Source organism: Lipophrys pholis (genome assembly GCF_963383615.2).
Source record: "Lipophrys pholis genome assembly, chromosome: 1".
NCBI lineage: Eukaryota > Metazoa > Chordata > Actinopteri > Blenniiformes > Blenniidae > Lipophrys > Lipophrys pholis.
Genome location: NC_137635.1, coordinates 53,356,529 through 53,484,080, shown reverse-complemented (window position 1 = coordinate 53,484,080; position 127,552 = coordinate 53,356,529). Strand labels below are relative to the sequence as shown.

The following is a 127,552-nucleotide window of genomic DNA, read 5'->3' as shown; positions in this document are numbered from 1 at the left end:
TTGCGAGTTAATTGAGGTCAGAATGTACTTTTTCTTGAAGAAACTTTGAGGCATCCCCATCCTCAGACATGATGCAGTGACATCATCACCCTGTTTAGCGGTCGGGGGTCAAAGGTCCGGGGGGCGGGGCTACAGTGTTTTCCATAAAATGGGTGTACTGAGTTCAGTTTGCAGAAAACAGCTTTCTTTTCTCGAAGATGGAGCCGGTATCAGAATTGAGCGATCCCGATGACAGCTTCTGTTTCCAGGCCGTGACTCTTCCTCCCCAGAGGTCGTCATCCTCGCTGCCGCTGACATCAAAGTCAGTGTGTGTGTGTGTGTGTGTGTGTAAGAGCAGTCACTTCAGGCCAGCCGTGAATTATTCAGGGTTTCTCTCTCAGCAGATGGAAGTAAAAGCAGAGCCTCAACCTCCTCCTCCTCCTCCTCCTCCTCCTCCTCCTCCTCTTCCTCCCACTGACCCACTCAGTGCCATCAGCAGCTTCCAGCCAGGCCACATTAATTATTCATCCTTAGAACTCAGTGAAAGGGGCACGACGGCCTCCGGCTCTCTGCCCCTGCCTCTTTATCGCTCCCTCTCTTCCCTCGCTCCCTCTCTTCCGCCACCGCCAAACAAAGTTGGGATTTGTCCAGTAAAAAGCCAACAGTTTCAAATTCACAGATTTAATTCTTGGAAAAATGAGTGAAACAACCGGGAGGAAAGTTGATATTTCTCTCCGCTGGCTGGCAGCAAAAAGACCCAGGAGGGCATTTTATTGAATTAGGGCAAAATTCTTGTTAAAAAATCTGTAACAAACTGTACGAAAAGCACTTTAATGATTATCTAAACATATCATTTCATTAAACACATCCTGTGTGGCAGAGCAGTTTTCCAAGAAATCATTTATTAGACACAGCTAATGCACTGCCATGCGTTAAATATGGCAGCCCAGAAGGGTCAACAGCAAAAACGCTGTAATGTTGTAGCTTCCCCCACTGAGCAAAAAGTCCAAAAGACGTCTAAACATAGATGTTGTCTGGATGTCTATTCTGGACGTCAATGAAAATATGTTTCAAAAGTACAGGTCATCAGTCTGACACAGGAGACACAATTTAACACGACCAATTACATGCATTATTTTGGAATGTGGGAGGAAACCAGAGAACCCTGAGGAAACACATGCACTCACAAATAAATTCCACAAACACCTCCAGCTGGATTTGGACCCACGATATTCTGTCTGTAAAGTGAGAGCGCTAACCGGTGCACCAATGAGACAATTCACCATGACAACTAACTGCTGATAAAACATTTACTCGTGTACATATTGCATTCGCAAGATAAAAGGTGACCAAAGTGGCGAGTTTCTCTGCGGAGACTTGAGAAGTCCAATGCCTTGCGACCAAAACAATAAATGGTCATATTTAAGGTCCTGTTTACACCACAACGTTTCACATGACAACACCTAATCCCTTAAAAAAAAAGGAGTGTGTTTACACTGCAGCAGCAGACACACTGACAAGGATGTAGTTAGTATGCCGGGCCACTGGAGGGCGCTGTTGCTTAATTTTGTAATGAAACCACACAGACGTGGGCAGAGAACAAAACACTATAAACGTGAAGAAAATGGAGAGAACCCGACATCCGTATGGACTGATGACGCATCGGATGCTATCAGGGGTGAGTCTCAACTATTAAACTGCTGATCTGGAGGATAAAACTAGAATACAGACCGTCAGTCAAACCACTACGCGGCCGCCATGTTTGTTTACAACTGGATGAGCAGGAGAGGTGCGCAGTAACAGGCTCCGTAGCCTCCATCAGTCTCTGCAGGAGGGAATAGTGACCGTGAAAGAATCTTTCCTCCTCGGGAGCCGAGATAAAAACTTCAAGGAAACAGTGGATCAGAACACCGGTGTCCTTGGGGAAACACTCGTATTCGTTGTCGTGTGAACAGGGCCTCAGATATTGTTCATCTACTTCCCTCAATATTTTAATGACAAATCAGTATTTATACAGACTGTTGGACTTAACAGACAGCTTGTGACCTTTTAACTGATTCTGGGTGTCTTAGACCTCCATCATTTTATTTTTATGTGTCATTTTTCAACTAGTTCTGGTGTCGAATAAACGTCCAGATTACAGCCTGGACGGAGGGATAGACGTGTCTTGGACGTCTATGAGCGTTACTTGCTCAGTGGCTTTTTGTTGTTGTGTGGTAGTTTTTTGTTGTTGTTTTGTGACTTTTGCTGTTGTCTCTTTGTATTTATTTATTTATTGGTTAGTTTTTTTTTGTATTTTACCAACTTTCCGCAGAAACTACTCACCAGAGTTACATGAAATCATCAGGGATGATTTGTCATCATCTAAGGACCAATCCATTTGATTTTAGGACGTTAGCGGATAACCGTTTCTGAATAAATCCCCAAAACTGTTAAAAAGATGTTCACATACAAAGCAGATGAGAGAGGCACCTCATGGAGGAGATCAATGGAGATCAGCATCTGTTGCCATGGAGACGCTCTCTGCTCAGTGTTTCACAGTGATGTAGCGACCTGAGCTACCTAATTAGCATTGATATGAGCTAACGGCTAACATGCGAGCAATGCTAAATCGGTTCCGCAAACAAATGTGGCATTGGTGAAAGGGTGCGCTCTACCGAGTGTAGCTCTAGTTATCCGTTAAAACGATTGATCAGTTATTTCTGGCAGTTTTGTTTGTTGACCTGATGGAAGGTTCCATCCTGAACTGTTTACTAACAACACGTCTCAAACAAACGACATAAATGGCCGGCCGCCACGTCCTGCCGCCGGCGTTGACCTTTCTGAGCCGCGGAGCACGGCGGCCTCAGGCAGACAATGAGCGGCACAATGCTGAGCCATTATCTCAGGGGGTTGCCATGACAACCACACCATGTGGCTGTCGGCGAGAGGTTTGGCCCCCCGAGGAGAAATTCACAGTGAGCGTTGCCCCTCGCTCCTCCTCCTCACTCCTCACTCCTCCTCGCTCCTCCTCGCTCCTCCTCACTGTTCCTTGATCTTCCTCGCTCCTCCCGGCAGAAAGAGACTGAAATTGATGTAGTTATCATGTTGGGCCACTAGTGGGTGCTGCTGTCTGTGTTTAAACATGGACATGAATGGGATGGACACAGACATCCTTATGAATAAAGTTCAGTTTCCCCTGTTTCCATGGTGACGGAGTCAGAGCGTTTTCAAAAAGTTGTGTTTTCAGCAATGTCGTCACACAAACGGACCCAAGACGCAATAAAAGTTCCTGTTTTCACTTGAAAATCGTGTAAACGAAGTCTAAATATGATAATTTTTAGTGATTATTAAGTTTATCTACCTAACTTATCCAGTTTGCTCAGACATTGTCACTGGTAAGTAGTAAGAATATGAGTGTAGTATTATATCAAACAATGTACTTGACTGTTGTCATTACAACGGTAATAACTGAGTTATAATGTTTAAGTTGGTTTATTCACTGAAACCTTAGATAAAATAACTTTCAGTCTCGATGAGATTCATGTGAAATAAAAGAGGATCACAATATTTCAGTTTATGTGGAATTAATGTGAAATATATGAACCGCGACTCAACGCACCACCTTATGGTGTAAACTTGTACTGCAAGACTAAACTGATTTTAAGTCAACTCAATAATATTGTGTAGATTGTTCCAAACTATAATACCAATTCCATAACGCTTATAAAAGTAGGAGAAATGCGATCGTACTTCCAGATTGTAAGTTACACTTTTTTTAGCTGTTTGCGACTTATAGTCGGAAACGATTTGTATACCAAAATATAGCAAAGTTTTTGACAGTTCAGACTTCAGAGTTACTGTCCGGTATTTGTAATATGTTGTACTTCTATAATACCTCATTTGAATACCAGCATAATTCACATTATTTGCGATAAACTTTAAAATCACAACTTCTTTAATGAAATCTTCCTCAGGAAAAAAAAGTAAAATAGCAACAAAAATGTAAATACTCTACAACTCCATGCCTGTAACTTTAGTTACTTTACTCCGCCTCGACTCTGAAATAGAAACGTCTCAACGGCCTCGGAGTTCGGTTGGACCATCTGCCCGTCTTTTGACGGGCAAAAACAAAAAGACGCCATTCAGCTTGTTTCCTTTTGTCTGCGTGATTCGCTTTGGATGTGCCACACACACACACACACACACACACACACACACACACACACACGGATCTCAGAGTAAACACCAAAATTTAAAAGAATAATGAAGGATTTCCTCAGAGGACGATAGAAAGATGGAAATTTTAGTTTTGCTTCAGTTATTTACCCACAGCTTCATTTTATTTCTCTCTGTAGATAAACATTGTTGTTATAGAGCAGTAAACTGTGTGAAAGTGAGTTTTAATCCCTCTAGATTGTAATTCACAGAGCAGATGAAACTGATCCTGCTATAAGATTCAGTTCTTGTGTTTGAACAAGTTTAAATCTATTCTTGTTCCATGACGTGAATAAGAAAACACACCGAGTATCACACTGAATATTTGCTTTTGCAAGACAAAAGTGATTGTTTTTGCCTTTTTCTGAGTTTAAATGAGTTTTCATGTCATTGATCGTCCACAAACATGGCAAGCGGTGTGAATGTGTGTGTGGCTGTTGTCTGTGTTTACACACACTCAGCTGGGATCAGTTCCAACAACCCAGAGTAATTAAAGCAGTTTGGAGAGTAGAGTGTGGGTACTTTACCTCAACTTGAGTATTCCATGTTGAGGCCTAATTGCCTTCTCGTCATTATTTATTATTAAATTTGTTCATTTATTATTAAATAATATGAAATAATTTTTTTTATCTATATTTTTATTTATTTAATTGGTATATATGTATTTCACCAATTGTTCGCAAAAACTACTCACCAGAATTACATGAAATCTTCAGGGATGATTTGTCATCATCAAAGGACCAGTCGATTAGATTTTAAAACGTTTACGACTAATCGTTGCTGAATAAATCACAAAGAACTGCGAAAATATGTCCCATACAAAGTGGATGAGAGAGGCACCTCATGAAGGAGATAAAAGGAGATCAGCGTCTGTTGCCATGGAGACGCTCCATGCACAGTGTTTCACAGTGATGTAGCTACCTGACAGGCTAGTTAGCATCGATATGAGCTAATGGCTAACATGCTAGCGACGCTGACGCGGTTCCACAAACAAATGTGGCGTCGGAGAACCTCTGCGCTCTACCGAGTGTAGCTCTAGTTTGAAATTTCAGGAAATGTGTTGATGAGTATTTCTATTTCTTCTCTCTGTGTGTCTGAAGGTTTCCTGACTTTAGCGATGAAACATCCCGAGAACGTTTGAATAATTGATGAGTTTTTGGAAGGTTGATCCTCCGCCGAGATTTCAAAGTCTCCGCTTGTGAAATTTAATCGGCGACACAAACAACAACAACAACCTCAGAGCCGCAGCCTGTTTAAAGTTGTAGGGGGTGTTTTTGACAAATCCAGTAAAATTATCACAACTACTGCTACTTCTACCACTATTACTATTGCTGTCCTACTGCTACTACTACTTCAAATAGTATTATAACTACTATACTACTGCTACCACTACTTCTACTTCTACTAGTGGTTAAAATAAAAAAAAAGTTTAAATTGAATGTTTCCTAGTTTTATTAGACGTTAATCCGATGCCAGATAAACCAATGAACTGCAGCTCCTGTTTTCCTTTAGTGTGTCAGAGTGAGGAACCGTGGTTCATTGGTTCAGTGGTTCATTGGTTCATTGGTTCATTGGTTCAGTAGTTCAGGTTCAGTGGTTCATGTTCAGTAGTTCAGTGGTTCAGGTTCAGTGGTTCATTGATTCAGTGGTTCAGGTTCAGTGGTTCAGTAGTTCAGGTTCAGTGGTTCAGTGGTTCATGTTCAGTGGTTCAGTGGTTCATGTTCAGTGGTTCAGTGGTTCATGTTCAGTAGTTCAGTGGTTCAGTAGTTCAGGTTCAGTGTTTTGCCCTGCAGCCTCACAGCGAGCGATACTGTGTCTGATTCTGGGTCTTTTGTGTTTGGAGTCTTCATGTTCTTCCTGTGCAAAGGGTTTTTATTATTTATCTAATTTACTCCCTCAGTCCATCAACATACAGATTGTTCCCCCCTTTCTAGTTCATTGATGGAGGAGGAGGAGGAGGAGGAGGAGGACGTGAGGAGGGTGATGTGACGGTGGTGGTGAAGATGTTGTCATGGTAACACCTCCTCCTCCTCCTGCTGGGGGTGATGATGTAACGTTGCCCCACTGCTGGGTCTCTCCTCTTCCTCTTCCTCTTCCTCACCCTTATCCTCGCCCTGCCCACCTGCACGCGCTCGCACATCGCCGCATGCACGTGACGCGCAGGAGACAAAGAGGCGGCCCACCCACCAACCCACGGCATGCGACCCGTGAACAGCGTGATGAAGAGCACAGTGCCTCAGAGTTGCTTTCATAACAAACGTCAGCAATCTAATCTAATTTTTTATATATATATATATATATATATATATATATATATATATATATATAAAATATTATTGTGCCATGTTGTCCTGAGTGACTGATGCTTGTAGTTTCAAAAGATTCTTAAGATTGAACGGCCTCGCGGGTCTTTGTTCTCCTCATCTTCAAAGCTGTTTCCACTCACAGCATCGTTACATCGTTACATGACAAATAAATAAAAACAAACAAACAAACAAACAAAAGCCCCTCCAGGCAGAACAGAGCTTTTTTAAACACAGAGGTGTCAGGTGGCCACTGCAGGACGATGTTCCTGCCACAAGAGGGCGCCAGGCAGCCGCCGTGCTCGAAGGGGAAAAAAGAACAAAAGCAGCAGCAGAAAGCGTTTTATTGTGACGTCATAGAAATATATGTGAAATAAACACTGATAATCAGAAAGAAGCTGAGCACAACTAATTATTCAAAAACAAAGAACCTCTGTGTGTGTGTGTGTGTGTGTGTGTGTGTGTGTGTGTGTGTGTGTGTGTGTGTGTGTGTGTGTGTGTGTGTGTGTGTGTGTGTGTGTGTGTGTGTGTGTGTGTGTGTGTGTGTGTGTGTGTGTGTGTGTGTGTGTGTGTGTGTGTGTGTGTCAGTGACATCTTGGCCTTATCAATACATGAAAGCTCGTCTCACATCCAGTTTGACGCATTAAATCGTCGTCTGATGTTTCATTCAGTCCTGAAGAGCAGCGACATGTTGATCCACAACCTGCAGGTGAGTCTTCATCTGGAGGAGGAGGAGGAGGAGGAGGAGGAGGAGGAGGAGGAGGAGTTCACTGGGGTCAGGCTGCAGCTTGACACCGCTGGCTGAACAGGACCTCCACCACCTTGGGGTCGGCCAGCGTAGAAAGGTCGCCCAGGTCCTCCTCGTTACGGGCGATCTGCCGGAGGATCCGCCTCATGATCTTTCCTGGAAGAGGAGGAGGAGGAGGCTGATGAAGGAGAGGAAGGAGGGAAGAGGAGGAGGAGGGCTGAGGACGGAGGAAGAGGAGGAAGGAGGAGGAAGGCTGAAGAAGTTTCCCGTCGTCACCTGAGCGAGTTTTCGGAAGCGCCGGAGCGTTTTGGATGAAGTCCGGCGTCGCGATTGGTCCGATTTTCTCTCTGACTGAGAACGAAGAGCAGAGAAGATAAGAAAATATGTAGTAGATAACATGTATATTGTACTTCTCTTTGATTGAATCAAATACACTAGAATAGAAATACTTTATTAATGCCAGAGAAGAACTATGTGTAATGTTTCTCCAAACAGAAAGGAGTTAAAATATCAATAAAAGAGAATAAAAACTAGATAAGTAATATTAATATATACGGGGGTCAAGATGTAAACGGTGGCTAGTGTATGAACATCGATTGAAATTACCACAGTAAATAAACCCTAGTCAAACGCAGTGAAGTATGAAAACCCCCGTTTGATTGCAGTATTGTGAGTATTAGTGATTTCCGGAGAGGCGGAGCCTCACCGAGCCTCTTCAGCTCGTCCTCCAGCGTGCGGCTGAACTCCCGCCGCTCTTTCAGCGTGACGAAGCAGTACAGACACTCCCCCTTCACCCGGTGAGGTCGGCTCACCGCCGCCGCCTCCGCCACCGCCGGATGCTCGGCCAGCGCCGCCTCCACCTCCGCCGTGCTCATCAGGTGACCTGCGGGCCGAGCCATCACCCCCCGGATGGTTAATCGGGCAACGGGGCAAAAGAAACGATCTGCGGCGAGGGGGGGGGGGCAGTACCTGACACGTTCAGCATGTCGTCTATTCTGCCCGTGATCCAGTAGTAGCCGTCTTTGTCCCGCCTGCAGCCTGAGAGAGAGAGAGAGAGTTTTTATAGCGCAGTACTCTCTCTCGCCTCAAGAGGCTCCCACAGTGATCGTCGCTCCTGGCCGTCGCGTCTCACCATCGCCAGTCACGTAAAAGCCGGGGAATTTCTTGAAGTAGGTGTTCTCGAAGCGCTCGTGGTTTCTGTACACAGAGCGCATGATTCCGGGCCAGGGCCTCCGGAAGACCTGCAACAGCGGGGAAAACAAGGGGGGGGGGGCGTTACCGCCGGGAATTATGGGAGAACTCTCGTTCAAACCTGGGGATCATCTTGAGCAGGGGTCAGTTCAGGGTCACGTTCAGCCGAGAGTTCATCTCAAGGAAAATATTATTAATATTAATAGAGTATTAATAACCTTTATAGCAGTTATAGTATGTAAAATCTACTTCCTGAAGGTTTTCCAGCAGTACTAATTGTCCCCATACCTGAAGCGACGCCCCAGAAGTGAAGACAGTCTGTCCTCTCTCTCCCTGGCTTGTTTCAAGTTTTAAAAAGTGTGTTGCTCCAACCAGCCAATCAGAAATCAAACCCTATATAGTGTCATCGGGGGATTAGCCAATCCCCATCAAGGGAGGCCCTCCCTTTGACTCCTCCCACAACTAGGCAGCTCTGCTCTGGCACATGGCACCACGAGAGGAAGTACTTCCTCCTCTTCCCAAGATGGGCATGTGTGGGCGGAGCCAGTCCAGCTCACACAGACACAGCAGATTCTAAATGTAGCTCCTATGATCCAATATTCAAATGGAGGAAAATCAAGGAGGAGCTAGAAACTTTGAATACTGAAGGTTTCTGGACCAACGATATCTTGAGGAAGTGTTGAAAAGCTGTACAATATGACCCCTTTAAATTTAAACCTAAACTTAAAGTATATGTCATGAAAATGTCTATATTTTGGCAAAAAAACTCAAAACATAAAATAACTATAATCTCCACATAAAACCAATTTCATTGAAACCTTCTGATGCAAAATGCGGTGAAATGTCAAAACAAACAAAACAAAACAAAACAATGACTGATGGGTGAAACAGAGACCAATAATCGTTTCTCGGGTCGACTCACCAGGTAACCTTCAGCTTCTCCCTCCACTTCCTCTCCGTGCTCGTTCAGGATGGTCGGCTCCACGCCGAAGAAAGGGAAGGTCTGGAACGACGCGAAAACGTCAAACAGCCTGCCCACGTTTGGACATTTCACAATAAAAGGTCGTCACCACTTACCACCGATCCCGGTTTGAGCGGTGTGGCGGCGGGGAGCGGCGTCAAGACGTGGCCTCCCTGATGAAACAGCGATAACAGATGAAGGAAGAAGAGAGGAAACTCCCTCCTCCGGCGACGGCGTCTCCTGAGTGTCTCTTACCGTCTCCGTCTGCCAGAAAGTGTCGACCACGGGACATCGGCCCCGACCCACCGCCTCGTGGAACCACTGCCACGCCTCCGGGTTGATGGGCTCGCCCACGCTACCCAGAATCCTCAGGCTGGAGAGGTCGTACCTGACGGATCCACAGATCTACATCACACACCTCTACACTGCGTCGTCACGCGGGACTCGTCTCGTTCTTCATTGTTGCAGCGGAAAAGATTCACAGGATTTAAATCCATTTCTTCACTAAGACCTAACGACGGGGCCAGACCTTTACAGACGTTTACATTCTCTTCGTACATGAGGAATATTTTATCATCATCATCTAAGAGTTGTTTCAATAAATTTTGAGATCAACTGGGTCAAAGGTCAAGGACGAGGTCGCGAAAAGGTCAAAAAAGTATTTTCGTCCTAACGCGGTCAGTTTTATTACAATTGATGAACCAACGCCAAAATGTTCAGTTTTCAATTCCCTATCCTCTGATATGTCACATGATGCAGTGACGTCATCAACCTGGTTAGTGGTTGAGGGGTCAAAGGTCGGGGGGGGGGGGGGGGGGTGTCACACTGGAATTGTAAAATGTGTGTATATCATTGTCAAACAATGATGACATGAAGCCTGAACAACATGGACAAATGATGGAAGGCGAGGCGTGGTGGATCAAATAACCATATAACCCACTGGTTTCCATGGTGATGAATGTGGCGTTGGTGACGGTGTGCGCTCTACCGAGTGTAGTTCTAGTTGAACCTTGTGTCCATCAGGTCAGACGCTCTCTGTGAACGATTCTGTATGGATCCGACATGAAGTTTTTATCGACTCACTTCTGCAGAGGCTCGCGGCCGTATTTCATCAGCAGGCGGATCGCCGTGGGCGCCGTGTAGAACTTAGTGACTTTATACTTCTCGATGATCTCCCAGAACCGGCCGACGTGGGGGTGGACGGGGATCCCTTCAAACTACACACACACACACACACACACACACACACACACACACACACACACACACACACACACACACACACACACACACACACACACACACACACACACACACACACACACACACACACACACACACACACACACGTAGAGGTGAAGACGGCTTCGGCAGAATCGTAGCAATGCTGAAACGAGCCGCTTCCGCTCACCAGGACGCTGCTCGCACCGTTGGCCAGCGGGCCGTACGTGATGTACGAGTGTCCGGTGATCCAGCCGATGTCGGCCGTGCACCAGAACACGTCGTCATGGTGATGATCGAAAACGTATTTGAAGGTCAGCGAGGTGTAGAGGAGGTAGCCGGCGATGGTGTGGAGAACGCCCTGCGGAGGGGAGGGGGCCGACGGCACACGGTAAATACGGGACACGTATATGCTGGTGTGTGTGTGTGTGTGTGTGTGTGTGTGTGTGTGTGTGTGTGTGTGTGTGTGTGTGTGTGTGTGTGTGTGTGTGTGTGATGTTGTGGGAACATAAATCTGCTGATCCCGTCTCATCTTCATGTTCTTCAAGCCTCCACAATACTTGTTGTAACCAACTTACTTACAGGCATATATAAATATATATATATATATATATATATATAGTGTTTTTATAATAAAATGTACACGGTATGGATATCATATAATATTTATTAAATAAAACTAATATAATGAAATTACAGGAGCTGCTCCTTTGTGGATCAATTAAGTACAAAAGTACACATAAAATAGATGGTACATGTAGTATAAAAGCACTAAATAAATATATAAATAGAAAGTTGAAAATGGTTAAAAAGGTAAACATTTATAATATAATTTATAAAAAATATTGTTTCCCTTGTTTGTTTTTAGTACTTCTTGTTTAGATTAATCGAGTTCTTAATGCAAGTTGCATTTCCTTTAAAGGGACTAGTAATAGTAAACTTGGATCAAAAACCTTAAGTTACCACAAAACATCACTTTCAACTTGTGTGAGCTCACGATATTGATTCTTATGGACTTCTTAGAATAATGAAGTTGTCATGTTTTACCCTGATCGTTGCCTTCCGGTTGAAAATCATGAAACTTATGAATTCTCGAGAAACGCAGACAATGGAGAAACTTTCTAAGACGGCATTAATGCCTCTTAGCATTGGAAAGCCATTAATTCTCACTATTTCGCAGCAGATTATGTGTACGAAGGCTTAGTGAACATCTTCACGGGCTTATCGGAGGAGATGGTGGAAGCTGTGATTCGCTTATAAGATAAGTGATAAAATGACAGGCACAACACGAGTCGTGAGTCGGAGTAACTCGCCTCTCCGCCTCAACCAGTGTCTTGCCTTGGGTTTCCCGGTGGATCCGCTGGTGTAGAGGATGAACAGGGGGTCCTCGGCGTCCAGCCACTCGGGCTCGCACTCGTCGGGGGAGTCGGCCACGGCCTCGTCCCACCACACGTCGCACTCCGAGTCCCAGGGGGTCTGAGCAGATCCGACACACACACACACACTCATTACACACCGTCACACAGAGGCGGCAAACACCACGGTCACATCGGGAAATCTGAGGAACAGGAACAAAAGCTTAGACGTGTTATTTCTCAAAGATATGAGACAATATGTATGAATGTTCTTCCTCAGCCCTCCAGAAGGAGCCAAGTTTGACCCGTTTTACACGAAAATGACTTTAAACCGATTGTTTCTGGCAGTTTGACGCTCCATGGTGACACGTTCAGACCCTTAATTAAGTTTATTTTAAGACCACTTCAGTTGAAGATTGGTGAGTTTACGGGTAGAAGGTGCAGAAGGTGAATCTGGTTGATTAAAACTCTTTTAATGTGGTTACACTTCTATCTCAACACGTTTCAGTTCAGGAGGACGATTCTCATGTTGAAAGAGCCGGACTGGTAAAATAGAGCCACAACGACCTTTAAATTCAGGTCCTATCCACACCAGCCAAAACAAGCTTTTTTTTCTTCCCCGTCGTTCTTAAAAAGTCTCCGGTCCACACAGGGAACATCTGCGACACCATGAAAACGACTCAAAAAGATGTAGTACATATATCAGGTCCATAGGTGGCGCTGTAACGACCAATAAAATAACTGGATTATTATTATTTTGTTCCCCGGGCCTTATGTTTAAAACCGCTGATCTGAAGCCTTAAGAGCAACAATTGAACATAAAAATGGAGATTTAAACTATGACTGATGTGACTAAACACATTTTACAGCAGATTTCACTCATCGTAGTGCAGAATACTTATAACAGTGAGTTTTAGTCCGGCAGACTGGATCTATAAAACTCTGCCAGATATTTCAATCAACTGCATCTAATCTTTGCTTCTCTGAACTAAAATTGTATTAATATTTAAAGTACGTCTGGACCTGGTGGGTTGGGAGACGTTAGTGGTAATCACACTGTGAAGACATGCCGCATTAGTAAATGAGATTAACACTTTAATCAGACCAGAAGCTGAACAGTCAACGAGTCGGTTTTTAACTTCACTCTCAAGGCACTTTTACTCTAATATAGGTATCTGTATCTGAGTATTTTTACTGGCTCACCTCCAATGATAAAGTTGTCTCAGAGTTGTTTACCTGTAGTTTGTTGCACGCAGCTCCGTTTCTGGTCCTCAGCACGTGATGCTTGACGACCAGACACTTGGTGACGCTGCATGAGGCTCTGTGGAGAATATTAAAGAAGATGTGTAAGCGGTCATACACGCATACAGTACACATGTACGCGCGTACATAAGTATTCACAGGCTTTCACTGCACAAACAAACATTTTGTTCATCAAACATCCTGGATCTCGGTTAGATCGTATACAACACATAGACCTCAAACTTTATTAGTTGTTGCATCATTATGTTGTAAAATTGTAACGTGTAGCTCCACAATAACTTTACTCTACTGTATATTATCACTATATTCCTTAAATACAATTTCTTCTTCTTCTCCTTTTGGGTTTAACAGCAGTTTGCACCCATAAAGTTGCATTACCGCCATCTGCTGGTTCTATCTGTCAACATTGTTTCCCGCCACTCTCATCGTCCCTGATGACAGTTTCCCTTCTTCTTCTACTTCTTCTTCTTCACTTGGCATCCGTCTCTCTTGTCGCTTCTATGCCTTAAATACAATTTAGATTTTATTTCTATCTAAAACGGTGAACGGATGCATTAATTAAATGTGAAGAAGATGAGATTTCATGAAGTAAACTCCAGCAATGTGTGAGTTTATGAAAAACTTTTTCACTGTATTTATGTTTTGGGTTCCACAGAAATAATTTCCTCGACAGAAGCCAAAGAAAATTGTCAGAAAATTTAAATGTTCTGCGAAAAGTTTGTCGAAAACATTTTCTCTGAACAAATTTAATCTATTGTTGCAAATATTGTTCCAGTTAAAGTTTATTTTTATTTTTTTAAATATATCTTCAGTCTATTTATCTGTGGGGGTGGACATGGTGCTGCTCTTAAAAACCAGTAGTTTGAATATATCTGATAGTTTTTATTGATTAAAAACATTGGCTTTGTTACGTATTTGTGTTTGTTTTGTTTAGGATAAAGCGGTACTCATACTGAGACTTACATGATATAATTTGTAGTTGGATTAATATTTATATAAAAATATTAATGTGAAAACAAAGAAATTATTTCCTCCAACACATCTGCCCCCCTCTTCCTCCTCCTCCTCCTCTTCCTCCCTCCCTTCACGCTGTGCTTCTCGCTCCCGTCCCTCCGATGCTCACGTTGCCACGGGAGACGAGCAGCTCGGACTTCCCTGATGAGTCTAAGTGCTCCATGTTGCCCGGCAACCTCATCATGCGAAAGCGGCTCGCCGCGTTTCCTCCGCGTCTCCGTTACCTGCCGAGGCATCGCCACTGCAAATAACGTGTGTGTGTGTGTGTGTGTGTGTGTGTGTGTGTGTGTGTTGGGGGGGGGGGGAGTTATGGCCTCGTGTGCTGGACCTACTTTTCGCTGCACTTCTGCAGAGCCTCGTCCGCGATCTGCTTCAGGTTGATCAGCTTGTCGCCTCTGAAAACACCATCTGTGTGTCGGGGGAGACACGTCAATGGAAACACATATGAAAAACAGCAGGGAATCTCTTTTTTTTTATTTATTTTTTTTTAACAGCCCGACAACACATCCTGCTGCCGTGATGTTTTAAAAACCGACCTGCTGTCACCAGGACGCTGCTCTGGGTGTCCATGATCCGCTCGCACAGAGACTCGGCGGAGAAACCTGCAAACTGAGCAGCAGAGAGAAAAGTCATCTCTTGTTCAATCACATATTTACTCAAAAGCGTCAATCAGTGAAAAGCAGTATCTGACTCGACACTCATGAAGTGAAGTGGAAGTCACTGGAGGTCGAGGACGGCGTAAACACACTCCGTTGGAGTCCTAACTCCTGCTGATGTGCACCTCCAGCAGACAATGAGCAACACCGGCGTTTATCTGGAGTTGAATCCAAGTCCAGTTTCCATTTCCAGCAACTCCCGTCTTCAGCACACTCCCAGTGCCGAGAAGATCAACTGTTTCACAGCGTCTGATTTAGTGCAAACGCAGTTTGTCGCTCAGCAGATGGCAAATAATTGGGATTTTCTTCTTTTTTCAGAACTTGTTGCTGAATCATAGGAGCTACATTCAGAATCTGCTGTGTCTGTGTGAGCTGGACTGGCTCCGCCCACATATGCCTATCTTGGGAAGAGGAGGAAGTACTTCCTCTCGTGGTGCCATGTGCCAGAGCAGAGCTGCCTAATTGTGGGAGGAGTCAAAAGGAGGGCCTACCTTGATTGGGATTGGCTAAACCCCCGATGACACTATATAGGGTTTGATTTCTGATTGGCTGGTTGGAGCAACACACTTTTTAAAACCTGAAACCAGCTAGGGAGAGAGAGGACAGACTGTCTTCACTTCTGGAGCGTCAGTCCAGGTATGGGGACGATGAGTACTGCTGAAGAACCTTTAGAAAGTGAGTTTTGGATATAATGATCCCTTGTGTGTAGATTTGTAGTTTAAAATGCAGAAGTTTAAAGTGCAGCATGATGACTCATTCCCTCTCAACCCTATTCAATCTTACATAATGAACCAGGTGCCCCTGAACTGCTCTTTTATTTGGCTGCCGTTTGTGGCGCTGCCCACCAGACGCTTGTTTTCTGGCCAAGGTTAACGGTTCACACAGCATTAGGTTTCAGTGTCAATAGCAGCATTATGAATCAGCTCACTGAGAACTTTGGACTCCGGCAAAGTGTCACAGGCTGTCGTGACTGGCTCCGTCCAGAATTTAGATTTTATGCCATTTCATGATTAATATTAACGTGAGCTTCCAACGGGGGAAGTTTTCTTGAGTAGAAATGTGTGTCGTTCATGTCTGAGGTTGTGAATCGGAGCTGGTAAATAAACAACAGTGACAAAGCACAGACAAGGTCATCTAAACCAGCGTCTGCCAAAAACGGCAGTCTTAAAAAGAAGCCATGCACTTCGGAACGAGTAGCCTGCAGATATTTTTATGGAGTCTAACCTTCGTGTGGGAGACGAAGGTTGAATTGCTAAAATAGAGCTGGCTTGCTGGCAAAACTGCAGAGACTGTAGGGGCTGCTGGCAGCCAGAACACGTCTGACCCATATATTGAGTGCAGGTGCTGTCAGCGCTGCGTTCACACACGAGACAGCCCATAACTGCTGGAGCAGACCGGTCAGGAGCTCTGGGTTCAGCCGGTGGATTCACGTGGGAACAGGGTCGGACCATTTCTAACAACACGAGCCCGCAGAGAATCCCGATGTGTGCCGAAGTCGCAGGCTCGGTTTCAAACCGGAGTGGTGCGTTGGAGGCCGGTCGGTGGTACTCACCACTACAGAGTGGATGGCACCGATCCTGGCGCAGGCCAACATGGTGTAAACAAGCTCTGGGATCATGGGCAGGTAAACGGACACCCTGTCGCCCTTTTTCACACCTTCATGAAAGAAAAAACAGCACAGGCAAATACAAAAATGACGAAACGTGATCTTGTTTCTAACAATAGCAGCGATATGAGGCAGACTATGTACCTTATGCACACGAACGCATCTGTTCTGACAAGAATAATCATCATGAGCGAGCAGGCTAATATTAAACAGAGTACAAGTCATTCCAGTGATGTGTCTGTGCTTGTAATCCCATAATAAACACACATACACACACACACACACACACACTCCTTTACTGGAATTTAATTACAATGTTTGTTGTAAAGAAATTCCACAAAGTACTCACTGTCACTACTGAGTAACATGTGGCTACTTCTGTTTTTTTTTTAAATTGTATTCAGTTGAAAAGTTGTTTAAAGGAGTCGTACCATCCAGCGTTTCATCTCCTCCTCCTGGTCTCGTTGGTCCAGAAACCTTCAGTATTCTAAGTTTCTAGCTCCTCCTTGATTTTCCTCATTTGAATATTGGATCATAGCAGTTGCATTCAGAATCTGCTGTGTCTGTGTGAGCAGGACTGGCTCCGCCCACACATGCCCATCTTGGGAAGAGGAGGAAGTACTTCCTCTCGTGGTGCCATGTGCCAGAGCAGGGCTGCCTAATTGTGGGAGGAGTCAAAGGGAGAGCCTACCTTGATTGAGATTGGCTAAACCCCCGATGACACTATATAGGGTTTGATTCCTGATTGGCTGCTTGGAGCAACACACTTTTTAAAACCTGAAACAAGCCAGGGAGAGAGAGGACAGACTGTCTTCACTTCTGGGGCGTCAGTCCAGGTATGGGGACGATTAGTACTGCTGGTAAAACTTTAAAAAGTGAATTTTGCATAGTATGAGGCCTTCAGCTTCTCACCCATTTGCTTGAGCACGTTAGCGCAGCGGCAGACCTGGCTGAGCAGCTGGCGGTATGTGATGGTCTCTTGGTGGTCCGGTGAGTTTCCCTCCCTGAGAAAGATACAGGAGCAGAAATGTGCTGTAAAACCCTGATAAAGCATCTTAATCTTAAGGGATTTGGAGGTTTTTTTCACTTCAGAGGGGAGGCAACCTGCTGCCCTCGTTACTGGGTCTATATTAAGGTTGAATGCTTGGCAGGGCATTCATTTGGAAGACTACATGTTGCAGTGATTGACGGGCCTGGAGGCAGCGTGATTCAGGTATGGGATTAAAAGTAAAAAAAAAACTAGGTAATAAACTGGCAGCATTTGTATCATTTGGCATCAGAACTTTTACAACCATCTTAGCATTTTTTTCCAGTCAAATAAATAACAAAGGAGCTCATAGATAGAAAACAACCAGTATTTTATAAACTGACCCAATACTGGGCGACATTAAACATTTTTTTGAGGTTTTTCTTTTACTTTTTCTGGATGTTCACTTAAGTCACTTAAGTCTCTACATCTCCAATGTACAAATACCAAAACGACTGGTTAAAAACAAACTAAACTAATTGATCACAGATTGATAATAATCTCTCTATAGCTGTAAGATTGTCTGCTATAAAATGTCGACAAGTGGTGAAGCTGCTTGTAGCAGATAATTTAAACAAATCCCAGAATAACCTGTGAAAATAAAAAACATACGCAAAACATCTCATACTCGGTGTATTCCGGGCACAGATTTAATTGGTTCGTATTATTTATTCTCTTTGGAGAGTCACACTGTAGAAAACAGATGTACTTTGTAAAAAATGAAAAACACATTTCACACAGTATCGAGCTTAAAACTATTAACAAACTTGGAGAAGAAGCAGGTTCCTGCCAAACATTGACACTGAAACATTATCTCTGAAAAAACACACTGAACTCAGTCACCTGCACCTCGCAACACACACACACCCACACACACCCACCCACCCACACACACACACACACACACACACACACACACACACACACACACACACACACACACACACACACACACACACACACACACTCACACTGCTCTACTCTTAACTGTATTCTTATTTTCTGTTTTAGAGGTTTCACTTCTTTTGTTACACAACTTATTGCACCATTTATTTTACTACATGCTGGGAAGTGAGAGTTATTTGGACTTTCATTGGATCCTATAAACCCGTTTTCATGATCTGAGCTCGTGACAATGGTGTTGAATCTAAAATTCTAAATGTTTCGTAACTAGAACTTTTCCCCTCGTATATAACTGGCCGAAGGAATCAGTGGATGAAATGCCTCGATTCAAAATGAGTATTATGGATATCAAATACAAACTACGTACACTACATACCTCTTACAGAGAACAATCCTCCGAATCATTTCTTTACAATGAACATCAAAGAAACTGCTTTATGTCACAACTTTCATGTGTTAAACGCTTAAAATTGGTCCAAAATAATAATTTTCTCACGTGACAAATTTTGCAATATTACACTATATTACATCTACTTTAGTTTGTTTGCACCTGTGTGTTATTTAGTGTCCTAGCCTCTGAGACAGTTTTGTAAATAATTCTTTTAAGACGTGGCTGAAAGTTTTAAAATTGTTGAACCGATGGTCAAAACAAACCATGTCCTCACTGGTAACTAACATAATGCAGCTATCAGACTGTGTCCTCTACATATGTGGAGGTGACACTGTCACAGCAAAACTATTATATAAGCATGTATATATATATTGTACACACTGTATATGCAGGCTGACATGTGTGAATGTTGAATTGTGCTGCGTTTTGTTGAACCCCTATACTTGCTGAGCTTGCAAAACAAGCAATTCCTGGTCGGGAAGCATTTCCAGTTGACAGAGCAAATATGTGAGGGGAAAACAACGCAAAGCAAGAGATTTAACACGGACATTCCTCATTAATTGTCAAATATATGGCAGCGTGTGAACAACTGAGTTCAAAAATGGAAATAATAATCCAAATCTGCTGTAAACTATCCAAAATATTTTAGATTTCTTTAAGTTTTGGGATGTAAACAATAAATTATTCTGGAAAAGAAAATGCAAAAAGAGGTTGCAAAAAGATCCTGGTATCATAAGGAGGACTGAAGCGATGACATTGTGTTGCTCCGACCAAGGTTTGTTTAGGTGCACTGGGGACACAGCAGCCATTGACTGGAATACCTGACATGACTGTGGGCAGAGTTTCCCATCAAAGCCATCATTCACTCTGCGGGTATGTAGTAGCTTACCAGTAATAGGCCACCTTTTCACCCAGGTTCCCTTCCCTCACATGCCTGTCCAAGACATTATAGCACATGTTGGTCTTGGCACCCTCCATGCATTTCACATAGACGCTCCCTTTTGTCACGTCGAAGTTGTACTGTAGCATTGGTCCCGTCGCAGGCTTCTTCCAGAAGAAGTCGTCAGCAATCTCCTTCCAGAATGCTAAAGGAAAGTGAGAAGTGTTGTTAGGCTGCACAAAGGACAGGAGAGGTGGAGGAATAGCTGCACTGTTCTACCTACCTTCTGGGTTCTCAAGAGACTTCCTGTACAATGCCAGATAGGAGTTAAAGTCAGGCACGTGAGCATCCCTCTGCAAGTCACCGGGAGGGTGGTACATTTTGTCCTGAGACTCAGGAACCACCATTGTGGATGGACAGATGCAGACGGGCCTGTAGCATCTGAGGGCGAGTAGGAAAGGAAATGGGTTAATCTGGAGCCACTGCTGATCTGTCTGGATCCTCCTGTGTAAGGTGCGAGCACTGCAAGGCCTCCTGCACAGAGGCAACACAATTCGGCATGCATAAAGACCCACCCCTAATCCCTGATCTGCAGTCCGTGGCTCAGTCTGCTTAGTGTCAGGCCGGCCAATCGGCTCGCAGGGTGCGGCACTCCCACTTTTTCATTGGGTGAACCTTCCCTGGCCTGTCCATCACATTATGTTTCCAAGCCAGGGAGAGGTGGAGGAGGGAAGGAGTGGGTGGAGTAGAGGCTGTGCTGCAGAACAAATGCTGGGATTCAGGCAGATAGGGGCTGGATTTGAGAGGGAGGGTGACGGCTGCTCCCTGAACACACCGTAACAAGCAAAGTTTCACCTCAACAAGATGTGTTGTGTTTTCTTTACATATTCCACTGTTTGTTTTTCTTGCATGATATTTGAGTCTTTTTTTCACACTGAGAATTCACAAGTACTTTAAGTGAGGTGACTCATATCTTGTATCTATTTTATAACAGATCGGAAGTTGTCCTGGTTTTGTTTTGCGCAGAAACAGAATGCATGACAAATCATAAATACGACCTACAGAAACAAGACGGCAATAGAAAGGATGAATCTTTTATACCCCATGACGAATAAACGAGAGCAAAAAAGATGAGCAATTTGTCCTCATTGTAGTGAGTTGAATAAACAGACGGTTTGTATTGAAAGTGAAACTTTTGTTTCTGTTCATGGGACAGAAATACTGAAATACACGCCAACTCATCTTATTTTCTGATTGAATGCAACATGTGGATCTAATACATGTGATCATGTTGCATGTTTAATGACACATCTATGGTGATGTATTGTATATGAATGCCTTCTCGACCGCATTGCGTACAATCGATGCCACTTAAGATTTATTACCGACTCTAAATCACTCACTCATGTAAATGTCGAGGTAGGATGGTTGTTTTTGTACACTCCGTCACTGGTACACCTTCATTTATGTTATGGAAATCTTGTTTTGTCTCATAAAGAATGACGTGCAATTTTGCAGTCTGTGTGTCAAGGATGACCTGTGTCAGCACTTTTGGAACCTCTGTGCCACTTTTTGTAACCTTCAGAGTCTAGAATGTAGGAAGCAGGTGGATCTTTCTCAAAACGGTTCAGCATTTAAAAAGGCGCTCTCTGACTTAAGTTCGACAAACTCCTGGACACCTCCTGAAGGTTGTACTGAGACATTGTCTCTTCTCGCAAGAAGGATGTAAATGATCTTTTTAATCGCTCTCAGGCTGATTCCTGCGTATTCTGTCTCTGTCTGAGGTTTTTGTGAGGAAATTCTCCTGACAATTTAAAATGCAGTTATTGGGCTGCCCTCATCGTACCTCTGCATATGCCTCATTTAACATCAAATCCAACATACAGTTTGAGCTCTTTGGACTTCCTGTCTGCGTCTATTCCCTGGACCCGGACTGACTTTAGGAATATAACACTATTTTGCTCCCTCTTCTTAAAAAAAGCACGAAATTTACAAGAAATTATTGCCATTAATGATTTTGGAATTCATGTTAGAGACTTTTTAATGGACAATTGTCGGGTGTGTAGATGTTTTACTGTATAGTATCTTCATATTGTTTGTATTAGTTGTCTTTAAGTGTATGTTGTGGTCTAATCTATTCATTCTATACAATTCTAAAACACATAGTGATCACTTAACTCGACTTTTGTGTCTCATTTTAGTTGATTTGCATCATATTTTTTGTGTGTGTATATGTTGTGGACTATTCTATTCTATGTTTGACAGTATTTTATATTCTTTTCTCTACAATTCTGAAACAAATAGTGATCAAAGGGAATAAAATAAAACATGATACATTATACTATAATAAAACAAGCACAATGTTCCTCATCAATAATATACAAAAAAATTAAAAGACTTGTAAAGATGTGTTATGTACCGGATTTTATAACAACAACGTCGATCTGGGCTCGATTGCGCGGCTCCTCGCGTGACGTCACGTCTCTTCCGCCAGGCCTTGCTAATCGATGCTGCTGTCTGCCGTGTTTTAGCTGAAGCTCTTCGTGGCCAAACCTCTTCCCTCAACATGTTTCTGTCCGCGGCTGTCCGCTCCGCGGTGTCCCAGGCGGTAGGTTGCTCAATTTACCACCGTTCTTGGTAAACGTCTGTGTTCCAGCTCGGATAGTTTGGAGGTTAAACGCTTTGACTTTTCACAAGGACACGCAGCGAAGCTAAGCTAACAGAGGTAGTAGCATGCTAACAGAGCTGTCACATCTTCACAAGGTGATCTCAAGAGAAACTGTTATGTTTATTTATATATAACCGTGGATTATCTTTTAAATAAAACAAAAACAAAACTGGATCCCCTGCTCTGAAACACCTATCTGTGTTAATAACGTCGCCTGATGCGTTTTCGTCGTTACATAGTCGGCTTCACATTAACAACACAGATTTATTCAACTTCAATCTGTTTTGTTTTTTACCACAATAATGTGAAACAACAGATAAAAAAAAACAAGGACACACGTGGTCATTTTAGTGTTTATTTACTGTGACCATGAGCACCCAATAATTCAACCTAACAAAACAAGAATAAACAATGCTGGTCGTGTTTAGTTGCATACTTTTTACTACACTTTACAGCATGTTATTATTATTTGAGCCTTGCTTGGTATTCCTAAATCAATTAATTCAACTTTTGTGTCTCACTTTAGTTGTTTTGTATCGTTAAAAGTTATTGTTTAATTATTTTAACCATTTTTGCCTTGATGTGTTGTTTACATTTAGTTATAATTGTTTATGAGGTAGAAGTTATCTACACAAAATATTTGGAAAAGAACGTTAAATATCTAATAAGACAGGATAAGATTGAATAAGTAATTTTAAGTAATATGTACAGGCTTTGCAGTGACTAATGTAAGCACATAAATGATGGAATTAATATCAGACACTATTCACAGGGAGGTTATAGACCTCTGGCCACAGGAAGGAAGGGTCTCCTTCGACTGTGTAGTACACTTTGGTAAGGGTAATATAATAAATAAAATCTATTGTTTAATGGAAAGCCTGAAAAAAATAATAGTGTTTTAAGTCACGATTAAAAGAAGTGTGTCGGAAAGTTTGTTCCACAGGTGAGGAGCGTAGGAACCTGGTTTCTTCTGACTCTGGTAACGTTTAGTGAAGCTCTTCCTGGGGACCTCGGGGGTCTGGAAGGTTAATATTATCAAATTCTACTTTATTGAAGCGCAGGTGTAACGTGCTCCACCCTCTTTGTGTTGGTGAGGATAAACTGAAAATGTCCAACAGACACCTCAGTTATTTTCTACATTTTACAGCTTCTCATATTGTAATCCGAGCCTTACTTGGTAAGTTCACATGAATTAACTCCACTTTTGTGTTTCAGTTTGGCATCAATAAATGCTCTTTTTTTAAATATCAATTTTTGTCATTTTGGTAATATTTTGTATTTGTTTGAGGTGTTTACGTCTGGTTATGATGAATTCTATAAAGCCATTAATACTCTCATTATGCTGGTAAATAGTCTTTGTATTATTATTATCATTATTGTTGTGTTTATTGATATTATTATTATTGTTGTGTTTATTAATACTCTCATTATGCTGGTAAATACTCTTTGTTGTGTATTATTATTATTATCATTATTGTTGTGTTTGTTGATATTTTAATAATAATACACAAAGACTATTTACAAGCATAATGAGAGTATTAATAAACACAACAATAATGATAATAATAATATCAATAAACACAACAATAATGATAATAATAATAATACACAAAGACTTTACAAGCATAATGAGAGTATTAATGTTGTGTTGATTGATATTATTATTATCATTATTGTTGTGTTTATTAATACTCACATTATGCTTGTAAATAGTTTATTGATATTTTAACTTCTATTTAGTCTGTGTGTAGCAATGCAACAAAGAATTTCTCTCTCGGATTAAAAAAGTATTTCTATAATATTATATTGATTCATTTCGTATCACATTCTGAATTTATTTGCAGCCGTCTTGGTTTTGGTCATTTTTCATCTGTTTGAGTTGTTTACATTTAGTGATGACTTTGTCTGTAAAGCATCTCATTATTATTCATTTATTTATTTTGTGTCACACGAAACATTTACAAACTAATGGCTGGAGTCTATCACATTTTATCACTTTAGCTGCCGTTTGTATCTATACGTTATTGACAATATCAGCTTTAGGAATGAACCTGAATTATGCAGCAAACTCAGACTCAACACAACCAAACCCTGCTACACAATTACAAACATCATTACACATTATTTTTTCTTGTTTAACTTGAGAAATGCTGCCTGGAGTCACTTTTCTATTTATTAACTAGAGGGAAGATCAGCTTTTTACTGCGTTTGTTTATTTCACCTGTCCTCGTGTGTGTTGCAGGCCCGGCAGGTGAGGAGTCTGCATCAGTCGGCTGCTCGCGCTGGAGCCGGTGGCGTCTTCGTGGTGAGTGACAGAGCAGATAGTAGGCGTCGATGTCGTGTATTCAGGCTTCACTCCTCGTTATATGAGCATCACTTTACTGTTGGCCGTCAGTGTTGAGTCCATTGGGAGTGTCAGCGAAATCTAAATTTACTGCAAGAAATTATGATCAAAAACATTCATATATATATTATTATTTGCCTCCAGGACTAAAACAGTGGGTGTGTTAAGTTTTATATATTTGGCTTGAGTAATTGCTGCAGTATATGGAACAATCCATTTCTCGGTTCAGTTTTGTTTCGCTGATTGAATATCATAAAACAATCACACAACAGTAACAATCATCCTCAGTATCACACTAACAAATTATTTAAACTCTCTATACCAACGTTCCTCAATGTGAGCAGTGTTTAAACTCTCGCCGGACGAGTCCCGGAGGCATCCGTTTTCCAAAAGCGTCCTAATTTATCCAGCGAGGCCACTTAAAGCCACTGACAAACACCACATGTGGCTTTGTCATGCAATGGAAACCTGCTATGGTTTCAGTCTCTCGACGGTGAACGTGTTTTTGTGTTTGGAGGAAACAAAAGTTTCATTGTTTGGAGCGAGTTCCTCCTGAACTTGTTCTTTTCTCAGCGGCACAAAGGAAACGTGTTGCTCACAAGGGGGCAGTGTGTACAGGAGCAGAGCTAATTGTTATCTGATGAGTCTTTTCTGTGATACCGACTCTTGTTTCAGTTACTATTCAGCTGCATATTAACCCGTTGAGCAAAGAAATCTGCTCACGATACCCCAAAATTATCTTTACATCTGACTATGTTAAGATACAGAAGACAAATCTGTGTTGATTGTAAACTTGATTTGTGTTTCAGCACAGGGACACTCCCGACAACAACCCCGACACCCCGTTTGAGTTCACTGAGGAGAACAAACAGGTAAAGTTGAGATTTCTTAAACAAATAAATAAAATTAAAAACATGCTTTTTCACTTGCAGCAGTATAAATGGACGGTTTCGTGCTTTTCCATAATAATCTTTTTACAAATAGTTTATAGAGTTTTTGTATATTTGGCTTGTCGTACTTACTGGGTGCTTTTTAAAAACCACATCATCAACTTGATGTCTTTGGAGAAAAACTAGTTTTTACTCCTCAAAGATGATTTTCAACCTAAATATTAAAATGATTACAAATGTCTGTGCAGGTGAACATTTTTTTTTTTAAGTCACAATTTTATAGTTTATAACTGTGGTTTTGTTCAAAATGTCCAATTTCCCCCTCATAGAGGATCGATGCAATCATTTCCATGTACCCTCACGGACACAAGCAGGCAGCCACCATCCCAGTGCTGGATTTAGCCCAGAGGCAACACGGGTGGCTCCCCATCTCCGCCATGAACAAGGTACTGGAGATTTTCTCTCGGCGTCCCGCGAGTTTGTTTTTTTCTGCGCCTAAAAGCTGCCGGGTGAGAACTCTCCTGCTTTCTACCAGGTGGCCGAAGTGTTGGACGTGGCGCCGATGAGAGTGTACGAAGTAGCAACGTTTTACACCATGTTCCTGCGTCAGCCTGTGGGAAAATACTTCATTCAGATCTGCACGACAACACCCTGCATGCTCTGCAACTCCGACAGCATCCTGGAGGCCATCCAAAACAAACTGGGTACGAGAGGAGCTTTCCATTTACTGCCGCCGGAGCAATGAGGAGATAAGATACGAACGCATCGTGAAAACACTTCTTCTTTCTTTCTTTTTTTTTTTATTGTGTATGTTTGATATAAACAGAAATTGAGGGGGGAAACATGCAAACAAACTTTAGTGGGTGGTATTCAAACAATAGCAAACAAGAAGACGTTTCGTAGAAGCCAATAAAAAACCGCTCGTTTGGGAAATTTACCTTTTTGTCTTAAACGATAAATGAATTTTATATTTGTAAACACTCGTTTTCTCACACCGACACACACACACACACACACACACACACACACACACACACACACACACACACACACACACACACACACAGTGGTGTTCAATTCACCCCACATATGGAGTTACAGCTGTGGTACGTCGGGCAGCACCGAGAGAGGAAACATTTGGCGTTCCAGTAACGGTCTGTCGACTGTCGGAGGAGATTGCGCAGACTCGTGAAGCTGTTCTTCATTTTGCGTCTCCGCAGGTATCAAAGTTGGAGAAACGACTGCAGACAAGATGTTCACGTTGATAGAAGTGGAGTGCCTGGGAGCCTGCGTCAACGCCCCGATGGTCCAGATCAATGACAACTATTATGTGAGTGCTCCACCACTCAGCCCAGATGACCTCCTCCTCCTCCTCCTCCTCCTCGCTCCGCGTTATAAGTAAATTAACAAAATTAGGTTAAAGCTCGAAATGAGTTTTGTGGAAAATGTCTGCAGGGTGTGAATCTCTCAAATACTTTGTTTCTGGACTGATGCCACTACGACTCCATCCTCCCGTTTATGCAGCGTCTCCAAGTGAAAACGCTAAACTTTCATTTGATTTTGGGTGTTTGTTCAGACCACAGCGGCGCTTGGAGCCACTGAATCACAACTTTTTGGAAAACGCCCCGACTCCATCTCCGTGGAAGTGCAACGTTTTTTTTTTACAAATGCTGCCACTGGTCATGCACACCACGGCTTTAGTAAACAGTTCTTCTGCTCATGCTCAGTAGAGACAATCAGAACAAAGTTTCCTCCGTGGTGTCATGACTCCCAGTACATATTCTCCAGGGACTTGGTACTTTTATTTTGACAGTCATCATAACAACAATCCAGCTTGGTGTTCTGTCAACTAGAATGTCCGTGTTCTCCCCTTGTTAATGTTTAGGGCGGATTGTTGTCTTCATGTGTGTTTGGTTTTCATTACAAAAACGGAACAGCCGCCACGAGCGGCCTAACGTGCCAACTCCATTGTTTATAGCATTTCTGCTGTCGCCGTGTAAACAAGCGTTTTTAAAACACTACAAATGCATAACTTATTTACGCTGGATCAGAATTGAAGGTACAAATTTTTGCTAAATGAATCAGAATCAATGCGTTTCAGAAATCCCACCTTAAAATGCATCCAGTTGCACAACATGTGAGGAATAATTGAAGTTGACATTGGGCGCATGTGGCTCACGTCTGGTCGTGAAAAAAATTAACTGTGTCAAAAGAATTTCAGTTTGAGGACAGAAACTAAAACACCTTGAATTGTTACTGTGCTATTTTTCAGGTTAAATACACTAATCAGGCTTTGTGAAACCAAAAACAGTGTTAAGTCTCATACAAATCATCTTTTTCAAGCCCGACACAAGAAAAAGTATATCTTAACATTTACGTATTTTTGTAGGGCAGTAGCTCTCTGTGATACTTAGCATCTGAAAAGAGAAATTATTCCCATCTGGAAACATTTTTAAGCTTAAAATGGCTGGAAAATGTCTCATTTTAGTCCGTTTCTCTTCCAGTTGCACCTCAAAGTCAGACGTTTTAGTCTCCAGGTGTGTCACCAGGTTCCCTGTGAAGGGATAGGAAAAGTTTTCTATTTGGAACTACTACTGCATTCAGTTCTTACAGGCTGAGCAGGAATGAATGACCCAATTAAAACGGATGCGATCGAGGAAGGAGGACTTTTCTGTGACACCTCGAGCCGCGGTCATTAAGAGTGAGAAAATGTATGACGCGTTTCACGCCGAGAGTAAAACAGTACAGAGTTTTACATTTCATTGAAATTCATTAGTTTGGGTGTACAGATTGATCTGTTCAACAGTTGATTGTTCCAGAACTCAAGTCTGGTTCACTGCCTTTGTTTAATAGTACAATTATGACATTTAAAGTCAGATGTTGTCACATAAAAGTCAACATGGCTCAGGAATATAACCCACTGCATAACTCCAGACTGGTTCTGGTTTAGTTAACTGGCTTCGAAACTAATTAAATGTCTTTATTTGGCATAATTTTAACCTCCAGAGCAGCGACTTGAAATGTGAAAATCTATTAACGCAGGTTTGAGCTGAATTAAATCCAGTTTTATTGCTTTTCTTTTCTTTTTTTTTTTTAATTGGATTGGAATATTACATCGTGGGCTCGTACCAAAATATGCCGAGGGAAAAGACATGAAGTTTGTATTTGATGCTGCTTTTGAAGTGTTGACAACAGAAACTCGGCAGTAATAATATGAGAGTGGATTTTTTTACATCACATTTGATTACAAAACAAACTGAAACCATATTAGACACACAGACGACAATACGCTATTTACATTAACAAAAGGAGAGCGCGGAGCTTTTTTTTTTTTTTTATAATGAGCTGTAATCATCATAAACGTCTTTACATTTTAAAAGTGTAAGCATTGCTTCCAAAGATTGACGCTTTAGGTTAAAACGAGGGATGCAATTTGTTACGTTCTCTATTCTTGCGTTTTTGCAGGAGGACCTCGCGACAACGGACATTGAAGAAATAATCGATGAACTCAAAGCAGGCAGAATCCCACCACCTGGACCCAGGTACGTGCAACACGATGTATATAGGTGTGGATATACATCTATGTTTGTTTGTTTTGTTTTTTCATTTCCTCCAGAAAGAGGAAGAAATAAGACTTTAGATCCTCTAGATATATACATACGGGTTGTTTTTGAATCTGTATTATTATTTTCTCCAGGAACGGCCGCTTCTCCTGCGAGCCAGCTGGTGGATTGACTTCTCTGACCGAGCCTCCACCAGGACCGGGAGTCGGTGTCAGAGCCGACCTGTAGGCACTCTCAGCCTCCTATCTGCTTCTTTTGGAAGCAACTTGTCCCTGAAGGTGGTGTGTTTAACTCGGACATATTGTGTAAATAAACTGTTCATGTACCTCTAAACCTGGTGTGTCTCTTACACGGATTCTAACAGAGAGATCACAACAGCCGTAAATGGATCTGATGCCGCAGATTACCTATTAATTTTTTGGTATATTTGGATGTCGAATCATAACAATGACGGCTCCAACACCCAGTATGGAAGAAGTAGGAAAATGTTTTATTGTCGTGTCACTGATAGTACATGTCAAATGGATCTCACTTTATGTGGCACGTTAGCAGTTTCCTCGTGCGCCGCGCCGTCACATTCACACGTTATCGGGGACTATTTGAGGTTCGGACCTGCTCGGTGACGCTTCATGTGTCGCGTTTGACATCGTCTGCTGTGGTTGCCGGCAGGTTACTACACATTTCCATATTACTGCAGATGACGATAAATACAAGTAATTGTTTAGTTTAATATAAATGAAAACGATACTGTTTATATCAGAACATTTTTATCACTCTGAAACTACTCTGAATGTGTGTCATGTGTAATCGATGAGCATTAGTTTTGACTAAAACTTATGAAAGATGTGGTTTCGGTTTCCCAGTGATTCATACAAGAATAATTAAAAACAGAACTCAAGACAGTAATAAACTGTTGAACTATGAATTACTTTATTTAAAATGTTCAGAAAGGAGTGGGTACAAGTGAAACTTATATCACAATATTAAGTTTAATCAAAATGCAATTATTCACCTGGTGATACTAAATTTATTAACTTCTTTGCGAAAGCTTTTTATCCTCCCAGTGTCTTCTTACTGTTAATTTTTTTTGTACAAGCTCATTCACCAACCCTTTTTACTAAACATGTTTTGTATTTTAAAGATTATTTCTTTGAACATAAACAATGTAAATTAAAATGTGAACAGATCCATACATCTCAATTAAAGCTGTACAAAATACTGCAAATTTACAAAGATGAACTGCTATAAAATGTTTCCATGCACTGCAATTGCATTCAAAATACCAGAAAGTGTAATTAAAACAGGATCAATTCACACAAATGAAGCAACTCAAACATTTTGATTATCTCTTGACGGTCACAGGCCAGAAGTCCGATGCACAAAAATGGTAAATGGATTTCGGTTATACAGTACTTTTCAAAAGCTTAAAGTTACTCTTCCAGAAGGAAAACCCCTCTAAAATATACTTCCTATTAATAGTATCACTTCTGCACAGAAAATCAAACAACACACAATAACAAGACCATCGCCACTCATTTCCACAAATTTCCAACCCGTAGTTCCCCAAAGTCGATATGTTTACAAACAATCGGAATTTGTAGCCACCTGACTTTTTTTGTTTCGCTAACTAACGCTATATTCGGAAACCTGCACACAAGGATTTCTGGGATGTCAAAGATGGCGTTGCACCCGCTCAAGTGAAAATATCAACGTTTGACAGCCAGCCAATCAGAAATCAAACCCTATACAGTGTCATCGAGGGTTTAGCCAATCCCAAACAAGGTCGGCCCTCCATTTGACTCCTCCCACAATGATGCAGCTCTGCTCTGGCACATGGCACCACAAGAGGAAGAACGTCCTCTTCCCAAGATGGGCATGTGTGGGCGGAGCCCGTCCAGCTCACACAAGACACAGCAGATTCTGAATGCAGCTCCTATGATCCAATATTCAAATGGCGGAAAATTAAAGATAAGCTGGATTTGGTGCAATAAACTTTGAATACAATGTTTTTGGACCAACGAGACCCAAGTGAAAGTGTTGAAAAGCTGCAGAATACGACCCGTTTAGGTCATGATATCAAGCCAACCTCTGGGAGTAATTTGAGGTTAAGCGTCTTGCTCAAGCTCACTTTGGCCTGTGGACAGCGGGGAGATGGGGAATCAAACCTGCAACATTCCAAATGAAAGACGACGTTTCTACTGACAGAGCCGCAAAAATCAGGTGAATACTAAATCTGATATTATTTGGAATCTCAAAGCACAAATGCATGTAGTGTTTTATTTCAAATCATATTCTTTTTTCTTTGCAATCAATCCTCACTATCCTGCGTTACTGATTTCTATGCACATTGAGTGAAATGTGCAATAGCTGAAATATACAAAAGAAAATATGGGGTTATTAGAATAATTAGGAAGGTGTTTTCAGCCAAGCTGAATGCAACTGTCTGCAGCCTTCACCACGCAGGCTCATATGAAGCCGCGCCATTGTGTGATCTTCCCTCTCCCAGAGACACAGCCCCCTTCTTACAACTGCCCCTGTCATTTCATGGCCATTCCGCCCCGCTGGCGTGTCGGTGTCTAGCCGGCGCCCCTCCCCCACTCCCTCCTCCCCTTCCCAACGCCACTTCCAATCCCGCAACATACACGGTAATATTATGCACCGCGGCGCATGCGCAGTGCGGCCCATGATGCAAATGTCACTGCGCCACCGGCTCGGAGCTGCGTCGTGTACAAAAGAGTTGGCGGGCTCAAAATGGGGCGAATTAGCCTCGACCAGCTCATTAATGAAACCACGTCCAAAAATACAAAGAGGGGAGGTTAAATAACCCTCAGAAAAAAAATCTAACCCGCCATTCCTCCGCTAACCTCAGCCCCGTGATCTTCGAGAAAGTTCTCACCGACCGCAACACAGCAGCGGAAAAGATGACGTCAAGCGGCCATTCCTGTTCTGCCCCCCACCCCCCCCCCCATCTCTCTCTCCCATTTACTTCTCTGTCCAAACTCACCCGTAAGACGTCTTACCCACCAGCACACACACTACTCTCGACGTTAAAGTATTCAGTCACAGCATCAAGGAAAAAACAAAACAAAAAAAAAAAGAGTTAAATCGTTTGACACGTAGCCACATCATGTTCAGTTTCTCTCCAGCAGACGCCGGAGAGAGAGGAAGACCTTATAAGCTCGGTTGGGGCTCGGGTGGTCACGTGACGCTGGCGGACCAATGGTGGCGCCGCTTGCATGTTTTGCTGGGTTTTTCTCGGCTCGAGGACGAGGCGACGAACGGCGGAGATGTTTTCAAAAGCGGCGATGAACGTCACACAGCCGTAGGCTACGGTTAACGTCCAATATTTAGGAAATAACTCCCAACATTGTGTAATATTCACATATAGTGGACCTCGAATTGGTCGGCGGAGCGCGTGACCCGGTTTAAAGGTGAGTCCATATCGAGTTTTTGGTGTGTTTTTTGGGTAATATTTCCCCGGCTGCCGCGGAGGAGTAGAAAAATCCCGAGTTAACAAGCGTTAGCCGTCTGGCTAGCGCCGAAGCTAACTTGACGTAAACTGCGTGCGAAAATGCGATGTTATGTGTTTTGCGTGGGCTCGGTATAGTTGTGCGCCACGTGCGTTACACACGTTGAATACTTGTAGGTTATTGTTTTATTTTAAATCCACAAACGTTTAAAAAAAAAAAAAAAAAAAAAAAAAAAAGGAGAAGAAAGAAAGAAAGAAGGGGGAAAAGTGAACGTGAGCTCGGTGGCTTTTGAAGCGGAGAACCGGGGGAAAATGTCGGGGAGGATCGGAGCGAGCTCGGGGAAGGAGGGGGTGGGGTGGGGGGGCGGTGGTTTAAGCCCGAGCCTTGAGAGCCTGTGCGGGGCCGGAGAAGGAGGCTTTGCGGGGCTGGAGAAGGAGGGCTTGCGGGGGTTTGCTGGAGCTAGCCGAGGCGCTGGGGAGGGGGATCGTTGTGAGGAAAGGGACTGCATTGGGCTTTTGTCTCAGCCTCGGTTGTTGTGCACCCAGTGTCGATCAAAATCGTGAACTTGTGTTTGATTTTATTTTGATTGTTTTCATTCCTAAATAGTCACCAACCCTCAACCGGATCAGTTTTTTTTTTTTTTTGAGAGCTCACAAGTGCGCGTTGTGCCTGCTAAATAGAGTCAAGTTGGGAGATTTGAAGCGCCCAACAAACACTGCCTGCTGTGTGCTGAAAGGAAAAGCGACGTGAACGCTGCCGTGAGGTGGGTGGTGGTGTTTGTCTGCAACGATCCGCTCAACGCTGCGGTTTATTTACAATCAACGCAGCTTTAGGGGGGGAAATCAAAATAAAACTATCAAATGTACCACGCATTGTAGTGACGATCAGCTTATTACCTGCACGGAACCGGCCGGAATAACGAGGAGCAAGCACTGCGCCTCCCAGCCGCTTGACTGTGACATCTTGGGGGTGTGTTGCCTGATACAATAGCTGCCTGTTTTTAGATGGCTGGCTGTGCATCGACTGATCTGAATCAACTATACACGTCAGCCAGGAATTAGAAATACAGCCCAGGTCTGATTTACTATTAAATAAACATCATTACTTCACAAACAGTGCATATATTGTGGTATTTTAGTATTATAGCAGTATAATTGGAGTTCAGATATTTGTTAATGAGCATAAATCAACACAAAGCAAATCAGAAGCATTGCAAATATACTGGAATGTAATGTCATTTCATAAAGGAGCGTTCAATGTGGACAGCTCCTGGCATAGGTAGACAAGCAAAGCCACACAAAAAAAATCAAGATCCTTGCACCAAAATCCTTTCATGTCCCTAAAATGTTAATTTTGTGATCTCAGTGAGTGATTTTCTTTTTTTTTTTTTGTTCTGCACTGTCAAAACGATATGGCATTTGAAAAGCAAAACCTTTTACCAGTATCACAGAACATGGCAGGATCAATCAGTCAATGACTACATAGTGATTTTAATGTTTTGTAAAAGATTCTGAGAATTCACGCCAAAGAAATACGACTTGGAAATATAACATTGATTTAAAAATGTATTAATCTTATCTTAAGTTTTTCATAAAACCCCCGAAATTACCCAAATATAGAATATTTATTAATTTATAAATAAGTTTCTTGAGCTAAATAAAATGATCCTAGTCACTCTCTTGATATAGGCTGTTAAACTCTGGGGGTAAAACAATGTAATCTGTTCAAAATGTGGACTATTTAACCAGGTTTCCATCTTCATTTTGAACAAATGCTTTGGTAATATGGGGTCATTACTCCAGTTTATTCCAGCAACAATTAACCCAACCATGCTGTTGGTGAATTTGCTTTATGGAATCTCAGTCTATATTTTAGTCATATTATGTGACCGTGGGATTCTAACCAGTGAACTTCCAGACCTAAGCCTACTTCTCAAACCTCAAGGTTACTCTTACTGAAATGTTATTACACAAACAAATATATTCTTTCTGGAAAATGCAGGAAGCAAATGCCACATGGCTTTTCATCATTGTTATACAAAAAAAAAAAGAAAAAAACTACCATGTCATTCATCCTATAATGACACCTAAATAAGAGAAGAGGATCTTATTATATAAACGACATGCGGTAATATGCATTGTGCTTAATATTGAACACAACACCTGCTGTTTTTCCATTACTAATACACAATGCAGTACTTATTAAACCTGTTACATTTAAAATGCCTATTAGTAAGAATTACAAAGCCATTTAGAAGTAATGTTGTACATTTGCTAGTTTTATGCAAGACAATTAAAGTCTTGATTTAGGTTGATCATTGTATGGAAATCTATAGGTAAGATTGTGATCGTACCTTTTTTTTTTTTACAAATCGTTAAACTAACATCTACTTCATATAAGCGTTGACACAAACGAAAAAAGGTTTCTGATCATCCAGGCTGTGTAGAAACTGATTCACATGGATGTAATCTATTAATTTTACATGAACATGGTGGGACTTCAGGTATAAATATAGTGTCATGATGGTCACTGCCTTCATTGTGCTTGTGGAGTTAATTGTATGTGGCAGCACAAGCGGGATTTTCATAGCGGTTGTAATCACATTCACCCACTTTGACAGACGTGGTTTTTGGGTCGTCTTCAGTAGCTTTTCCTTTTTGGTGTCTGTAATGAATTTGCGCTAATATCTCAGTACTTGGCTGGCAGCTGAGGAGGCATCAGATGGTGATTTGGCTCAGATTGAATGAGACCTCCTGTCGTGCTAAAGGTTGTTAGAATACGGTAGGACAAATAATTGACATTGCAGTCTGACACCGTTCTGTTTCTCCAACATCAATGGCTTTTTGTTGTTCCCTTGAAGTCGAGGTGTAGCTTCATGTTTTCCACGACTGTGTCTGATATTGCATATTGACTCTGCATAACAGAAAGCTTACACATTTTTTTTAAATAGACAGCTGATATTAAACTGTATGACTGAGAAGATTTTCTTAAAGCAACTGACCTAAAGACCACAGTCAGTCAAATTTTTTTTTCTTCTTTTTAACGTGAGACGGGCGTTGCTATATCTTGATATTTAAATGGTATAATAATCTAACTGGCAAAACAGAACACTTAATTAATCTACTAAATAGCCAATACAAGAACCTTTCCTTTGTTAAAAATAATGTTGCTGTTGAGTCATTTCTATCAACTGTACCATCACGGTCACAAAACATTTAAAAACCAGACTCAACATATTCCATTAACTCTCAGAAGCCTGTACTTTCAACAAAGGTAAGTGGAAACATATCTTGAGGCCCCGTTTACACGGTAACGTTTCACGTTAAATTGCGTTGGTTTTTGCAGTCTTCTTCAGAGCGCCATCGGCCTTGACAGAGTTTTCGGAATCGACGGGGGGCGTGGCCGTCCTGACAGATCGTATAGCAGTGTTTCCGCCCTCCTCTCCGGATCGAGTCCAATTATCTCCAGAAATTTCACCTGTCTCCTTGACAATGGAGCCTGAGCATTTTCCAAAAGTTCCATCTTCGGAGCCGTTTTCAAGGTCTCAGGGCACCGTTGTGAAAATGGACACACAAAACGCAACGACAGTTTCGTGTTTTCACTTGAAATCCTTTCTCCTTTAGTGTGGCTCATGGCGAGCACAACAGCAGCTGTCATTCCGTCCAGGTTAATATCCAAACGCTTGAGTTGAATGTGCACGTTGCTCATTCGTCGTCATCATTCTTACCACATACACGCTAGCTTGTTTTCTTTCTTTTTTTTAATTTCAAAGTACCGACTGCTCTCTGAAGGTGCTTGCAGCCCTGGCCCAACATAGTTGAGGTCACTTCAGATCAGGGGTGGGCATTCCTGGTCCTCAAGGGCCGCCGTCCTGCATGTTTTCCATGTCTCCCTGCTCAAACACACCTGAGTTGTCATGATGAGGCTCTGCAGACAGCTTGATAACGAGCCAATAATTGCTGTCAGCTGTCTTGATGTGAGGACACATAGAAACCGTGCAGGACTGCGGCCCTCGAGGACCAGGAATACCCACCCTTGCTTCAGATGAATAAAACTGGTTTATCCAACTATTACAGACGCAGACTCGAGAGGAGGTGGACGGTTAATAGACTTATAACGCTCATCCCTTCCTAGAGCTGACACCTAATACAAGGTTACTAGTATGAAACCAGGTTTGCTGGGCTACACAAGCCACAAAACAGAAGATATTTGACAAAGAATGAAAAGAAACTGCCATACCAGGAACATGATTATCTCTACAAAGTGCACCTTTTTTAACAACTAAAGCAAGAAACAGAATATTTCACAGTGAGGTCAATGGTTGTTTTCAACTGCCAGGTTTGTTGATAATCTGATAATGGTTCAGATCATTTTACTGACTCTATTTTCTTTCTCTGAGAAATGACAGTAATGCTACTTCAACAGGAATATTTTCTTTATTCTTTAAACTAGCTGTTTACTTTGAGTTAGTGGAAATTACGTAACATTTATGTCCATACTATTTCCTTACATTAAATGTTAAAAGCATCGCCTTGGTTGTTTATCAATATTTTGTGATTAAATATAATCGTAGTCTATTTGCATTCAATTTATGTTCAATTTGTTTTTTTTATTTATTTTATTTTGCCAGTTTGCAACCCACGAGGTTTAGTTACTTTTACCTCTGGTACATCCACTGTGCATTAATACACATATTAAAACTCCCAATACTACATAGCTATTGTGTTACTCTTGAGTGGTTGACGTGTCTCTGGCAAAGGTGACATTTATTACATTACGATGATTTGTTGTACTGTACACGTTTTAACGTATTAGATTAGCTGAATGACGTTGTGAATTTGGTTAAATTGAACAAGACGACTTTACCCCAATGCCCCCGGCTAGCTCAGTTGGTAGAGCATGAGACTCACAATCTCAAGGTAGAGGGTTCATGTCCCACGCCGTCCCACCACCTTCCCGTGGGCTCACCACGCAGGAAAGGTTCTTAATCGGTGCAATGTGATCTGGGTGACGGTGCTCAGACTGCCACCCCCGTGACCTGGAAACGGATAAGTGGGAGAAGATGGATGGATGGGACTTTACCCCAAACCTTCTGAATGAGGGGTTAAACAAAGGAGGAATTTATTATATCTCTCGCGAAGCTGCAGTTCTAATTGACACAGTTCTATATTTAGATATCACGATCGTATCTGTCGATTCCCAAACAAATATTTGAACAATCCTTCACTTCTCTCTATAGAATTCATAGTTCATCACATCCTTCTCTTAAGTCTGACTGAAAATAAAACCCTGGAGTGCCTGTATTTTAAAAGAGTATTTGAATATTAGCGTGATTGGTGAGCAACTCCATTTAAACACTTTAAAAGTATGTGCTTCTGCTTGTAGTATCCGTCTGTCTCATCATGTTTACTTGTGAATCTCTTGTAGGCCGGGAGCAGACCCAATACCGGTTGACCTTTCCACCTCGACTGTCTGTTTCACAATGCAGCTCACAAGTTCAATAATCAAATCCAAGCTTTTCCCACAATAGATTATGACCTGCTTTTCTCTGAAATCGCAGTAATCTTGTCACTACTGGCAATAGATACAGTAATTTCCTTCATCTCATCATCTCTCGCAGGGTTTCCTTGACTGGCTTATTATGATCTTGCTTTCTTGTTCAACATTAGTCATCGGTCTTTGTCTCCAACAAAAGATTTGTTGATATTGTTTATCCACATAGCTTGTGCACATTTTCTCGCATCATGTAGTGCAGTCTGGAGTGACTTTGAAAGAAGCCCTGAGCATTTTGCTTTCATGGAAGCTTCTCCCATCAGCGACATGTCAAACAGCTACTCTAAGCAGCACTTTATGTGATCCACGGTTATTTGCTAAGGTGATCTTTGAGAAGCTGTTTAGAAATAAATGATTTATTATTTTACTGTCTTCTTCCGCTGCATTTTTGACGGCTCAAACAAGCTCAAACAATTGTGAAAATTGTCGCATGTCAGAAGTGCCGAACCACTATAATTTTTATGGTCATTGCGCAAGTGTCTGGCAAAATGGCTCCATAGCGCCACCCACATTGTTTTCACATTAGTTGCATCTACTACGAGCAACATGTTTAACACGTTTCACCCATGTCCAAGAAATTTGGTAAGACGTATGCTGCACGTCAAACTGCACAACAGCCGTACTCTAAATCCAACAGGAAGTCCGCCATCTTGCTTTATGCGTGCAATGCGTGAAACACAGTCCTCCTAGGGGGGTAGGTCCTAGAAGCCTGAAATCTGAGCAGTATATACAACAGGCTTTCCTGATGAAAACATATGAAAACGTAACTGTAATCTCAAAGGGCGTGGCCACGGCGCTTCAATGAATATCTGATGGTTCGCCATGAAACGGGAAGGGATGTGTAACTCTGCTCTACATGGTGCATTCTGCCTGAAACTTCACGTGCGTCATCACAGTGCTGTGCTGAACCCATATGCTAATGTACATTCACGGCCATAGCGCCACCTATTGTTAAGAGGAAGTTTACGGAAATATGTTTTCTCATAGCATGGCCCCAAACGTTGTCCTTGAGAATGGTCGGGAGCAGTCGCATCAAACCAAAAGGATAAGATGTTCTTCCTCGCAGCAAGGGTCAGGATGTTGTAAAGCCTCTTGTGATCTCTGTTGGTGATACCATTGTCTGTGAGACATTTAGTGTCCAGCTGGATTGGGACATTAAAAATGGAGGACAGTACATTTACAATGCAGGACCAGTATCGCTGCAATTTAACACAGGACCACATGCAGTGAACATAACTACCCGTCTCAGATTTACATTTGCAGCACAGTGGTGAAACATTGGGGTCCATTTTGTTCTTAATGGCAGGTGTTATATGAATATGATGCACAATTCTGAGCTGTATTGACTTAGTCTGATTGCACACAGATATTTGTAGTATTGGACCAGACCTTCTGCCACTGTAAATCCCCAATGGTGATGTTTAAATCCCTCTCCCATGCTTGCTTTGTGGGCTGTGATGTCAGAGGTGGGTTGAAGTTGAGGGCTCTGTAGAAAATTGTGATATGCTTCCTATCTAAGGAGAGAGTTTTTTCAACATGTGAAGTGGTGTTATTAGTTTTTAATGTGGTGTTTTTAATTATAAAATCCCAAATCTGTAGAAATCTGAAAAAATCGCCTTTGCAGCAGAGGTTGAAGTGTTGTTCCAGTTGTTTCGCCTCTGAACAAATAACCTAGTTTTATCAGCCCATGCCTTCTCCAGACTCCAAAGCCCTGGTTATCACAACCTGGCTGGAAGTCCGGATTATTTGATATTGGCGTGAGAGGGGAGGTTAACTGAGCGAGAGGGAAGATTCGATGTTTAGCCATATCAAGTTGGTATCACTCCTAAGCCAGTTTGATATCGCTTGAAGGTGTGAAGCCGGCTGATAGTCTCATATTTGGCACATCGAGGACACCATCCACATCTGCCATTTGAAGTTTTGTCATCTTAAGACAGGGCTTCCTTTTGCTCCAAATAAAGGAGCTCAGCCAGCCTGCAAGCACCTTGACAACCTTATTTGAGAATAAAATAGGAATCATTTGCAAAACTTAAAAAAAATTTATTTGACATTGGGAAAATCCTTCAACTTTCCTTTAAACGCCTTTAACTTTGAACCACTAAAGGTTCATCATACTTTCAGCGAGAGACTTCATTTAACTTTTAAAATGTTGCCACATCCGTCCACGATTCAGCTTGTGAGGACCCGTACCACACTGCTTTCAGCTTTAATGAGGCGTTGGCTTTGAAGTGTATTAAATGAACACGTTTATTCCATAATATTGTGCTCCACTGGATTTGTAAAGTCTGTTTAATTACATTGTAAGCTTTTCAACATTTCTTTATTTTGTAAACAGAAGCGTACAAAGGACTGCGTAAATGGGTACTGGAGATCTATACCATGGCCTCGACACACTGCAGCTTGCCAGAACGTAAGCCTCTTAGAGAAAAGGGTTTGGACAAAGGTGCTGTAATGCAGGAACAATTATGTAAGGTCATATAGTGTTTCCTCCATGCAGCACGTTGCTTTTGAATTAGGATTGTGCTGTACTTGATTGTGATTTGGGGTTTTTGGATGCAGCCATCGCTGTACCCACTTTATTTGAGGTGGGAGAGGGCAGAGTTTATCACAGCTGACATTGTGAAAATGCTGACGTCCAAGAAATCTGACTCTATTCAGAACTGTGGCCCCGTTCACACGACAACATTTCAACTAAAAATGCACTGGGACTGGGAGAAATGACGCTCTTGAAGCCGCCATTGTTGTTATTGTCCATCTACTCACACGTGCAGTTTTGTTTTCGCCAGTCCACACGGTGACGGGGTCATTTCCAAAGCCTTGTGTTTTCAGTGGCTCTCTGCACGGTTGTCTATTTTATTATTCACACCTAACAGATAAATCAGACTTTTATACCTCTTGTCAGTGTCTTTGGAATAATGAAGACACTGTGTTAAACCCTGCGACACGGAGAAAACATGCAAACTACACAAATGCTACGGCCTGAAATCAAGCACGATTCCTCTCATAGCAGCCCGGGTTCCCAAGACATGTTTGGTGTCACAGAAGCAAATTAATGTAATTGTTCAGTGTCTTAACAAATCGACAGAGACACGTCCACGTCTCAGGTTTTGTCCATCAAGCTTTTTCTTTCTAGTTAGAAATGCAAGTCACTGTCGAGGAAAGAAATATCCTAAGCAATTCAACAGTCATTGTTCTGTCTGAGGAGAAAGCAATAAAGTCTTAAAGGAAGGAAATGAATGCCTTAAAAATGTACAATAAAACATGTTTTTTTCAGCCCAGTAAATTTTGAGGCTCTTTTCATGTGAATATGAAACACGTCTTTTGAATTTGTAGTTTGTCTATTTTCTTGTCACGTTGCAGCGTTTCAGACATTAACTCTGGCTGTAATAAATCTATCTCACCCAGATAACACTCTGAACACTGTTCCTCTTTTTTTTCTTTTCTTTTTTGAGCGATGAAACTGCAGCCATATAATCAGGGAAACCCCCCCCTCCAAAAAAAACCGGTGTGAGTTTTTATTTTACACCCACCTTCTCAGCAAAGGGAAACCCAGTGTATGTTAAATTGCCTTTAATGGTCATTGATGCAGGTGAAGCTTTGTCTCTCCCAACTAATCATGTGAACTGTAATTCAATCTAGAAATGTATACAAACGAAGATATATTCTTCTGTTCCATGCAGGCTACGTTTTTACATGTTGGATATAAGGTATTTTGTTGCAGTTGAAATGAAACTGTGATACTTTAATCTCCTCCGTCGACCGAATTGCTGCGTCTTCGAGAGGCCCAGCGAGTGTATCTGTGCAGAGAGGGTGGAGCCTCCTGATTACACAACATGTGTCGGCCTTTGCCAGAAGCTGAATGTGTGCAGAGTGTTGTCTTTTTGTTTAGTACGCCGAGTGCTCCATCACTGTGTGCAAGGGATTGATAATCCACGATGTGCCGTTAAAGACAGGCGGTTTGAGAGCCTGCGACCTTCCCGCAGGACTCGGCAGTGCAGCAGCGATGAAACGGAAGGAAGCAGCATCGTAATATCACAACTCTGTGAGCTTTTTAGTTATTAATGAGCCCTCAAAGTTTACTTTTTATGAATGAGCTGCGAGGGGAGTTGACAGCGTCTGTTTACAGTTCAGGGTGGAAAAAGACAATTTGACAGTGGGTGTGTGGTTCGCATTCCTCTTCGCTGGGCTGCTTTCACTTTACCGATCCCAAAGAAATCGGTCATATCCTGTTTACTCTGGCGTTGTACGTGACCAGGCTATGTAAAGGGTTAATGAATTTTCATTCACAAGACAAAGTCTGTACTTCTTTTGATTGACGGAGGAATTGGACACATTATTATGTGGATCATTTCATTTTTTGGGTCAAATTGAAGTAATGATTGACAGTGTTTTATGCTATTATGATACAATCTGTCTGGCCTCATTGCTATGTAAATAGAGTGTAAACAAAGCTAAAAAGCGTCACTTTCACATCTGTGCACACATTCCAGAAAGTCTATACGCCCATAAAACGAGTATTTACATTGTAGTTAAAGGATTACATTTGCTGTTCAACCTTTATTTATGAAAAAGGGTTTAGACAGCTAACAAAACCGAGCTAAACATTTGTTCAATCAGATATTTAAAGGTAAAAGTGACTGTGGTAAGGCATGGCTCAATTTTCAATTTTATAGAGTTAAGACCCAGGACTTTATTATGCACTTAAAAGAACATTAAAATGATAAATAACACAAAACAAATACAGTTTCAAAACTATATACAGTAACATTATCATCCAGAGCACCATAAATATGTTTACAATGTGCCGTATTTAAATTGTAAAAGATATACATGCAATATTAAAATGCCATTTAAAATTCTGATCACTAAAAATAAATGAAATTATTTTCATTGAATGGCTCAGTATCTGTGTTTTTTTTTTTTTTACTTTAGAATAATCAGTAGCCATTGTTGATATGTTCATATCTGATGAAAATACATTGGTATTTAAACTCTCTGCAGTAATGGCTAGTATTTACTGATTTACTCCATCACATAGTAGTCACAGTCCTGGATAAACCTGATTTCTAAACTAAAGCTAATCACACTTTAGCTAATCCCCCTTGGAAAAGTTCTTATTTTCCCCCACATTGACATATTTCCAGTCTGCAGAGGTTTGGCCACATTACAGTGCTCCATTGAGCTAATGGGGGTCAAGGGTCCTGCTCAGGGACCCATTGGCTGCAGGATTCAAACCTGTGACATCCCAATCTCAAGCCTGCTCCTCTTTTGCATCAGTCCGCATCAAATAAGTTTCGGTTCCTCACCACTTTCTCATTTTCAGGTAAAAACATCTCTGGATTCAAATTCAGATTGAGAGGTTCTTTTAGTCAAACTCCACAATCTGCTGTTGGTGGCCACATTTATTCAACCATTTCATATGTCTTTTGCCTCCATGCAGTAAAAACATTGTGGTGCTGCCACTCGTTACTGCATCACATCCCTATTTGTTGACTGTTTACTTATGTTATGCTTCATATTTGGATCAGAGCTGCTTCCATAGACAAAGTCGTGCTTGCCAGAATCAGCCACCTCATCACAACACACATAAAGCTCTGAGTGCGCTCAATCACGGGGAAATCAAACCAGCCGACTCTATACCGTTCTCTACTTTGAGTAAGTGTTAAGCTCATTGATGGCATTTGGAATAAATTACGGTCGAGGTCTTATGTTTAAAATGTCGGTGCTTTAAAATATACAGCGCAAACCCCTGATGCAGCAAATGTCTACAACCTCTTTGAATACCTCTCAGATTGTCCTCGCCGCCGCACGCTGCTTCACATTTCAGGTGGAATAGGATTATATCCATGTCTTTAGAAAGTAATATTGATTTGAATATATTGGCTTTGTTTCAGCACCCGCTGCTAAAATGTTTGATAATTTTTTGCCTATGGTTAAGTGTGGTATTGAGCAAATATTTACCTCTACATATAGTTAATAAATTGGGTTAGATAGCAAATAGATAATGTGTCACAATCCTGATGCTAGATTCCCGATTTTCATACAGTGGTGCTCAGCAGTCTGCGTATTCCTCCGGTGTGAAGTTGAAGATGCTTAGTCAACCTTCACACCCTCGTCTGTCCACAGCTTTACGTAGGCACTGCAAAGCTGTGGGTATTGGCACAGTGGCCATGTGTCGGGCCTGTGATCGGATCGGCGGCTCATCAAGGTTAATCAGATGCGACAGGTGGAGACGAAGTCGTGTCTTGAATGGCGTAATGAAGACTGACGCAACGTTTCCCTGACGGTTTATCTTTCAGTCTGCGACCCGCCGGGTGCTCACATGGAGCCTGGTGAATGGGTTTCCTTGTGGTTGTGACACCTTGTTAGCTGCAGATGTGTTTTGTTTTACAGTCACGTAGCGTGGCGTCTTTGCCTCCAGGGTCTTTAAATGCTCCCCCACAACTTGTCTTCTGTTGAGAGGAGAAAGAGGTGGGCGCTGTTTATAAAGGAGGGGGAATGTGTCCAAAGGTGACGAAGCATTTTTACAAACTCAATTTCTGCACATACGTCCATGAAAGCACATATTGTGTTTGAACGGCCTTCCTTTTTCAACAAAATGTGATAAACCGAGATGGCTCTGCTTGTACATTTCCATCTGTACAGTGCACTTTGAGGATTACTTGAACAGCAACAGTTCTCCAGTGTTTGATTCAGTCATGTGAGCTTGGCACTGCCATGGAAATTAAGAACAAGACCCATGCCTAGGTCCTAACCTTTGCTCTAATCCCTCGCTCATTCCCTTCCCCCTCCTTTTAACCCACAATCAGCATTAAAGGCCTCATTGTTCTTGTCCTGTGCTTGGGTATCTGGTCATTAACCTACATTCGGTGCAGAGCGGCGGTGTTAGGCTTCTTAAGAGTTTCAGACTCGCTGACCAGTTGAATGGGCGTGTTTCAGTGAGAACGGGGCTGGGCCTTCTATCCCTGCCAGTAGAGTTAACCCCGTTTATGCCTCTCGTATACGAACAGGAGGCTTTTTTCTTTATGAAGCTTTTGATTTGTGTGTGAGCGATGCCCTGTGCCTCTCCCTCGTGGGTTCACAGCGGATCCCGCATGTTTATGGAAGCTTTTAAGTGATGGATAAGGCTGTGAAAGAGTTCAGCTCTCAGTCTTACATAAGAATACACATTTGGGACATTTTGGACTATTTCTGGGTCGTGACAACATATTTTCTCAAGAGTTTTGAAGTGAGCAACAAAATTGGATGAGTGTTTTGCATTTTCTTCAAACTGCCAAGCTGGTTGATTTATCTACTGTAGATTGGACAGAAATGTATTCTCCAGTCCAGTCCGGTGTGCAGGTACTTGTAAAAGTACCTTGATGCTTCACAACTAATACTCAAGGATTGATATCAACTATCAGCAGAAGAGCTAATCGGTGATGGTAGAGCCATGTGGAGATTATTTAAGATAAACACCATCAGGAGTAAAGTCGACTACAAGTTATGCAGCTTGATCATATATAAGCAATTGAAGAAATAATTATTTTCTTCTTCGCTTAGCAATGCAAAGGCAAACGGTTGCTAAGTGCATCATGCTAATTGTTGTTCTTTGGTTGTGGCAGATGCAAAGTGCACTGTGACCTTTCAGAGTTACAGTACTAATGCAAAAAACAATAAATCTGCCTGCTTTCTCAAAGAAAAATCTCATGTCAGTGAATTGGATTTCACTTTACATCAAACCTATCGACAGCGAGCCAGGAATCAGAGGCACAGAAACAGAGTTTGGTAGTTAACTGAGGCGTGAACTGCCGGTTTACATGCCACCGAGAAAAATGAGTTATCGTGGATGTCCGATATTGGTGATTTGTGAGTGATCGGGAATCAGAAAATTCCGCCGATCTTAAAAAAAAAAAACAAAAAAAAAACGTTTTCATGTCAGCTGCCATAAAGCGAGCCCCGTTTGCGACCTCCCTTAAACTGACGAATAGCAACCTCGCCGTTAGCCGCCTAAAGCCGTTGAGTGGACAAAATGTCAGCAGTCTAGAGGTATTTTAAAGTTGACAACAAAACCAGTCCAGCGGCCAGTTGTACTATTTGCTTCGCCACAGTCCCGAGAGGTGGAGCACCAGAGCTTCGTTTAACACAACTAATTTGATAAGACATCTATAAAGTAATTATAGGGGGCGGAGTACGCTCAGTTTACAACAACAACTAAAGAAAAAGAAGCACCGAAGCAGCAAAGGATAAATACCCACAGGGGAGCGATATGGCGAAAAAAATAACCCAGAAGGTTACACTAGTTTGAAGGGAGACTGGGATATTCTAAATAAGGTTTTGAGTGAACTATGTTCAGACTACTTTTGTCAAACAGGTTTTACCACTTTGAAGTGGAATTAAGTGTTTATTATTCACATTATGTAAAGGTTTTGTGACAATTCAGGTCAAACCTCTCATACTGCTTTAAGTGAAACTGAAATTTAATACACAAAGAAGTTACATTGGAGCCTAAGAGCATTTATGTTTAAGATTTATTTATTTATTTTTATTATTGTATTTGCACTTTTTTAGGACTTATTTTCAACACAACCAGCCAAAGACACTTTGAAGTGGAATTGGGTTCTTCTGATTGGTTTTACTGAATACTGTTTAGGTTGTAGTTCTTTTTTATAGTTTATATGTTAGTCAAACTGATTCACTGGGTTTCATTTAAATTTTTTATTTGCCACAAAATCCAGGTTAAGTTGTTTAAGTTAACATAAATAAGAGGTACAAGACTGCAGAGTGTAATTGTTAAGTTTTTTTTTGTTATGACTGAATAAAGTTTAAATAAGTTCTTAAGAATAAGAATTTTCATTCAGTAAGTGAGTTTTACAATAATTTCTAGCTAAACAAAGCGTCTGCCAATAGTGCTTTTAGCTTCAGACATCAAAGTTGCTCCAAAAAAAGACTATTGTGTATATTTGCAATAGCAATGTAAGTATCGGATCGGGAAAGTATCGGTATCGGCCGATACTCAATTCTGAAAAATTGGATCCGTATCGGGGACATAAAGTGTGATCGGGACATCCCCAGTTATTGTGTTAGTTTCACTCAAACCTGACTTGAACGTGAAAGTTCTTTGGGTATGTCTACCGCCGCATGTATACAGAAGAATCAGACTGGAACAGGAGCTTTTAAACAAATCCATAGCAGGAAGTAGAACAGCATGTAAAAAGGTATAAAGTTCTAGAAGAGGCCTGCCAATTAACGGCTAACTAAATTATGTTGTAATCCGAGTTTGTTTTTGGATGAATACAAAGACACGTGATGCTGTTGTGACATGTGACATTGTCGACCAACCAGAAATGGTGCAATACTGGACAATGCATGATGGTCATCACAAAGTTTAAACATTTTGGTGAAACTTGAGAATGCCATGGAAACGATCGTCTCCACTTTTCAATGTTAATAAACATGAAATTGCTCAAACTCGTGTGGGAAAGAGTTCACCACCCATTCCCCATAGAGTCGCTGGCTTATTTGGCCAACTCCAAAACTAACGCAACGAGAGCCAGACACGAGTTGGGAGAGGTGGGTTTCGTCTGTCTGGGGTTAGGGTAGCTAGAGGTGAACAGACGCCTCCAGGCATTCAGCGTCTTCGGCTGTTTGTTTGTCCATGTTGAAATATGCCTTCAGTTCAGACGGACCATTGACTGGAGGAGGAGGAGGAGGAGAGCTGCACATAGTCTGTTATGCCTTTGAACTGGATGCACAGTTGAGAATATGACGGCGGTGGCTTGAATACAAATCCGAGGCACATATTTTCTTTTATCAGTTTGTGTGGCAATACGGGGCGTAATGCGCTTCTGTGCTCGGAGGGAGTTTCTGAAAAAGACTGAAATCCTTTAAAAAATTCACTAACGCCACAATGGGTGCTGGCTTGGGTACATCCTCCACAGGGCGCCGATCCATCCCAGACACACGCATTCACACGTACGAGACACAAGACGCCATCTACCGTCATGTTTTTGGACTGTAGAAAGAAACAATGCATTCCCAAGGAGCACACATTGTTAAATTTGCCCCAGGGTATGAATGAAGTGATGAAACTGACTTAAAACCCCGCATAGAAAGGCCCACAGATAGTCTCACTGTTAATAAACAACATAAAAAAAAACATAAGAATTCACTCCTTATACAGGTTATGTGACTAAGTTGTTGGTTTTTACTTCTAAATGGCTTCAATGTTTTCTTGAATATTTGACATGATCATCTTCTTCAAGATGAAATGAAACCTAAAACTCTAAATGTAATGTAAAGGATAACAGGTAATGTGTGTGGAGAATCAAGATCTGCTCCTCCTTTAAGTCGCAGTATGAATGCTGCAGGTATTTACCAGCTCTTCCTGAATTATGAAAACGTTCAGCAGTGACAGCGTTTCAGGCAACCACCTTCGATCAAGCAACTCGTGTAAAACTGAAAAACGTGATCACGCCTAGTCCTCGTGATGGAAGGAAAAGTGGAGACGCTGACCCAAAAACAAACTGGAGTTGCAGACTGTGTTGCACACCTGCAGCTGAGGCATCTTTAAAACACAAGACGAGCCATTTAGAAAATTATTAACTATCTGACAGGTAAAATTAATCTTGTAATACAAATATAATTTATTTGTTGTAATCTGCAGGTAAATATTCTGTATTTTTCAGGCCAGATTGTTCAAAACCTTTTCAAGGCCCCACAATGTGAAACAAAAAGGGAAAGGCAGAGAGCGGGGTCTATATGTTGGTTGTTTGGCTCACGGGATAACTGAATTCCTTTCGTAATTATCCACACATGCGGTTTATTCATTCACAATGGGTCTAGCTAATAGACTTACAGATTGATTGTTGCATTGTTGTGATCACTGCTGATACTAGCTGCCCTGCAGAGCTGGAGCTCTGTAAATTGTCGAACGTATTGAGTGTAATCGCTTGACGACTCATTGACTGTTTGCATGCTTGGTTTGACGCTCCGCTAACTCGGAACCCTTTCATACATTTTATATATTACATCTCATCAAATTTATGCTGAAATAATTATCATACTGGACATTCTCGGGCACCTTTTAAAGATTTTCCACATATTGCGCGAGGTATTTGTTTGTAGGTTTATAATTTAGACATGTTGGCTGGCAGTCTCTCTCTCTCTCTCTCTCTCTCTCTCTCTCTCTCTCTCTCTCTCTCTCTCTCTCTCTCTCTCTCTCTCTCTCTGTCTCTCTGTGTGATCATGTTGAAGATGGCTGGCTCTTCGCTGGGTATTGTTGCCCCTCCTGCCTCTCTCTTGTAGTCTGCGATCGAGCCTTTGCGCCTGGCTTTGTCCTGCTACTCATTAGGAAGTCAGAGGAGGAGGAGGAGACGAAGGCTGGGAGTGGATGTGCAGCTGAGAGAGACCTCCCCCATCATTTAGCCTGACGGCATAGAGGACTGCTATCACGTGACCGACTGTTTACCGTTGCAGCAAGCGTAGTGTGTCTCCTTGAGCGCGTTGCCGATTTGCCTGCCTTCTGTTGTCGGGGAGTGGGGGGGGGGGGGGGGGTGGCTATAAATCTTGCCTGTCGGTTTTTCTGTATCCCTCCCAATAATTTTTCAGCCACGGTGCGACATTTTAAAGCCAGTGACGCTTTCTGAGCTTGTTTTTCAGGCGGCCCCTTTGTGTGTGCGGCCACATGGGAGACTGGGGGGGGGGGTAAAATCACATGTATTTTCCACATGGTGTGTGAGAGCGCTCACAGCAGGCAGCGCGCTGGGAGCCGTAGTGGAGTAATGTTACTGCTGCTGCTGGTGGCAGCCGCGTACTCTGCGTACTGTGTGTCAAGCTCGCTGCTATTCTTAGCACTCTTCCCTCCCTGTCCCATTCTGCATTCAGTGGATCAAGTTACGGTACCCTATGTGTTCTTCATCCACCCCCCCCAAAACCAGCAGCCGCTCCGCCGTCAGGGCCCACCTCTCTCCAGCACGACAGGGGAATGGTTCTTATTGTTGTTTGTCAGGAACCAGTGGACGTTGAATAGTACATCAAGTGCACCTCTGCTTGGCATGTGACCTCACTGACCTGGTGAAGATAATTTTGTCATGTGTGGGCAAACGCTAATGGATAACGATTTTAATTTGGAACGGACGGTACAAAAAAAAAAAAAAAGAACAAATCTGAGGGACGGGTAAGGTTTAGCTTTAGTTTACAGATAATGCTAGAGAGGCCAATGGTGGGTTTATTGGACAAAAGATGTTGGAAATGGAGATGCATGCAGATGTTCTGGAGCCAATCCCAGCTTACTATGGGCTAGGGCAGGCTGCACCCTGGACAAGTCTCTAGTCCATCACAGGGGTAAACACAGGGACACACTCATTCACACCGAGGGGCAATTTAGGGCCACCAATTAACCTCACATGCATGTTTTTGGACTGTGGGAGGAAACCTGTGAGGAGAACATGCAAACTTCATGCAGAAAGGCCCCCGACCTTCTCGCTATGAGGCAAGACCACTAACCACACCACCACCGTGCAAGTTGTTTAGTGGCTATTCTGTGTTTTGCTGAATCTTTAAAACGTGTATATCTCTTATCAAAAGATGTTGCCTTCACCATCCGATTTAAAAAAAAAAAAAAAAAAAAAGCTAATCAAATTTTACTGATTTACGAAATAAAACTTTGACATTTGGCAGTCAAACAAAGCTGCTCATTAACTGATCATTTCACATTAGTTTTAATAAAATGTAACTATTCTGTGGAAAATCTGCCTTTTTATTTTCTTTGCATCGTCACATTATTCACTTTGGTTTCACTTTAAATAGATGGAATTGGATAAGGAGACAGTAGATCGCTGGAATGGGCTCCATGTGACTGAACTGGATGAATGGACGGATGCTTGAAGGTATATTTAGTTGTTGGTCTTCGGAGTCTTCCCCCTGGCTGCTGAATTATTTACCACCGGGGTTACGTTTGGACGGAGGGAGCCAGTGAGTGTCTGCGGTGTCATATCCGTCTCTGTTGTGCATCTCTCAAGCTTTCTGCATCAGTTACTCTGATTAAATGATGGTAAGTAGGTTAGATAATTCTTGATGCCGCCACTGTACAGTGGACCAGGTCCCACGCCAAACTAATCTCGGCTTCAGTCTCTGAACCGTAGTATTTGTCACGGCAGGGTTTTGATCTGGACATGAAACCTCTCAAGGTTAATGGCGGAGCTAGCCTGTTTTAGTTTTTTTCTTTTTTTCCTCCAGGTCCCGAGTTGCTCATGAAACGCAGTAAACTCGAGTGCCAAACTGGCGAGTATCCAAATACCTCTGTAATTATAGTCACACCCTCCTCTCCTCGTCTCTGGGCCAGATTGGAGTCCTGTCAGCATTTGTTTTCTGGTCTGGTCCCGGCCTGTCCACACTGCTTTAATACCCCCGATACACGAGCCTCTTTACACCAACGTGTTCACCGTGGGCAGCTCAATTCTCCCTTTCAGCTGCCTGAATCACAATGCCGCTGCACACTGGCGATCTGCTGACTAATGACGGACCTCTCGCTGGCCTCAACTGTGCGGCAGCAGGGAGCTTCGGAAAAATGACACCTGTCAACGCCGCGCCATTATTCAGCCTCATCGAAGGTTTTAAAGTACTCGTAAAACAAAAATGGTGCTTTAGCCAAAAGTTGGTTTGTTTCTGGAGACTTCAAACAAGTACGACCGGATTCTGTGTGGAAAGGCTAACGTTTAGTTTTTTTTATGTTATATTTTATTCTTCAGTGTGTATACTATATGGTGTATATACTATGTGGACATTAACAGTGGGGCTTCAACACAATTTATTGGTTAATTACAAGAAAAAAGGCACAATTATTCACAGCTCAGGATGATATCCTTGAATATTCAAATGGCACAGAACAGAAAAGCAGGAACCTATTACTATTGGCTCAGACCATTAAGTAAAACAACTAAGATTCCTCCAAGTAACTTTATCTACGAGGGATGTGCACAATGCAGTGGCTTAACGACTAAACGTCCACCGCCTCACTAGTTTGCACCAGAAATTTAATTAAAGTAATTAGTGTGTTTTTCATGGGGGAAACCATTTAATGGCCACTAGTCGAGGCTACGTAGCCGTCTGACAGCAGCCCACGTCCAGTAGACTGAAAATAGATAGTCGGGTAGTTGGAGGGAGGCAATGTTTGGGAGAACTTTCCACTGGACAATAACACAAGGAGATATTAAGTCTATTTCAGAGGGGAAAAGGCATATAAGTGATGTAGAATTGTATTCAGTTTAAGTGTTTGCCTATCAGCCTTCACATAGATAGGCATCGTTCACCCTGAGCAGAGACGCTGTGATTCATCGTGTCATTTGGAATACGCTGTCTGAATATGCAGCGTAAAATACTTGGTGAGTTTCCTATTGCATGGTCACCGGGAACAATCCTTGGTTTCTACGAGTTGTTCCGTGTGTATTCATACTGATTGATGAACACCTATGAACCACATATTGTTCATTTTTGTTCCCTTTGGGATGTCTCTCTATACAGTAAGGTTATGAGTCTCCAAAATAACCACTTTTTAAAAAGAATTTACAGGGCAGCATTCTATAGGTGTGCGTGCTTGTGCGTGTAAATAAACAACAATGGCATGCTTGTGCTGCTCACTCTTGAATTTCAAAGCGCTTCTCCACCAGAGTGTTTCATTTCTTCCTAGAGATTCCGAGCGGGCAAATATCAATACGCAACAGAGGCGGACCGCTAAAAGGCACTTTTGACGTTCACGCTGTACTTTTCTCCGCACGCAAGCAGTACGCACATTCAACTCGAGGCCTGGCATACTTGACTCCATTTTCAATGCTTTGTGCATTGTAGTGTTGCTATGTAGCACTCTCACATGGACGCAAACGCCATGACATTTACGCATGCGCATCTGGTATTCTTTTCAAAGTACAAGCTCGGTTGGGAGAAGATTGTTTTGAAAATACGTTTTTATTTTTATTTTGAAGTTGTGTAGGTCGAGTATGAATCGCTTATTCAGTTGCGGTTCTCGGGTCGGAGCGCGGGAGCACTCGCGCACCCCGTCTCGGAGAAACCGGAGTGCAAAAAAAAAAAAAAAAAAGAAATTTGAGCGCTGTTTTCCGCACTTTCAATTGTCCAAAACATCCAAAACAAGTTAGAAAGCAGAGCAGCCCGCCGACGCTTCCGCCACAGAGAGACTGACGACTCTCCCCGGTGCAAATGACAACACAGTGACGCTCCGGGGCGACGTAAAAAAAAAGATGCGGGGCCCACTATAGTATCGTTATAAAGGCGTCAGTACCGTGATACCAATACAGTATCGGTATACCGAACAACCCTTGTGCATTGCTGTGCAGCAATCAAAACACACACCCCTTCAGAACAGTTACGTGTGCAGATGGCAAACGGAACGCCGCCGCCGTTCCCAGCAGATCGTTCTGGTGTGAACAGGACCCGGGACTTGACAGTCAAATATGATTACGACAACCACAGCCTTTTCCTTCCTCGATGAGCGGCAGCATGCTCGTCACACCTTGGCCTTTGACTGCTGTGGCTGATTTAACTTGGAAGACTTGTAGCTTTTTCCAGAAAATCCCCATTACGCCACATCCTGGTCCCACATGGAGGTGATGCGTTCGAAATGTTCCAACATGCCGTTACTCACGTTGCATCTGGTTGACGTCTCTTAATTGAAGAGCTGCACTCTGTTGTGATCCTTCTGACTCCGCCGGTATGTTTTTGATTTAGTTTCACACACAAGCACGGACCGATCGCACAGTAACGATGCTGCAGTGTCGCTATTGATCGTGTTGTTTATAAGACCGGCATGTTTGGTTCACAAGTCATGAGCTGCAGCATGACTTTCATCTTCAGAGTGGACTGTCAGTTAAATCAAAAGCAAGCCGTTTCAAAGACATTCTTTATATCTTCATCGGCCAACATGGCAAACCACGAGCTTAAAGTGGTGTAGTGTTATTTAATCCTACAGATCTTAGAAGTAGTTTCTAAATAACTGTCTTCCTCGAATATGAACAGTGCGAGTGGCTATTTCTGCTGCAAGGTTCAATGGGTTGATTCTGCTTTCAAAGTAAAACTGCTAATTATTGCAGAATTTGCTTGTACAGATGTTGCATGTCATTCATCATGTCGTTGTGTTTGTCCTCTCACTTGCTTTTCACTGCCATGTTTCTTATTCATCCAGGTTTTAATGCAAAGCTGTGTGGTTAAAAGTTGTCAACACTTGTTTTGTCTTCACGAAAAACTAAAAGGCACACACTAGATTTAAAAAAAAAAAAAAGGGCACTTTGATTATAAAATCAGTAGTTTGGATGTTGTTTCTTAGCATTTCAGTTGATTTATTACTACTTCATGGGAACCTTTATGTCAAACTTTGCACTCTTTTTTTTTTTATTGAGAATGTATTTTATGAAACAAACACTATTTAGCCCATATAGGATGAATTTTTCTGAGTGACTGGACCAAGTAGTACTCAACACACTAACTTTCTTATTGTAATAATAGACAAAACCTATATTAGTGACTTGCACAAGGACATAATGAACAAATTAAGATGGGGAATTGAACCACCGACGTTGAGATTGTAAGACACCTCGAGACTTTTTTCAGCCGTCTAAGGTTTAGAAAAGTCTCATAGTCGAGAGAACTCCCTTCATTTTATAGAATCAAAATCGAGAAGTGTTTTTGATCATTCCTAATAGTTTTTTTCTGGTATGTCAGGGCGTCTGGCGCAGTGTGATGGCTTTTTAAAAGGGTGTAGCATGTGTGGTGACCTGGTCTGTTGTTTGGACTCATCTGAAGATGAAAAAAGGCAGCTAGGAATTTCAAAAATAACAAGAAGAAAAAATACATAAAACCAATGCAGTTTAAATGCAGTGTTGTCAAATTGACATCAGTTATTGGAAACACAACATGAAGATTTGAAGTATTATTTAATCTGTTTACCATAAAGATTCCTGGTGATTATTTGCATAAAGGTCATGCCATTTTTGGAGCCACAAACATTTACCCTATTATGTTTTACGATAGGTTTATTTACCACACATTTTGGTAGCTGCTTATCAGCTGATCAGCCATTCTCATGTGTCTTAAGATAAACTATACTGTGTTTGTGACTGATAGGTCTGCGAGAGGCTATTTTATGCAAAAATCAGATGAGACTGTTTTAAAGTGTGCGAAAATTAGGGAAGCAGTGAAAGTCCAGTCGCATCATTTGAGAAGAGAGCCTCATGACTGAGCGCTGTGATCTTCATGTGACAAGATGAGTGGCACATGTCGTGACGGCCTCGTACACAGGTTCAGCCGAGTGTTATTCTCCCTCGGGGCCGTGCAAGGCACCCACGGTGTGTCCTGTTGACGCCACAGCATGTGTTACTACACTGTCTCAGACCACATCAGACGAACGCTGGGTTACCCTGAGCAGAGCAGAGTGGCAGCAAGAGGACGGGACGCTCCCCCCCCCCCCGAGTCCCTGAAGCTGTGATTCATGCTGCCTCGTTGTCATCACTTCCTGCTTATTCTTAAAAGTTCAGACCCACAAAGTGGAACGGAAATTTCAATGAAAATCCCTGGTTGCCGATCCACTCGGCCCACGTGCTGAAACACAGCTGAGTTTTATTTAATAGCAGTACGACTACTACTGCTAATTCATTGAGTTCCTCTCAGGATCGAGTCGCGTTTCTTTATACTCTACCTGTAATGAGCCTCTGTGAAGGATTCCCATTTTAATTGTACAATTCAAAGTACCTCTTTTACCTGCCAAAGTCTGCCAAACGCTGTTTGTTTGCACCAAAAATTACAAGTCCTGGTCACCCAGTCAGACGGTGATGTGGCAGGCCGCAGCTCCTTCTCACTGCTGTGTGTTTTGTGTTTTGTGTCTCCAGGTGCATGATGGTCCTACCGTGCTGTAGCTGTCTAAGCTAGTCAGGTGCCGCACCATGGCCAAACCTGGGAGCGACAGAGATGGAGCCATGGTGGATAAGCAGGCAGGGAAGAAGGTATGACGGTGTCATTGTGTCATCAACAACATGAAGTTCACAGGAATTAAATTTTCCTTCTACATCGGAAATGAGTGAGAGTGACATTAATCTAATAAACTGAACACAACTAATACATGCACACGCACTCCTGAAGATGGCGTTGGCACGTGTAAGGTTGTTAATCGATCAGGATTTCTATTCTAGGATTGAGGAGCCAGATTGATGCTGCTCTTCATTCTCTGTTGGATAAGCATATTTTAAGCTACTTGAAGCATGAACCCAGTGGTATTTGCCTGAGACAGTAGTCTTAGATTTAGCAGTTCTGCTGAGTCACTGGCCGCTTCCAAAAATGTCTGGCAGATTATCTGCTGCTCGGGATGCATCTGTTCAAGTCTGAGTGTTTCTCCGTGCAGAAATACCTTCTTTTTTTTTTAATTCTTTTGCACCAGGACTTTTGTTTAATGGAAGTGACAAACATTTGTGCAGATATTTGTGAAAGAAAGCACTGACATTTGATCAGGCAGAGAATGCCTCTAACCTCCTCACTACACTCTCTGCAGCACAGCAGCTGATGTGTGAGGCTGACACTGGGTTCATTTCTCCCGTAATAAATCATAAACTGGAAAATGAGGGTTGTGTTTGTATCATCTGATGCAAAAAAAAAATATTAAAAATAGAACTTGTGCCAACTTGTGCTGCTTTATTCAGAGGAGACAGTCTCACAAACACACCTTAAGTGCAATTTATTTCACCAATTGACTTCAGGTGTTTTGTTTTTGGACTTAAAGCAGAATACCTGGAGGAAAAACCCCACAAACATAGATTCGTTCAAACAATGACCTTTTCAAATGAATATGCAAACCTTCTTTGCGATTTGGGGCTCTACATGACAACAGTGCTTGAACCCACTGAAAACTGAGCTTTTTGAAATACTGCTACTGCCACCGTGCACCATGGCCAAATTAAGTAGCACATGTGTGAGTAGCTGGACAGTTTTCTTCCAGAGTGTCATGGCTCCCAGTACACACTCTCCCAGGACTTGGTCGTTTTATAGCTGAGTCACCGGTAAAAAATAATCCCATTTATCGTCTGTCCACTAGAATGTCCGTGTTCTCCCATTGTTATTGTTTATAGCGTATTGTTCTCTGTTGCATGTGTGTGGGGTTTCAGTACAAGAACAATCAACAGCGCCAACTAGTGGCCTGGCATGCTAACTACATCATTTCCAGCGTTTCTCCCCCCTTGCCCTGTAAGCAGGCATTGTTTTCAAAACGTTGTCGTGTTATTGCAAAAAGTTTTTGAAAGTAAAATGCAGAAACAATGAATTTTCACTTGAAACGTCGTGTAAACAAGGCCTTTAACCTCAAGTGCATGTACTCACACAGTATGATTTGGTGGTGGAGATTTTGGACGCACAGATGCATTTACAATTTACAAACAAGTACAATTGTTAAACTGTTAAACGGGAGGTTTTCACCATTTTCTGGCTTTGAGGAATTGTCCTGCTAAAGTTTCACAATCACACTGCAAGTAGGAACCTAAAAATCCCTTTCATTGACCATTGTGAACCTATAAATCCTGTTAAATAGTAAAAACCGCCAGAAATTGTGTAGACGTTCATCGGATAGATTATCATTCTCTATGTATTTGAATCGGCCTGTGCTGGTGGATCATGAAGCTGCTGAGTCAAGTTGTAAGTGGGGGGGGGTTGCTGTTTACCAGCACAACACGACATTTCTCTCCTCACAAACGAGAAGCGACCGTTAGCGTCTGCTTTTTATATTTTAAGGCTAAAGTACTCCACATCTTTGCTCCCTCCACTTTCAGCCGTGCCAGACACTTGAGCTTTGCACAGCTGGCACATTGCTTCAGTGAGATCAAAGAATCACCACACTGCAGACATTTTCCTCCTGCCAGAAATGTATTTTGCTGCACCAAAGTGCAGCTCGCTAAAAGTAATGCTCCTAAAAAAGAAAAAGGAAAAGGAAAAAAAAAAAAAAGCTTTGTCTGCAGATCAAAAACACAGTAAGTGAAAGACACCATGATAATACAGGCATCGCTGGTGTCACTGTTTGGGCCTGTTGCTGAGGGGGCTGTTAGATAATGGAGTGCTTCGCTCCCCTCCTTTCACACGTGGTGATTTCTGAAGATTCGGAGAGCCCCTCCGTGCACATGTACAGCTAATTCCAATTCAAACAGGGGAGAGCAAAGCGATATCCACAGAGGCAATTAGCAGCTGCTGGTGGGAGGTATCAATCCTTACATGTTGTGTCTTTTCCAGTGGGTTCAGCTGAGTCACAGCCCAGATCCCTGGTCACCAAAATAAATTCACCTAACTCTTGTGTATGCGTGTGTGTAGTCATGCATTCGAAGCCTGATGCAAAATATTCTCCATCTGTGCATCTAAAGACGAGGCTGAACCGAGTTCCGACATCAGATTTAACCAAAGACTTTCGTCGTGTTCCTGTCAACTAAACTCTTTGTATTTATTGGAGTCTGACGGCTCTGTAGCGCCGACGAGTGGTGGACAGCTGCATGTGAGTTTGACTTTTCACATGAATGAATGAATGAATGAATGAATGAATGAAACACAAACCAAATGGTGACCAGTGACTCGTCCTGCTGACTAGGCTTAACTAGGTCCCGTTTACGCAGTGGTTTAAAGTGAACACAGCACCATTGCAGTGATTGCCGTGCTCGGAGTCACTGAAAACGCAACTTTTTAAAAACGGCCTACAAGGTGGAACTTTTTGAAAACGCTCCACCTCCATGGAAACAGAGGACAATGTAACTTTCTAAAAACGCCCGGGGTCCGTCTCCATGGAAATGATCCGTAGTAAATGATTCTTCTGCACACGCTCAGTAGATGGACAGTCAGAACAAAGTGTCCTCCGTGGTGCCATGAATGCCACTCCATAGTCTCCTGAGACTTGGTAGTTTTATTTTGACAGTTGTCGTAATAACAATCCAAACTTAGTCGTCTGTCCCTACGCGAAACTTTTCTGAAAAAAAAACCACAAAAAAAACCATGCGTTTTCACTCAGAACGTTGTCGAGTAAACGGGGTTTAGAGTTTAATATCTGCTGCCCTTCATTCTCTCCCAGGATTCACACATGAGTTTCTGGCCTAACCTTCACCCGTGTGATTCACATATTTCATTTGGCAAAAGTTTTTTTTTTTTTTCACACCAGCCTTGCTCAGGGGATCTGAACCAGCAAACAAGTTTGCTCCAATAACCTGTTGATCTGTCCGTCAATCTTCACCTTCTGTTTGATGTATGAGAAATCAATATCGGTTTTGAATAACCAACACCCAAAAGTACGAAATATGGCAACATGCACTTTTTTTAAATTAAATACATCCTACTGCTGTTATTCTTATGAATGTAGGCTTCTTATCTGCAGAGGACATATTGCAGGTCTCTTACTACTGAATGCTAATCCGGGTGTGCAACTTGCACGTATGTTAATATTTTCACATGGCAACAAGCACAGAGCCATGAGAAAAGGACTCTCCTCTCTCTTCCGTGTTTTTATTCCTGTGTAAACAGAGTGCAGGAAGGAACAAAAAAAAACAAAAAAAAACTCGTCACTCCAGATCTTTTACTCTTCACTTGGCAGGGACTTTGCCTCGGGAGTAAGATTTTAGTGACTCATGCAGACAAACCTGCTGTCTGCATGACCCAAACATTATATTGCAGCAACATATTAGCCTGGAACATTTGCCCGGCTCAGTGTCGTGTTTTTAAGTGAGCCTCGTGTCTCGAAATCCTGCCTGCACACTGAGGTCGGCCCCATTGTGTGGTTAAAGGGTCTAACGGAGCAGGTTTGAGTGGAACTACAGTCGTGTTCGCAGACATGGTTGTGTTGTTTACATTTACACACACACACACACACACACACACACACACACACACACACACACACACACACACACACACACACACGGGGCTTTTAGCTGTGGCCACACCTCTGCCCTGTTTGACATGCCTGATTTCTCTACATGTGTTTTGCTTCCAGAGTAAAGACAAGTTGTCCCCGTTCACCAAGACTCCGAAGTTGGACCGGAGTGAATTGCTGGGGAAAGAAGGGAAAGCCAAGTCTTCCATGAAGCGCAAGCTTTCCTTCACCACCAGTCCGCCCCGGACGGAGGAGCGGGACTCGGACACCGGTAAGGAGCTGTAGCCTTCCTCCCTGCCCCTCCTCAAAGCTGCCATGATGCTGGCTTGCTGCCATGTCCTCGTACTGCCCCCTGGTGGCCTCTGCTCCAAAGAGTTCCTCAGGCTTCCACACTAGAGCACAATGTTCTGCAACGGTCTGCAAATCCGACCACACTGGTGAAGTTGTAACTGTGAGGCTGACGTGAGTGAGCTGCTGGGAGCAAATAGAGCCACAGAGCAACTACTCTTTAGTTTGAGTGAGAATTCACACCTCTGTTTTCTTCTAAACCGACAACGTCAAAGAAAAAAGAAACAACTGCTGATGACTGAGATAGGTGTCATAGCTGATTGATGCGTTTGAAAATGTTGAACGCTGTGTTTGGATATCAACATTGTGCACAGAAAACTACTATAAAGATGCTATTTTGAAACACGCTACAAATCGAGAGGTTTGTATTTAGTGTAGTTTTTTGAAAGTACTACATCGTCCTGTTGCTTTTCTCAATAATTTAGGGGCACTCCTCAACGGAAGTAAAACACATTCAGAGGAAAGTGTGTGTAACATTTGTCGGTATTTTGCCATTAAGCAAGGTATTTCATTGAAAATGTGGCATGTAGTGTTATATCAATATATTGCCTTTAAAATTTTAAGTATAGAAATACCTTTCAAGAATTTAATCGTACAATTTCCAGCAGACACAGATTTTGTGTGTGCCCCGATAAATAGTTTAGAAATAAAAATAAAGCCACTCTAATATCACAGTTTGCTCTTTAGATCTTGATATGCCATCTGGCTTGTAAATAATTCTCTGTATTTGTGTTTTGCCCTACAAATCTCATGAAAAGAGAGAAACCAACACTGCTGGTATGTAACTGAATTGATTCCAGGGTGTGAAATGTCTACAACAAAGGCGGGGTAGGATGAGAAAAGCTTGGAAATAATAACTCATCTTGGAACTCGCACAATCTTTAATAGCTTTACTGCGAGGCTGAGGAAGGTGCAAGTCTTCAGCATCTTAACTGGAACCTCACGAACGGCGTGCAGCTTTCCCAGAAACTGTCATTGTGTTTTTGGATGAAACGCACGCTGGAGTGGCGAGCTCCGTCTTAATCTCACTCCCTCGCCTTGTGTAAACACCGCTCTGCTCCCGTCACTTAGTCCCAACTTTAACTGTGTGTTTACGCCGGGCCTGCCATCTAAAAATAGGGCTGTGTCTTGTACGGCCATAATTACAATAAGTGAGGCGAGTGTGTTTACGGACTGCCCTCGAGGTCCTGCAGGTTCGCCTTCATCTCCTCCGTAGAGCGGAGCCTAAACTTGACGACTTCCATTGTGTGGTCCTGCGTCATCCGAACAACCGAGAACCCTCAATTTTGAAAACACTGCAAGTATCATTTATGCTGCACAGGATCTGAAGCTGAACGAGCCTGGAGGGCGGCTTTGCCTTCCAGCATTCCCCCTTCCCTCCCCTCCTCCTCCTCCCCTCCTCCTCCTCCTCCCGGGCTCTCAGGTGCTGTGTGGCGCAGCTCTAAGAAGGAGGGAAGCGAAGAGTCTGCTGACCCGCTCGGATCGGATCGTCTCTCCTGCGTCGCCATGACTCATAATCTGTGTGTGGAGTGTGTGACTGTGTGTATTTGAGTACATGTGAAATGAGGAGGATGAGAGAGAGTGAGCGTTAATGCAGTGCTTTCCCTCCCTCCTCCCTCCCTCCTCCTCCCTCCCTCCCTCTCTGCTTTGCACTGTAGATGACTCAGACCCAGGCCAGTCGAGTGAGACCTGGGGAGAGAGATTAGTGGCTCCCTGCAGGATATACGCAGGTAATCGCTGCGGCCCGACCCTCAGACCCCCCCCCCCACCCACCCACCCACCCACCCCTGTCCTCTTCGACCCCACCCCCCCACCACTCTGCGCTGCCACTCCGCTGTAAACACACGTACACACATGCACGGGTGTGTGGTTTTTGGCCTTGCATCTGCCCCTGTCGCGGCTCACGCATGTCTGTGTTTCACCGGAGACACTGGAGGGAGACCCGGGGGGGGGGGGCTCGGTGAGCCGTCTGCACTTGGCTGGCTTTAATATAATGCTCTCTATTCTGCCACACCCCCCTCCCTTTTTTTCTTTCTTAAACCTCACACTTGTCATCTGTTTCTCTGTGTGCTCAACAGATACAAGAGAAGGAGGAAAACATGTCATTGTTAACAATAAACCTGCTGCTTGTCGAAAAGAGCTGCCTTGGTTGTTTTGTTTTTTATTTAATTTATTTATTTATTTTTTACCATTCTCAAAAAATTTTATCTCATTCCTGTCGCAGATAAAGATGGACCGGACAAGAAAAAGATGAAAAAGGAGGCAGGGGGCAAGAAGTCACAGGCACCCAACCTTCTGTTTGGATATCCACTGTCAGAGCGCAAACAGATGGCTCTCCTAATGCAGATGACTGCCAACAGTCCAGGTTTGTGTACCTGCCTTCTCACCTTCACCACATCCTCAAGATGGCCCCAAGTGTGTTTACTGTGGAGTGAGTCACACTCCTCAGCGTTTTCAAAAGCAAACTTTCCAGGGAAGCGTTTCGTACTTCAAAATAGAAGCTCTGAAATGGAATGTGTGTTTTTTTTTTTTTTTTTCTTTCACGTGAATTCTGCTGTTGCTTTTTAACATTTCATCAATGATAAGTCAAATCAAGTATTTGTGCAAGAGGGTAGATGTTTGATATTTCTCTCCTCGCTGCGCAGACTCTACACCCAGTCACCCCTCACAAACCACCCCGGTGCAGAAGAAAGTCCCCAGCAGCGCCTCGTCCCGACAGAAAGACAAGGTCAACAAGAGGAACGAGCGAGGAGAGACTCCCCTTCACATGGCGGCCATCCGCGGCGATGCCAAGCAAGTTAAAGAGCTCATTAGCCTGGGAGCTGATGTCAACGTCAAAGACTTTGCAGGTACGATGTCGTGCCCGACGATCTCTCTTAACAGCTTTCATTATGTCTGCGTGGCAGTTAATAATGACATGAAGCCGGGTGGCAGCTGCTGATTATAAGGCGATATCTCCTGATGAGATAATACGAAACAGCAATCAGTCGGCCCATTAATGCCTCTTGTGAGGATGTTGTGTTTTGGTGTCATAAAATTGAGAAAATGGCTGCTTAAATTTGATGTTAATTGCAGAAATGATTCTCAGTACTCTGCCGTTGTGTTCACGCCTTCACCAGGTTGGACTCCTCTTCACGAAGCCTGTAATCTGGGCTACTACGACGTGGCCAAGGTTTTAATTGCGGCGGGCGCTGAGGTGAACACGCAGGGTCTGGACGACGACACGCCTCTCCACGACGCTTCCAGCAGCGGGCACAAAGACGTAAGGGCTTCTCTTAAAGGGTTATAATCAAAGAAAATGTCTTGAAGATACTAAGAATAATGTCTCTCTACAAGTTTGGCTTAAAGCTTACTTAGATCTCAGTGAATGTTGGAAGCTTTTTTCAGTTTTACACTGTGTTTACATGACGTTTCGACTCATGTTCCACTTCCTAGTCAACATTTGTTCCTGATATGGAGCTCGTCCCATTCCAGTTCGATTTCTCATTAGATATGCATTGAGTGTGTGTTTTCTTTTGTTTTGTTTTCTCCCCCCTACTGTTCTGTGTGTTTGTTTTTTTTACTGCTGTCAATGAGGTTACTGTCACAACATTTCACTGCTTTAACATTGCTACAGAGTGACAATAAAGGACTTCTATTCCTCTATTCTATTGGTCCTACTATGAAAACACGTTGAGTGAGATTGTCATTATAGATGTAGTGAGTGAGATTTGGAGGTGATCATTTAGCAATCAGATCGAGCAGCTCCTTCAAACATCAAATCATATTTGGACCAGAAATCATATTTTTGTTCTGAAGAGAAGAAAATTGCCTCGACTGTCGACATCTCTGTTCCAGTTTACAGTTGTCATGTTTAAGGGATGTAAACTGGTTTGGTCAAACGGTGCAGCATAAAACATCAGATTAGAAGACGGTTTCAATCTTTTTAGCTTTTTCTCTCCCTGAATATTGTCGATTTTACAGCAAGCCTTGATCTTCCTGTTAATTTTTTAATTCTAACTCAGTTTCTTGTGTGTTTTCTGTAGATTGTGAAACTTCTCCTTCGCCACGGTGGCAACGCCTTCCAGGCCAACAAGCGTGGCGAGCGCCCGGTGGATGTTGCCGACTCTCAGGAGCTGGAGCAGCTACTAAAAGGAGAAGTGCCGCTGTCGGACCAAGAGGACACGTCTTCAGGTACGTCTGCGTGCAACTGCTTTTAAATTTGCATTGATATACAAACTTAAAATGTTAGTTGTTATTCCATAGGATCAGATGGGTTTTGAACCTTTGCTAGGTTTTTGTTTATGATTATGTCATAAAGCTTTACTAACACTCATAGATGCACTTGAGTTGACTTGTATTATTTCTAAAACTGGTCTTCTTTGCTCCACAGAGTCTGAAGACCCTCCATCAGTCAACCTCTCCAGTGTGGACGACAACATAGAAGACTCCGAAACCGAAAAGGACTCGGACAGCAAACCGCCCACGAAAGCATCGTCGTCCGTCCCCGGGCTGGATGAGTACGAATTTAAGGACGAGGAGGAGGAGGAAGATCTGAGTAAAGCCCTGAATGACAGGCACATCCTCAGGAGGGAACTACGGCAGCGTGAGAAGGAGGAGAAAGATCGGAACCATGTGGCAGGAAAGCAGAGCACGAAGGGGGATTCCTCCGCCAAGTCCAAAAAGCAGAAGGGCTCTCGGGTCCACTGCAGCTCGGACACCTCCAGCGACGAAATGGAGAGTCTCTCCGAGAAAAGAAACTCCCCCACCTGCTCGCAGAGCTCAGAAAGCCTCCGGCCAGACACCAGATCTAAAAAAGACAATGCTGAACAAAAAGACAAGGGGAAGGTGAAGAGGAAGAGCAAAAGCCAGAATAAAAACAAGGAAAACCAAGAGGATGGCAAAGAGAACAGTAAAACTTTAGTCCTCTCTCTTGCGACGGTGTCCGAGACGGAGAAAGGCCGAGAGGAAGACTCCTTCAAGATGTCCTTCAGTCCCAAAGACGACTCTTCCGTCCACCTCTTCCACTTGTCGTCGATCAAATCCCCGAAACTGAACCACAGCCTGACGGACAAGCAAACGCCACTCAAACAGGAAAATACTAAGATGTGCGTCTCCATCAATGACGGCTCCTGTCCGGTGGACGGAGTCAAATACAACCACTACACGGAGGCGGAGTACTGTACTGAAGGGTCCAGCACAAAAGGATGCAAGCACAAGGAGAAGAGCAAACATCAGCAGAGAGACTCCGGCGTGGATGGAGAAGACGGTCGCTCCAGCCCCTACAAGGAGGGCAGCACAGGAAACAGCGTAGACGGCAACGACGGTGCCTTACGGAAGACTGATGTGGACGGCAAAGTGGTGAAGAAGCATAAGCTGAAACACAAAGAGAAAGACAAACACAAGAGGGAGTGCGAGGCTGAACGCGGCCGCCACAGGCAGAAGGAGGCCAAGAAAGACGGCCACAGGAATCTGGAGTTCGACAGAGAGTTCTGGAAGGAGAATTTCTTCAAAAGTGACGAGACAGACGAACCTCTGCCAGTGAAGAAAGAAGGTGACGAGAACAGTTCGCTTCAGAAGAGCGCCGATGCCTCTCCCGGCAAGGATGAGAGAACGACGAAGGAAAAACACTCGAGCAGCAAGGAGAAGAGGCCGAGGGAGGAGCGGGAAAAAGACAAGGCCGTGAAAAAGGAGCGGAAGGAGGAGAAGGTAAAAGACTCTAAGCTGAGCGAGCGTGACGAGAAGGTGGACGGCCAGAGCTCAGGGCGGATTCCTGAGGAGCCGCTTCAGAGCAACAGCATGAAAGAAGAGACAGAAGAGAAACCCATAAGTGGGATCACAGCTGATCAAGAACAGCTGGAGCCCTCTGAAAAAGCCTCACGCGAGAAAACTGACAAGAGACTCCCGGGAAAGGAAAAGGATTTAGAAAAAATGGAGAAGAGGCATCCCGACAAGGAAAAAAAGATTAAAACGGAGCACTCCGACAAAGCGGAACCACCGAACTCAGTCGATCGTTGGAAAGAAAAGGAAAGAACGGCGGCCGTCTCCTCACTCTCGCCTGCAGATAAAAGCTCCAAGGAGAATGAAAAACTGAAGTCTTTAACCACAACAAAAAAGCACGAAGACGGCAGAAAAAATAAAGATAAGTTTGACAAGCGATCTGAGAAGGAGCGGCAGGACAGGGAGTACAGCGATCACAGGGAGAAGGATCGCACAAACTCTGATAGGAAAGGAAAGCCTCTGGAGAAAATCCCAGATCACAGTAAATCTGATCGCTCCAAAGAAAAGGACTGCGACAAGAAAAGGAGAGATAAAGTGAAAGATGGGACTCTGTCCTCAAACTCCAATCTGAAGTTACTCTTGGAAGAGAAGAAAAGCTTTCTCTCTGAAAGCAGCAAGTCTTTATCAACAAAATCAAAGGAGGAAGTTGTGAAAGCGCCGGAGAAAGATCGCGACCGGCGAGACCGTGACAGAGACGCCGACAGACACAAGGATAAGGACCGACACAAAGAGTCCCGCTCCCAGCAAGCCAAACTCGGCAAGGCCAAGCCGGCCGAGGCCGACGCAGATAAGCCCAAATCAAAGGCGTCGCCGGCAACACGAGACGCCAAGCCGAAAGAGAAGAGGCTCGTCAACGACGACCTGATGCAGACCAGCTTTGAGCGCATGCTGAGCCTGAAGGACCAGGAGATCGAGCAGTGGCACCGGAAACATCTGGAGAAGATCAAGCAGAAGGAGCGCGAGCGGCTCAAGCAGCGGCCTCTGGCGGAGCTGAAGTCCAAGCTCAAAGACCGAACCAAAACCGAGGCGTGCTTGAGCAAGGAGCTCGTGCGCTCCAAAAGCTCCGAAGCGTCGGACGTCCAAGGTAGAGACAAAACCCTGAAGGAGGGTTCAAGTCCCAGGACCATGTCTCTGGACGGGCGGAGTCTGCCTTCCATCAGCACTAAGGTCATGTCGGCGGTGGAGAACTGTCTGAGCAGGTCACCGCGGCCAGAGAGCGAGCGCTGCGGCCTCATATCCAGGTCCGTGTCTTTGGTCTCCGTCGCCAGCTCGGAGGACTCGTGTCAGGCCACGACGTTAACTCCCAGGAACGTGGAGTACGACTCCGACATGAACCTGGAGGCGTCGGACTCCCAGCCTGCGTTCCTGCAGTCTTCCCTCATCATTCAGGCCACCAGGTCTCCGTCGCTTCACGACAAAGACTGCAACAGTCTTCCAGACGTTTCGCAGAGCGGCCGAACGCCGCTCGCCACCCGCCACGAGTCCCCGTACCTCAGGGCCATTCTGGACGAGGACGCCAACTCGATGACGGAAGGCAGAGCTGCTGAAAGCCCGCCGAAGTCCGGCGCGTCCTCGTCTCCTGGGGAAGAGCCGAGAGCGAAGGAGGTGTCGGAGACAGAGGACAGCACCAACGTTCTACAGCTCTCGAATTCACTTTCTGACGCCGCGGCGGAGAAGGAGTCGAGCTCTGCCGGATGTCCGGCAGCACAAGATCTTCCAAGTACGGCACTTCCGCCGTCCACAGTCTCTCAGTGCAGCGGCTCTCAATCCGGGCCGGCGGAGCAGAACCCTCCGCCTCCCTGCGACGCTCCGGCGGTGAACGACGTCCAGAGTCCAGCGGAGAACTCGCAGATAGATTCCAGTCAAAATGAACCGGAGCAAATTTTGGGTTCTGCAGGTTCTCCAGCCGCCGAGTCCACGGCTCTTTTAATCGCCACAGCTGTTGAGCAGAAGGACCCGCCGCCGTCTCCTGGTGACGAGACCCAGCAGAACGCCGAGCCCTGTCCCACGCCGGCTCCCGAGTCAAAAGACAAAGTCCTGGAAGATTCTGATAAACCAGAAGCAGACAGTTCAGAGGCCGTTTCAGAGAACCTGAGAGCAGAAGCAGCAGCGAGTCCCGTACCGTCCACCAGCTTCACTGTAGCCGAGGCTCTACCGGGCTTCGAGTGCAATGGTTCTCCAGACGACGTAAACAACCAGGATGTCAAGAAATCCAGACCTTCCAGTGACGCCGCCGCGCTGCTCCTCGATGCTCAGAGCGAGCAGAAGGACGACGCGCCTCTTTCAAGTCCCGAACACAAGCCTGAAGACGTGACTGACGTCCCTCGGAGCTCGGAGAGCAGCTGCGGTGCAGCCGCTTCTCTCGCGTCGGAGACTTTAACCGACACCGGCGGCGCAAGTGCAGAAAGCTCGCCGGACTCCAAAGCGGACGTCCACTCGGAGCCGATGGACGTGACGCCTGCCGACGAGAAACCAGAGTTGTCGATGTCGTTGTCGTTTTCGTCGTCTGCGGAGGAGCAGAGTCGGAGCGCGGTGCAGCCGGCAGCTCAAGCCGACCTCAGCAGCAGCAGCAGCAGCAGCAGCTGCAGCAGCAGCAGCAGCAGCTGCAGCACCTCCGGAGGCTCCTCGCCGACGTCTGCCGACCGTGACTCCGATTCCTCCGGCGCCAAGATCAAGATCCACTCTGCGGACGACGAGGCGGACGTCCACGTGCACCACCCCCGCAAGAGGAAGATGCCCAGGGTGTTGTCGTCGTCGTCCCAGCCGAGCGCCGCCGCCCAGCAGGACAGAGAGCAGGGTCAGCAGTCCCTGGCGGCCATCGTGGACTCCGTCAAGCTGGAGGAGATCGAGCCCTACCAGACCGAGAGGGCCAACCCGTACTACGAGTTCCTGCACATCCGCAAGAAGATCGAGGAGAAGAGGAAAGTGCTGTGCAGCGTCACGCCGCAGCCGCCGCAGTATTACGACGAGTACGTGACGTTCAACGGCTCCTACCTGCTGGATGGAAACCCGCTCAGCAAACTCTGCATCCCCACGGTGAGGAAGAGTGAAGATCTGGAGGAATACTGTCAACCTCTTCTCCTGCTGATGAGCTCTCTCTCTCTCTCTCTCTCTCTCTCGCTCTCTCGCTCTCTCGCTCTCTCTGTTTCTCTTTCTCTTTCCCTTTTTCTCACTCTCTCACTCTCTCACTCTCTCTCCGTACAGATAACTCCTCCTCCGTCGTTACCGGAGCAGCTGAAGGAAATGTTCAAGCAGCAGGAGGTCGTCCGGATGAAACTGCGGCTGCAGCACAGCATTGAGCGGGTTTGTACCTTTAAGGAGTCTGAGGTCACAGTGAGTCTCTTGAGTCTCTCGCTTCATCGACTCTTTCCGTCTTCAGGAGAAGCTCATCGTTTCAAATGAACAGGAGGTCCTGCGAGTCCATTACCGGGCGGCGAGAACACTAGCCAATCAGACGCTGCCCTTCAGTGCCTGCACGGTGTTGCTGGACGCCGAAGTTTACAACATGCCTCAAGACGTCCAGGTAAGGCGCCGCCGCTTCGCCGCCGCCATTATTTGAAAACCAGCGGAGTTTCTGACGAGTCGTTGGGTTCACAGAGCGACGACGGGAAGACGTCGGTGAGAGACCGATTCAACGCCAGACAGTTCATGTCGTGGTTACAAGACGTCGACGACAAATTCGACAAACTGAAGGTGAGAAAACCTCCGATTGAACATTTCAGTTGTGACTGTATGAAGTTTCTTATGCATTTTATTCTCCTTTAAACCTTTTATATATTCTCACTGTGCCACGTGCAGTTTTTGTGCATTTGATTTCTTCTTTTATATCTTTTTGTGGCGCTGAAATTTATTTATTTTTTAACCGTCACAATAAAAGTCCCGTTTCAGGTGAGAAACGCATCATGTTTTACATTTACAACGGCAGAAACACTGAAAACGATGTAGTTGGCATGATGGGCCACTAGTTGGTGCTGTTGTTAGTTTTTGTAATGAGACCACACACACACGCACACGGGTTGTAAACCTTAACACTGGGGGAACACGGACATTCTATAGTGGTTAGAAGATTATTACGGTGACTTTCAAAATAAAATACCAAGTCCCAGGAGAATATGGGCTGGGACTTTTCCCAAAGTTGCGTTTTCAGTGACTCTGAATGTCGTCACCGTCCAAAAACCGTCTGAGACTCTGGTCGGCCCGCGCCACGTTTCCGCCGCTATTTAAAGACGTCTGGAGGGTTTTTTTTTGTTGTTGTTTTTTTTAATGACGTCTCGCTGCTCTTCTCCCGTCAGACGTGTCTCCTGATGCGGCAGCAGCACGAGGCGGCGGCGCTGAACGCCGTGCAGCGGCTGGAGTGGCAGCTCAAGCTGCAGGAGCTGGAGCCCGCCACCTACAAGTCCACCAGCATCTTCGAGATCCCCGAGTTCTACATCCCGCTCGTGGAGGTCAACGACGACTTCGACCTCACCCCCATATGAGCCGGAGGGCGGACTTTACACCGTGGGGGCGGGGTTTGGAGGAGGGGGCGGGGTTTGGAGGAGGAAGGGGCGGGGTCTGTGAGAAAGAATGGAATGTGAAGCACTTAGTACGTGGAGCACTTAGAAAACTTCACTTCAGAGCTCTTACCGGGGGCCGCCACCAGGGGGCTCAGGACTGAGGAAGATGTGGTGAGCCGGGGTCCAGATCCAGATCCAGGTCCAGGTCCAGATCCAGATCCAGGTCTGGGTCCGGGGTTCCGGAGGTCCAACGTGTGCCGCTCGGCGCAGAGCCACGCTACAGAAAAGAAAAGAAAAAAAGGTTTCAACTGTTTTTAAACGTGCGTGTTCATACATTGTGTACAGACTGTGCTCTTAATTTTTTTAACTTATTTTATACATAAGAAAATTGTGCATTTGTAAATAGTCATGTAATTATTGTTTGAAGCCTGTAAAAATGACAAATATTAGATATTTTGATTGTAAACTCGTTCGTCTGATGTTTTAATGGACCAAAGTCGTTTTGTTTTTTTATATATATATATATATATATATATATATATATATATATGGAGTGTCCTACTCGTCCGTGATGTTCCTGTTGTTGTTCAGCATGTGTTGTTTTATTTTTGTTTTTGTTTTTCTCGTTTGTTTGTTTTCTACCGTTTCTTCCCTCCTCATCTGGAGCTCCGCGCCACAGCTGGTGTTTTTTCGACTTTTGGCAATTAAATGCTGTGCATGCGTTGCGTTCTTTGTACTTATTTCCTAAAGAGCTGTACTGTGGATTTAATCGTGGGGTTTGTTTGTTTTTGTTTAGTTTTTTTTTTTTTTTTTTTTTCTTTCTTGTTTTTCTTTCCGTGGTTTCTTTTCCTCTGTTTTCCCCGTTGCGTTGCGGCCTCGCTCCTCATGTGTTTCTCCATCGTGTCTCGGCGCACACTCGAGTCTGTTGTGGCTTCGGAGGGGAGAAGAAGAAGAAGAAGAAGAAGAAGAAGAAGAAAAAAAGAAAAACATACTTTTACAGTTTCAATGTGAGATCACAACAAATCCTATTTTTTCAACATAATGCCTTTTGAACGATAGTTCTAAAAAAATGTCTATTTTAATATTTACTTGTTACATGACTTGTACATATTTGTAATATATAATTGAATAAATTTTATTTGTTGTCAAATTTAAATGTAGTTCTGAATTTTATTTTCACTCTTAATTTGAAAGGAAATGATTGAAAATCGTTCTTTTGGGTTTGTCAAAGACATTTTAGTTCAGGCGCCGCCTTCAGTCCAATTTCATCTTGAACGAGTCGGACTGGTTCTTTGACAAATAAAATGCAGTTTAGTTTAATTTATTTTTCAGGGACCGTGTACAGAAAACATAAATCTTGCTTTGTACCAGATTTAGCCGAGGACAAACACACATTATAATACATATTACAAATATAACCTACAATAAAAGTTAATAACATCAAGAACCATTAAAATTATCACCTGGTTTCATAAAATTCATACAGACTTTAAAAATATATATATCTTGTGCAATACATTATACAAACAAGCAGCATCGTGTTTTGAAGTCCATACGATATTTCGAGTTTTCGAGTGAAAATCTTATTTTGAAAGTCAAATTGTGGACTTCCTGTTGCAGTTAGGTCAAGGGTATCAGCACGTGATTTATTTATTTTATCACATTTTTTTTTTGTCTTCATGAGACAAGAGGGTTTTGGTTTGATTCCTCACTACACTCCTACGGGCCGTGGTGGCTGTTTTAGGGGTTCTAGGGGGCGCTAGAGAGCACATGTGGCACTCGCGGGGGGTTAATTTTTACATTTTCGTAAATATTTCGCCATTTATGACAAATTTGATGCGTTTTCTAGCGTGTTGAGAGGGTCAGGTTTGGGTCTAATGACGAGGCGGAATAATAATAATAATAATAAAGAAGAAACGTTACAAAACAATAGTGTCCCTAATTACAACTTATATACAATCATATAAAGTCACAGTTTTGACTTCTGTTGAGTTTTACCTTCATATTTGACTATTTAAAACGGTTAAAACTTGAATGTTTTTTTTTCAGCACAATGTTATCCGTGTGATTCTCTAATTAGATATTAATTTTGACTTATTCTGGATGAACATACCTACGAGACCTAAAATTGCAGAAACAAAATACTAAATACGAGCAGGTTAAATTATACATCTTTTTTATACTAACAGCCACAAATGTGAAATCAAAGATGAATTTAGGCAAACCTAATCTAATTCTTACAAAAAGAGAAGTTTTGTGTGTAAAATGAGTTTAGTTGTTTTTTTTATTAATTCCTACATGTTGATGGTTTGAGCCTCGTGTTTGACGCCCCGGGTTATATAGCATCTCTTAATCCTCTCAATTCACATTGATGGGAGAAATAAATCTGCTCGGAGCTGTTCTGGGAGCAACTTTGCATAAAAAGGAGTGAAAAATCAGTTCTATTTTTTTTTTTAAACCGACATCGTCAGAAAAAGATTCACTTTCCTTCTTTTTCTTTCTTTATTTTTTTCATCTTATTTAACACTTTTAGCACTGTATTTCATACAAATTGCACATAATTAAACTTCCATTTTGCTTCATCTCTCCGTGGTGAAGGATTTGATCTCAGCCAGTAGGTGGCGCTGCGGAGACTCCAGACAGAAAACTGCTTACACAATCAATATGTTGAATGATCCCTGAGGTTCAGCTTATGTGAGTGAAAACAGATGATCGGATGAATATTTTATATATAAAATGTGTGTGTGTGTGTGTGTGTGTGTGTGTGTGTGTGTGTGTGTGTGTGTGTGTGTGTGTGTGTGTGTGTGTGTGTGTGTGTGTGTGTATATATATATAATTCACAGCAAAGCTGAACCTCCGTGCCGTTCTTGACCTTTGTTAGGAATTCGTGTGGGATGTTTGAATATATTCTGACTGTTTATTCACAGAACAACGTTTTTATCTGAATAAATAAAATGAGTATTCTCCTCCTCAAACATTCAGAATGCAAAGTAATCTGATCCATGCCAGCAGATTAAAGTGAGAAATGTCCCAATAGCGTGACAGAACACGTTGAGTCTCACGTTAGTATCATTTAAATATAATATACATGCTGTGATTCTATTATTACATTACTGGTAGGAGCACGTGATCTCTGCAATACACGATGTTTATTTCATTAAACAGACTTTCATATAAACACTTGGATTATCTGGATTATGAAGGTTTCCTTCAGCAACAGATGAGATTATATCGGTGTGAATAACTGTGGTGATTTTATTTTTTATTTTACCGCCTCACGTTATACTGAAACTTTTTGGATTTTATTAGTTTTAAAATAACTTCCTGTCTCACATTGCGGCTGTTTTGTTTCACTTGAGCCTAATTTAATCTATTTTAAGTTGTTTCACCGCTTTATGTTCATCACATCTGCTGATTATAGTTTGTGTACTTGTTTGTTTTTTAATTTGTTTAATTCTGCGGTTTAATCTCGTCCAGTAAAATCATTAACTTCCTCTTCCTCCCTCACATCTTTGACTGAGGAGCTGAAGGTTTATTATTTTTTGCTGTTTGTTTTATTGTTAATAGTTTCTGTGTCACTAACAGCTCAGAGGAGAGACGTGTACTTTCTCTGTGAAGTATTCATGTAATGAAAGTATTCATTCATTCATTCATTCATTCATTCATTCATTCATTCATTCATTCATTCATGGTGGGGTTTCGGACTCAGTCCCGGGCGCCTGGACGGAAGGAAAACAATCAGCTCGTGCATAATTTATTCATCCCCGTGACGGAGGATGAGGAGGCGCGTCCTCTTCCTCCCCCCGCGGGTCGAGCCTGTTTGATGCGGTTTCGCAGAAACACGTGTAAACACCTGTGGAGCGAAATGGTCCATCAGGGCGTTTGTATGGCGGCGACAAATGAGCGCCGCAGCGGGGGGGGGGGGGGGGGGAGTGGAGAAGGGGGGTGGGGGTGGAGGGGTGGAGGTGGGGGGGGGTTCAGCTCCACAGCTTCCGACCAGCCTTTTCTCACCTAACGAGCGGAGCCCGCTGATAAGAGCACAGAGAGTCGGGTTAATGAGGTGGGGGTGGCTTGAGAGGAAAGAAAAGGTGTTTATTGTTGTTATTGTTGTTGTTGTTGTTGTTGTTGTTGTTGTTGTTGTTGTGAAGAGAATCACGACGAACCAGCAGACTTGAGAGAAATCACATTTTACGCACGGAGCTGCGCGCTCGGGTTTTTGTTTTTGTTTGTTTATTTGTTTGTTTGTTTGTTTTTTAAGCAGACTCGACATCTGATCACGAGTGATCGTGACCCTCCGGACACTCCGCGGCGTGATGCCTCACTCCCCCCAGACGGGCGCTGAGTTAACCGGGGTGTGTGTGTGTGTGTGTGTGTGTGTGTGTGTGTGCCTTTAAGGCGCCGGACTGCCTGTCGCTTTGTGCTGCTCGGTGCGCAGCGCAGCGGAGAGACTGACGCCCTCTGGACACGGTGGACACACACACACACACACACACACACACACACACACACACACACACACACACACACACACACACACACACACACACACACACACACACACACACACCGGAGCGGCGGCGCGACACCATCCTGGAGAAGTTCAAAGAGAAAACAGCCTCCGTTTTGTCTCCCTAACAAACCCCGCATCGTGGTGAGTCAAAACTTTTTCACGTCTCCTTTTCGTTTTGTTTGTTTGCAGCGGAGTGGGGCTGAAGTTTGGAGGAAGAAAAAAAAAAAAAGAAAGAAAGAAAGGAGAGAAAGAAAAGAGAGAAAGAAAGAAAGAAAAGAGGAGGTGAAGAAACGCGTCCGGGGCTGAAGGAGCTTAATGTTTCTCACATGTTCTGTGACTCCGTCAGGGGAAATGAAACAATGCGCAGCAAGTGGGAAAGTGTCCGAGAAGAGTGTGTGTGTGTGTGTGTGTGTGTGTGTGTGTGTGTGTGTGTGTGTGTGTGTGTGTGTGTGTGTGTGTGTGTGTGTGTGTGTGTGTGTGTGTGTGTGTGTGTGTGTGTGTGTGTGTGTGTTGCAGCAGCACGATGCATGAGACTGGTAAAAGGGGTGAAAGTTGGTTCCTCCAGGTGTGTGTGTGTGTGTGTGTGTGTGTGTGTGTGTGTGTGTGTGTGTGTGTGTGTGTGTGTGTGTGCGTTCCAGCACTCTGAATGAAATGTGACGCAAATGAAACGTGTTCATGTTAAAACTTGTGATTTTTTTTGTTTTTGCACTCACAAACAAACAAAAATCCTTTTGTTTATTAGCAGCTGCTTTATAGTGTGTGTGTGTGTGTGTGTGTGTGTGTGTGTGTGTGTGTGTGTGTGTGTGTGTGTGTGTGTGTGTTGTTTCTGAACTAAAAGTTACACGTTTTGCAGTTTTGATGACAAAGTTCTTTTTCCTTAATAAAGTCCTAGTTGTTCTGCTCTTCCAGCTCCGATCAGAGAATCTCATGTTTTCTACATCTGTTTGTTGACCAAAGTGACTTTTCGTTCACTTTTAACGTTTATTGTCGTAAACGTGATCAAACTTTCTGTAAAAGCAGATTTATTTTCCCCCCCCCCAGCAGCTCCTCTGCTCCTTCTCCTTCCTCCTGCAGGAATGCCGGAGCGTTTTGTGTTTATTTGTCTTCGCTGTGAGTCCCTGACCTGCCGTGTGTGTTGATGTAGGTGTTTCCAGTGTCGTGCCGGTGAGACGTCAGGATGAGGCCCGGTCAGCTGACCATCCCCGCCGCCGCCACCTCCACCTCCACCTCTCTCCTCCTCCTCCTCCTCTTCCTCCTCTCGGGACTGTCGCTCACCTCCGGCTGCAACAAGGCGCTCTGCGCCAGCGACGTCAGCAAGTGTCTCATCCAGGTAGCGGCGCTCCTTTCACCTCCACTTCCTGTTCTGGTGCTTTTATTGTCTGCACACACACACACACACACACACACACACACCTCACGAGACTTTTCTTGATTTTATCCCCCAAACATAACTCATTTTGTGCACGTGGTTATCTCTTCATTATGAAGGTGACCTAATGGCCTTACTCCACTCGCCTCCGTCGTTTTCCACCACGATGTAGAGCGACCGCAGCGTGGGCGGAGTCTGAGATTTCCCCGTCGTGTACAAGCGATCGCGTGCATTGGAAATCCGCTCGAATAATAAATTAAATAGTAGATGTTTGTATATGGTTATTAAGAATTTTACAAAGTGTGGATGGTTTACGATTCGCTGCCCGGTGTTTCGGTTTCACTGGTGCCCCTGTTAACTGGTGACCTCTGCCACTGGCTGAAATAATACAAAAGGTACACTTTAAACTTCAATTGAAGAAGGTGTAAAAGTGTTGATGGTGAGTCGAGGAAGGCTGAGTATGGCTGGGTAAGGCTGGGTAAGGCTGAGTAAGGCTGAGTATGGCTGGGTAAGGCTGGGTAAGGCTGGGTAAGGCTGAGTATGGCTGGGTAAGGCTGAGTATGGCTGGGTAAGGCTGGGTAAGGCTGGGTAAGGCTGAGGAGGATTTAGTGGAAAAGCAACGTTAAGTTTTGCGGCTCCAGAAAACTTTTCATTTAATTTCCATTAACGTCTCCTGGTATAGCGATCTGCGTTATAAATATTCTAAAAGAGCTCATAAAGTTTTTTTATTTTTTTTCTCGAGGTGACACGTTGGGATTTCTCACGTTGTCACGGCGGGTTTTCCTCCCCCCCCTCAAAACGAGCTGATCTCCAGTTATAGCCACCGCCTGTGGGCATGCAGAGGTTGTTTTTTTTGTTTTTTTTTTCTTTCTGCTCCTCAAGCTTCCTTCTCGTGTCCAGAAATATGCATTGGAGGTGAATTCGCATCTTTAAATAGACGTGAATGCGCCGTCTGTCTATCCGGGGACGTTTAAACACAGATGTAGTGCCGCCGTAACCTTTTTTAAAGTTTGAATCTTTACAGGTTTTCTCTCTGGTTCTGCCGACGGATGATATGTTGACATTTTTCAAACAATCGTGACTGAAAACAAACAGTCGATTTTAATGAAACTTTCTGCTGCAAAATGCAGTGAAATGTCCAGAAAGCTTCTCTTATAACCGCTGCATTATGGGAGTTTTTTAAAAAAAACGTCGCCCTGCATTTTCACCGTTTTCTTGGCGGTTCCGTGGAATCGGAGCTTCTTACGGGTTCGGCCGTCTGAGACGAAAGATCGGATCGCGGGAGAATCTTTAAATCCGTCGTCACGGTCGTACGCCCGACACCGCCGTCGCACTGTGTGGATTCGTTACTGCGATCGCGTCGGCGTGAACAAACCAACAGAAATGCGGCGTGGCGTGACGCCGGGATGCTAACGTAGCACGCGAGTGCGCGTCCTTGTGAAACGAGCGTCTCCGGCCCGCCTCGCTTTCCGGACCGAGGCCATGTTCACTTCCTGTGACGGGGATTTTTTTCTCCAAACTTGAGAATACCGCACAAACCAGAGTTCTCTCCCTTGTTACTGCGCCTCCACCGCCGTGGTAAATACTTCCTTCTGCTCATGCTCCAGTAAACCAAGATGGCCGACCCGTAGTGGTTTGACTCGCGGTTCGTATTCGAGTTTTATCGTCCAGATCAGCAGTTTAATAGTTGAGACTCTCCCTGATGGCATCCGACTCCTCATCAGTCCACACGGATGTCGGGTTCTCTTTTTTTCTCTTCAGGTTTATGGCGTTTGTGTCGTTGCAAAATACAAGCACCAGCGCCCTCCGGTGGCCCGGCAGACTATCTACACCGTTGTCAGTTTTCCAGCTGCTGCAGTGGAAACGTAACAGAGTAACTTTGGTCACTTGAAACCTGTTTTAGGAGCCTGAATGATTTATTTATTTATTTATTTATTTAAAAACATTTGCGGAAAATGATGATGTCATCGCCCGCTCCGTGACATCACATAACCACGACAATGGCCGACGACCTGCTTCGGGTCGTGTTGCAGAAGCTACTGATGTTAGTCGGTCTAATAAGATGATTTATGGAGTACGAGGAGGAGCAGGAGTCTTCTCCGTGTCTTCTGCGTTTTCTTTCTTCGTGTATCTGGTGAGTCACAGCGCCCCCTAAAGGCCTGGAGGATCTTCTACATCATGTTCACAGTGAGCTATGGATTGACTTATTTATTAAGAACGCCGAGGACAAAAAAAAGAAAAAGATTTTGGCTGGTGTGGCCTCGGTTCTGACGGTACGGTTCTCCTGACGCGTCCTGCGGTGCGCCGGCACCTCCGGGTCTCGGGTGACGGAACGTCGTCGGCGAAGTTTGGAAAGTTTATCCTCCGACGCCTCGGCTGTTCGGCGTAAACTCACTCCATTACGAGTCTCGCGTGTTTGGCGTTTGTGATTCTTCTCCTGGTGGCTGGATCCACCGCCGGGAGGAAAACCTTCTCATCATAACAAATCTCAAGATGGAGAATTTTGGAGCTCAAAACAAAGATGGAATCTGTTGGAGGGAAAAAAAAAAAAAAAAAAAAAAAAAAGGAGATGCATTCCTGGGATAATCCCGGAGAAGTCTGGAGGAAAGTTTGTTTTCTGACAGGAGAGTTTATTCCATCGCTCTTTCTTTTTTTTTCTTTTTTTTCCTCTTTTAATTTCAGGCTCTTGTGTTTACTTTCTCACATCATCACTTTTTCCCCTCAGTGTTTTCAGCGAACACTGTTTCTTTCATGCCTTGGCGTGTTTCCTGCACACGTCGTTTCAGATCGTCTGCCGTTAGCGTCTGGAAAGCGCCGTCGTTAAACCTCCGCGGCCTTTTCACCCGTCGGAGCCGAGCGGCGCTGCGAGACTGGAGGCCAGGAGGAGAAACGCCCGGTCAGCACGTTTCGTCCAGCTGATGTTTACAAGATTTAAAATGACCTCGGGAACCGTTTACATGTCAACGTTTTTCTTTTTTTTTTCTGAAAGGTTTTGTTTTGAAACGTTTTATTGTGCTACTTCCTCTACGTCACTTCCACCAAGTCCCCCGGCGCGCAGTTTGTAATCATCCGGCTACCAGAGTCTCTGCAGACCTCCAGGCTCGGACGGTGAAGTTGTTTCGGGTCATTTATGAATCGATTAACTAAAATATTGAGAGAGATGATTGGAGAAGCTGCACACTGGCATGTTTCTTTTATTTTTTGGGGGAAATAAATTCAGTTTGCTGCACGTTAAATGTGCTTCCTGTGGCAGAATCTCTCAACAATTAAACCGGAAACCATCGAGTGAGATTAAGGAGAATAACTTCCGTTAATTAATCCAGAGAATTACCATTTGCTACGAATTCCCCAGAACAGTTTCCATTTTTCCGGTCGGTAGGTGAGCCTCCTTCTGCGTCAGAATACAGTCTGGATTTTCGCCGGTTCGTTCCGCCTGATGAATCTCTGCTCGGAACGTCGACCTCGGCGGCTTCCGCGACCCCGTCGACCCCGACCCGCGAGCTGTCAGGAGTCCAGAGCGATGGTGCGAGTGCCGCCGAGGAGAAACTCCTCCCTCCCTCCCTCCTTCCTCCTCCTTCCTCCTCCTCCTCCTGGTGTGATCTGCTGTCCGACGCTCGCTTTCACGCTCTGCTGCCATCTCAAGTCATTTGTCTGAATTCCCCAAAACCCCTGAGGGAGGGAGGTCAGGAGGAGGTGTGTGTGTGTGTGTGTGTGTGTGTGTGTGTGTGTGTGTGTGTGTGTGTGTGTGTGTGTGTGTGTGTGTGTGTGTGTGTGTGTGTGTGTGTGTGTGTGTGTGTGTGTGTGTGTGTGTGTGTGTGTGTGTGTGTGTGTGTGTGTGTGTGTGTGTGTGTGTGTGTGTGTGTGTGTGTGTGTGTGTGTGTGTGTGTGTGTGTGTGTGTGTGTGTGTGTGTTTGGAGGGAAAATCTACAGTTGGGCTCTTGGTGAGTGTGTGTGTAGCGTCGATTCGCCAGCCGGCGCTGCCCAGCCGGGTGGAGCTAAACCCCCCCACCCCCTCCCGTCTCGCCGAGCTCTGACCGATTGCGGTGGGGTTTTTTTCAAACCGTCCGCAGGAACCTCATCTGTCTCGGCGAGGAAGTCGGTTGTTTGTAAGGTTGCAGCCGCGGCTTGTTCCCATTAGTCCCTCCATTAGTTCTCCTCTCGCCCGACACGTCAGGAGGAGGTTTCATCGTTTCACCAGCCGGGCGACTCGCTTCAGTCCCGCGTTCATCCTGTAACGCTGAGACGTTCAGACGTTCAGAGGTTCAGACGTTCAGACGTTCAGACGTTTTAACCTGATGAGCTTCACGTTAAGTCTTGGGCTTCAGTCTGCCTGCTGTTTGAGTCGGTCCACACTGTTGAGTTAAGGCTGTTTGCACACAGACTTTATCCACTGTGTTGGGTAACTGCTGCATTTTTCTCTGCACGTGTAAGAAGCTGTGCAGCGTCGTGAGATAAATGTTGTTCTGTAGGATTTCCAGATTATTGTATAAGTGAACACCTCTGCTGCACATCTCTCATGATAGTATAAATCCTGTTCCGTCAGGAATTGATATGTTCTACTTGAAAACGACCAGATTGTGTGTGATTATATGTATTTTATACATAAAACAACTCTTGTCAATTTCAGAAGTTTCATATACATTTTACCGTAGTTTCCAGACTATGAACCGCTGCTCATTTTCACACTCTTTTAAACCCTGAAGCTTCACGCCAGAGACACATGTGTGATGCGTTCAGGTGCATCACGTAACTCCGAACTTCCTTTTTTTTTTTTTTTTACTTTGGTGGGTGCGGCTTATATTCAGGTGTGCTCAGTAGTCCGGAAATTACGGTTTATCGTAGTGTGGAACAGGCGAGTTAAACGTTGGGCCAGAAACTGTCCTGCAAAAGGCTCCAATCCGCCCAAACCACCAAAAAAAATCATAAAAGTTTAAAATAATTCTTGTTTAAAAAAAAAAAAAAAATGTTGTTTTTAAAACGTTTCACTCTATTTTGCACCAGCTTTCATTCAAATTGTCTTTATGTTGAGATTGGAGTCATTTGCTGTAGTAATTGTTTGTGTTTTGTGAAAATATCGACATTTTTATCAAGTACACTCTGCATACACGACACAGAAAACTTTTTTTTTTTTTTTTAACTATTTTACTTGTCTGGTCCGCTCAGGATGAAGCCGCACCCACCAAAGTTTAAAAAAAAAAAAAAAAAAAAAAAAAGGAAGTTCGGAGTTACGTGATGCACCTGAACGCATCACACATGTGTCGCTGGCGTGAAGCTTCAGGGATTAAAATGAAAACAGTCGGAGACATTTCGATGTGATATGTTTGAGTTTGTGTCATAAATCTAAAACATACTTTGTTGTTGTTTATGTGGAGAAATATAAGTTTATTTTATTCCTGGTGTGAATTAAAAGGCAGTGGAAAGTATCTGAGAGTCCAGATAGACGCCTGTGTGGGAATAATCTGGGAGGAGTGATTAAACTTAATTCATCTGGAGACTCTTGACATTTGAATAAATCCACTGCAGCTCTGAAGTCGTGTGGCGACACGCCTGCAAACACTTTGCTCGTTCGGCTGCTGAGCAGGAATCACGTCAGCGGAGGCATAAAAGGATCACATTCATATTTAATTGTCGTTTGTCTCGTCAGTTTAAGTAGATTAGAGTGAAGAAATCCACTTTATGAGAAGATAATACACTTTTATGACTTTTAATAGTTCATTTTAATGCCTTTTTTAGCCAAACCAAGTCTTTCTGAGAATGTGAAGATTTGAACCGGAGGCTAAATGACTTTCTTTTTTGTTAGTTGTTTTTTTTTTTTTTTTTTAAATGTGTGGTTCGATGGGGGAGTGGTTGGCACCGTCGCCTCACAGCAGGGGGTCTCCAGGTTCGATTCCAGGCCTTTTTGAGGGGAGTTTGCATGTTCTTCCTTTGGCATCCTAGAAAAGTGTCAGACGTTATCGGCTGTTGGTGGCGCCGCCGAGAAGCTCACAGACGATATGGAGTTTCTTCGGCGGCGTTCGCATGGCGGGTCTTGATGCTCAATTCCGATTTTATTTTTTTGCGTGATCGTTCACGTTTCATCTTAAACACAACGTCCATCAGACTGCCGTTGTGAACGCGATCGGACCCGACAGTTTCGGGCCCCAGAGCGCAGAAGACGCTGTCGACAGAAATAAATATGGACGCCGCGCCGGTCAGCACCCGGGTTGCCAGATGTGACTCACTGTTTCCAGCCCAAACAAGGTAGAAACCGCACACCTCAATAAAAACCAGCCCAAACCTCAGCCTGCGTAGAAATTATGTTAAAGCCCTAAAACTATTATACGTGTCATAAAGAACACTCTGCATACGCACAAAATATATAAAATTAAAGGGTGAGAGAGTTTGGCTCACCAGATGAGGGATACCTGTCCTATCTGGCAACGCCGGTCAGCGTGTAGATCCATTTTCAAGTGGTTGTTAAATATGAGCGACAGAATCTGGATAACATGAGGAGGAAAGAAGAACAATGAGGTAAAAAAAAAAGAGAGCACAGCTTTTATTCTGGCGGAGCCGCTTCCTCCGGCGCTGAATTATTACCACATATGAACGAGGCCTAAGTCTAGTAGGAAAGCATTGGAACTGCAGTTTTCACATAAAACAGGTCTGATATGAGTCCCCGTGAACAGGAAATCCGCATCGCGTCGCTTTTCCCTGCAGTGTGAACGAGGCCTTGAGCCCTCAAAACGGAGATTTGAGCCTTTTGCGTTTGGATGCATGGAAGTAGAAACGGCGGCGTTTGAAGCGCACGGAGATTATAGATGAATCTGAGCGGGGATTGAGTGTCTACAAAGAACGTTTGGATGATTGAAACGGGATTAAAAATGGATATGGGGTGAAAAGCAGGTGTCGTCTTCCGTTTAATCCGAAGAAGTCGCGATCGTGTTTCTATTTTTTTAAGGATTTGTGTCATATGAGCTGCATGTTTGTTCCAGAGCAGCTGTTTAGTTTTATTTTATTTTTTTTATTTTAAAAACTATAATTCCACTTTTTGAGAGTCGTCATTACCGGCCCGGTCGGAGGTTTGGGGGACGAACAGGCCGGTGATTAAGAAAAGCTGCGTTTGGTTTAGCAACAATCCTTCGCTGGTGAGTCACCGGAGTCTTTTTATCACCACCGGCACTGGTAACGTGCACGAGGAGGTCCGATATAAAGGAGCCGGGGGGGTATGAGGAGGAGGAGGAGGAGGAGGAGGAGGAGGAGGAGGGTGTTGTTGTGGGGGAGCGGCTATGTTCTGTTCTCCAGGTGTTTTCTTCTCCCCCCCTCCGCCCCCCCTCGTTGCAGTGACCTTGACGTGGAGGAATGTGCTCCCTGTTCTGTGTCAGGGGGGAGCTGGGGGGAGGAAGAGGAGCCAGAGGGGGGAGGAAGAGGAGCCAGAGGGGGAGGAAGAGGAGCCGCTCGGCCTCTCTCACCCACTTTTCAATCGCAGCCATTTGTTTTTCCGTTTCCTCGGGAGTTCCAGGGTTTTCTTGTCACAACTTTTCTCTCCGCTGTGAAAATCAGCCGATGAAGCACAAACGATCCGGCTCGGGAAGAAAAAAACTCTTCCTCTCATTGCCAAGATACTTTATTTTATTTATTTGGCTCACAGAGTTAGTTTTGTTTACTTTCGTCAACTAAAATCAAACTTGACAGAAGATTTTAGAGATTTTGTTTTTGAGATTATATCATTATTGTGATATTACATCATAAAGGTATACTTTTAATTCAATTTCTAATTAAATAGTACATTCAATTACTTTTCAACAAGCAGAATTCATGAAACCAGTAAAATCTAATTGGGGGCCTCCGAAGTGATATACAATATAGTAATAAAATGATATACAATATAGTAATAAAATGATATACAATATAGTAATGAAGTGATATACAATATAGTGATGAAATGATATATAATATAGTGATAAAGTGATATACAATATAGTAATGAAGGGATGTATAATATAGTAATGAAGTGATATACCATATAGTAATGAAGTGATATACAATATAGTGATGAAGTGATATACAATATAGTAATGAAATGATATACAATATAGTGATGAAATTATATATAATATAGTGATGAAGTGATATACAATATAGTGATATACAATATAGTGATAAAGTGATATACAATATAGTAATGAAGGGATGTATAATATAGTAATGAAGTGATATACAATATAGTGATGAAATTATATATAATATAGTGATGAAGTGATATACAATATAGTGATATACAATATAGTGATAAAGTGATATACAATATAGTAATGAAGGGATGTATAATATAGTAATGAAGTGATATACAATATAGTAATGAAGTGATATACAATGTAGTAATGAAGTGATGTATAATATAGTAATGAAGTGATATACAATATAGTAATGAAATGATATATAATATAGTGATGAAGTGATATACAATATAGTGATATACAATATAGTGATAAAGTGATATACAATATAGTAATAAAGTGATATACAATATAGTGATAAAGTGATTTTTTATTCTCTCAAGAAAATTAGTTTTGTGTGTTTTCGTCCACACAAATCATAAAGCAGAAAAGCCCGAAAGTCCTTTTTGTCTTAATATAATGAAACGGCAGGACATCAACACGAGGAGTGACATGTGAAGTGAAAATACATAATTTGTTCATTTTTGTTTCGGAAATGTTTCATGTTAACACGGCAACATTTTGAAAACGATGTCTGTTTCCGTGGGAATGTTCAGAAAACGATGTAGTTAGCATGTTGGGCCACTAGTGGGTGCTTTTGGTTGTTTTAGTAATAAAATCACACAGGCATGCAGCAGAGAAGAATGAGAATTTATAGCTATAATATAAGTATAAACCGCCCCCCCGGTTACACAACGTGTTACGTGAAAATGCATCCTTTCAGAAAGGTTTCACCTTCACACGGCGACATTTTGAAAACAATGTAGTTTTCATGTTGGGCCACTAGTGGGTGCTGTTTTTCACACACATGCAGCAGAGAACAATACGCTCGAAACATTAACAATAGAAGAACACGGACATCCTAGTGGACAGACCACCAAGTTGGATTGATATTACGGTGACTGTCAAAATAAAAGCACCAATTCCCAGGAGAATATGGACCGTGAGTCATGACACCACGGACGTAACTGTCGGACCCGTTAGATTTCTGGTTTTGTGACGTAATTTAAAAAGTGAGAAAAAGCAAAAACTCCTTCTCAGGTTCAGTCACACTCGCATGTTTTAATGCAGTAAATCTGAATTTCCACCTGCCTGATTGCTCGTTTTACTCTCAAACAGACCATCGGTGAAATGGATTCACTAAACGTGGGATCTTTTTTACTCTGGTGTGTTTTTCGTGCGGTAAGAGGAGATCAGCATGCGAGCAGCTGCAACAATCCCGGAGCCAGATGACATAATATTGTGGCTGCGGTTCAAAATCATACATTTCTTCTGCTTTGCTGTGATTTGAAGCTTTAATTCAAACATTAAATCAACCAAAGTGGCTGACCGAGAGAAAGTGATGCAGATAGTGGAGTTATTCTTTTAGATTTTAACACAGACGCGATAGAAATACACACGATCTGCTTGTTTAGTTGAAGTACGTTTATTCAAGCACGGAAAGTATACAGAGAAATACTAATTTAACTCATGTACTCAGTGAAGTGGAAGAAACTACAGGTTTTTTCCTTTTTTCCCCATTTTCTTCTCTTTTGATTTTTCAGTTTTTTCCTTCCTTTTTCATTTTTCCCATTTCTTTCTTTCTTTCTTTTATCCTTTTTGATTTCTCCATCTTAGTTCCTTTTTCTTTGCCTTTTCCTTGTTTCTCTTCCATTATTCCTGTTCTTTCTTTTTTCCTTTTAGTTTTTTTTCCCTTTTTTTCCTTTTTCTTTTTTTTTTCCTTTTCCTTCTTTTTAAAATTTTCCCATTTCTTTCATTCTTTTTTCTCTTTTTTTTATTAATTTTTTCTTTTTACCCTTTTATTCATTTCTTTCCCCCCTGAAAGACACTACAGGGAAAAACACTGAACATTTCTCAGACTTAAACCAAGTTAAATAGGATTTTTACCATATATTCACTCCGGTCTGATCACGTCATGTCATTTTTTAAATGCCAAAAAAATACAATCTGGTTTAATGGCTGAAAAAAAAAAAGAGGATGGTACTTTATAATACAGTTCTTTAAACTGTTTTGATGTTTGCTGTTGTCATTTAAATTATTGTTATTTAAAAGTAGACTGAAGCACTTGCTAACAGACCCGATACAGTGAAAACTCGACAACGTATTACATCCTGTAGGATTTCGCCCCGGCCATTATTAAATGTGCTTTTTGTCGCTTGCCGCCGCTGCCGCCCTTTAATCATCCGCTGACGTGACGCGTCAGGAAAGTGATTTCATTGCTGTGAAGTCGGACGTGTCGGGACCTGATACGCTCCTGAACAGAAGTACAGTCGCTGCGTTTGTTTCTGTCTGCACACGTCTCGCATTCTCCGATAGCCGTCGTCTCTGGTCGTGATGGTCGTCACAGGAAAACCAGCTCTTCCTCCTCTCTTCTTCCTCCTCTCTTCTTCCTCCTCCTCCTCCTCCGTCGATTTTCACTCCGAACCCTCCAGTCACACTCACCTCTTCTCCATCGACTGTTTCACCGCATGCCGTCGTGGTTTTCCACAAATTTGATACTCTTTTGTTTGCCACAATATTTCTATTTAACTTTTCACAATAAAAGTACAGCTTCTCAGAAATGTTTTGGTTCACAATAATATTATATTACAAAACAAACACAACACAATTTTTTTTTAAATTAAATAAATTTTAATCTAGTTAAAATCAATTACAAAAAACTAATTCACACATAAAAGGAAATGGAACAAAAGTGCTTCTCCCGCCTTTATAATCTGCCCGAATTTAAGTTAGACATTTCTAAAAGACAAATAATAATTTTAAGTTATTAGGTTAACGACTAAATTCTACTCAAAAAAGAATTTAAAAAAATTGAAGTGTTCTTATTTTTTTATACTTTTATATTATATTTTATATTAATTTTATACTTTTAGTCTTAGAAAAACACTTCAGTTGTAATCTGAACATCATGAATGACACTCACTAATGCACTCACTATTCGCAGAAACAGACAATTTGTATAGTAATTTCCCCTTCATATATACCAGGACAACTTCCATAGATTCCATTTTTAGGACATAAACTGAAATATCTTTGTTTCATACTTCATGATATTAATGTATAAAATATAACATATACTATTATCTCATATACAAAAGATTGAAAGTCTCAATAAATGATGGTCACAAAAGCTGATTTTGAACATTTGTTTTTTCCTTCACCAAGTTATTTGTTCTCATTAAGTTTTTAGCTTTTGTCTATTTTATTCTTGTTCATATGGACATTTTACACATGTGAAAAAGTGATTAACTTTTGTTTCAAGCAGTTCAGTTTGATATAAGTTCATTTCCCATATTATACAGTTTTCCAAACAATTTCACATCATGTCCGAGCTCCAACAACGTTGTATCCAAAGTACTTTTCTCCAAATCCAGCCTTGGTCCTGAATTTCAGTCTAAAAGTCCCTCAAGTGACTCTGCTGAGAACAGGCTGTTTCTGTGACTGTACCTTTAAATGCAAATGAGCTGTGTCCGTCCCGCCTACTCTTTTCTGGTATTGTTTGCAAGGAGAAAAGAAAATTGCGACTGCCTGTAACTCTAGAGGGCAAAGGTCATCGACCTGTGGGAAGTGAGAATCCACTACCAGAGGGAGGGGTTATTTTCCCTGCATGATGTCATGAAGGGAGAAGGTCTGGTTGGCCTGGATGAGCCTCACGTTCACTAAAAAGTGGAGCAAGTCAAAGAGATGATGGACTTTCTTCACTTCTGGGGCCTCGTGCAGGCCATGCTGTTGGAAAACCATTACAAAGTGACACGAAAAGTATATATATATATATTATTTAAGTACTTGTTCTACACCGACACAGCCGTTTTTAATAGGATGAGAATTAAAAATTCAACATGTTTATTGATTTTGGTGACCCAGGTGTTGACCTTTGACCCTGCGATGGCTGGCATGACCCCCATGACCTCTGTTTAGTCAACATTCATGCTCTAGAAGAAAATACTTTTAAAAAAAGTTTAGTTTGTCTTTCTCCATAAGGAAGTGAAGCCAAACTGAGGTCAGTGAAGCGAAGCTGGATTCTTTAATTATTTCTTTTGTCTAAATAAACAAATATCCTCCCCTCGGCTCCGTGTTCAGTTTCCCTCCGATCTGCTTCCCTTCGGCTCAGTTTCATCGGCAGGAATCCTGAAATTTCTGAAGTCATAAAAACGGTTTATCTCATCGTTCGTCTCTCCGCCGGCGGGAGTCGGCGGCGCCTAACGGCCGTGGTGTTTTTTTCTCTGCAGGAGCTGTGCCAGTGTCGCCCGTCCGACGGGAACTGTTCCTGCTGCAAGGAGTGCATGCTGTGCCTGGGGAACCTCTGGGAGGAGTGCTGCGACTGCGTGGGTGAGCGCCTCTGAGATACTTATTTTACAGCAGGCAGCCGGTTAGTCAGCAATATCTTTTTTTATATTTGGGGGCGGGGGGGGGGGGGGTCGGGTGGGGGAGTGGGAAAACTTCAGCCCACGCTTTAACAAGAAAGAAAAAAAAAAAAGTATTTAGACAGCGAGACGCACTGCGGAGCATCTGTGGAAACCATCAGCGTGTCTGCTACAGAGGCCGACAGGCATTTCTACTGAACTCAACTGTGAGAGCCGAACTCTTTAAAATGTGTGAATTATTCATCTTCAACATGTTGATTGTTATTCCTGATTGTTGGTGCTGAGCGTAAATTCATTTGTTTGTCTTTGGTTTTTTTTTCCATCGCACGTGTTTGAGTTTGGTTGTTTTCTATAACTTTTACATTATTTTGTGCAAACTAAAGCCTTCACATGGAAAATAATTCAACCCATTGATTGATTCCATTTGTAAAACAAATTTCACAAGTTAATCTCAAATAATCCCATTTTTCGACCCTATGTACAATCGTGCACGTTAAATCCTCCGAGCATAAACACTAAGTATATGAAAACTCTTAATAAATGTACGTATCACACACTGATATCGTAATGATGATAAATCTGCAAAATATTTTGCAGCACTTCAAATACTACAATTAAAGGTATTAAAAATTTTACAAAATCTGACATTTCACCATTTTTCATTATAATATTCTCAAAATAGAGTAAAATAAAAGCTTTAACTCCTTTTAAAAAAAAAAAAAATAGTATGTATATTTACGGTATTAGATTACTATTTAAAAAGCACATTTGAAGTGATTTGCTGGGTTTGTACGGTGGATGAAATGTAATGGGAAAAAATAAATAGATAGTTTTAACCGGCAGTGCTTGAGTTATTCCAGAGCTACACTCGGTAGAGCGCAGACGTTCACCAAAGCCACATTTGTTTGCGGAACCGAGTTCGCATGGCTAGCGTGTTAGCCGTTAGCGCATATCGATGCTAACTAGCCTGTCAGTTAGCTACATCACCGTGTGAAACACTGAGCAGGGAGCGTCTCCATGGCAACAGACGCTGATCTCCTCCATGGGGTGCCTCTCTCATCCGTTTTGCATGGGACTTTTGTTTTTTGCAGTTTTGGAGGATTCTTTCGGAAAGATTTACTCGTTAACGTCTCAAAATCTAATCAATTGGTCCTTGGGTGATGACAATTCATCTCTGAAGATTTCATGCGATTTGGATTAAGAGTTTTTGCGAGAGGTCGGTAAAATACTTATAAATAAATAATTACGCGCAGCTGAAACCCTAACCTTCTTGGTCCAATTTTTGTTGGCAGAGGTAATGAGACGAATAGTTTACTGTTTAAGCACAGGGATGTCAAACATAAACCGGCCGGAAAGAGGCTCCAAGTCAAATGGTGGGAAATTCAAAGAAAACAGTTTGACGCTCTGGTGAAACGAATGTTTCCTTTGTTCTAGTTTCTCCTTCCATTTAGTTAGAAAACCTGAAGCGATGCGTCAGATCTTGTCTGACGAAGGGTTAAAGCTGGACGCTTTAGATTTGCCCCGTACTCTCGACAAACCGCCTTGACCTCCGTCCTCAACGCTGCCGGAGTCTCTTGTCCGTGTCTCCGTCACCTCGCCGTGAAACACGTTCTGCCTCGATACGAGACGAGTGTGAGCTGAGCCGAGCCAGATCTCGTCCGCGCCGCTTCACCGAACCCTCCGGAGGAGAGGATGAGGAGGCCGGATGAAGCTGCAGCCGAACTCCTGAACTTTGACCCCGGGAGGTGTGAGGGGGGAGGAGGGGAGGGGAGGATGGAGGGGGGGGACAGGGTCCAAAACATCCGGATTTATGAAAGTGGAAAACAGCGAGAGGCGAGTGTTGACTCCTCCCTTCAAAGGAGGAGGGTGGGGCAGGAGAGGAAAGTATCTGCAGGAGTGGAAGTAATGCAGTACTAATACTCAGATTATTGTAAGGAAGTAGGTATTTGTGAGTGTCATTTATATATGTCAGTGCAATTCACAGTTTTTTTTTATGTATTTATTTCTTAATTTTACTTTTATTTTTTTTATTTTTAGTCCCGACATGTCAAAATGATACAGATACAAAAGAGAAAAAAAAGATAGATTTTTATTCATTTGAATTGACGTGCATATAAATCTATGTACAAATGCACACGTGTACACACACACACACACACACACACACACACGTATATAAAATTCAACATGAAAAAGTTCCTATCAATTCTCAGACTTAGTAGATTAAATAAATTTTATTGAATTTGGGCAAAACGTTATTCATTGTTTGTCGATGTAGAAAAGCTAATTTACGATGCAATAAAAACAAAACTGAAATTTAAAGTACAGATTGAAGGAGACAAAGTCTACAGGAGCGTAATAATGAAGGATTCATCTTAAACTGCTTCAATTTGCCCATAAAAAGTCTATTTAAGTTCGTTGTCTTCAGTGTTGTTCCTCATTCTGTCTCAGTTTTGAGTTTGTGGTTTTGTCGTCTTGATTCATGCTGCTTGTGTTTGTGTTGCACATCATTTTAGATGTTTTTTGGTTGTTTTTTTTTGTCTTATTTTCCTCTTTGTGGTTATTTTCTGCTTTATTCAGTCTAGTTACAGCAGTTTGTGGTTGTCTGCGTCTCTTCTTGTATGTTTTTGCTTGTTTTGGCTGTCTGATCATTTCCTGTTTTTGTTTTTTAAACATACTGAACGTCGAACCTCCCAGTTTCTGTTTAATGATTTCTATTGACTTTGTGACGGTTTTGCATGTTTTTTGCTTGTTAAGATGTCTGATCATTGTTTTTTACTTGTGGAACTGCTTCGTTTGCATCTTTTTAGTGCTTAAGTTTGATTGTTTTGTGTGTTTTTGCAGCTTTATGAGGTCATTTTGCTTGTGTCGTTTCTTTTCTTGGCCTTGAATATCATTTTTTGTTTCTTTTTTTTTTTTTGGTCTTTGCCGGGTTGTTTTATCTCGCACAGCATGACTCCTCAGAAGTTTCTCTTTGCTCCTGCAGCCCGTCTGACTTTTGAACAATCAATCCACAACCCCGACGAGCCGCTACTCATAATCCTCTGCCTCCGGTGGAGCAGCCACCAGGTTGATTTCCTGCCCCGTTGCCTCTCAGATCTGTTTTGACAGACAGAAATTGCTGCTGGTGCTGACAGGGAGGCTTTATTAAAGCTCTTTAATGTGGAGCAACGTGACACTGAACTGGTCGCTGCTGCTGCTGCTGCTGCTGCTGCACAGATGTTCTGGAGGTGTTTTCCCACCATGCAGGTTTTTTTTGTTTTTTGAGCCGGCATGCAGCGTTGACTCTCCTCACTTAAGATTTGACTTAGTTTGTGTCCACTTTCAGCAAGTTTCCACTATAAACATGTTATCTGTGCCAAACGCGGAGCGCTTTGAAGTGTGTATCTGCGAGTGGTTAGAGCGGCGGGGAGAGGACGGTGTGTTTTAGCAGCGAGGAGGAGGAGGAGACACAGGGAGGACCCATGTGTACATTTTATCTAAACCAGCTGCTCTGGCTCTGCTTTTAGCGTCGGTTTGTAATCCAACTCCTCTGTCAAACTCCATTCCCCATTAAATGATTTACCCATTAGCAATAATTCACTTTGACTCCTTTAAAAGGTTTGGGGGAGATCATATCGGAGGATGTGGGGACTTTGCGGGGCGATCGCTACCGTGATTGGGAATGAAATGAAGTGTTAAAAAGCTTAATTGAGACGAGACACTTCTGAAGGGCGGCGTGGTTTGAGCGGAAACCGTGTGGGGAAAACGGTCTGCAGGTTCTGAGTGAAACGCTGATGTTTCAAACTGTGTTTGACTTGACAGTGAATTTATAACTATAAGTATAAACCGCCCCCCGGTTACACAACGTGCTACGTGAAAATGCATCGTTTCAGAAAGGTTTCACCTTCACACGGCGACATTTTGAAAACAATGTAGTTTTCATGTTGGGCCACTAGTGGGTGCTGTTTTTCTCACGTGCAGCAGAGAGCGATACGCTCGAAACATTAACAACAAGACTTCATGGACATTCTGGTGGACAGACGACCAAGTTGGATTGTTATTACGGTGACTGTCAACTATCTTTTCCACGAGTTCCTACTCGACTCAGTTTTCCATTACAATAGTACCACCGGGGCGTGGGCGGAGTCATTGGAGCTTTTCCCCGTTGCATAAGTAATCTGTATCCCCTAATACAGAGCAAACATGCATTAGATATCAATTTAATCGTATATATTTATTAATATTACATATTGTGGGTCGTTATGGTCGCGCTTCATTATACGGTGTTTCGGTTTCACTGGTGCCCCTGTTAACTGGTGACTTCTGCCACCAGCAGCTGATGTTAAAATGAGACAAACAAACGCTTCGATACTTTAACCTTCAATGGAAATTTGGTTAAATGGCGTTCGTTATGACCGCGACGGGTTACAAGGGAAAACAAGTAAATCCGAAACACCGGTGGCGTCTGTGGCTCGGAGAACTCATAGTCGAACACGTAGTGGAAAAGTGTCTAAAGCGAGTCGAGTCGCGTAGGAACGAGTGGAAAAGCACCATGAAAACTAGCAGGAGAGTATGGGCCGGGAGTCATGACACTGGAGTAAAACATTGTTCTTATTGTCCATCAATTCGCACAAATATTGACATTTTCATCACGTATACTTCTGCGCCACAAGAAATAAAAACCTAATAGTTTGAATTTAAAGGTTATTATGGACTATTTTACCGGTTCGACTCGCTGAAGATAAACATGAGATGAATGTGGCCTCATTATAAAAGAGCTTCAACTGGAAAATAATCTAGTCGATCCACTTTTTCCACAGTTCGTCGATGAAATCGTCTTTAATCGCCGCCTGTAGCACCTTCGTTATGTCTGGAGTCGCTGCAGGAAACCGATCAGAACGAGTGAAGCCAGAGAATTTGAACGTGTTTATTTTCTCTCCGTCGCAGGGATGTGCAACCCCAAGAACTACAGCGACTCGCCGGCCACGTCGAAGAGCACGGTGGAGGAGCTGCACCGCCCCATCCCCTCGCTGTTCCGCGCCCTCACCGAAGGCGACGCCCCCATCAACATGATGGTGGACACCTTCCCTGTCGCCGAGGAGCTCTCGCACCACGAGAACCTGGTGTCCTTCCTGGAGTCGCTCGACAGCCAGCCCCACAACGTGTCGGTGCCCGGGAACAGCATCCACGCCAGCTACGACACCCGAGGTACGGCCGAGATTGTGCCGCGATAAAGTCATGAGGTCCGATGATCTTAGTCCTCATAACTGTGTCGAAGCTGCAGCAGCGCGGCGGCGGCGTCGCCACATGACTCATGAAGTTTCTGAGTCACAGAGGATGACAAACACCGAGCGGAAAACTTTCCGCTCGCGTCGCATTTTTCTCGTTTACACGTACGAAACCTGCGGGAACGTCATGGCGTTGCCACGGCTGACGGTCCTGTTCGGTTTTTCGAGATCCAGACGCTGCCGCCAGAAGAGTTAAGGGAGACGTAAACGGGTTAAAAGTGTTGCTCCGCTGCCCCCCTCCTCCTTTTTTTTTTTCTTTTCTTCATTCTCATTTGTGGTTGTTTTGCCTGGATGATCGGGGCTGTTTGCTATGAAGCAATAAAAGCCGAGTTGAAGAGGGTAACTCATTAAGCTCACCAAAAACACGTGGAGCAGTTTAAGTATTGGGCAACAGACTTACCTCACCCTTCAAGTAAACGTAGGAAGACCGAGGTTCGGAGGTAATTGCTTGTTTTTATAAATCCACTTTTACTGGATCTGTGACTCACGGCGACTTTCTCGCGTGCTCTTTTCTTTTTCCAGAAAACATGTGCACGGTGGTGTACTTCGATGACTGCGTGTCCATCCGCCAGTGTAAACTATACTGCGAGTCGATGGGAGGGTCCAAGTACCGCTGGTTCCACAACGCCTGCTGCCAGTGCATCGGACCCGAGTGCGTGGACTACGGCAGCAAGGCCGTGAAATGCATGAACTGCCTCTTCTGAAAGAGCCGGCGCATGTTGGTACCAGAATGTGTGGGCCACACCAAGAGGACTGAGCTGCAGAGGAGAATAGGACTGTTATGTGTTAGCATTCCTCACTTTACCTTGTAAAATACCCCCACCCCCTCCCCCACCCCTGCAAATTGTTTTTCTCTGCTGTTATTGTGTCACTGTATATTTTTAGATGTTTGCAATAGTGTCTTTTTTTTTTTTTTTTTACTAGAGGTATATATAAATATTTTTACAATTATGATCCACTAAATCCCCGTCTCATGACAAATAAAAAAAGAATATGTGGTTTGAAGTGACGTGTTGTCTGTTTTTTTTTTTTTTCCATTTATTATTTTGCTTTGGGGATGAAGTGTAATGCTTGGGTGAGTAGGTAAATGTATTTTTTTTTTTCCTCCCAGTTGCCTGTCTCCTACTCTAATCTTAGCCTGGAATTGCCCGTGGCAGGAAACGCATCATTTCCTGGGGAAACAGAGTTGTTATTATACCATTCTGGTCCACAGGTGTGCTCGCTGACTGTCGCATGCAAGTGAAAGGAGGGAAGAAAGGAACATTTTCTGATGCCAATCGCTCACCGCCACACACAAATGCTCTTTGTGATGCCAGCACATTTTGAAAAGGCAGCAGGGTGCCCTATCACTGATTATGTTCCCGCTTGGCATGCAGCAGCAGTTTGCACAGACTCATCTACCAGACACACAATGAGACCTTGTCTTGTCTTGTCTTTTCTTTTTTATGATATTGAATCACAGCCTCATTTCGCCACCGCAGCTGTGTGGCTCGGAGCGGTCGGTGCCAACAGAGATCAGAGGACTAATGTGTTTCATATGTCATGATGACTTCCAGTCTTCCTTGTCCGACCACAGCTTTTGGGAAAGTACACACAGTTGAGAATAGCAAGTGGTTTTCCTCCAAACTTAGTTTGCAGCTGCTTTTCAAATCACTCGAATTGCAAATAACTCTGCAGCCTAAACAGACTTCATTGCTCCAAACGGGGTTTTTTTCCCCTTATAAAGACTGAATTTGTGTAAATATGTGAAGAAACGTCAAACGGCAATCGAGTCTGATTTGACTACATTCCCCGTCATGCACTCGTACATTTGCGCATGCGCAGCAGGGTTTATTTAGTACACAAGACAACCGGAAGCTGCTCTGAAGCCGAACGGGATAGTTTGCGGTAAAGTTTCTCACCTTTTCACTTGTACACCTTTCACTCCTGCACGCCAGTCTCGAAACACATTTAATTACGTGCAGCTGGTTGAATATGTCACGGTTGGTTTGTGCGGGTGAATCGGGAGGTTTTAACGTGACGTACAGGCTGGCTAGCACCTAGCACAGCTAACGTTAGCATATGGGCCCATTGAGAGCAGAGCAACACAGCAACACTTTAAGACGTTTGGAATGAAAAAATACAATTAAAATCAGTAAATTCATACTGGCAGACGAACAGCTGAGTAACTGCATGTTTAGATTAAGATGTTTCGGTGTGGATACAGGACCTGGCGAGGTTAATCTCCCAAAGCGAAGGTGGATTAAGGTGCCACACAGGTTTAATCTGTATATTTACTATATTAGATAATGAAGAAATTATTGACAAACAGATGGATATTGGTTTATTTCCCAGGTTTGTCGTGCAGCATGTCATGTTTATCGACTATTTACCTCTTGATACAGCTGTTTTCTAACTTCCAGTTCCTGTATGAGCATCATTTTACAGTAAACAGATTAATTTTGATCAACATTTGGATGACAGTTATCGAGCTACTTCTCAAATTGAGTGCTCGAGTTCCTGTTTTGTGTTTGATTAGACATCAGCACAAGCAGACAGACGTGTTGTTGTTTCCTATAGATTGACATTAATGTATTTAGAGTAATATCTATCAAAAATACTCCACCGTGGGTCTGCAGTTTTAGTTTTTGATGCCTGTAAATGTCAGAGTCGACCTGTTGTAGGGACGTGGAAGATGTTTGTATGTCAGAGCCCCATCTGCTGGATAAATATAAATGTTACACTGATTTTTCTTATTTATTTTTTCTCGGCTATGCTCATAGACAAGGTATTGCAGCATGTTTTCCTTTCAAAAAGACAAATTTACATATCTGTTTCTTATCCGCTTAGTTTAAACTGTTTCTGAAATGCATAGAAAGTTGTTTTTTTCTAAAACTGAGCTGCTACTTTTGTATATAAAGTTCGTGAATATTGCTGTTATCACTCTTAAGTTCATTTTGTTTTGACTGTTGATGTCGCCGAAACATTATAAGTTCACCAATGTTATTTGTGAACTACGTGTTCTGGCTAATAATCATTTCAAGGACACCCACTGAACAACATGGAAATGTAAACTTTTAAGACTTTTTTTTCCTTTTGTGACATGATTTGCATCTTTATATGATATGCATTCTGCCCCAAGACACACATAATTCACAATTTTGAGGTTTAAAAAGTTTGAAAAGTTATATTTATGCATGAAAAAGGTTATAAAATCATGTCAACCACAGATTCTACGCTGATCTCAGCGTTTTATCACATCTATTCCGTCGTGTTTTCTGTCATTTTCATTTTATATTAGTGGTTTGGAAGAATTTTGAAGTTACTGATAACACCTGCTGACTGATTTTTGTACTTTAATGCTTGATCAGATCGTGACAAACTCCATCCTCATCATGAAACTAACACTGGGTAGTGTCTGTGTTTGGAGGCAGGTTGATTTGGACTAAAAAATTACAAAACAGCTTCCGTTCATATTGATCCATCCGTCTACTGTGTACTTGGGGAAATATGCAGATATTGTTCAAATATTTTAAGAATGGGTTTTGGTTCATTCACAGGCTTTTGACTTGTTAGTGTTTTGAATCAGCTATCATCAGAATGACTGATATAATGATGGAGACTAAGTAAATGCAAATAATAAAATTGCAATTTTCCTGTTTTGAACAATATATAACTGAGAGAAAAAAAGATAAAATGACATTATCTGGATTCTTGCACAATATTATAGAGGTATCAGTATTCAATTAAATTTTATTTCTAAAGCGCCAAATACAGCCCAGTCATTTTAAAGTACTTTTACAGAGAAAAACCAACAATTCCACATTAGCTTTGAGACTTTGTGCCGTTCTGGTGGGGGATCGAAGAAAGAAAAGGACAAGACAGATTGTGGGGAAGGATTCAAACCCTGGTTGAGGTAGAAGGAAGGGATTTTCTATTCAACATACAAATGTGTTATTGTTGCTTCCCAGCCTGACGTCTCTCTCTCTCTCTCTCTCTTTCTGCCGCAGGTGTGATGGAGAGATAATGTTCCGGTCGAAGGATTGAGGAGGCCGCAGCAGCCATGACCGAGTGCTTCCTGCCGCCCAGCAGCAGCCCCGGCGAGCAGCGGCGGGCCGAGCACCCCGGGAGCGTGGCCCGCACGCCCAGCTCCGAGGAAATCAGCCCCACCAAGTTCCCCGGCCTGTATCGCACGGGCGAGCCGTCGCCGCCGCACGATGGACACCACCACCACGAGCCGCCGGACGCCTACGTCTCCGACGACGACAAAGAGCACAGCAAGAAGAAGAACAAGTTCAAGAAGAAGGAGAAACGGAGTAAGAGATGAACAATATTTATGTTGGAGCTCAGAGTGCTGGCATGACGGGGGGGTTTGAGGAAAATGTGCAGAAATATGCAACATCTCGTTGTTGGAGGAGGAAAGAAACTTGGAAGTTGGACTTTTAGATGTATTTCAGTATATTATTGTACGTGGAAATAGCAGATTGACAAAAAGACTTGGCTCTAGATTAGTTTAAGTGATGCAGAAAGGAACACACTACGTATTAGAAAAATTTCTGCAGGTTTGTCAAAGTTAACAGTAATCAGACTTTTTGCACATGCTCAATATTAAAGTGCAGTAACACCTTAAGTGTAATTCCCTTTATTTAGGTATCAGTCCAGCATCTGATTATTGTTCTGATCAGCTCCTTCCAGATTTATTGATTAGGCCCAGTTGAGTTGTTGTGTTTTGTGCTACACAGACAAAACTGGATCGACATCCATCCCACTTTAATGCTTCCTGCAGATCAGGTAGTTCAGGCCACGAAGATGCTTTCAAAGCAGCAGTAATGTTTTAATGTCCTATCAGTGTTGGTAAAGACATTTAGGAGAGAAACGTTCCTCTTCTGAGGATGTTTTTCCATCACCAACATGAGTGAAGAGATGAACAGATTCAGAGCACTCCCACCGAGGCCGAGTGAAGGTGCGTCTCCTTCTCGTGGGAATAATTGAACCTGGAACAAGACTTTATGCGTTCCACTCTATCGTTCTTGCATTTATTTCTAGTGAGAACTGGGAAACCTGCGTCTGTTCTGAAGAGAAAAGGTGTGAGGTGCAGTGGGAGCTGCTAAATCAGTGGCTGACCTCTTTTCCAAGTCCCCGTTCTCCCCCTCCTCTACTATCTTCTCTCTCTCTCTTTCTCTCTTTTCCTGCCTTTTCTCTTCCGCCGCTGTCGACGTTTAGTCGTAGCGGGAAAACGAGAGGGACGCCGGGGGTCTCTTGCCCCTCGTATCTCACCCGGTCTCTCTTCCTTTGCTCTCCCAGCGGAGGGATACGCCGCCTTCCAGGAGGACAGTTCGGCGGACGAAGCGGAGAGCCCGTCCAAGATGAAGCGTTCCAAGGGAATCCACGTGTTCAAGAAGCCCAGCTTCTCCAAGAAGAAAGAGAAGGACTTCAAAGTGAAGGAGAAGTGTCCCAAGGAGGACAAGGCCAAGGACAAGAAGTCCAAGGACCTGACGGCCGCCGACGTGGTGAAGCAGTGGAAGGAGAAGAAGAAGAAGAAGAAGCCGACCACCGAGGCGGAGCCGGTCCCGGTGGAGGCCCCCACCTTCAGGCCCATCTTCGGAGCCCCACTGACCGAAGCCGTGAAGAGGACGGCGCTGTACGACGGCCTCCAGCTGCCCGCCATCTTCAGGGAGTGTGTGGACTACATCGAAAACTACGGCATGAAGTGTGAGGGGATCTACCGGGTCTCAGGTAGGAAAAAACCCGCCGCAGATCTTACCTTCAGTCATGGGTAAAGTCAAATCTGAGCATCTTCCGTCCCCGTCAGGTATGAAGTCCAAGGTGGACGAGCTGAAAGCAGCGTACGACCGGGAGGAGTGTCCCTGCCTGGAGGAGTACGACCCGCACACGGTGGCCAGCCTGCTGAAGCAGTACCTCCGCGAGCTGCCCGAGAACCTGCTGGGCCGCGACCTGGCCCAGCGCTTCGAGGACGCCTGCGGGCGGCAGGTGGAGGCCGAGAAGGTGACGGAGTTCCAGAGGCTGCTGGGCGACGTGCCGCCCGAGAGCCGGCTGCTCCTCTCCTGGCTCGTCACGCACATGGACCACGTCATCGCCCGCGAGGCCGACACCAAGATGAACATCCAGAACATTTCCATCGTCCTCAATCCCACCATACAGGTCAGGAGATAAAGAAAAAGGAACGACTCCCCTCAGCCACCAGCCAGCCCAGTTTTTATTGGATCAAGTAGTTTGTCTCTAAAGCGATGCCCCACTTTAGCTAATTTATTCCCATAGGGGAGACGTCTCTGCTCCTGGCCTATTTATTCACACCCAACAGCAGCAGCACCCGCACGGTCGCTAAATAAACTCTCCTTTCAATTAAGCAGTCGAGTCCCTCGGTCAGTTTAATCAGGATGAATAAATATGAGGACGTTTCCCGTCCAGATCGGCTCTTTACTCTCCCAGAAACGTCACATTTCAGCTTCCCTGTGCTTCCCGTACAGATCGGGAACCGCGTCCTCTACGTTTTCTTCACCCACGTGCGCGAGCTGTTCGGAGACGTGGTGCTGAAGCCCGTGGTGCGGCCGCTCCGCTGGTCCAACATGGCCACCATGCCGGCGCTGCCCGAAACCCAGGAGAGCATCAAGGAGGAGATCCGGCGGCAGGTCGGTGTCCGTTTTACAACGTCACGATGATTTCCAGCTTTTAAATTTAACTTTCTATGTTGCTTTTCACTGTTGTGTGTTAAATATACAAGGAATGTATATTTTCTTATTCCTGAGTAAAGCTGAATAATGGTAGTTTTAGTGGGTTTATGGTGAACAGAGTGATGCAGCGGTAAGCGTCTCTTCTTTAGCGTCTTGTCAGCACTGCACATTGTTTTGTCTCTTTCTCGGTTTGTATTGCGTCACCATGTTCTCCAGATGAACACTTTGTTTTTCCTGCGTTATCTTAAAGACAAACAATCATTCTGATACAAACAGATGAAGTTCTGTTTATAAATACGACCCGAGAAAAAAATATTTCTTGTCAGGGTCAAACCGCAGCCTTGTTTTTGTCTTTTTAAATCAGGGGTGTCAAACATGAGGCCTGTGGGCCGAAGCTGGTCAGCAAGAGGCTCCAATCCGGACAAACCACCAAGAAAATTGTAAACAAAATTCTTAAGAGCAGCGACACAAAACAACATTGAGACCCGAGCTGAGATATTGGCATGAAAAGCTTTGTTACTCAAGGCCGTGCTGTCGGTTTGTAAAATCACCCAGAATGTATAGGAGATAGAAGGTTTCATTAAAATTGGCTTTATGTTGAAACTGTATGGTTTTGTGTAAATATAGACATTATTCATCTCTGCTCTTCACCACCACGTAAAAAAGTCTAAAGGTTTGTTTTGTACCGGTCTCACCCACTCGAGATGAAATTTGACTGTTTGTATGTTTTAAATACTTGGACTTGGAGATAAAGAGGATTTATTGTTCATCAGACTCTCGCCATCAGGCCATAACAACCTTTGATGTTCACGTTTCAGGAGTTCCTCCTGAACTGCCTGCACCGGGACCTGCAGGCCGGCGTGAAGGACCTCTCCAAAGAAGAGCGGCTGTGGGAGGTTCAGAGGATCCTGACGGCGCTCAAACGCAAGCTGAGAGAAGCCAAACGCCAGGTGGGCAAACACACCTCCGCGTGTTGAGAGCCGCTAACGCCTTGGAGGTTAAAAATGCTTGATTTTCTCACTGTGGTTTCAGGAGTGTGAGAGTAAAATCGCCCAGGAGATAGCAAGTCTGTCAAAAGAAGACGTCTCAAAAGAGGAAATGACTGAGAACGAAGAGGAAGTCATCAATCTTCTGCTCGCCCAGGTGAGCCGTCCTCACACTGAGCGATAACCTGAGGTTGTGCTTTGAAGTGACGAGCCTCCGCCTCCTCCCACCAATCAGGAAAACGAGATTCTGACGGAGCAGGAGGAGCTGATCTCTCTGGAGCAGGTGCTGCGCCGACAGATCGCCACGGAGAAGGAGGAAATCGAGCGGCTGCGGGCCGAGATCGCCGACATCCAGAGGTAAGAGACACACACAGAGTGTGTGAGGGCGTCGGTGTGGGCGTCGCCGGTTACCGGCTGTAACCGGGCGGCTCGTCTTCCTCCTCAGCCGGCAGCAGGGCCGCAGCGAGACGGAGGAGTATTCGTCCGACAGCGAGAGCGAGAGCGAGGACGAGGAGGAGCTGCAGATGATCCTGGAAGATCTGCAGAAGCAGAACGAGGAACTGGAGGTGAGGAAACGCTCGGCGTGCGGCGACGTATCGGAGTCACTAATGCGACGCGCCACTTTTAGCGTCATGACGTGTTGAGCTGCAGCAACGTTTTGCTTCTCGCAGAATAAGAACACGCACCTGAACCAGGCGATCCACGAGGAGCAGGAAGCCATCTTGGAGCTGCGCGTGCAGCTCCGCCTCCTGCAGAGCCACAGACTGCAGCAGGAGCTGACGGTGGTGCAGCCACCGGCCGAGCAGGCCCCGCCCACACCGCCCAGCCCCGAGGCGCGCGGCGAGGAGCAAACCAAACACTCCGTCGCCACCACCGCCGCTGTCGTCGCCACAGCGGCCGCTGTCGTTACGGACGCGGCGGCAGCGGCGGCGGCCAACGGGAAGGTGGCGAAGGATCCCTTGAAGCCGTCGCCGAGCAAAGACCGGAGAGACGCCAGCATGTGAGCGCCGCTCGTGTCGCTCTCGTTCCTCTGGCTCGCTTCACGTCGTCGAGTCCGTCCGTCATTTGTCCATGAGCTTGTTTTTGTTTCTTTCTTTTTATTTTCCTTCCCGAAAAACCAAAACGTAGAAGCAGATTCGAGAGACCAGGCGGGACCACCGTCTGTAACCCGCCATGCCAATACTGTATGAAGGAGGGAGGGGGGAGCAGGGGTGGGGGGGTGTCGGGGGGGTTACGGCGTGAAGAAAGTTTATTTTTCATGTCAGATCACTAGATATAATCTCAATCTCTGTTGTTTCCCAGACTCGTCATGTTTGAACAGAGAACACTGTGCCATAGCTGCAGAGGAGCGGAGCCCCCCCCCCCCCCCCCCCCCCCCCCCCCCCCACCACCACAACCACCGACCCCCAAACAAAGCTCTTTGAGTCACCAAGATTAGTTTATAGTTTCTATATTGAACTGGTGTTCACCAGAATACTCACCGACAAATACGATTCTTTTACGTTATGGCTCATTAGTAATATATGAATAAATGTATGAGTATATTGTAAATGCTTTCGTTTCCTTCGAACGTCAGACGACGCACGTAAACGTCGCAGCGCTACTAACCGACGGTGGCAATTAAACAATTAAATACAAAAAGTCGCTTATCGCTGCAACACGTCGCTCTGTTGTCCCGCTGTCTTTTTCACATAACCCCCCCCCCCCCAACCCCCCCGCAAAAAACGAGGCTACGCTGAAAACGTGTGCAGAGACGTTTCCTGTTGTGTATTTAAATGTGCGACATCGTTTCTTATCTAAAGAAAGTCGACTTCCCTGTCAATCCATTTCACTTCTGATCCACGACTCCGGCGAACCTTCATATTTAAAGCAGAGTCACGATCCGACGTCCTCACTTTTTATTTCTGTATATTATTGTAAAATTCTAAATGAACTGTATTTTCAGCTCTTATGTTTTTTCATGCCTTTCTTTTTTCTTTTTTTTTTTTAATATATATATAATAATTATTAATGACGTGTACGGTTTATGTTTGTGTTTCTGGCCCAGCTTTTTGGGCAGATTGAAACAAATCTCACCTGGATTATTAATCTGGAAGCGGATGAATGCTCGGTGGGCTCAGAAGCCTCTCGCCAGGTTATTTTTCATATTGTTGCAGAAGGATAATGCTGTGAAGAATAAAGTGTCAATCTGGATGTTTCACGTCGGTCTCTTCTGTTTCCAGGGTCACTTTTCAGCCGAGTCGGTAAAATAAAAGCCTGTGCTTCCATTTTGAGGGCAGTGGGAGGTGGGATCTCCCTGCAGGCTTCAGAGTTAAAGAGATAGCAGAACCACCCTTCTGGGTTTTTTTTTCCTTTTTGTAAAAGCTTTCACTGGTTTCCGATTTGGAAACTGACTTCATGAAGTGGACAGAAACAGACACACACACACACACACAGGCGGATGTGAGTAAAGGAAGTTCCAGAATAAAACTCAACAACTCAAATTGTCTCTTTAACTTCCACTTGGCTCACATTAACAGACTTTGTGTGTCAACTGATGGGCTCAGCGTTGGACGGTGTAAATGATCTGTTTTTACTTCACCAGTCTGAATGTTGTTAAACATCCCAAAGCTCAGTCCAGCCTGCCCACACTTCAGTCTGATCCAGAAAGATTCTTTCTTAAGTGGCTCTGATGTTAAAAAATAAGTTGTTTCAGGAGGATTTGAGGACACAACATTTATTTTATTGTTGATTGTTATGCATTTATCCGTCTGGTAGAGAGGATGGTGTTATTGTGGCCCACGGCATGATCAAACTTTTAACATTAACATCTGCATACATGTCTTCTGATCTGAAGACGCCTCTGAGACTGTAACCATTGGTGTTGTTTCTGTTGTTTCCATTGTCTGTGTTGTTTCAGTCAATCCTGTGGTGACTGATGTGACGGGTGTCGTGGTACCAGATGAAAAAGTTGTTGCAGGTCCTGTAATTGTAGAGTTTTCTTTCATTGTTGTCGTGACATGTATCTTTGATGTAGAACTTGAGGTTGTCTTTGAAACCAGGGTAGTACTGCTCTTACTGAGTGTTGTAGTATCAACAATTGGAGTAGTAACTGATGGAAAAAATGCTTGTAATTGTGTTTAGGCTATAACATTTTCTAACTTAATGAATTGTCTGTAGGTCTAACAATAAACACACACACACACACACACACACACACACACACATATATATATATATATATATCCAGCTCCCTGAAATTATTCAAAATCATCCTTTTTCAGATACAAAATCATTTTGAGGTAAAAACAGAAACATCTAGAAAATTCAAGAGGAAATGTTGTGTACCTGCCTCACCTTTGATCTCCTCCATGAGGTGCCTCTCCCATCCACTTTCAATGGGACTTTTTATTTTTATTTTTTTTTTTCAGGCAGTTGTTGGGGATTCTTTTTGGGAAACGGTTTTCCAAATCGTTCACAAAGACATAGCAACATTGTGTCTGTGCTCCCAACAGTGCGGGACTTTACCCGGAGACAGAAATGGCAGAAAATAAATAAATAAAATAATAATAATAAAAAAAATTTATGTATGCTAAGGCCCTCAAAAATGCCTTTGTTCCGGCTGAATATTAATAATAATAATAATTTGAGGAAATCCAATAGGGTCTACCTTATTTCTTATTACCTTATCTACTTTCAGTGCTCAGACCCTAATAATAATAATATTAATAATAATAATACAAAAATGTAACTGCCGACGAAGATGGTAATCTTTAGCAATGAATAAACTGTACTTATTTATAAGTATCATGAAATATAATAATGATCAATTATCATACAAAAGATAAACACATTGGGAGAAAATAGAAACAAAATAAAATTACAATAATAATAATAACACAAAGCTTTATGGCCGCCGAGGAGAGTAATCTTTGTGCCTTACCACTAAGGCAGGCATAAGAATAATCTAGATGACAATGAATGAACTGTACTTATTTATATGTATCATGAAATATAATAAGGATCAATTATCATACATAAAATAAACAACACCAGTTCTACATCAGTTAATGAAAAATATTATATATTTATATGTTCACTTCCATGTACAAAAAGAAAATACTAAAAGACTGTAGAAAATAGATTCATCGTGCTTTTCCTTCATTGTTTACATGGCTTTTTCAAACCCTTTCCTGGAGAGCACACCCTACGACTGTTGAATGGCGAAATGGGGATTTTATTTTTCGCTCTCCAGCGGAAGACGCGCCGTGCGTAATTGCGCACTTAACGCACGTGACGCGCTGGTTTCGGGTGGACGGACGCGCTCGGTCTGTGTCTGTCTCCGGGGCTGGGTCTGTCTCCTCACCGAGGAGAGGAGAAACTATCAAGCCGCTTCAGGCATGACGAGACAAAGAGCCTGAACCCCGGGGGACGATGGTCTGAGGACTTTTCCGGGAAGCAGCATGGCGATCCGGGAGCTCAAAGTTTGTCTTTTAGGGGTGAGTGCAACATGTTTTTGCGGATCCGTGAAAAAAAAAAAAAAGAGAGGAAAAAAAACAACTCCTGCAGCTGCGGGGGGAACAAACCAGAAACACACGATCACAACAACACCAGCAGGAAATGCGCTGACTTAATGTAAACTCGGAAAGTTTTTATTTTTATTTGTAAAGATTTACCGAGTTTAAATCGGAAATTGAACCAAACTGTTGCCGATGTTTGTCTGTTTAAGATCACCGGTTAGTTTCTACTTTCCCATTTAATCCGTGTCCTTCGTGTGAATTGTCATGATTTTTAATGTGATTATGTTGTTTTGTCTTGACGGATCTGACAGTTTATCATTTGTGACGTCACCACCGGACCGTTACTTTTCTCTCTGCGTCAGCAAAAATCACACTGCTGCTTCTTTTTTTTTTTTTTTTTTTTTTTTTTAGAAACCGTGTCAGACTTAGCTCACCAGTAAGGTTTCCCCCGGCCTGACCGCACCGCCTCGGGCCGCTGACATGTTTTTCCGTTCGGGGTCACGGTGTCCTCACCTTTCCACTGTTTCACCTCCAGCCGCTGCTTTTCTCTCCGGAACAAGACGAGAGCTGCGACGGTGCTCGGATCGCGAGAGATGGAACACAACTCAACAGCGACGTTGTGGAAACGCCGTCCGTTTACACGGAAACACTGAAAAACTATGTAGTTTTACTGTTGCGCCACTAGTGGGTGCTGTCGGTGGTTTTTGTAATGAACCCACACGCGTGTGCGGAGTGTAGTACGCCACAAACATTAACAATAACAACGGGGTTATGGACAGACACGACACGACGCTGTTTCATGTACCGTAATTTCCAAACTATAAGCTGCTACGCCTTGAACCCTGCCAATCTCTGATTGCTCTTGTTTTCTTTTTAAATTTAGTGGGTGTGGCTTGTCCTCAGGTGCGCTCGATAGTCCGGAAATCACGGCAACCGCATCGTTTTTGGTCCGATCGTCCACACGGCGCGGCGCTTTAGGAGCCTGAAAACAAGTTGTTTTAAAAACGGGTTCCAGAGTGGAGGAATATGAAAACGCCGGCTTCGACGTTTCGATGATGTCATGGCCCCGCCTCCCGACCCTTTAACCCCACGACGTCACTTAATAACAACATGGCGGACGACTTGCTCTCGATGATGCTTCAGAAGCAACTGATGTTCAAATATGGCCAGATGTTGGATTTGTCGATTTCTCCATTTTTGCAAGCTCCATGTCTTCTTCTCCGTCTTTGGTGTTTTTCTGTGGCAGCGTTACAGTGCCCCCTGTAGGCCTGGCATGTGTACTACATCGTTTTGACACAATTTAAAGATTGTTTTGGCTCGGGTGAACAGGGCCTTAAGAGATCATCTGTGTTTTCAGTTTTAAATCCTCCAACACCTCCAGATAATTGAACATCACCTTCATCAATGCTTTCACTCCTAAGACGCGTCGCCGTCTGTTTGCAGGACACTGGAGTCGGGAAATCCAGCATCGTTTGCCGATTTGTTCAGGATCATTTCGACCACAACATAAGTCCGACCATCGGGTGAGTACGACGCACGACGAGGCGCCGGCGAGTCGGTCGGACTGACGACGGACGAATTAAATAAGATGGACTAAAGATCTCATTGTATTGAGAACATGATCAGTCACATGAACGTCTAAGAGACTAAGATCTGCCTCGCAAACTATCACGTGAAACATGTGGTTCAGTTTCTCGCCCAATGAACCAGCAGCGACCCGTCGGAGTCGAACTTTCAACTGTAGGTTAGATCCAGACGAGAGGCCGGTTTAATGTGTGGAGTATTGGGTATGTGTGTAAATACATAAAGTATATGCTAAGGATGTTAAATCTCTATTTTTAGTTCCTTCGACTCATGAAGCCCAAAACCAAATGTTTCCTCATAATGTGATGCAACAACATGACAAAAGCTTTAAAATCTGTGTGCGTATTTCTTTTTGTGTGTTTCCATGTCTGTTTATTTGCACCTACAGCAACAAGCATTACATCAAACTAACTTCCGTTTGCTGCTTCTCTTGTGATTGTGACATTCTTCCTCAGAGCGTCGTTCCTGACGAAGACGGTGCCGTGTGGAAACGAACTGCACAAGTTTCTGATCTGGGACACGGCGGGTCAGGAGCGGGTGAGTGAATTCTGCATTTTCCCTTTGAGTTTACACTTTCTTTCTTTTTTCACAAAGTTCAGTTTTTCCATCGCGTCCTCCATGAGGGAGCGTGGCGTGACACAATCGCCTCGCTGTCAGCGGCGCTCGTGACCGCAAGTTATTATTAGGCGTTGAAACGGGATGATTCATAACGGAGTTCAAAGGTCATGAGACATCACAGCGGAGCAAGACGGAGCAGAAACTATTTTCCTGCTTGTGTGTGAAGAGAAACTGTGTGATGGGTCCTCGAGGACCGCAAAGTGTGAACGAATATATGACCAAAAAGACAATAAGAGCCGCTGTGAAGTAGAATCATCGATATACTTGGTGAAATAATGCACATTAAAGTAAGTCTGAGTGAGGCAAAGAGTCGTTTAGACCAGGGGAGTCAAACATAAGGCAAATTATACCATTAAAGTTGTTTGTAAAAATTGTAAAATTGGCAGAAATCACCATTTTTCATTAAAATATTCTCCAAACAAACTTTGATTCCCTTAAAAAAAACAGTGACAGTACTTCATGGGGAACTACTGTATTGCATTACTGTAAAAAAAAGTACATTTACTTGCCGGATTTATAGGGTGGATGAAATATAAAAGAAAAAAACTGCTAGTTCTAACTGGGAATACTTGAGATGAATGAGACATATTTGCATGAAGCAAAAGGAGACATGTAGAATTTGCTGCTCCTGATAATTCAACATTTTACTCATCTGGACAAGTGAAGTGACTTTGACGCGCCGCTTCAGGTGTGTTTTGCAATCACACACTCCTACATGAGGTTCCTTTAAACACACTTTAGCTAAAATATGTCACAGCTGTGAAATTCCCTCCATGAATACCTTTTTTTTTTTAAACTGCCTCAAAAAAGATCTGAAACTGGAGAAGAACTTCAGTCCATCTAGTCAAGTCACTTTTATTTGTATAAGATAAGATAAGATATCCCTTTATTTATCTCACATGTGGAGAAACTTGCAGTGGTACAACTGGATAGTAAAGAGAAAGAAGCACACATGGCAGGAACTAAAAAAAGCAGATAAAAATACAATATAATAAAAATATGCACACGGTGCCTATAAGTGTGGACATGTACAGAATATGGGGGTGGATGTATTGCACATAGTAAATACTAATGTAAATACATAGTAAATATTACATTTATATAATAATAATGACTTTAAAACAACTACAGCTGAAGCCAGTTGTCAGATCTTATCTGTGTCTGCTGTTCAATCCAGATTTACGTTTGCGTCGTCCTTAAACAAGCACATGAGTCTCAAAACAACTACATGAAGCAGATCCGTTGATAATTGTATAAAACGTATTCGTGAGACGTGATTATACTGACGGCTTTTCTTTCCTTCCCTTTTCCAGTTTCACTCGTTGGCGCCGATGTACTACAGAGGATCGGCCGCCGCCGTCATCGTCTACGACATAACTAAACTGGTGAGAGAAAACCGTTTCGAAATCAGATGACAAACTCCCAAGAATCATTAAAACCAAAATAAAAAAATCTGATGTAAAGTTCTGTTGCTTGTCCGCGGCTGTGAGACGCTCTGATTCACTGGCCAACAAATGTCATTCCTTCCTTCCCGGTTAATGGAAACTTGTGTGAGAAACCTTAACGCAGTGACACAAGCTGAGAAAAATGTCCAGCATATTCTCATTTAACAAAAAAAAAAAAGAAAGACAGAAAGAGAAGAAAGTCCTCCTGTTCTTGTCCAGGACTCGTTCCAGACGCTGAAGAAGTGGGTGAAGGAGCTGAAGGAACACGGTCCGGAGGACATCGTCGTCGCCATCGCAGGGAACAAGAACGATTTAGGAGACATCAGGTGGGTTTGAACGTCCGGAATGAAGCCGCGCCGCTTCGCTTTTATCAACCGTTTCATGTTTTCTGTCGCAGGGAGGTTCCGATGAAGGAAGCCAAGGAGTTTGCCGAATCGATCGCAGCTATTTTCATCGAGACGAGCGCCCGCAACGCCGTGAATGTAGAAGAGCTCTTCCACAAAATCAGTATGTTGCTCCGCTTCTGTCGGGTCGCCTGTGTCGGGGTTTGGTCGATAAATATAAAGAAACAGGGGGAGGGAGAGAGGGAGAGGGAGGGAGAGAGAGAGAGAGAGAGAGCTGTTCGATGTGTTGTTAGTAACGTGGCTGTAAATAAACCCTGATGGAGCAGATCCAGAGCAGGAACACACTCCTCCACCCATGTCTTATTTCAATGCAATCCAACTTTATTTGTACGGCACAACAACAGCCAAGGTTGACCAAAGTGCTTCACAGTTAAATAATAATAAAACAATCGGTGAATAAAAACAATGACACAATATTACAGTGCAGAATTAGTCTCGAGTCGACGTGAGAGAATTTTCACCCCTTCGTTTGGTTCGGGTGGCGTTCACATTCACTTTAGAGACCGGATCAAAATATCTGCATGATGTCAAGCAATTACACCAGCTGCTCATTTGGGGGCGCTGTCGCCTGAAATGAACAATGACCAGAGAGGAAGTGAAGAAGAAACACGGCTCATTGATTGGTCCAGACGGAAACCGCAAGTCCCGCCACTTTAGCCCGTGGTGGTTAGGCGAGTTAGCTCGTTGCTAATGGGTAGCCACAAACATCTGCTATATAAAGTCTTCAGACCAGATATCAATGAGTCTTCCTCACTCGTCTTCCTCACTAAGTCTTCCTCACTCGTCTTCCTCACTAATTCTCCCTCACTAATTCTCCCTCACTACTCCAGGTCTTCCACAAGATATTTTCAAACTTTTTCTTCTGATTCTTGCAGTTAGCTTTGTTTGTTTACTACCCAGAATGCCTTGCGCACTACGTCACGTCCTCTCACCTCAACCGTTAGAAAGATCGTTTGTAAAGGAACCGAGATCTCGATCTCCAAGGGGACCAGAGAGCTCTTCTTTGCTCCGGTTCGGAGTTCGTGGGCGTTTTCACGTCGTCCAAACGAAACGTTTCTTTCCCTGAAGAGACTCTGGTCTGGACCAAACAGGAATGTGAACACGCCCTGAAAGAGACAAGAAGCTCATGGAGTGAGGCTAAAACTTTATTCAGGAAAGAGATTTAAACTCTTAAGTTATTTTAACACATTTCAGCGGCTGTATTTCTGTCACCATCCCTTTGCTCCACCCTGCCGGTCTGAAAACGATCCCCCGTGTCTTCAGGTAAACAGATTCCCCCGCTGGAGAACGCCGAGGTGGACAGCAACGACTCCTTCAAGCTGACCCGGCAGCCGCCTCCGTCCGCCAGAAGGTGCTGCTAGTACCGGGAGGTGGTTGACGATAACAAACCGTCCTCCACCCCCCCCCCCCCCCCTCGCGACTCACCTCTCCCTCTACCCCCACAACGCACGCATGTCCCGGGGTAGGAGAGACGACGCAGTGGGCAGACGGACTGAGGTCAGCTCGCACCAATGTTCCACTGCAACACGAACCGTCTCAGTGTTATTTGGGTCAACAGCTTCAGGCAGCACTTTTCTTGCAGCAGCGATGGAGTCGGGAGGCAGAAAGTCTTCACTTTGGCTCCCCCGGGTGGTGATCCAGTGAATTACAATAGACTTCCTGTTTCATTCTCTACATTTATGAAAGCATAATGCGATTTGCTCTGAAATGTCTGAAAATTGAGGCTCTCCTTTGCTCAGAGTAGCACAGGCCTGCCGATCCTGTTCAGGTTAGAAAATAATACAATGGAAAGACTTTCCAGGGGGAAATTATTTGACCTTTATGCTTTGAGAAAATTGGTTTAACACAAGTTCAAAAGCAAACAGACGCTCATTTTTATTCCCTCAACTCAACTTCATTTAATGGTAAACTCGTGTCGTTAACACAGAAGAAAAATGAGCAGATGACTTATTTTGTGTGAGAACTAATTTTAATTTGAAATGATGGTAAACCAACATGTGGAAGGTTTATTTGTTCTTTGCATTCTGTGATTTCACAATAAGATTCATCAGATAAAAGTCATAGGTCGTAACTGATCGAACTGTGTTTCCATTTAATGACTTTAATCCTCATTGGCTCACAAATGGCACATTTAAAAAAAACAACAAAAAAAATAGAATTTCCCACTAAAACGCAGACTTGTGTACTTCCAGGGCTTTGTGTATCCACCTCCGTGTATTCGGGGGATGTTGATGCAGCAGCTTTACATTCCTCCTCGTCATGTGTTTTCATGCACATTCATTGCTACGTAAGAGTTTTAAGTGTAAAGCTGCAGGATGAACAGCTTAGAGGCATGAAAAATAGCAATTTACAGTATGACGCCCCCCTCCATCCCCCTCCACCCCCTCCACCACCCCCCCGCTGTAACACTGTGACGGAGACTCGATTTGTTTACATAGTGATGTGTTGGAGATGTTTTCTACATGCTGAAATATATTTCATGGCAGGGAACGACTGTACATGGCTGCCGAACAGTGTTTTGAGCCCGACGAAAGGCTTCGTTTATAATCCGAGAGAAAACTGTATTTTTTACTCTTAATGTGTTTCCAGCCGGTAAAGATCCAAGAAGGATGTGTGCTGTATATTCTAACCAACCCCCTAGAACCACGGTGGTGATCGTGCCTTATGATCCTTGTGAGGAGGATATTATTAGTTAAGATAGTTCTGATTTCATGAGTCTCTATTGAGATTTGGATTTGACCACTTTGAAAAACATGTAACGGCACTTTTGCAAAGTTTTCACAAGTTGGCTGTTACTTAAAATCTATCATGTCGATAAAAGAATCAAAAGAAATGTAGAATTAACTGAAAATAAGGTTTGATATGAAATACTAACTTCGCAGTTGCCGTGAAACAGATTAAAAATGTGCCTTTTTTTTTTTTTTTTTATGAATTTGTATGCTGGGATTATGTTTTGATCTGTAATGTAGTACATCTTCACTTCATAGACGGCTCTCTGTGGACAAACGGCACCAAAGTCCACTGAGAAGTGAAAAATCAGCTTATTGTGGTCGTTGGTCTCGACGGGGGTCTCGGGAGATAAAAGTGTCTCGCCCGTATCTCCGTCCATCTTCCACACAGCAGCAGATATTCTGACTCTATAATCTGCGGATCTTCCACTGCAGTTTGGTGTAAAATGTTTCCCACGTGAGACGAGCGTCAAAACAAGTGCCTTTTTAAAATAACAAATGTTTGAAGCGTGTTTGTTTTTTTTTTACCAGCTAACAGTCAAACTGTAACGCCTCCATCATGCTTCCTGTATCCTCTGAATAATCCCAGAGTATTAATCGGTGTAATAAAGTAGAGATGATTCTATTTGCCAGCGTGTCGGTGATGCTTTCAGCTGTTTGGAAGCTAAAATGTTTGTGTTCATGACAGTTACAGAAAATAAAATGATGAGGGCCACATCTTCATCCTGAGTGGTAAAATAGAACCATAAGAACCTAATTAGAGTTTAACCTTTAAGTTTTTTCTCTGTTGTGTCGCTGCATATATGTCATGAATATTTCTATATTTTCAAAAACTTCTCCTTTAGCGGTTGATTTATTCGATTCCATCAGACCTTATGAATCCCACAAGGAGAAATTCCATCGACACTGCAGCAGTTTCACTTTGTACAAAATGGTTAAAGACAGAATAGTTGCACACGGAGAATAGAGCATGTATATGTAAATAGATCATTAGATAAATATATGTATATATATCCATAGAAATATATAAAAGACCAAGATGGAGGAGAAAATACACAGTCACAGCAGTAATATTTACAATATTTACCTGCATGTTTTACAAACTAACTGAGAAATATGAGAAGAATTTAAGGAAAAAGTCCGAATTTAAGGAAAAATTCAGGAAATATTAGAGTTTGGACCAAAACAAAAGTAGAGAATTTAAGAGAAAAGAATCAATAGAATCAAAGAATGCTTTATGTGCCATTATGAGTGATATAATGACATTTCAGGTGCAGCTCCCTTTGGCATCAAATACATACAAGTGTGTGAAATACATTTAAAATCAATATATATGTTAGAGTATAAAAGCACTCATAAATAAATTGAAAGTTCAAAAATGTTAAAAATGATTAAACTTTTTAGAAGCCTTTACAAAGATTAGAACATCAGTGGGAACTAATGGTACAAACTTTGAGAAGATAATTGTGTTTTTCAAAAATAAAAGTCTGAAATCTGAATTCAAAGTCAGAATATTTCAGACTTTAATCTCTGGTCAGATTAAATGATTTGAAGAGGCCGGATTAGAGCCTCTTGTGGGCCTTTTTTGACCCTCGGGCCTCATTTTTGACTCCCCTGGTTTCGTGTTATTTAACGTTTTAATGAAAACGTACACAGACACTCAGTTTTGCACTTTTCAAACAATGGAATTTACAACAATAAGCACTTACCCGTCTTCACTGACTTTAAATTGTTATAAAACTTTTAAAAATATAACGTTCAGAAAATGCCTTGAATAACATCGAATGGGCGAAAACACGTCATTTCAAGATGAACGGTGTATAAAAGGTTAGAAGATAAGAATCCCACCTGAACATTTCTACCCGTAACATTTCCATCCAGAGAATGACACAGTTCTTATCCACTGGTGAATCCTTTAGTGCTCTCGTGACCAAGTGCGTTATGGGAAAAGAAAAAGAGAAGAAATCCTACTTTTTCCTCTCTGAATATCTCAACTCAACTCTCTTTGGAGAACTGCATTTCTCAACCCCAGAAATATACATAATATTACAGTATTTATGTATTTTTTTTTGGACATTTCAATGTGACCTTGTGAAAAGACGTGAACGACGAGGAGATGCAGCGGGGGCGTGCGGTGGATTACTCCTCTCAGCAGCTTACTCGTCCTCGCTTCTTGTCACGAAGAGGGATTTAAGTCGTCAACGGTCGGGGGGGGGGGGTGAATATGAAGCGAGCGAACACCGTCCATGTAACATCAGGAATACCGTCTCCATCCTTCCGTGTGTCTAAAGGTCCATGTGCTCTCACACACATCAGGGTTCAGGTACGACTGATCGTTTATCGCCGGAATCTCAATAAAAAAAAACGGGATTTTTTTACGCCGCGTTTTGATTCACATGCGAAAAGAGTCCCTCTTTTAAAAGCACTGATCCATCCGTCCATCTCCAGGGTATAAACCATGCAGTCTGGATTTAAAGATCCGAGCGTCAGGTTGAAAGAAAAAAGAAAGAAAAGACTATTATCGACTTTTTGATGTCGTGTTTAAGTTGATATCTTGGTATAATGTTTCTCAGCATGATGTCAAATACCAGAAAACACTAAAGTGTACTTAAATGCTACACCTCTGTATATTCACTAACTTAAGTCACAATGCTTAGATAGCCAAACTGTGGTCCAAATTTTGGAAAACATGAACGGGAGCTCTTTATTAATGTGAGATTTCTAAGAATGGATATCAAACAAAACATCAAATCAGTCAAAATTAAGAGTTCTTAGGAAAAAAAGGACACAAATCTGAGGAACAAAGTGTAAAATCTGTTGAAAAAAGTGGGATTTTTGTGAATAAAAAGACAAACTTTTGAGAAAACAAGTCGAAAGAGGAGAAGAGTTTATCAAATAAGTCAGAAATTTTAGATAAAAATGTGGAATCTTTTGGGATAAAAAAATTAAATGGTGAAAAAAAGGTCCCATCGTTAAGAAGAAAGTCAGGAAAGACAAATAGGAATGATAATAAGCAAATGGTACGATTTGTTTGGGTGAAAAAAAGTCTAATCCTTTGAAGGGACAGTCAGAATTATGAAGAAAAAGTAGAGAATTTCTGAGAAAAGAGTCAGAATTCCTTGTGAAAAGTAAGAATTTTGAGGAAAAAGTCAGAAATGTGAGGATTAGTAAATGAAATTGTAGAAATATAGGGCGTTTGGGGAATACTTTTGAGAAACAAGTCAAAGCTTCGAGAGGTAAAGTCAGGACTATGAGAAACAGGAATGAGTTTCAAAGAAAAAGGGTCCAAAAGTGGGAGTTTTGTGGTTAAAGAGTCAAACTTCTGAGAGAAGAAAGTCTCAACATAGCGAGAAAAAGCCAGAATTTTGAGAAAAAGTCAAAATGTTTTGGGAGAATTTTGTATAATTGTCCAACCGTATTTATTCTCTGATCAGATTAAATGATCCCCGATCTATATTTTCCCGTTCTTTCTAAACTGGTTGAACCATGTGAGCACCAGGTTGTGATTCGTATCATTTGACGATGTTTTTCTCGGTTATATTTAGTTTTTTCTGAACTTTTAACCAGATCAGATGCGGGGATGCCCGCGTGGGCGCGCAGCGGGGCAGCGCGCCGGCGCGCTCCACTCTCAGTAAAAACGCCGTGCTCGCTCCCGCCGCTCAGTCCGCGTTGACTCGGTTGCTGGAAGCGGCGGCGGCGGAGCGGAGCAGTGGCGACCCGGTAACACTTGTCACTCACTCCCCCGATACCCACACCAGGCGCACCCCGGCAGGCAAGATGTCAAAGCTGGACCAGATCCTCGTCCTCGACCCCCCGTCCGACCTCAAATTCAAAGGTGGGTGAAGCAGTGCGCGCGGCGGGAACGTACCTGGAGCGATTTTCTCTCAACGTCCACCGCCATTTTAAGTTAGCGGGGACAGGCCGCGGCCGGAGCCCCGGCGTTGTAGTGACGTGGATACCCGGCGTGGCGTGCAGCTCGCCGGCCAGCGGGATGACAACACCCGGCCGGGTGGTGGAAGTCCGTGAGGCCACCGTGAAACATTGAATGTCAGCGGAATGTTAACGAAGCTTCTGCTACAACCGACGAGCAACTTCGTTCTCAGAATCACCACGGAAACCCTCACTGACGTTTTATATTAAAATAAACTTCCCCCATCTCTATATAACCTCCACTGTCACACACCTGAGGGCAACAGATTGTAATTTACGCGCAATAACACGACTGACAAAGTTGGCTTAACTGAGGCGAAGTGCAGCCTTGGCACGGCAGAGTTCCGAGCTCGGATTGTGGCTAACATTTAGTTAATTTCTCCTGAATTAAAATGCTTTATTTTGTACCAATGCGTCACGATAAGGCAGAGTTTGAGGTTGACACTGATTTCTTTGCAGAGATAAGCTTCTCTGATGTGTCACTTCGTCGTTGGCTAACGATAGCAATGCTAACCTGCTAATGGACAAGTTGACGTGGTGCTTTAACTCTCGTGATCGATAATTCCGTCTCTTTTTCTTTTTTTCCAAAACACCTTTTTATATCAACCCGTTTAACCCGGTAAACGGGCAGATTTGTGAATGAAGCTGAAATGATCCATCTGTATGAATCCAACTGTTGCTCCTGCATCACCAGTGGATGACGGTAAAGTGTTTGCAGCCTGTCAAGGCCATGGATGATGATGATGATGATGATTCCTGATCAGTTTACCTTCATTTTACATTCAATATGTCTCTCGAAATGTCTTCTGTTTTGCTCTCCTCGCCGATCTGTGCCGGTTGGGACACGTTATTGTCACAGAAAGCCTCTGTCCTGGAAACAAGAACCTGTCCGCTCATTGTCTCCCCAATTGTTTCCAGAACAAATGGATGCTGGTTGTATCCTGAACTTGACTGTGAAAGTTTTAAGGGGTTGACACACCAGACCAGGGGATAACTTTAATTATCAGGATGTTGTCTTCAATGTGGATCGGATCACATTTTCATCATTATTACACAATTCAAACTTGGAATCTTCATGTTTCTTGCAGTCATATCGTTGGTTTATTTCTATCTGATTTCATTAATATAACGGGTAAAACGAGTAAAGCCTCACCCCGTGGAAGTGTCTAAATTGGCCCGTGCATCTATAAATCTGGTGAATCGATGAGTGCAGTGTGGAGCTGATGAGTCTTCCTTCATGCATAGCAATATTTATTCCTCTAGGAAGGTTAAATCAATGAAATTGCGAAGAGAAAATGGCTGATAATCCAACAGAGCTGGTTTGGTTTCACTGGAAGTCTGAAGTCAGCAGCTTAAGAAAATACAACTAGCTGAACTGTGAAGGTATTGTAGTCAATGTTGCTGTAGTAATCTGATTCTTAACAGCTGATCTGAGTATTTTTTAATTTTTTTCCAAACATGGAGGCTTAATGGACAAAACAAACTACGTTAATTCATTTGTGGCTCCTGGCTGCCCTCAAATTCGTATTGACACTCAGCCTGATGGATGTGGTTTGCGTTAATCTGATCATCAACTTGTTTGTTACTCGATTTACTAATTCCTGTCTTGCGTCTGATCGCAGATCAGACACACGAGTTGTTTTTTTCCCGGCAGTTCAAACTTTTGCCCTTTGTGTGCGGCGAACTGACCGCAGGACCAGATGCAGATCATCTTCTATTGACGACTTTGCACAGATCACATTATGTCATGAAGTAACATACGTTGATACTGGTTTCGTCTTCAGACGATATTAATGCTGTGATCCTTGACCCGTTTTAACATCGGATTGTGATTTCCATCTGATCTTAATGTAAAACGGTTGCAAATAGAATCGGTCTGTAATTTTCCTTGTGCATGTGAACCTTAGAGGGAACAGCGAGGAGAAATGTAAACGCTCCCGTTCGCACTCCGACAGGCGACCCGAGGAGCAGGGAGATGACCACAGCCCGCCGAGCTAAATCGGTCGGCGTGCGTCCGAGAGCCGATCTGTTTTCGAGGCCTCTGCTGGGATTCCTCCGGCGAACTAGAGGGGGCAGCCCTCCTTTTCCTGGCCTGGTATTTTTAGCCCGGCACCGGCCTGGGGGACCCTAACTCAGCACTCATGCAACGGGATGAGCGAGAGAGAGAGAGAGCCGGTGCTCGAGAGAAGGTGGCGTCTCCGAATCAGGCGGTGGATTCAGGCAGTGTGGGCGAACATCTGACGCTTCTCGAGCCACTCGTACTGTAGAGTCAACCTCAAACCACCTTTTCTAGGAACAATTACTCACCTTTTTTTAAAATAATTTTTTACTCCATGTCTTTCATATTTTCAGAAGAGGGGTATTTTAAAATAATTTAGACTGCGTTTTTATTTTCCATCCGGCTCTTTTCTCGCAATTGAGTCTGCTTGGCCGCATGCGAAGTGTCGCAGCCGGCGATTTCATGCTTCCCTTCTATTTTTGATTTGCACTGAATCACTTTTACTCAATTGAATTTCTCAGAAAATAACTTGTCAGGATTCACATCGCTGCTCCGAGTCAACAATATTGATTCACTGTGCATGAAAATCCATGCATCCCAAAAAAAAAAAAAAAAGAGAGAAGTGAAGATTAATGAGGATGAATAGAGAAAAGGCATCAGAGTGACTGTCTCTTTTACTGTAAGCTGCCAATTCAACAGAAGCAGAAACCTCTTCTTTGCCCCCGGCTATGCAGCAACAGGATTACCAACGCCTACAGACACACATATCAGCTCTGTGTGTGTGTGTGTGTGTGAGAGATGAGGTTTTTCAGGTTTACAGGAATGCGGTTGTGGTGCACCTGTGTGGAGCACGCCAGCTCTGGTGGGTGGAGCCTCTCCCATCGGGTCATGCGTAGCTTCTTATGTCTGAGCTCGGGGAGTGAAGGAGGAATAAATGTCGGCTTTGTCCACTCCCGAGCTCCGACCAGGCCGTGACCGCCGCGCAAAGTGCCGGGAATATTTCAATGTTTCTGCTTCTTGAGGGGGGAAAAAGAAAATCACACGTTGTCGAGGCTGCCGACCTCCAGGAAGATTTCTGCTGAAACTTTATTCTACACATGAATACATTTTATGCTCTTCATTATTTTCTTATAAATCGACGTGGGGAAAGTGGCTGTCGTTGCTTCCTGCGGCTTTAAGAGAGTAACATTCGAACGAACGTGATTGTTTACATCGGAGGTTCTTAAATTAAGAGATGCAACATAAATCACAGTTTTTGTATAAATCAACACGAAACTTCAAAGTTTTTAAACTTTGTAGGACCGAATTTGAAGCGTTTGTCTCTTGTGGTTGCAGACGGTTGAGCTTAAATGGACTAACTTATATCGCGCCTTTTAGCTGACAACAGTCCCAAAGCGCTTTACATAGCTCATCACATTCTCACACCATTGGAGGCTGCAGCCGTGCAAGGCGCTGTCACTCTAATGGGGGTTCTCTCATGTTTGTCACCAGCAGGTCGTCGTCACAGGACACACACACACACACACACACACACACACACACACACACACACACACACACACACACACACACACACACACACGTACGTCATCAGACTTCCCATAAAACCCAGCGACTGCCGTTGTTGAACTTTGAGACTTTGAAGTGCAGATCCAATAACGTGGCAGGTGGACTCGGCTGAGGCTACTCCACCCCTCCACCACCACACCCCCATGGCGTGATCCAGACATCATGAGGTCCTGTGTCCCGGCTCCGCCGCTCCCTCTGTTTGAGTTGATTGAGTTTGTGCTACCTGTGACTTGGAGCCCGGTCAGACCGATCAGAGCTGCTGACCGTGGTTAAGGGGCTAATTTGAAGCCAGCTCTGTCACAAGATGGCGAGTCGAACATTGATTTCCTGACGCTTCGGAGTGCGGCCTTCTCGCCGTCACCGTCGTCACGGGACGTCTGAGCTGAATGAGCTGCCCGCTTTGAGTCGGGCGTTGGTTCTGGAGGAATGTGGGAATCCTGAGTTTTGTTAATATCTATGCTAATAGATTAACAATCCCACTTCCATCAGGAGTGTTGAGTGTATTATTTCACCATCACAAGCTGAGTGTTTGCTGACTTCAGTTTTTTTTTTAATTTTCTTATTTATATTTATATATATATATATATATATATATATATATACATACATACATACAAGTTAAATTCCAATCTAAACACAATCTAGTGCAGTCGGGTCTATTTAGGGCGAATATGTTGACATGTTGAGAAATACAAACTTAACTGCAATAGATTGTAAGTTTAATGTGCAACTACAATTTTTCTTGATGCAGCTCATAGAGTGAATCTTCACCGGTTTGAGAGCAGCAGATTCTCATGTATGCACATTCAAACTCCTATTACTACACCCTGGTGGACCCCTGCTGAGCCCCACATGGCTTAATGTTTTACAAATCATTTATAACTCGTTAAAACTGCAGAGCAGGTTGCATGTTGTAGCTCTATTTTTATTTTCTACAAGTCATTATTGATAATTAGCCCGTCGCTGCTCGTGGTGCTAAATCACTGTTCTGCTTCCCGCTGTCGCTCCCATCTGGAAGAAGAAATATCCTCCCGACTCGCGTTTTCATAAATCTCCCTGCTCATTTAGGTGTTCGTGGCTTTAAAATCCCGACGTTCAGGGAAGATGTTTGGGATTTAAATGGGAGATTCTCGTCTTTCAGGTCCCTTCACAGACGTCGTCACCACCAACCTCAAACTGAAGAACCCGTCTGACAGAAGAGTCTGTTTCAAGGTGAAGACGACGGCGCCGCGCAGGTACTGCGTACGACCGAACAGCGGCGTCATCGAGGCCGGAGCCGCCGTCATCATCTCCGGTGAGTTTTGGAGGTGGAGGTGATTTGTGCCCGTCGCCGTCTCCTGTCCAGTCAAACTGAACCTTTTGGCTAAAAAGCAGCGTTGAACCAGTGACTTTAGTGCGTCTGAAGTTTGATCCCGGGAAGGTGATGTAACAGAAATATCGGATTACAGATTAAACAAAATTATTGCATAAAAACAAGAACATTGTTGGAACGTTCTTAATCGGAGAAATCCTTTTACTCTGATTAGTGGTGAAAATCTGATGTTTGTGCCTGTAAATGTTTTTCTTCTTCTAATCAGATCGTCTCCACTCGATTGGTTAATAAGAGTCAAGCACACTGGATTATTCCAGCATGTTTACAACAACACAACTTGTGTCTTAAACACGCCGTTTGTACATTTAAACTTGAGTTTCTTGTCACGCTCTTAACGTTGTTCCATCTTTCTTCGACAGTCATGCTACAGCCCTTCGACTACGACCCCAACGAGAAAAGTAAACACAAATTCATGGTGCAGACCATTTTCGCCCCGTCAAACGTTTCCGACATGGATTCCTTGGTAAGTCGTCGTCCTCCATTGTTTTTGCTTATTGATAATGTCAGATGCGATATGACGCCACCCCTTGGTCAAACATGAGGCCTGTGGGCCGAAATCGGATCGCAAGAGGCTCCAATCCGAACAAAACCTCCAACCAGATGGTAAAAGATTTTAAAGAAAACATAGATTGATTTATTCTTTAACAAATTTCTTAAGACCTGAGCTGAGATATCGGTGATGCTGCCATGAAAACTCGCTGCACGGTTGCTATCAAAGCCATGCTGTCAGGAGGAAGTTTGTAAAAATCACCCAGAATGCAACAGTTATAGAAGTTTTGACATTTCCCTGTGCTTTGCACCAGATTGTTCCATTAGAATCGGCTTTGTGTTGAGATTGTACTAATTTTCTGTAGTAATTCTTTGGTTTTGTGAGAATATCGACATTGAATTTAAACGTTTATTATGGCATTGTTTTACCGATTGGCTTTTTGTAGAACTCGAACTAAAATATGTTTCTGTGTCTAATATTTACGGTCTTTTTGAACGCTCGGTGCAAAATCCTTCAGCACAGGTTTTTTTTAACAGTCACCCAGCTTTCCACAGTTTGGATTTGAGGACAGGAAATATTAATTGTATGTGAAGTTTCAGAAAATCTTCAGCTGTTTTCAAACTGAAAGCAAAGCATTTCTCTTGTCGTCCACCAGAGGGCAGCAGAGCCTCGATCAGTCCTCACGGCATGCACACACTGGTTATATTCATGATCCGGCTTGTTCTGAGTCTTAAGCTCAAAGTTTGGACGAACAAAAGTCTGACTGGTCCTGAACAATACAGGGAAATGTAAATGTGTTTGATGGATTTGAAATCTACTTTTAACTCGGGATGTTTTTCTTTTACTAAACTTCGTTTTCTTAACTTTGAGTTAAACCTATTTCTCTCTGTGTGATAAGTCATTAAGATAACACTGGGAATGTTAGCGAGTAGATTGAGTGTCTGTGGACAGGATCCAGCTGCTGATGTATAACAGGCCCCATGTTTCATCTTCACCAGTGGAAAGACGCCAAACCCGATGATCTCATGGACTCCAAGCTGAGATGTGTCTTCGAGCTGCCTTCTGAAAATGATAAAGTGGTAAGAACGACGCACATTCGCTTATTCATCAGCTGAAGTTTATTGATTAAAGACTTCTTAAGCCGAGCAACGTCCCAGAACGCTTCAAACTGTGTAAAAATAATAATAAAAGTGCCGCACATGTGGAAAAACTGCATGACTACATGGGAAAGCATTGGAAATGTAGCTTGCATCTGCTTTTCTGGCTTATAAGAGTAAGTTACAGTAAGTTAGCAATGGCACTGACCCGTTTTAACCTCAAATACTTAATAAGAATTTGTAATAACTTAGAGTTTTTAAAGCTGAGACTTGGTAAGTCGTCAGCAGAACTAAACCAGTAGTAACTGGTTATTCTGCACATGCTCAGTAGAGACAAGCAGAACTCCTGTGGTGTCATGACTCCCAGTCCACATTCTCCTGGGACATGGTGCTTTTATTTTGAAGGTCACCATAATAACAATCCAACTTACGAACGTGGGTGTTGTTAATGTTTCAAGCCCATTGTTCTCTGCTGTGTGTGTGTGTTTCATTCTAAAAGCAAAGAAACGGCACCAGCTGGTGGCCCAACATGCAAACTACATCGTTCTCAGCTTTCATGTCTAAACGGACATCGTTTCCATGTAAACGCAAATCTTTGACCGTTGAACCGTCGCCTCAGAGGCGGCGAGCGACGGAACGAAAGAAAACATTCTTCTGTCTGAAGGATCGCTGACGTCTCTGCTGGTATTCGGTGTTTTCTCGTGGTGTTTTGATCGACTCTTTCCAGTTTTACCTGAAGTTAGAAGTCGCGCGGTTCCTTCCGTCTCATACCTGGTTGCTTGAGGAGAGACGGAGGAGTTTCAGTCGGAGGCCGATAACCTGCTGGACAAGACGGAGGCGGCTGGTTTTCTATCCAGACCGTCAGAGTCTCGGTGTCGTCATGTTTTCTGTCCCACATCAAACAGAGTGGAGTCGTTTTCCTCTCCGCCGCCGCACAAAGCTTCATTTTCTCTGTCTCTCTCTCTCTCTCTGTCTCTGTCTCTGTCTGTCTGTCTCTCTCTCTCTCTGTCTCTCTCTCTGTCTCTCACTCCCTTTCTCTCACTCCCCCCCCCCCCCCACTGGGCAGAACGACGTGGAGGCGACCAAATCGGCTCCTCTGATGAATTCTGTGAAGGCCGACCCGACGGCGGCCTCGGTGCCCGGCGGCGGCGGCGGCGCCGCGCTGGACGAGACAGAGACCAAGAAAATGATGGAGAAGTGCAAGAGGCTGCAGTCTGAGATTCTCAAGCTGGCCGAGGAGAACCAGAACCTAAAGGTCCAAGAAACGAACACTGACGTGCTGAAATGTAGAAGTGGAATGATTCAGTTTAGACTTTCTAGAGTTACAAAATAAGATAATAAACATTAAGTTTCCTCTTAAAACGGATTAAAATTTCATGTTTTTCTTTAGCGACAAACCTTCATTTATTTCTGCCGGGTTTTTCTGTATGAGGCTAAAGTTTAATCTTATTCTGCAACGAAAGCGGCCGAACATTCTTATTTAAATTTTATTTAAATGGGATCGATCAGGAGACTTGGTAACTTCACTCGGTGCTCGACCCCTAAAGTTACTTGCAGACTCAACAGTACATGAATAAAACTTAATACGTCTATGTGTAAAGTATATCAGTACCTCAATGTGGGAAGGAACCGAGCTAAAGGAGCATTAGTGACACGTGGTGAAGATTTTTCACTATTTCTGACCTTTTCTGCTCAAATCCAATTTTCTATAAATGAACAAATGAGATTCTTTGACATCAAATGAGATTATAGCGTAGTGATTATATTACAATTACATCCGTTTGAAGTTTGTTTTTAGCACATCTCAGCTGTTTTTTTTTTAAAGTTTGAGTTTCTATTTTAGAATGAAGCCGAGCAGGAAGAGGAATTAAGTTAAAACCACGTTGAAATAAAGTTAAAGAAAATAAAAAGCTTGTGCCGGGTGGGTTAGTAAACCGTCTGGTGTTTCTCCTCAGGAGGAAGGCGTCCGGATGAGGAAGATGCCGCGCTCCGACCACATGACGTCGAACTCCACCGGCCTCGTCGCCCGGGAAACCAGCTCCGCCTCCCTGCCCTCCCTCCTCGTCGTCATAGCAGCCATCTTCATCGGCTTTTTCTTAGGGAAGTTCATGCTGTAGGCCGGGAGGTGCATGTCTCTGCCGTCTCCGGAACAAAACGAGGCCTGGAAAAATAAAACCAAACCCCTCCCCCCCCCCCCCCTCCCCCTCCCCCAGAAGTCCTCTTTCTGTTGACTTTACCATATCATGGGTGTCATGGCCGACGGCGAACACGTGTACAGCATCACGCGGCGGCGGCGCGTCACCTCACACTTTTAACACACCGAGTTCAGTGACGCAGTTAATGGACGGCTGGAGTTTGGCAGGTAACGTGGCCGGACAATGAACCGTTTGTAAAACTATCAGTCGACACGGAAGATGCACCTGAAGTTCTTTTCTTTTTTTTTCTTCTTCTTCTTCTTCTTCTCTTTCTCTCTGTTTTAATAGGAATTGAATCGAACGTTAGGCGTCTTGTAAATGTTTTAAAATCCTTTTAAACAGAAAAAAGGAACAAACTTCCATCGAAGCAGACCTCGCTTACCTGTTGCTGGATTGCCTCTCTGAAGTAAAATTAATTAACTTTCTAATTTCTACTTCTTGGTTTTTCTTTTGGAATGTTCAGGTCCGGCTGGGGATTAAGGTGCCTCTTCCTCCTCCTCCTCTTCCTCCTTGTACATTTGTCTTTTCCTTTTTCTCACAACGCCAATGCAGACTTTATATATTATTATTATTATTATACAGTTCATGTATTAATTGAGGCAAATATTGATTGAAAATACGGTTTTCCATTCTGAGAATCCTGTTCCATGGTATTAAGCATCGAAAAAAAAAATAAAAAAAAAAGAAAAATGTGGTTTTCATAGCTCCGTGTCTCACGCGTTTCTTTTATCGTCAAAGTTTCCTGGATTGAAAAGTTTCTCAAGTTTTCTAAACAGACTTTTGTCCGGCTCGGGTTCACCAGGTGCTGCTCACATGAGCACATGTGGGGTGTGTCCTAATAGTCCCTCCTGTCTCCCAATAGTCCCTCCTGTCTCCCAATAGTCCCTCCTGTCTCCCAATAGTCCCTCCTGTCTCCTAATAGTCCCTCCTGTCTCCTTATAGTCCCTCCTGTCTCCTTTCCTATCCACTTCTTAACCCCGAAAGAGTTTAAATGGCGGCCATGATAGGGAGCGTTCACATTCTCACTAAGCTAAAGAAAGGAGGCTCAATGCTTCCTTTAGAACCTCCTTCAGCCTAGGAAACACTGATGCTTCCTTTAGAACCTCCTTTAGCCTAGGAAACACTGATGCTTCCTTTAGAACTTCCTTTAGCCTAAGAACCCCTGATGCTTCCTTTAGAACCTCCTTTAGCTGAGGAACCACTGATGCTTCCTTTAGAACCTCCTTTATCCTAAGAACCCCTGATGCTTCCTTTAGAACCTCCTTTAGCCTAGGAAACACTTATTCTTCCTTTAGAACCTCCTTTAGCCTAGGAACACTGATGCTTCCTTTAGAACCTCCTTTAGCTGAGGAACCACTGATGCTTCCTTTAGAACCTCCTTTAGCCTAGGAACCACTGATGTTTCCTTTAGAACCTCCTTTAGCTGAGGAACCACTGATGCTTCCTTTAGAACCTCCTTTAGCCTAGGAAACACTGATGCTTCCTTTAGAACCTCCTTTAGCCTAGGAAACACTGATGCTTCCTTTAGAACCTCCTTTAGCCTAGGAAACACTGATGCTTCCTTTAGAACCTCCTTTATCCTAAGAACCCCTGATGCTTCC

The 127,552-nt window shown here is 43.4% G+C and overlaps 7 protein-coding genes across 9 annotated transcripts; 6 read left to right on the top strand and 1 right to left on the bottom strand.

Annotated features, from left to right (window-relative positions):
• Window positions 1-6,805: 6,805 nt before the first annotated feature.
• Window positions 6,806-20,272, bottom strand: acss2l (acyl-CoA synthetase short chain family member 2 like). The gene is made up of 18 exons (XM_080476300.1): window positions 19,979-20,272; window positions 19,705-19,900; window positions 17,407-17,498; window positions 16,441-16,544; window positions 14,769-14,841; window positions 14,565-14,640; window positions 13,192-13,276; window positions 11,939-12,076; window positions 10,791-10,961; window positions 10,463-10,596; window positions 9,635-9,767; window positions 9,496-9,552; window positions 9,341-9,421; window positions 8,360-8,468; window positions 8,197-8,265; window positions 7,934-8,110; window positions 7,504-7,578; window positions 6,806-7,383 (listed from the first exon to the last, which is right to left on the bottom strand). The coding sequence occupies exons 1-18, from the start codon at window positions 20,100-20,102 to the stop codon at window positions 7,256-7,258; spliced, it is 2,022 nt and encodes a 673-aa protein (XP_080332426.1). The 5' UTR covers window positions 20,103-20,272; the 3' UTR covers window positions 6,806-7,255.
• A 1,885-nt stretch (window positions 20,273-22,157) lies between these two features.
• On the top strand, window positions 22,158-31,146 carry ndufv2 (NADH:ubiquinone oxidoreductase core subunit V2). Its single transcript, XM_080476290.1, has 8 exons — window positions 22,158-22,303; window positions 24,606-24,668; window positions 25,517-25,579; window positions 25,927-26,043; window positions 26,133-26,301; window positions 26,818-26,927; window positions 29,063-29,139; window positions 29,295-31,146. The coding sequence occupies exons 1-8, from the start codon at window positions 22,262-22,264 to the stop codon at window positions 29,386-29,388; spliced, it is 735 nt and encodes a 244-aa protein (XP_080332416.1). The 5' UTR covers window positions 22,158-22,261; the 3' UTR covers window positions 29,389-31,146.
• Window positions 31,147-32,360: 1,214 nt separating this feature from the next.
• ankrd12 (ankyrin repeat domain 12) lies at window positions 32,361-70,938 on the top strand. Of its 2 annotated transcripts, XM_080478584.1 has the most exons (13): window positions 32,408-32,591; window positions 56,057-56,170; window positions 60,172-60,322; window positions 62,058-62,129; window positions 62,624-62,764; window positions 63,045-63,248; window positions 63,519-63,661; window positions 64,425-64,572; window positions 64,772-69,195; window positions 69,364-69,462; window positions 69,539-69,682; window positions 69,757-69,852; window positions 70,452-70,938. In XM_080478584.1, the coding sequence occupies exons 2-13, from the start codon at window positions 56,111-56,113 to the stop codon at window positions 70,635-70,637; spliced, it is 5,868 nt and encodes a 1,955-aa protein (XP_080334710.1). In that variant the 5' UTR covers window positions 32,408-32,591; window positions 56,057-56,110; the 3' UTR covers window positions 70,638-70,938. The 2 variants fall into 2 exon arrangements, with proteins under 2 accessions (XP_080334711.1, XP_080334710.1); XM_080478585.1 differs by lacking the exon at window positions 62,058-62,129 and having other exon boundaries at window positions 32,361-32,591.
• A 3,664-nt stretch (window positions 70,939-74,602) lies between these two features.
• On the top strand, window positions 74,603-95,371 carry twsg1a (twisted gastrulation BMP signaling modulator 1a). 2 transcript variants are annotated; one of them, XM_080468951.1, is made up of 6 exons: window positions 74,603-74,743; window positions 75,051-75,306; window positions 76,310-76,495; window positions 88,959-89,058; window positions 94,023-94,283; window positions 94,886-95,371. In XM_080468951.1, exons 3-6 carry the CDS (start codon window positions 76,343-76,345, stop codon window positions 95,065-95,067), a joined length of 696 nt encoding a protein of 231 aa, XP_080325077.1. In that variant the 5' UTR covers window positions 74,603-74,743; window positions 75,051-75,306; window positions 76,310-76,342; the 3' UTR covers window positions 95,068-95,371. The 2 variants fall into 2 exon arrangements, with proteins under 2 accessions (XP_080325077.1, XP_080325076.1); XM_080468950.1 differs by having other exon boundaries at window positions 74,917-75,306.
• An 827-nt stretch (window positions 95,372-96,198) lies between these two features.
• On the top strand, window positions 96,199-104,207 carry ralbp1 (ralA binding protein 1). Its single transcript, XM_080478654.1, has 10 exons — window positions 96,199-96,250; window positions 98,353-98,658; window positions 99,647-100,078; window positions 100,155-100,504; window positions 100,831-100,992; window positions 101,853-101,984; window positions 102,067-102,177; window positions 102,256-102,377; window positions 102,466-102,586; window positions 102,692-104,207. The coding sequence occupies exons 2-10, from the start codon at window positions 98,406-98,408 to the stop codon at window positions 103,022-103,024; spliced, it is 2,016 nt and encodes a 671-aa protein (XP_080334780.1). The 5' UTR covers window positions 96,199-96,250; window positions 98,353-98,405; the 3' UTR covers window positions 103,025-104,207.
• Window positions 104,208-106,286: 2,079 nt separating this feature from the next.
• rab31 (RAB31, member RAS oncogene family) lies at window positions 106,287-114,013 on the top strand. The gene is made up of 7 exons (XM_080459043.1): window positions 106,287-106,498; window positions 107,963-108,042; window positions 108,559-108,640; window positions 110,035-110,106; window positions 110,386-110,492; window positions 110,564-110,673; window positions 111,834-114,013. The coding sequence occupies exons 1-7, from the start codon at window positions 106,463-106,465 to the stop codon at window positions 111,929-111,931; spliced, it is 585 nt and encodes a 194-aa protein (XP_080315169.1). The 5' UTR covers window positions 106,287-106,462; the 3' UTR covers window positions 111,932-114,013.
• Window positions 114,014-116,966: 2,953 nt separating this feature from the next.
• On the top strand, window positions 116,967-126,653 carry vapal (VAMP (vesicle-associated membrane protein)-associated protein A, like). The gene is made up of 6 exons (XM_080481174.1): window positions 116,967-117,134; window positions 121,939-122,091; window positions 122,529-122,632; window positions 123,658-123,738; window positions 124,823-125,011; window positions 125,712-126,653. Exons 1-6 carry the CDS (start codon window positions 117,077-117,079, stop codon window positions 125,871-125,873), a joined length of 747 nt encoding a protein of 248 aa, XP_080337300.1. The 5' UTR covers window positions 116,967-117,076; the 3' UTR covers window positions 125,874-126,653.
• Window positions 126,654-127,552: the final 899 nt, after the last annotated feature.

Coding starts and splice junctions, on each gene's coding strand:
- rab31 (XM_080459043.1), top strand. CDS start 106,463: ATGGCGATCCGGGAGCTCAAAGTTTGTCTTTTAGGG. Junction 106,499..107,962: donor TCAAAGTTTGTCTTTTAGGG/GTGAGTGCAACA, acceptor GTCTGTTTGCAG/GACACTGGAGTCGGGAAATC. Junction 108,641..110,034: donor ACACGGCGGGTCAGGAGCGG/GTGAGTGAATTC, acceptor TCCCTTTTCCAG/TTTCACTCGTTGGCGCCGAT.
- twsg1a (XM_080468951.1), top strand. CDS start 76,343: ATGAGGCCCGGTCAGCTGACCATCCCCGCCGCCGCCACCTCCACCTCC. Junction 76,496..88,958: donor TCAGCAAGTGTCTCATCCAG/GTAGCGGCGCTC, acceptor TTTTCTCTGCAG/GAGCTGTGCCAGTGTCGCCC. Junction 89,059..94,022: donor GGAGTGCTGCGACTGCGTGG/GTGAGCGCCTCT, acceptor TCTCCGTCGCAG/GGATGTGCAACCCCAAGAAC.
- vapal (XM_080481174.1), top strand. CDS start 117,077: ATGTCAAAGCTGGACCAGATCCTCGTCCTCGACCCCCCGTCCGACCTC. Junction 117,135..121,938: donor GTCCGACCTCAAATTCAAAG/GTGGGTGAAGCA, acceptor CTCGTCTTTCAG/GTCCCTTCACAGACGTCGTC. Junction 122,633..123,657: donor TTTCCGACATGGATTCCTTG/GTAAGTCGTCGT, acceptor CATCTTCACCAG/TGGAAAGACGCCAAACCCGA.
- ankrd12 (XM_080478584.1), top strand. CDS start 56,111: ATGGCCAAACCTGGGAGCGACAGAGATGGAGCCATGGTGGATAAGCAG. Junction 60,323..62,057: donor GGAGCGGGACTCGGACACCG/GTAAGGAGCTGT, acceptor TTTGCACTGTAG/ATGACTCAGACCCAGGCCAG. Junction 63,662..64,424: donor CCAGCAGCGGGCACAAAGAC/GTAAGGGCTTCT, acceptor TGTTTTCTGTAG/ATTGTGAAACTTCTCCTTCG.
- ndufv2 (XM_080476290.1), top strand. CDS start 22,262: ATGTTTCTGTCCGCGGCTGTCCGCTCCGCGGTGTCCCAGGCG. Junction 26,044..26,132: donor CCATCTCCGCCATGAACAAG/GTACTGGAGATT, acceptor GCTTTCTACCAG/GTGGCCGAAGTGTTGGACGT. Junction 26,928..29,062: donor AGATCAATGACAACTATTAT/GTGAGTGCTCCA, acceptor GCGTTTTTGCAG/GAGGACCTCGCGACAACGGA.
- acss2l (XM_080476300.1), bottom strand. CDS start 20,102: ATGGTGGTTCCTGAGTCTCAGGACAAAATGTACCACCCTCCCGGTGAC. Junction 17,499..19,704: donor GAAAAGGTGGCCTATTACTG/GTAAGCTACTAC, acceptor TATCTTTCTCAG/GGAGGGAAACTCACCGGACC. Junction 10,597..10,790: donor ACGGTGCGAGCAGCGTCCTG/GTGAGCGGAAGC, acceptor GTGTGTGTGTAG/TTTGAAGGGATCCCCGTCCA.
- ralbp1 (XM_080478654.1), top strand. CDS start 98,406: ATGACCGAGTGCTTCCTGCCGCCCAGCAGCAGCCCCGGCGAGCAGCGG. Junction 101,985..102,066: donor TGAGAGAAGCCAAACGCCAG/GTGGGCAAACAC, acceptor CTGTGGTTTCAG/GAGTGTGAGAGTAAAATCGC. Junction 102,178..102,255: donor TCAATCTTCTGCTCGCCCAG/GTGAGCCGTCCT, acceptor CCCACCAATCAG/GAAAACGAGATTCTGACGGA.